General features: G+C 39.2%; 7 protein-coding genes and 2 long non-coding RNA genes across 10 annotated transcripts; 5 read left to right on the top strand and 4 right to left on the bottom strand.

Moving 5' to 3' along the window:
• Positions 1-8,675: 8,675 nt before the first annotated feature.
• LOC122017021 (endoplasmic reticulum oxidoreductin-1-like) lies at positions 8,676-14,004 on the top strand. Of its 2 annotated transcripts, none has more exons than XM_042574483.1 (10): positions 8,676-9,003; positions 9,100-9,231; positions 11,009-11,261; positions 11,341-11,451; positions 11,819-11,937; positions 12,038-12,142; positions 12,757-12,959; positions 13,037-13,160; positions 13,457-13,626; positions 13,717-14,004. In XM_042574483.1, exons 1-9 carry the CDS (start codon positions 8,848-8,850, stop codon positions 13,604-13,606), a joined length of 1,353 nt encoding a protein of 450 aa, XP_042430417.1. In that variant the 5' UTR covers positions 8,676-8,847; the 3' UTR covers positions 13,607-13,626; positions 13,717-14,004. The 2 variants fall into 2 exon arrangements, with proteins under 2 accessions (XP_042430417.1, XP_042430416.1); XM_042574482.1 differs by having other exon boundaries at positions 8,677-9,003; positions 13,711-14,004.
• Positions 14,005-16,362: 2,358 nt separating this feature from the next.
• LOC122017298 (GRF-interacting factor 1-like) lies at positions 16,363-19,682 on the top strand. The gene is made up of 4 exons (XM_042574864.1): positions 16,363-16,672; positions 18,295-18,371; positions 18,836-18,917; positions 19,000-19,682. The coding sequence occupies exons 1-4, from the start codon at positions 16,589-16,591 to the stop codon at positions 19,384-19,386; spliced, it is 630 nt and encodes a 209-aa protein (XP_042430798.1). The 5' UTR covers positions 16,363-16,588; the 3' UTR covers positions 19,387-19,682.
• A 1,865-nt stretch (positions 19,683-21,547) lies between these two features.
• Positions 21,548-25,880, bottom strand: LOC122016086 (rRNA-processing protein efg1-like). Its single transcript, XM_042573272.1, has 8 exons — positions 25,516-25,880; positions 25,011-25,140; positions 24,791-24,918; positions 24,407-24,545; positions 24,124-24,235; positions 22,732-22,795; positions 22,404-22,637; positions 21,548-21,776 (listed from the first exon to the last, which is right to left on the bottom strand). The coding sequence occupies exons 1-8, from the start codon at positions 25,666-25,668 to the stop codon at positions 21,768-21,770; spliced, it is 969 nt and encodes a 322-aa protein (XP_042429206.1). The 5' UTR covers positions 25,669-25,880; the 3' UTR covers positions 21,548-21,767.
• A 42,796-nt stretch (positions 25,881-68,676) lies between these two features.
• LOC122015954 (CDK5RAP3-like protein) lies at positions 68,677-73,126 on the top strand. The gene is made up of 11 exons (XM_042573064.1): positions 68,677-68,909; positions 68,999-69,065; positions 69,227-69,361; positions 70,137-70,231; positions 70,307-70,401; positions 70,484-70,619; positions 70,771-70,920; positions 71,007-71,579; positions 72,116-72,324; positions 72,419-72,551; positions 72,797-73,126. Exons 2-11 carry the CDS (start codon positions 69,005-69,007, stop codon positions 72,926-72,928), a joined length of 1,719 nt encoding a protein of 572 aa, XP_042428998.1. The 5' UTR covers positions 68,677-68,909; positions 68,999-69,004; the 3' UTR covers positions 72,929-73,126.
• Positions 73,127-75,101: 1,975 nt separating this feature from the next.
• On the top strand, positions 75,102-83,162 carry LOC122015789 (tryptophan synthase alpha chain-like). The gene is made up of 9 exons (XM_042572821.1): positions 75,102-75,438; positions 76,216-76,362; positions 76,438-76,503; positions 81,178-81,286; positions 81,503-81,579; positions 82,071-82,148; positions 82,417-82,494; positions 82,608-82,667; positions 82,752-83,162. Exons 1-9 carry the CDS (start codon positions 75,241-75,243, stop codon positions 82,884-82,886), a joined length of 948 nt encoding a protein of 315 aa, XP_042428755.1. The 5' UTR covers positions 75,102-75,240; the 3' UTR covers positions 82,887-83,162.
• A 660-nt stretch (positions 83,163-83,822) lies between these two features.
• On the bottom strand, positions 83,823-85,369 carry LOC122016865. The gene is made up of 2 exons (XM_042574296.1): positions 84,714-85,369; positions 83,823-84,625 (listed from the first exon to the last, which is right to left on the bottom strand). Exons 1-2 carry the CDS (start codon positions 85,074-85,076, stop codon positions 83,990-83,992), a joined length of 999 nt encoding a protein of 332 aa, XP_042430230.1. The 5' UTR covers positions 85,077-85,369; the 3' UTR covers positions 83,823-83,989.
• An 810-nt stretch (positions 85,370-86,179) lies between these two features.
• Positions 86,180-90,190, bottom strand: LOC122015495. Its single transcript, XR_006120912.1, has 3 exons — positions 86,745-90,190; positions 86,574-86,673; positions 86,180-86,454 (listed from the first exon to the last, which is right to left on the bottom strand). It is a non-coding gene; the product is annotated as an uncharacterized LOC122015495 (long non-coding RNA).
• A 1,830-nt stretch (positions 90,191-92,020) lies between these two features.
• On the bottom strand, positions 92,021-93,206 carry LOC122015496. The gene is made up of 2 exons (XR_006120913.1): positions 93,087-93,206; positions 92,021-92,987 (listed from the first exon to the last, which is right to left on the bottom strand). It is a non-coding gene; the product is annotated as an uncharacterized LOC122015496 (long non-coding RNA).
• A 16,064-nt stretch (positions 93,207-109,270) lies between these two features.
• On the top strand, positions 109,271-112,510 carry LOC122016368 (perakine reductase-like). Its single transcript, XM_042573639.1, has 7 exons — positions 109,271-109,407; positions 109,515-109,682; positions 109,770-109,973; positions 110,437-110,609; positions 111,064-111,160; positions 111,741-111,894; positions 112,152-112,510. Exons 1-7 carry the CDS (start codon positions 109,357-109,359, stop codon positions 112,331-112,333), a joined length of 1,029 nt encoding a protein of 342 aa, XP_042429573.1. The 5' UTR covers positions 109,271-109,356; the 3' UTR covers positions 112,334-112,510.
• Positions 112,511-144,179: the final 31,669 nt, after the last annotated feature.

Here is a 144,179-nt window from a genome sequence, read left to right as displayed (position 1 = left end):
TTTTTTAAAAAAATTATTTTAAAAACACTTTAAAAATTGTTTTAAAAATTCTTTAATAATTATTTTTAAAATGCTTTAAAAATTATTTTAAAAATTCTTTTAAAAAAATTATTTTAAAAATTCTTTAAAAATTATTTTAAAAATTTCTTTAAAAAATATTTTAAAAAATATTTTAAAAATCCTTTTAAATATTATTTTAAAAATGCTTTTTAAAAATATTTTAAAAATTATTTTAAAAATCCTTTTAAAAATTATTGTGAAAATCCTTTTTTAAAACTATTTTAAAAGTTATTTCAAATTCATTTAAAAAATTCCTTTAAATCTTATTTTAAAAAATTTTAAAAACTTTTAAAAATCATTTAAAAAAATTATTTTAAACTTTTAAAAATCATTTTAAAAATTCTGTTGACTTTTAAAACTTATTAAAATTTTTTTTTTCTAAAATTATTTTAGAAATTATGTTAAAAACCTTTTAAAAAGTGATTTAAAAAATTCTTTAAAAATATTTTAAAAATCTTATAAAAATACATCTTAAAAATATTTTTAAAAGCTTTTAAAAATTCTTTAATAACTATTTAAAAATTCTTTCAAAAATTATTAAAATAAAATTCTTTTAAAAATCATTTTAAAAACTTTTAATAATTATTTAAAAATTCTTTTTAAATTATTTAAAAATTAATACATTTAAGTTAATTAAAACTTTAAAGCATAAATTATAACTTAAAGTTAAAACTTCAAACTTTAACTGTAGTTAATTGTACTTTAAATTAGTTATGACCTTATATTTAAAAAAGAATAAACTAATTAAACCTTAATTTAACTCAATCAATCTTAATTTTGACGTTAGTAAAAATAAACGTAACTTAGGTAATCCTAATTAAACGTAACTTAACTTACTTAATCAAAACTTAAAGATTATGTAAATGAAAAACAAAAGATAAATTATAACTATTATCCATTGATATTAAGACAATTAATACGAAATTTAATCAAATAAGTTAAGTAAAATAAAAGTTAATCAATAAACTATTGATAATGATTAACTATTATTAAGTTTGTATTACTTATTACTTCTTATTAAGAATAATTGATTATTTATTAATTTCAATAATCTTATTCTTATAAAAAAAACTATACCAAGTATATAAAAATAATATACTCGATAAACATAAGTGTTACTAACACTAATCCACCAAAATACTTATGTACAAAAATATATTGAGGCTGTAAAATTTAATATAATCAAACCTTGGTATTAAATTAATAGGGAGATATTAAATTAAGAGGAGTAACAAATTCAGGGGAGGTTCAATTTTTTCATTTTATCAAATTTCTATCCTACCTCAATTTTTTTTTAAAAAATTATACATTAAAAATCTCACTTTAAATACTTTTCTGTGAATATTTTTAAAAATTTTATTTTAAATGTTAGGTTTAGGGGGAGGATTAAATCAACCTACTTAGCACCAAAATTATTTTCTCCACTTTAAAAATAATATTTTTTCTAAAAATTTTTTAATCAGTTTTGAGATTGAATTTCATAAACTAAGGTTTTGAAAATTGACGCTTTTACAAACTTAGTGTTGAAAAATCTTAATCAGTTTTGAAAAGAAGATTTTTCAAACTTAATCTATTTTTTTATTTAAAAAAAACTAACTTTTACAAAACTAAGGGTTTAAATTGGATTTTATAAACTAAGATTTTGAAAATTGAAAACTCAGTTTTAATTATTTTGAAAAGTTTTTTTTAAACTTAATTAAGAAAAGCTAAATTAATGTATGTTGTTAAACTTCCCCAAGTTACCTTGACATCATTTCTTATAACTTTTACTCTGCTTAAATTCTGTATTGCTCAACTTATGTCCTTATTTAATGAATGCCAAAGGGGGAGGGATAGGTGGTTAAGTAAGAGAAATAAAATGTCAAATTTAAAAAATTAACTTAAACCTTAAAAATCATGCTTGGTTTTTGCATATCTTTTCACTAACTTAACCAGGTTGTCATTCCATCAAAAAGGGGGAGATTGTTGGTGCGGTTAGCACTAACGGTCTAACTCAGGTTTTGATGAATGACAAATTGGGTTAAGTTAGGTTTGTCGTTATCTAACACTCTGACCTAGTGTGCATGCGAAGTCCAAACAGGTCGACAGACTGATCGGATGTCTGGCACGAAGTCCAAGCGGGTCGACGGGCTGACCGGATGCTTGACATGAAGTCCAAATGGGTCGACGGGCTGACCGGACATTTGGCACGAAGTCCAAGCGGGTTGACGGGCTGACCGGACGCTTGACACGAAGTCCAGCTAGGTCGACGGGCTGGCCGAATAGCTGGCGAGAAGTCCAGACGGGTCGAAGGGCTGACCGGACGTCTGGTAGGTGAGTAAAAGTAAGTCACTCGAAGGGAGTGACTGTGAGGATGCGTCCCGGGAAGGGAACATTAGGCGTCGATCCTGCTTAGATCCATTTCGGATATCTAAGTCGAGATCGTGACTAGATTCCGGTCTCGAAAAGACAGAATCTAAGTCATACTCTTGATATTGAATTTATAAACTGTGCTAACACTTTGTTTTGCAGGATTCATATTATATATTTGCCTCGGACTAACCTTGTCTTGCAGGAGAAGGAATTTCTGGAGAAAGGAGGTTCGGGCGCCCGGAAGGGATCCGGGGCACCCCGAGCCTCATATAAAAGAAGGGTCAGGGGTGGAGCTTCAACAACAATGAAAAACTCTCAGACTGCTCTACTGTGCTCCTGTGACACCGCGAGGCTACTCCGACAAAGCGCTGTCTTCATTCTAATTCTTTTAATCTTGTCGGTATTTTATTTCTGTCAATTCTTGTACTTAATTCTTTTGTAATCATCATTCGAATTGATAGTGATTGTCCAATGAAAGTACTCAACGAGTACGGGCCTTGGAGTAGGAGTCGACACAGGCTCCGAACCAAGTAAAATTGGTTCTGTGTTAGCATTGTTTCACTTTTCTTCTGCGCTTACTTTGATCGAAATCTTTTATAACCGATATTCACCCCCCCTCTATCGAACGATCACGATCCAACAATGACTGGTCGCTAAACGACAACATGAGCTATGGGAGGAGATCAAGAAGCTGGAATATGATCCTGATCATGGAGTCGGTAGGCTTATTGGTCGGCTTGACTGGTTGTTATGGAATCTCGAGCAAGAAGGGTATCCAGTCTAGGAAACAAAAAGAAGATGGTCTCTGGTTTATTCATTATCGGAACATCTAAGGCAGATAGCATTCTAACTTTGGGATGATTCTGATGGGCACATCTCATACTCAAAGATATGTAGACAGTTACTTCATTTGGAATGGGGTCCTGATGAATCTGAGGAGGATCTAGAAATAGATTCTGAAGATTTAGAGGAGGATCCAAATCCCGCAAAATCTGAAGATGATCCATAAATGAACCTCGAAGAATTTGAAGAGGATTCAGAAATGGATCTTGAAGATTTTGAGGAGGGTCCAGAGATGGATCTAGAGGAGGATCTAGAGATGGATCCCGAAAAATCAGAGGAGGACCCTCAAGAGTGTGTAGAAGATCCAGAAATAGATCTGATGGATACATCTGAGGCTGAACCACCCATCATAGAATCCGGGATAAACGGGATACAATTACCCACTGCTTTAGCATTTATCCTAGTGGGAGTAGTGCTAGCTTATCTATGTTACTAGTGTTATGTTACTATTATTATGTACGAACAGTGTTAGCTCATCTAGTTTTTAAGTCATGTAATAATTTTTGTCGTTATGTATAAACAGAATTATATAATGAAAAGTTTTGTTATATGTTAACAAACTTGGAAATGATTAGTTCATTTCATGACATGATTAGTTCATGTGAATATGTTTCGTTCATATATCCATATGATTAGTTCATATGCAAAATGATTAGTTCATTTTAATAATGATTCGTTCATTAGATGGGATGTGTGTAATATGATTGATCAATGTTGATTAGATTAGAACATATAAATGATGAGTGGAAACAATGTTATTACTTGATTTTATAAACTAACTCTAATTTACACCGAGTCAATAAATAATTGCACATATATGAATTACACTGAAATAATAAATAATTTGTTTATTTATGTAGATCATAACAACTAAAAACATCATAATTGAACTCAATAAGGGTGAGAAATTATATGGGGATAACTACAAAATCTGACACCTCAAGATACAATACGTTCTTGAGGAATAAGTAGTTCTAGAGGCTGTAAATCAATTCATGGAGGAACCAGTTGATGGTTCTACTGCACAGCACAGACGTGATCTTGATGCCTATAAGGCATTGAAAAGGAAGGACTCCATTACTAAGGGTATATTGATTAGTTCAATGGTGGATGACCTGGTATTTGAGTATGAACCATTACCATCGGCTCATGCTGTCTGGGTAGCCCTTAGAGAGAAGTATAGTGGAGTCAGTCTGAGTAAACTCCGTCAGCTAACTATCAAGTTTGATAGCTGTAAAAAGCGCTCGAATGTTATCATAGCCCAACATCTCATGGAGATAGGTAACATGATTCGAGAGCTTAAGACTGCTGGTTATGTGTTGACCGATGAACAATAGGTTCAGGCAGTTATCCGTTCCCTTCCTGATTCTTGGGAAACGATGAAACATAATCTGACCCACAGTGAGAGTATCAAGACTTTCACCGATGTCTCACGCCATGTTGAACTTGAGGCGGAGAGGATTGAATCCGTAAGGATTTCTGGTCAAGCTTTTGTAGCTGAAGGTTCTGGTCCAAGAATAAGAAAAGATAGTTTAAGAAAGGAAAGGGAAAAGGAAAGGAGGCTAATGTTGTTGCTGCGAAAAACCAAATCAAGAAGAAAGGAAAGAAATATGGACAAAAACCTAGGAGCAAGTTGACTTGCTTCAACTGTGGCAAGAAGGGTCATTTTGCTCAGGAGTGTGCTGAGCCTAAAAAGGTAGATCCATTTTTGTCTTCTTTCCACGAGCAATATGTTGCAAGTATAGTGTTGTTAGCTGATTCATATACTTTGTGGATTGTAGATTCAGGAGCAACGAACCACATAGCTTGTGATCGAGCTACATATGTGGAGTACCGTCGGGTACCAACTGGCAACAAATGGATATATGTAGGAAACAATGCAAGAATTGAAGTCAAAGGAATTAGCCCTTGCAAGCTCAACCTACGTGGTGGAGGTACCTTGTTTCTACATGATGTCTTGTACGCTCCTGAGATTCGACGGAATCTGGTTTCCGTCATTTGTCTTCTTGATTTAGGTTATAATGTAAATTTTTATAGCCATTATGTGGAACTTCAAATTAACTCCGTGTTAATTGGATATGGTTATGTAATAAATGATTTTATGGTTCTTGATGTAGAACCAAATAATAATGATGGTTGTTTTTCAAACATTGCTCTTACTAGTAATGCTGATGTTAATGATGAAATTTGGCATGCTAGATTGAGACATATAGGACAAGAACAAATGAATAGATTAGCTAAGGAGGGCCTTTTATACACTCATACTGAGATTAACTTGTTTATATGTGAGCATTGTCTTGCTGGAAAGACGAGTAGGAAACCATTTGGTAAGGCTATTAGGGCTGAATCACTATTACAATTAATTCATTGGGATATTTGTAGTCCAATGAATATAAAGGCTAGAAATGAGAGTTCTTATTTCATTACATTTATTGATGACTTCACACGTTTTGGTCATGTGTATTTGATTTCTCACAAATCTGAATCATTAGATTGCTTTATTCGTTACCTGAACGAAGTTGAGAATCAATTGGAATGTAAGGTTAAAACCTTACACACTGACCGTGGAGGTGAATATTTGTCTGATCAGTTCAAGACAATGTATAATGAGAAAGGGATTATTAGACAGCTAACTATCCCTAGAACTCCACAGCAAAATGAGATTGCTGAAAGAAGAAATAAGACTCTTCTTGAAATGGTTAGGTCTATGATGACGCAGGTTAATTTACCAATCTCCTATTGGGGAGATGCATTATTAGTTGCGAGCTATATACTTAACAAAGTGCCTTCAAAGTCAGTTCCATCTACCCCACACGAACGTTGGACAGGCAGAAAGTCGGATTTAAGTAATCTGAGACCTTGGGGGTCAGCTGCTTACGTTCATGATAAGACTCACGAATATGAAAAATTAGGACCCAGAGGTAAGAAGTGTATCTTTATAAGGTACTCTGAGACTTCTAAGGGTTATGTTTTTATTGGTGAGCGACAAGATGGAACCATCTCTGAAATAGAGTTAAGAGTTGCTACTTTTCTTGAAACTCAGTTCCCAACACGAGATGAAGTTGATAAGACAATTCCTCTATATGAGATAGAGGAGGAGGATAATGTTCCTTTATCAACAAATCTGGAGATGCCTGAAACTAGTCAACCGAGTGGGAGTAATTTGCCACTGAATGAGTCAGTTTCTCAACAGTCTAACCTTCGAAGAAGTAGTCGTCAGATTATTTCTAGGAGAAGGTTTGATATTGAGAATGAGATATTGATGGTTCTCCTAGTTGATGATGATGAACCTCGAATAATTGAGGAAGCTTTGAGAAGCTCAGTTAGAAAAGAATAGAAAATTGTAATGGATGAAGAAATGGAGTCAATGAGAAAGAATCAAGTTTGGTATTTAGTCGATCTTCCTCCAGGCCGAAGGGCTATTGGGAATAAGTGGATTCTCAAAGTAAAGAGGAAAGCAGATGGATCGATTAATCGATACAAAGCTCGATTAGTTGCAAAAGGATATACCCAAATGGAGGGTATTAACTTTGAAGAGACATTCTCCCCAGTTGTGAAATTTGTGTCAATACGTGTCATCCTAGCTATAGTAGCACAATATGACATGGAATTACATCAGATGGATGTAAAAATGACTTTCCTTATTGGTAATCTTGACGAAGAAATCTATATGATATAACCAGAAGGTTATGCTGCTGAAGGCCCAGAGAAAAGAGTATGTAGACTTTGGAAGTCTATATATGGGTTAAAGCAAGCGTCAAGACAATGGAACATAAGATTTAATGAAGTAATATTATCTTATGATTTCGAAATGGTCAATGAGGATCATTGTGATTACCTAAGAAAGGAAAAAGGAAAGTTTGTCATTTTATTATTTTATGTTGATGATATGCTAATAGCTAGAAGTGACATAAAGTGTGTGATAGAAGTCAAAAGTTGGCTTTCATCACAATTTGACATAATAGATATGGGAGAAGCAGAGTACATCTTAGGAGTGAAGATCGTTAGAGATTGATCAAAGAGGTTTTTGTGTTTGTCTCAAGAAGCTTATATCACTGAGATGCTGCAACACTTCAATATGTCAGATTGCAACGTTGAACAGACGCCTATAGAAAAAGGTACTATTTTGAGCAAAAGTATGTATCCCAAGACTTCTGAGAAAATAGTCAAAATAAAGAAGAAACCATATGCTAGTGTCATTGGTAGTTTGATGTACACTATGTTGTGTACTCGTCCTGATATAAGCTATGTTGTTGGCTTAGTGAGTCATTTTCAGTCAAATCTAGGATCGAGACACTGGAAAGCGGTGAAGAGGATATTCAGATATATCAAAGGAACAACGGATTATTGCCTCTGCTTCCAAGGATCAGAAATGAGCCTATATTGTCAAACTCAACAATCAATCAAATAAATTTAACATTAAAATTTTTTAAATAATCAAACAAACTTGACCTAAAAATTTGATAATATCCAAATGAACCAAATTTAACAAATTTAAACCAAACTCTAGCTCCAAAAAAAAAAAAAAAAAAAAAAAAAAAAAAAATCTAAACTTGAACAACTACTTAAATGACTTCTTTCATTTTATACTTGACTTAATTTAATTTGGTCACATCATCAAATAAACTTAAATACATAAAATTTGACCCAGCTTATCTAAATTAAGATCCTAGGTGTTTGTTCCTATGTAATAGATATCGAAAATGCAATTGAATTAGTGATATGAATCCATTTAAAATCACTAAAGGGCTCACCTTTTGCTAAAACAACTATTAACACGATATATCATTCTAACTTTTTTTTTCCTTAAAAATACCTCTCTTTATCAATCTAATTAATACTATTAAAGTAATTTTGATTACAAAATATTTTAATATTTGTAAAAACTATTTCAATGTTGGTTAAAATTACTTCAACTCTAATAAAAAATGCTTCAGTGTCAATCAAGATTGTTCTAATATTGGCTAATAATGCTCTTTATATTTAGTCAAATTATATTAACATTTGAATATTTTTGACTAATTTCAACCAAATTTGGAGTAATTGCCTATTTGCTTTTATCTATTTTCCAATTTCCAAAAATATATCTTTATACAAAATTTATATACCTAAAAGTTCAAAAGTGTAATTTTGTTTGTATTAGCAACACAAAGAGATCGTGACGTCAGCGACCACCCCAGCTATCCACGAAGCCGCCTTTGCCCCTCTCTCTGATCCAGGTCAATGATATCTGGCGTGTCAGTCTTCCATTGGCCGCACACGTTGTCAAAAACCTAGTCTCTTACAACCCTGAATTTCCCAAATTCCTACCTCGATTCACGTGGATAATTATTATTTGTTGTCAGTTTAGATATCAAACGGCCCCAAGTTAGAGACCACCTGCAGATCGGGTAAGACTCAAGCCGAACTCTAAAACGTCCTCAATAGTCACCACCGTTTATTTCAACGCTCCGTCAACCCGTCTTTCTTCCTCCTCCCCCGTCAAATTTCTAAACCCTCCCTTCGATTTCGCGCCGGATCGTTAGGGTTTCCCACTCTGCCCCTGAATCTCCACCGACTCCGGACTCAGATTTCTACTTCTGGCGGTAGGTCATGAAGGGGGCCGAGGTCGGCAGACGGAGAGGCTGGCGCTGGAGCTGCTGGGCCGTGGGGGCGCTGATCGCCGTCCTCCTCGCCTCCGCCGCGACTTCCAGGAACTCCGTCAAGATCCCTCTTTTCGGGATTACCAACCAGATCTGTCGGTGCGCGGTGAGCTTCTCTCGATCTTGATGCTAATTTTGATTGCGAAATAATGCAAACTCGTCGTTTGATGTTTTTGCGGGTGACAAATTTGAACCCTCTCAGGAGTCTAGGAAGTACACCGGCGTCGTGGAGGATTGTTGTTGCGACTATGAAACTGTGGATGGTCTCAATAAGGAAGTCTTGCATCCGATCCTACAAGATCTTGTCACCACGCCGTTCTTTCGGTATTTTAAGGTAATCGATTGAGACTTTTGATTCTGTTATTTCTTATGCTAGTCTCTGATGTTCTCTGTGATTTTTGTTGTTTTCCTTCGCTCTGTGTTAGCAACTTAGGGGTGCTTGTTTAACGCTGCTTGAATGCGGATGCAAGGGAAACCTACTTTTTTTTTTGTTTCTATGGTCATCATTATACATACGGATTATGTTACCTTGGTGTGTAAAGGTTAGCTTGATTTGTTAAGGTTTATTTTGAGGAAAGTTTGTTAAGGACTGAGAAAAAACTATGTGGGATTTTTGAAATGGATGAAAGAGGCAATTTTGTTTTCAGCTCAGTATAGAGGAAATTGTCTTGTGCAATAGTCTCTATCCTTAATGTTCAGGATTACTGCATACTGCTATATGATCAAGGTTAGTAGAAGTTGGAAAAAGGGAACAAGTCAGACAGAAGGGTTTCTCTCTCATTTTTTCTCCACTACCTCATTTCTTCCCTTGGCACACGTCTTGTAATCTGTTGCTGAGTTCATGCATTGTAGTTCTTTCTGACTTTATTGGTAGACTCAGATTTTATTGTCCATGAGTAAGAGAGTAAACTAATGAACTGAACTGAATAATTTGGTAAGAATCCGACCACAACAATTATTACAAAATTGAGATTCTCAAACATTACTCTGCAATCTCTTTGGCGAAGATTAGGTCCATGATTTACCTTCTTTTTTTTTTCTTCTAAAACCTGTTATTTATCCATAGATAAGGCACATCCTTCTTAGATAATATTTGTCAAGAGGCATTGGCATATATTAAATCAACAATTCCTCCATACTTAGTTTTTCTCTAATTGAGCTCTTATGTAACCTAGTGACTTATGTAAGTCTATTTTCCTTTCTTGGTCATGTACCCATGTACTCATATCATTTGAGAGGGAGAGATGTCATGTGTAGGACAATTTTTCCCATGTAATTTTTGTACTTTTAATCATCTTGTCTCAGTTGATCATCTGATTTGATATTTAAGGATTATTTTATAGAATTATTGAAATATTATACTTTTGGGAAAAATATATCAACAACGGGTTAACATAATCTTTAATTCCATGATTATCATAATATTGCTACACCTGTATTTTGATTCCTTGTCTGGCACACACCTTTTTTTGTCATAGAAGTCTGCATTTTTTGGTTACTATGGTAGTTTCAGTTTGCTTAGGATGTCTACTTGATCATTCATCTTTATCAGCTTCCATCTTATAATGTCTCTTTTCATTGGGCTATTGGAGATTCCTATTGACTTGCAAGATAGTTGCTGATGATAAATGATTATTAAAAAGGGCATCCCGGTACACGAAGCTCCCGCTATGCGGGGTCCTGGGAAGGATCCATTGTACGCAGTCTTACCCTGCTTTTTGAAAGAGGCTGTTTCCCGAATTCGAACCTATGACCTTTTGGTCACAAATCAACAACTTTACCGTTGCGCCAAGGCCCCCTGCATGATAAATGATTATTGCTGATAAAAAAAATATTTACTAGTTCATTCTAATATCTTAACAACACTAGGAAACAAACCTCCAGTCAAGTATCCCACAGTCTTGTTCCATCCACACAAAAAAAAAAAAAAAAGAGTGAATGAGAAGGTAATCAATCATGTCTATGAACCATCAGTTAATCCTTTTCTCCAAAATTTGTTTGTTTACATGAGTGAGGCATTGTGTAGGGACCCAAGTGTGCATTTCCAGGTACTTTTTCATTTATGTAATTATTTTGTTTCCTGATCTATTGTTTTCTTGTGGCATTGGAAGGTCAAGCTATGGTGTGATTGCCCATTCTGGCCTGATGATGGAATGTGCCGTCTTCGGGATTGCAGTGTCTGTGAGTGTCCAGAAAGCGAGTTTCCTGAGCCTTTCAAGAAACCTTATCATCTTTCCTCTGATGATCTAATGTGTCAGGAAGGAAAGCCACAGGCTGCTGTTGATCGTACAATTGATAATAAAATTTTCAGAGGGTGGATTGAAGTTGACAATCCATGGACCAATGATGATGAAACTGATAATGGTAGTCAATAATGTTATTTTACTTAACATGGCTGATGTATCCTTTCTCATCTTTGTTTATGTATGATTCTCTTGTGCAGCTGAGATGACTTATGTGAACCTTCAACTAAATCCTGAGCGCTACACTGGCTATACTGGTCCTTCAGCTAGGAGGATATGGGAAGCAGTTTATTCAGAAAATTGCCCAAAATGTTAGTTCAGTGATTTTTTTTTGGGTCTCATTACTGAAGATTCATTTAGTTGCATTTTAGTAATTGCTGATATTTGTTGCTTTTGTACCTCTCCTATGATATTCATGTTGATTTTGACTCTTTCTACCAACCTAACTCATTTTGCATATTATTTTAAAGCAGTTTCATTTGCAGCAGCATTCTCTGCTGAAACTTTTTCATGGCCACCTTACTGAGTTTCTAAGTTAATGCAGTTATAGTCATGCTATATCAGTGTATGATTTTGCAGTAGTCACATATGAGCATACAAGGCTAACTAGGTTACTAGGGCGACTAGAATAGGTGAGTCACCATACCATGTTCTTATGTTCATTTGCTTGTATTCCAGATTCTTCAGAAGAATTTTGCCAGGAGAAAAGAGTCTTGTACAAACTGATATCAGGATTGCATTCCTCCATCTCGGTTCACATAGCTTTTGATTTTCTTCTTGATGAAGCTAATAACTTGGTTATTCCTCCATCTCAGTTCACATGGCTGTTTATTTTACTTTATTAACAACTTCTTGATAGTTTTGCTGACATTTTTGTTCTTTTCTCCATAATTGTAGTGGGGTGTAAATCTTGAACTGCTGTATGATCGGGTATTGAGTCATCCAGAGCGCGTTAAAAACTTGTACTTCGTGTTTCTTTTTGTTCTCCGGGCAGTGACAAAGGTATTTTTTTTCTTATTGTCGCATTTGTCTCCCGCTTCACAGTAGAGACATGGTGTTAGCAGTTGAGATGTTTTTTTTTTTTTTTAAAGTTTCTCACTGGAAGTAGGATGCAGATTTTGGCCACGAATACTAAAGGAAAGACACAACAACATGACCTTACCTCTATCAGAGGTTTTACAACACTAGTTGCCTTTATTAATTCTATCTGATCATAACAACATTGGAAGCATCTTGTGCATGCTATGTTTAGAGAGATTTTGATCATGATACATGCAATTTTACAAGACTATCAAGGGAATCCATTAGTTATTTTTGAAGGAGAAAAAAGAAAAATACGTCATTGTTCTCTGAGATTATATTCTTAGTCTTCTCTGTTTTTGAACAAAATGGTTCTCCTCATACAAAATATTTAAAAAAAGAAGAAGAAATCCTCTCTGTATGCCACTGTGATTATGAAACCAACCCATGCTTTCTCATACACTACTAAAATGCATATTTGGCATCAATTCATTCATTATCCATTAAATGCTCAATCAGCTTTGAGCCTTAGACATCTTTTCTTCCTGCGCATTTCTACTCATCTATCAATCTGACAGCATAATTCATATGTTCAGGCCACAGATTTCTTGGAACAGGCTGAATATAACACAGGAAACCTGGAAGAAGACCTTAAAACACAATCGCTGGTGAGGCAACTTCTGTACAATCACAAATTACAAGCTGCTTGCCCAATACCATTTGATGAGGCCAAACTTTGGCAAGGTGAAAGTGGTCCTGAACTAAAACAACAAATCCAGGCACAGTTTAGAAATATCAGGTTATACGATACTTGATCTCATATTATTATGAGTAGATGAGACAATCGACCTTACTGGATTCATTTTCTTCATGAAGTGCATTAATGGATTGTGTTGGATGTGAGAAATGCCGCCTATGGGGAAAGCTTCAGGTTCTTGGTCTGGCTACAGCTTTGAAAATTCTATTCTCAGTTGATAACCAAAACCTCATCAATCAACAGGTATGTCCTTTCACAGCATAGGCTCACATAGAGAATAAGATCTGACAAATAATTAAGTTCTATAGATCTCCCTCACTACCTAGTTCATATAATCATATCTTTATTAGCGTGAATATTGTGCAAGTCAATCTTGTAATTTGTAATCGTCTTCATTCTCCACATATAAGTCAGACTAGCAGAATCACATTTCAATATTTCATTCTGTTAACATTCCCCCCACCCTTTTGGATTTGAAATGTATTTTATTAGCTTGATGCATAAGCCACATCAATGATAGCTCTTTGTTGGTTGTCCAGTTGCAGCTTCAACGAAATGAAGTTATTGCTCTGATGAACCTCCTCAACAGGCTCTCAGAATCCATTAAATTTGTCAAAGAGAAGGGGCCCAATGCCGAGAAAATCATGGAGAAAAGGACACATTCAACTACCACCAAAAGCAGTCTCTAAACCACCAAACTAGCACTTAAGTAAGATTTCTGCTCCCTACTTCAAGAACTCACAATGTCTCGATCGTATTTGTCTTCAACTTTCACAATGCTCATTTACTGCAGTTACAGGTATATCAAATCCGATCATGTTATTCTGGTAGTGATTTTTTGAGCACGCTATCAAAGGAGTTAGAACTAGTCCCAGAGATGACAAAGACGTGAGCACTAGCATTCATCTATTACTCTGTTGATTACATATTTTTCCATGCTTTTGCTGAAACTGAACTGATTACTAGCAAAGATCACACCATTTTTTTATGAAGAACATGTACTGTATCATTTAGATACAAAGTATGAGCATACATATACAACTTACATACTCAGTTATTCCAGTGAGAGACTCAAATCATGCACATAGTAACACACAAGCTTAACTTTAGGCCCCTCTTTTGAAAAATTCCCAATCTTGGTTTGTTTGGATTCATTGTACTAGAATACCCTAGGGAAAACAAGCCATTCCTCTTGTTCAACTGCTGGAAACTGAACTTTTTCTTTGCTTGAAGTTCTGATACCGGAGGAGAGGAGAGTAGAGGAGAGGAGAGGAGAGAGCATTAAATGGTGGATCTTGTCGTTGTTTCCCCTCTTTCCTGTTGAGAAAGAACAAGAGAGAGAGGAAAAGAAAGGATGGGGCAGGGAAAGGACTTAAAGGGGTGTTGTGTGATTGGTATAAAGATAGAGAGATGCCATTTCCATCCCATCACAGAACATCTGGCCACATAAACAACTACCCCCACTACCGACTGCTTCTTGCCTACTGGCTGGCAAATGCACAGTTAGGGGAACTGACAGCATCTCTTTTTACCTTCAACTTTTACTTTCACCCATCTGTTTCTTTGATTGGTGTGAGGTTGGCATGCAATGCGAATGCCAAACCCACTAAGAAAGGATGCATGCTTCCATCTCTCTTATATTATATTTCTTACTCCCTAAGGTTTATTTTGGTTTATTAGAATAAGTTTATCTTTTAATCATTTATCTGTGTGCGCGCGCGCCAGAGAGTGAAAAATATCATGTGATTATTGATTCTTATATATATATATATATATCAAAAGTTCATTTTAGATTCCATAATTTTATGGGTAAATAGTATTTTAATGAAGTATTTAAACTTTAGGGTATAAGTGCTAGTAAAAGAATTCATTTTAGCCTCCATAATTTCTCTCTCCTTTTACATAATTATTGGGCAATAATAAAAGAGATGTTCTCGCTACAATTGTTTTTTTATTAGAATCATAGGATGTCCGTTTTGAATTTTTTTTATCAAACGAGTGTGCCACCCCCCTTCCCAACCTCTTTTAAAATTACATAGTTGCCCTTAAGTGAATGGTTGATTGACATAGATTGATTTCGATTTTTTGATAAGTCGGTTTCAAATTTAAACCTTGAATCATTCTAGTAAAGTTGACTTGTTCAACAATACTCATACTGTAATAGTTATAGTTTGATAGTTGTTATAATATATTTTCAATTTGTTAAAAATATTCATATTATAATAATTATAATTTTATTATTATTACAATGAGAATTTAATCTTTTCATTTAATAATTAAGTTATAGCATATATGAAACTATAATTATTATAATTCATATTTATGTTCAATAATATTCATGTTGTAATAGTTACATATTATAGTTGCTATAATATCATAATTTCTATAATATTCATGTTATAAGCTATAAAATTATAACTGTTATAATTACAATAACAACTACTAAATTATAATTGCTACCCTATTTTAATGTCGAACAATATAATTGGGAACAATTTTATCATTTTATGAGAGACTATTAGGATGTAACACTCTTTTGATAATCAAATAAATCAGGGATGCTCGTGTAAAAAAAATTATTTTTATCCAATATTATCTTTAATTTCTTTATATTTTGATAAAGTATTATATTTTAAAATTATTTAAAAATATATATAATAATCTAAATCATGAGCCTTGGACAAAGTCAAACATCCTCCCAAGATCCGCTGCTCATTTTCTTTTATTGGTACAAACAATAAACTTATTCACTTATATATGATTTTTTTTTTCACAAGTACGATTTCAAACAATTGAAAACGACATATATATAATAATTTTCCAATCTCATTCTTTGAAAAAACTCCCTAATTCTTTAAAGTATTGGTCTATGAATAATTGATCATGTGCTTCGTCTCGTTGTTACCAATTTAATGTATAAAATATTGTTTAATAAGGTACTTAAGCCCTGGACATTTAAGGTTTGAAAAGACCGACAAACTACTTAAGAATACTGACGGTTTATGCTTCTCCATTTATCCGGAAAGGTATGCAAAATTTTCGGTTGGATTGATTATTTTGTTCTAAAAGTTGAATACTTTATTATAAAAATAAATAAATAAACACCTCTTAAAATTAAATATGATTAAAATATCAACTTTTTATAAACCCCTTTTTATTATTTTTTAAGAAATACTTTAAACTGCGAGGGGTTAAATGCAAACAGAAGTAATTCCGGACAGCAAACACAATTTTCTAAATTTGAAAGCGTCTCTTCTGAACACGTGCCTGGCGCGTGATTACAAGGCATCTGTTTCCCCTCACCTCCGGTCCTGGTCTTTCACACCTCCGCGATCCACGTGTTGCGGTGCTGGGCCCTCTCTCGGCTCGACTCGATCCGACCCTTCGTTCGTCGGAGGAGGTACGCAGCAGCTAGTGAGCACTGTCGGTGACGGGATCTCGTGACAGCAACTACACAGCGAGGAGAGAGGAAGAAAGGTCCAAGCAAAACCCAGTGCCCAAGAAGAGCAGCGTCCTTGTCTCCTCCTCCTTCTCTATATATATATACGCGGCCGGAGCGAGGAGGAGGGGAGGACGCCCTTGCTCTGCCTTCTTCTCTGGTGGCGTGGAGCAGTGGAGGCTGGTTTTGGCTTTTGTCGTCATTGGCTGTCGATCGAGCTAGCGAGCGAGAGATGCAGCAGCACCTGATGCAGATGCAGCCGATGATGGCAGCCTATGCGTCCCCTAATCAAGTCACCACCGATATCATCCAACAGGTACGGCTCTTCTCATCCCCCCCTTTCTCCTCTCGCTCGTTGCTGTCGTGCGCAGAATCGTAGGCCGCGTTCTCATTGCCTCGTCTGTTTTTGTTGTTGCGGCGAACCCCCGATCTTGTTCTCGTTGTCCTTAATGGCGATTGCGAGCTTCTTGCTTCGTGTTATCTGGCGCTTCTGTTTCTAGGGCTTGGATGGATGTTAGTTCCGTCTTGCACCGTGATCCTACAAAAACCGTGTTTTTTTGGCGCTGTAATGCTTCGACGATTAGAACGACATTGGCTCTTCTTCCTTGCTTCGATCGGGATCGTGTTTCCATCCTCGTCAATGTCTTAGGCGAGCTTTCTTCTCATCCATCTTGTCAAACAAAAAAAATCTTGTTTTTTAGGGCTAATATGAAGATGGATGTTAGTCCCGTCAATTTGGTGCTTCGATGCTTGAACAATAGAATGGTATTTGACTCTTTGCTGCTCTATATCGGAATGTGTTCTTCGGCATCATTTTATATCTCGATAGAGAACATGAGGCTTTTGACGACGTTGTGCAAAATGCGTGTTGATTCCTGTTCTTGCTTCGTGATCCTTTTGAACTTCGGTTCTATTGTCTTCTTCCTTCCATTCTTAAAGGAATGGCGTTCTTTATCTCGACAGAAAAAAAAAATCTAGGTTCTATTAAAATAAGAGTTTTTGATCGCATTCTTGGTGTTTTGAGCAATCTTTAGTCTTCAAGTTAGATCTTTTGTTCCCAAATAGATCGATTAGTGTTAAGACATTCCCTTTCAGAGAAATCTTTAGAATCTCAAGGCTTGCTTTGTGTTTGTTCAGTGGCAAATGGAGTTCTTTCTTTGTTGCTTTTACTGCTGTTTTTCGTACATGTTGTTGATCCGATACTCTAATTCATGAATGTTGGTGGTTGCGGTTCATCGCAATAAACATTCATATATTTCTTAGTTTTTTTTTTTATCTTCGATTGCGATAAGTATTTTTAGGGTACATAATCCTTGTCATTTGGGAATGATAATAGATGCAGTATATCATTTTATCTCCTTTTCTTATGGTATCATAATTTTGTTGATAAGGTCAAGCAAAGATTGAGTAGCATACATGAAAGTTTTGTTACTTAATGAATCATTTGACCTACTGATATACCATAATTCACATAATACACCTTTTGTTTATGGCTAAATGTATTGAAAGTTGAACTCATTTTTCGGTCCTTCATTACAAGGAAATAGGTAGCCTAAGCACAACTTATGCACACTCAAAATCCTACCTCTAGAATATCTGTTATTATTGGGATTCGATTCAAACTCTGATCTGATCCTCTTAGTTGTTTTACCATTGCATTACACACGTGGGAGCTTGGTTCTTCTTCATTAGTAACATAATGTAGTAGATACAAATTACCTAATATATTTGTTCATAATCTAGTAACACACAACAGTTTACATATTTGGTTGGGTAGTTTCCTCAATGCACTCTGAAGAATTTTTAATTGCTTTAGGTTCATAAATGCATTTATTTCAATTACCTTTTATCCATTTAGTTGATTCATCAAACTAAACCACTGTTTTTTGTTTTGTTTTATTTCCTAAAAAGCTTTGCTAATTGCCTATTTTACTGCAGTACTTGGATGAGAATAAGCAGTTGATTCTAGCTATTCTGGACAACCAAAATGCTGGGAAAGCTGATGAATGTGCCGAGTAAGTCTTAAATATGTTGTAGATACAATCATAATTCAAAGGTTCTATGAAGAACTACTGTGTTCATACCTTGCATTTTGATCGTTTTCTATTCATGATGAGTTGGTTTCATTTGAAATTCCATGAATGCATGAATTTATGGCTCATTGGGTCTTCAATGGTTGAACACTTGAATCACAACCACCATCTTAATCATTCTGATCAAAACATGAGAAAACTATGAAAGCTAATAATATATAAATGTGAAGTTTCTTGTTTTGGTCTGCCTTGCAAACAAGAATCTTGATCTCCCCTTAGTATTTCTTATTAATATCTTTTTCTTATTTGCCTTAAACTTAACCAAAGGTCAGCATTTTCCCTTACGGTTTTTAGATGCAGTAGAAAGTTGTTAGGGTTTAGGGATGCTATTCCTTTTAGCCGGACCCGAATCTTTTGTGGATTTATGTTACTCATTCTACTTGCAGGAACCAAGCTAAGCTTCAAAGGAATTTGATGTACCTTGCAGCGATTGCAGATAATCAGCAACAAGCACCGACAATTGCTCAGGTATGTATCACTATCAGTACTTTGTTCCTGGATTTGCTATTGATGAGTATGCTGGATTTAACTTTGGATCGCTTCTTGGCAGTTCCCGCCCAATCCTGCCATGCAATCAGGTCCTCGCTACTTGCAGCACCCACAGGCTCAGCCGATGACTCCTCAGTCGCTCATGGCTGCTCGATCGTCCATGCTATACGCTCAGTCACCGATCTCTGCCCTGCAGCAGCAGCAAGCAGCAGTGCATAGCCAGCTCGGCAGCAGCGGGGGATTCAACATGCTTCACGGAGAGGCTAGCATCGGAGGGAACACGCTTGCTGGCGGAGTGTTTTCTGATTTCGGCCGCAGTAGTTCAATGAAGCAAGATCCCGGCAGCACCTTGTCCAACGAAGGCCGCGGAAGCAACAACTCCGGCAGACAAAATGGAGACGGCACAAAGACGGTCTACATGAAGGGAGCTGAAGAGGAAGGGAACTAGGGAGTATGGTGATGTGGACTCCTATAAAATGCGTCACTCGATCTGTTTTGGGTTCTTGTCGTGTCGGTGATGGCATTGACATATGATGTTCGATGAGGTGCATGCTCATCAGGGTTTTCAGTTCCATTAGAGTAGATATGTATGATTAGTGTGGTGAAGAACCTAATGTTATGCTTTAAAGACCTGCCCATGTAGCACCTTGTGGCTTCCGCAAGCCGATTCTTCCCACTTCACTGAGCTGATGTTCGGAGCTTGAATCATAGTGTTTCATTGATCCCCGTGTGGATTGACAGGTATTTACATGGTATTTGATATAATAGATTTTGAGATTAATTTTTATCGGATATGAAAATACCTCGTTAGGTATCTGACTTTTCTCAAACAGAGGCCGCAATGCTAAGTTAAATGTCTCATGAATTTTTCTTAGAAGAACAGTTAAAATGATGTCTTCACCTTTAGATGCAATAAATTATCTTTAGTTTGGCTTATGAAGCTAAGCCTAATGTCGTCAAGCCCAGTCGATGTCACCACCTTCATTGCGTCAATTAGCTTCCCCATTGCTGATTTGAGTGCAAAACACTGGCTTGTGAGTAACACCTTCAGATAGGGCTAAACGAACTATGAATCAAATGGAATTAACCTATCGAAATCGCAAGTTTGAATAAGTTAATTTGAAAATTAATTTTTTATAAAAATAATATCCATTAATTCATTTTGATTTAGAGTTTAAGATATCAATTTAAACAATTAAATCGAACTGAAGGTCATTGATGATCCGAACGGTAACGATCGGCCTATTTCTAATGTCGATGGACTCGACAATCTATCAATTTTAATTAATCAATTTTTTTTATCAATTCTTGTTTGATTTTCATAAAAAAAATGAGTAAAAATCTAAAGAATATTTTTTTTGTTATTGAATCGTCTATCCTATTTTAATTTTTTATCGAAAATCCGATATGAGATTTTCAACTATCAACAAGTCTTTTTAAATCCTCCCAAGAAACTAATTTGATTTTTGCTAACTCTTTTAAATGAAAATTATAACTTTGTTAAAAAAAACTCTTTCCAATTCTCCCAACAAAGCTAATTTGATTTTTGCTAAATCTTTTAAATGAAAATTATAACTTTGTTAAAAAAACCTCTTTCCATTTATTCATATGCTCTCACAATTTTAAAACTGTTACCACACGATGTTGATTCAAAATTTAAACAGGATTTTAAACGAGAAATATGTGTCAGTATACCTAATGATATTTATATCATTTTATAAAGGGTAGAATATCTACTGATTTTTTTTTTTGATAAAAAATTATAAATAAAGCGCATAATTCGGAAAAAAAGAGAGGTCTTATAACTTTTGCCCAAAAAATTTGACGCGTTTGTTTAATTAAAAAATAATAATTAATTTGCACAATTTCAATTTTTTCAGTTCGATTATCAACAAATTAGCTCTTGCTTGATTATTAACAAATTAGCTCTTGCTTGATCTAAGTCGGAATGCAAGTTGGTGGATTGCTCAGCCCACGAATTTGGCTTGAATCCACAGTATCCCACAATTGCTGATACAAAGAGAAGAATTAGGGTTTAGGGTGAAGAAGAGTAGTCAACCAATAAATATGGTTCCATGGTTCAATACTCTAATTTATCAATTAATAGCATTGAGTCAAATTTGAAGATGTTCAAATTTATTTATTTATTTTAATAGGCTTGTTTAACAAATTCATCCAACTTAAACTTCTACTGAGTAGGCTAGTACCATAATAATCCTTGTAATTTAATTTAATTCATTAATCTAATAAATAAAATCTATAGTAATTTTCAATTTTAATATATTACAGCTAGCTAAAACCTTTTAAACTTTTAAGATATCAAGAATAATAAATTAAAAAAAAAACTAAAGAATAAAATTATAATAAAAACATTTTTTTTTCTTAAAAAAGGTTAACACCTCTGGGAGGTAAAATGAATATTTTCCCAAGAAAAATAAAATTGGAATTTGATCCTCACATCATGACCAAATCAACTCTTTGCAGAGATCTTAGCCATCAGAATTCAACATGTCGACGACAATTTAGATCAAAGACGATGGTGAAAAAAATTTGTCATGCGGTAAGATAGTCGATCATATCAGTAACTAAGAACTCGAAGAATCAGCAGAGACAGGAACAGGCCCTTATGGAATCGTTTGGAACAGCGACAATGCAGGGAATGCGAACTATAATACATTGTGAAATAGTTAACCAGGTGACTTAAGAGAGATTGTTTTTACCCGAGTTGGATAGTATTCACTGTGGTGCAGACGGATCGAATAAGTTCCAGTATCAGTGGTTATACACCGCATGCATCAGCTTCCTTATTCTTCTTCAATGCCAAATGCATCATAATACCTGAAAAGAGGAGAAGACGAAATGGCGTCCCAATTTAGTCCTACAAAGAAAGTATTACAAGTCCGAATGAACGAGCTAATATTGAATTAGTGAGTGTGCTGGATAAGGCGAGTTCTCTCATATATTGAGTTCTTGAAGAGGTAGCGGACCGTATCACACTATCATATTCATTCAAACATTTGAAACAGTAAAAATTTTAGAACACAGTTTGCATTAAAAATGATTTTATACTAAAGCAACAAATCAATCTGCAGAGGCACTTTCTATTATTGCATTAATGGTCATCATAAAAGCTATTGCTCTCACAGAGATAGAGTTTGCTGGCTATCAAGAGCTACAATGCAAGTGGAGTTAATACAAGTTACATATGAACAGGCTGTCGAAAAGCAAGAGTCAGATTCGGTGACCTTAGTGAGATTCTATCCAAATGGCCCTTGGAACCAAGGATGCAAAGAGAAATAACTGTCGAATGCATCTAAAGAAAAGCATTTCAGGAAACAAACTCTCATTGGATCCTAAAGGATGGCTCTGTAGTTTCATTTATGCACGATGGACAACATTGTTTTCCATAGTGAAACCCTATTTAATGAATGCACAGTTAAAGATCGAGTGAGAAATAATTCAAACCAGCTTTTTCTTCTTCAGCCTCCTTTTCCGGCATGGTTTGCGGGCATCAGAGCCAGAACTCACGTTGCTGTTCTGAGATCTCACTCCATTTACAAATCTTGAACTATTGGAGGAAGGGCCACTCCTAGTAGTTGATGTGTTACTAGATGTAGACATCACATTTTCAACAGGCTGGTTTCTGCTTGATGGCATTGAACGAGGTGGTGGCATTAGAGCTCGAGCAGATATTAGCCTCTGTAAGGACATGTTAGGCAATGCATGTCAAATCTGAACTATGTGAAGAGAAAAAGATGAGAAGCTGATTGTTGCAGATCCAAAGGGAACTAACCTGATTCCTTTCATCGCTGGACATGCCGGATGTTGCTTTCCCAGAAGTACTTGAAGCTGGTTCTCTGCAAATAAAACAGCAAACTCTCCTGGTCCATATCAATAAGATCTATGAAATAAAGAAAAATATTCAGAGAAAATTAAGGTGCTTCATGGATTTATTATTCATGAGGGTCTAGATGTAAATGATGACTTAACTTTTCATTTTATAATACTCAAGACATTAGGTAGATCACGGACTCAGTGTTTTAACCATTATCAAAAGTATTAAATGAATGGTTGACACGTTGAATTTGATTATTGGTAACGGATTAACAAGAATTAAACAACAGGATCATCTAGGTTAAAGATGCATTGACAGCTGCACTTGTGAATCTTCACTTGGCAGATCCACCAAAGCTCAGGGAAATTTCCAAGGTAGCTCAAGCTGCAAAACTATCCACCTACACATTTTTTTATCGACATGCAACAGCACGACGACAATCATACTGAGTGATATAAACCCAAGTGGCGCCAAGGGATGTGGCCAAATGAAAGGTAGCCAGCTAATGTCATTCGTGTTTGAACTATTGGCAGATCCAAATCCGAAGGTGAACTCCATTTATATGTTGTTAGATAGAAACATTTGTTGCTTCTAGGCATAAACATGTGGCTTCTAGATACATGCTTCCATAAAGCCAGTTTGAAATTTTTTTCCAAGGGGAATTAGAAAGTCAACACCAAATATGAATTTGTTCAGAAGATCCAGAGTTAGGTTGGTGTGGAGGGAAAAAAATGTCCAGCACCATCCTCAATGATTTCCAGCAATACAAAAGCATAACTTGAAGACTAGAAAAATCCAAAATGGGCAAGCAAATCCACTATCATATATGTTTTGGCCTATAGTTTAAATACCGCAATTCAATTCGTAACTGACCATAACAACTACAAATCATTAGTTCTACCCAGTCGGCATACATACACCTTTTATCATCCCTTACAATTTTACCTGAATGTTCATTTGTTTCTTTCCATGCAGCAAACTCTAAGGCCTTGAGTACAATATCATACTTAAAGCAACAAAAATTGATACATACAAAAATATCTTAAGGGTAGTAGAGGACTGCAGGTTAACTGGGTGATTATAAGTAAACAATAAAAAAACCAAGAAGATATTGAAGTAATATCCAATGACATCCTCAGAACCAACATTGAGTTAAAAAAGAGATAATATAACAAAAGGGTTGGCAAGATGAAATATAATCTCTTAAGGAACCTTTTGCAATGGTTTAAACTTTAACCAGTATGTTTCCTCTAAAAAAAACATATGTGACAATCTTTCAACAAAGACAACCTTACAAAATTCATTAAAATTTTCATCTTAGAAAACTCAATCGATGAAAAAATAGCATACCTAGTACTTCTATCTGTCCATTCATCGTCTGCCTCTGCCTCATCACTTGAACTTCCACTCAAGAAGAAGTCATCCTCACTGACATCTAAAGCATCATCATCACTTGCTGTTTCTGCTAAGTCAGTATGACCATATTGAAATTTATGTATAACAAAGGCCAAATACCAAGTGATTGATGCATAACAATATTTGTTAATATACCAAAGTACTTGGTGTCACACATAATGCTAAAATCAAGTGTAACGAATTGAAACAGTTAATAAACTAATAAGAATATCATAACCTTCTAAATCCTTTCCATTTGCAGCAGCAGTTATAAGATAAGCTTTAACCTGTTGATGTAATTTGTTTCTCTTATCGACAATTGCTGGATTATCACCACCAACAAACAGTGACACATATTTTTCAGTCTTGGGGAAGAACTGTATCATCAAAGGGAATAAATCAGGTGTCACTTTGAATTATCTTCAGTGTTTAGCAACAACTAGACAAACAATAAGAGCATCATTCAGCACAGATTAAACGGCAAGTTAATAACTAGAGAAATGCTATTCCTAATAAATTTCTAAAATTTTAAAATCTTTCAATGCACCAGCTACCTAGCAAACACAAACAAGATTAAGGCCATTCCCATAGTACGACTGATGAAGAGAAAAATTGAACTCACACGGATATAATTTAGATCCTCCTTTAGCTTTGAAAGCTGATAGAAAATACTTTCATCTGAGACATGATCTAATGATGTGCGTTGTTGTTTCTCAAGCCTCCTTATCATCCTTTCAACCTTTCGCCTCTCTAATCACAAACCACAGCAAGATGAACAGAAAAAGATAAGCAAAAGCACAATCCTACAAATTACAATAGTTTTCATTTCGAAACATATATACCCAAGAATTTTATCTTTTTGTCCCTCAGACGTAACTTATGTTCCAATTCCAAGAGTGTCTGCAGCTCCTGTTGCTGTTTGAGTTCTTCAAGCTTCTTTTCCTGAGCCTTCCTGACTTCATCAGGTAAGTCCTAGATACGTCCACTGTATTAAAAGACTCACCAAGCAAACAGAGTTTCTTTTTATAGATAAAAAGGAATATATTACACAAAGGAAAGCAACTAGACACCGTGGCTTTATTGAACAGTTAAATTTACAACTACAAAATTTTCACCCAACAACCAAAAAAATCACAAAAGATGTTTATAGAAAAAAAAAATAAAGTTAAGTGTTAATCAAAACCCATAGCAAATAATGTACTCAACAGCAAACAGCATTAATGATTAATATCATAACTGAAATTTTTTTCAATCAGAGCTTCAGCAGTTTGTTCCATTAACGCAACTGCAGGATTATACATCTGTAATACTACCGTTTTAGCTAAATGGAAGTTGAGGCCTGAGTACCTTACGAAGAAAGCGCTCGACGGAACGGATCTGACTCTTGAGGGAGACGCGTTTCAATTTGTTGCGCCTCTTATCCAGCCCCACCCCCTTGGAGCGCCGGCCAAGGGGTCGCCGCTCCTCGATCCGACGCCTGGCGTAGCCGCCATGAGCCATTCCCGATGATTTACAACCCTCCGGAGCTAGATCGGCATCGCCGGGGACCACGGATCAAGGAAGACGGTGGAATTGGCGTAGAATTCGTTATTGGAAGCAGGAATTGCTCCTCTTCGGTTCCTAGGGTTCCTCTCGTCGAACGTGGGAGAGGGAATAGAGAGAGGAGACCTCCTTCGTTACACGTCGTGTCAAGGACAGTTGGCTTGACGCTCTTGTAGTCTTCAAACGATGAATAAATAGGCCGAAAAAGCCCAATAACTCCAAAAGACAAGGTCCAATTAAATATGCTCCATGCTAGTCACGTGACTAAATGAACCGGAAAAAGAGGCGATTTGAACCGGTCTGAGCCCAACTTGCAAACGTTTTCATTTTGATGCATTCGGTGGTGGGAGGTTATCTATTTATCTTCGTAACTTAGTTATCTATTCAAGTTATTAATAAAATTCCTGTTTAATTTAGGTAATCATGTCCGACATATCAACAAAAAAGATATACAATCTAAAATAAAAATATCTCAAAAAATTAAAATTTTTCTTGATTCTGGAGTTAACAAAATTTTTTTATCCAAATTACACTCGAATAAAAGAAAAATGGGATAAAAAATATAAAGAAAAAATAAATAAAAAAAAAACTTTAAAAAAAAATAAATTGTAAATAACTATTAAAAAATTAAAAAAATAGAAAAATATAAAAAAATTAAAAATAGTAAAAAAAATGAGAAAACATTAAAAAATAGAAAAATAGAAAACACCGTAAAAAATAAAAAAATTAAGAGAACGTAAAAATAATAATAATAAACGTAAAAAAAATAAAAATATATATATATATATATATAAATAGAAAAAAAAACATAAAAATATAAAAAACCGTAAAAAATAAAAAAAACTTTAAAAAATAAAAATAAAAATAAAAAATGAAAAGAAATAAAAAAATAACATAAAAATTAAAAAAATTAGGTTATTCATTTAAATCTTCCAACAAACTAGGGATGTAAACGAACTGAACCGAGCCGAACAATATTAGGCACGAGCTCGGTTCGTTTAAGTTATATTCGGGCTCGAGCTCGGCTCGAGCTCGAATCGAGCTTTTATCACAAGGCTCGAGCTCGGCTCGTTTTAGAATTATCAAGCTCGCGAACAGTTCGAGTTCGGCTCGTTATTAGCTCGATTATCAAAGTTAACGAGCTTAACTCGTTAAGCGAGCTCGGACTCGTTTTCGAACTCGTTTAGAACTCGTTTTAAACCTCGTTTTTTGCTCATTTTAAAGCTCGTTTTAGAGCTCGTTTTTTAGCTCATTTTAGAGCTCGTTTTTTGGCTCGTTTTAAGGTTCATTTTTTTGGCTCGCGAGCCTATAAACGAACATGTTCGTGAGCTCACGAGCCGAATATCCTTAAGCTTGAACTCGGCTCGATAAAACTGTCGAGCTCGAAATCGAGCTCGAGCTCGGTTCGATAAGATAAACGAACGAACTCGAATGAGCTTTTTACCGAATCGAGCTCCGAATAGCTCGCGAACCGTTTGGTTCATTTGCATCCCTACAACAAACTAGTTTTTATTGCATTACCTATGTTGAACCAAACAACATTTAGTTATGTTTTATTCCCTATAACCTTGATTATGTGATTACTTAGTAATCACATAACCAAGATTATATATGATAATTTGAACTAAACACACTTTCACTATTTTTAAATTATAATTCACCCTTAGGTTCTTCAAATGACAAAGCTAAAAGGTTTTATTTTGAGAAAAAATAAAAGAGCGCCCAACATAAGAGAAAGATCATATTAACTTAGAAAAAAGAATAAATGAATGTCCTTCTTGAAAATACCTCTAGATTCAAAAATAATAATAATAATAATAATATTATTATTATTATTATAAAAGTTGCCGAATAATTTATACAAATTATATAAATTATTGGCTAACTTCTATAGTGTATAGAAAATAGTAGATAGTTGTTATATGTTATATGCTAGTTTCTACGTGTGCTTGATCATGATTAGATTATGTTTATTTAAAATATAATAAGTGTCATGAAATCTACACATTGTAGAAGTTATATATTAGTTTCTATATAGTCAATCATGATCAAATAATATTAATATGAAATGCAGTGATTGTCATGGAGTTTTCATTATTTATTTTGCTCATTGAAAAATTATTTTAATTAGATTATCACTAAGAGAAACAAAATCAAAATATATAAAGTTATTGTGGTAAAAGTTAGCACCTAATTTCTACCATTATAAAAATTAGTTACTGTTGATGCAGTTGGTATCAATGATCAAATCTGAATTTTAATAAATGACAAGTGGATTAAAGTTAGATGTGTTTATGATCTAACCTTGTTATAGAGTGTGCACGATTAACTAACTTGACGAGTCAAGAGGACCTGACACCAGGCAGGAAGTCCTGATGTGAGATTCTAGTAGGAGGTTGGGATGTTCGATTCCCAACGGAAGGAAGTTTGAGTGTGTGATTCCAGCAGGAGATCGAGATGTTCGATTCCCGATTGACAAAATCTAGATGTCTGATTCCGGTAGGAAGATCTGGTGGGTTAGATTGAATGTCTAGAAAATAACTTAACACTTGGTAAGTGGAGGTAAGTTACTGGAAGAGAGTGATTCAGTGAGGACGTGTTCTGGTTGTGGGACAGTAGGCGTCGGTCCAATTTAGGTCTATTCAAAAATATAAATTGAGATCCTGACTAGATCCTGGTCTAGAGGACAGGGTCTAAGTCATAAATTAATCATATTATTATTGTGCTAACCTTATTTTATAAGTTAAACATTTTTGTGTTGGACTAACATTTGTTGCAAGGTGAAGGGAGCACAAAAGATCTTGGGTGAACAGTATCCGAGGCGTCTTTCAGGCAACGGAAGGCTCCTTGAGAATTGTTCATGGAAGGCGTCTTCAAGTGCTTGGAAGGCGCCTTCTATCGAATAAGGTAGAGACGTCTGTTGGGGTTGCAAGGTTGCAAACATAGTCCCATATTGAAAACACATGGAAAAGATCATGGGTTTATAAGAGAAAGATATCTTCATTGGCATAAGGCCTTTTGGGTAGAGCCCAAGAGCAAAACCATGAGGGCTTAGGCCCAAAGTGGATAATATCATGCTATTGTGGAGATATCTAAATTCTTTTCGATCCAACAATTGGTATCAGAGCCCGGATTGCCAGAAGGTTTAACCGCCGACTGTGCACAAGAGCTATGGTCTGATTGAACTATGTGAGTACAATATTGACCTCGAACAAAGAAAGTGGGGGCTCCTATGTTCGGATCAAGAGGACCAGACACCAGGCAGGATAAGGAGCTGCATTTTAAGGGATTGAACTTGGCATTGAAGGCGTCGTCAATGCTATGGAAGACACCTTTTATCCCTTATATAAAAGAGACATTCAACCAAGGCTTCTAAATCATCTCTTCTACAAACTTCTACACGTCCGCTTGATGTTTCAACTACTCTGGTTTCTTGCTATTGCTATGATACGATGTTGCTGCTCCTGACTACTGCTGAGGAACCAACCAACACTGAGCGTGATCCGATTATCAACAAGTGTTGTGTAACGAAGTTCTTTTTATGTACATAATTATTGCTTACAAGAAAAGTGTAGCGTATTACACTGTTCCTATTATTCTTTTTATATTCTATCCCCTCTTCTGTAGCTCCAGAAGAGGTTATTAGTGGATTATCCATCGATAGGTCAACGGGACATGAGTCTTGGAGTAGGAGTCGTCGAAAACTTTGAATCAAGTAAACTGAATCTGTGTCTTTTACTTGCTTTTGTTTTTGTGTTTTTTCCGCTGATACTTATCTTTTAAAATAAAAAAATATATTTTTAAAACCACATGATTCACCCTCCCCCCTCTCGCGTGCGTCTCAACCCAACAAGTGGCATCAAAGCGAGGTTTTGCTCTGAATTGTTGCAACCACCAATCAAGCCGAGGGAACTGTTTTATTTCTTTTCGGATTTCTATTTTTCGTATCTTATTTGAATTGGTAAAATTTACCTCTTCAGATAATTATTTCTCATTCGATTTTAACTCGAAGTTGGTGCAACACCACTAGAGTATTCGATATTTCTTTTTATCTCAAATTTTACTAATCTAAGACCTAGTCTTGAGATAGTTCTTCTCTTCTGTTTCTTTTGCAAGACAATTCAGATGACCCAACTCAAAGGATATAGCACCACTCGTCCTCCTCTCTTCAACGGAAATTGTTTTCCATATTGGAAGAAGAAAATGGAGGTCTACTTGAAGATGAACATCGAGCAATGGTTTACCATCCGACGAGGGTACCGGGTGCCTGTAGATGAAGTAACATAAGTATCCCTCGATCCAAAAATATGGAATCCAAAAGATAAGAAAAAAATCCATATCGACTCAAAGACATTGAACATGATCCAATACGAACTCACGAAAGAAGAACTCAACCGAGTCGACCCGCATGAGAATGCAAAGGGGCTATGGGACAAGCTCATTGAATTACATAAAGGAACCAACGATGCCAAGGTAACTAAATGATACCTGCTTCTAAATTCCTTATTTAATATTAAAATACAGGACGGAGAAACTGCAAGCTAACTATATGCGAAGATCAAGGATATCCTCACTGACCTGCACATGATCGAGCATCGACTCGAGAACCATCACGTTATTAGGTATGCTCTGAATTCGTTTCCTCGAACCTCACTATGGGCATTGATCGTAGATGCTTATAAGGTTTTGAGGAACCTTTTAAAGTTGAAATTAGATGAGTTATTTTGTGAATTGAAACTGCATAAATAAACTAACGCCATAAAGGTCCAGAAAGGAATCGTTTTTCTTGTAGATACTCCAAAATGAGCTAAACCCGAGGTGGAAACTGAGTCCGACTCAGAATCATATGAAGAAGAACAGCTAGTTAACATGATAAGGAAGATGTTCACTAGACGCAAGAGAAACTTCTTCAAACATGACATGAAGAAGATGTCCAAGTCCACATCCAACAACTCAAAGGTGAACATTACGTGCTACGACTATAACAATAAAGGACACTTCAAACATAAATGCCCTAATGAAGATAAGACGAGGAAAACAAAGTAAAAGAGGGCATTCAAGGTGACTTAGGATGAGTCTTCCTCGGATGGATCAGAAGTAGACGAACCAAAGCAAACAAGTTACCTCGTGCTAATGGCAACAGGAGGCGAATTTGATCAAGAAGATGAGTTTGAATACAAGTTGAGCATGTTAGCACCGATTTGTAGCTAGAGGGGGGATGATAGCTCGTCGTGTTTCGTTGGCTTGCTTCAGTGTTGTTGATGTACAACGGATAGAACTCGAAGCAATACTTACAATGCTAACACAAGGATTTACTTGGTATTCACCTCAAGAAGAGATGACTAATCTAAGGATCCACACACGACACACTCTCCACTAAGAAAAACACTCCTTCTCGGTAACTACCAGAGGTTGAGAAATCTCGTACAATACTCACACAACAAGATACAACACATGTAAGAAGAAAAATACAAGAATACAAATAAAAACCTTCTTCTTGTTTGTTGTTTGTTGATGCCTCTTGAACCTTAGAAGTGCACTTGCACTTGTCTCAAAGAGCTTCCAAGAACTAGCGATGGGTGTCAAGGAAGAATGTCTGTGAATCAGGAGAAGAGATTCAAAGATGAAGGCTCGTCACAGTTTTATACCTTGCGCTTCTAGGGCTCCCAATCGATTGGGCTTACTCCCAATCGATTGCCATGTCATATCAGCACAATCTCAGCCGTCCAAAACCTGCATCCTGTGCAACGGTCATATCCCAATCGATCGGTTGATCGATTGGAGAGGCTTGAATCCATCGACTGATTGATTCAAAGTGTCTTTATACTCATGCTGGAAAAGGCCTGAATCGATTGACCAATCAATTCAGTCTTCCTCGCGCCTTCGAGAGAATCCAGCCCCAATCGATCGGTTGATCGATTGGGCAGCTCTCTGTGCTCGCGACAATTGCTCCCAATCGATCGGTCGATCGATTGGGCCACTTCTTGTCGCAACACTCTCCCAATCGATCGGTTGATCGATTGGGCTTAGGTCAATCGTTCAGCTGATGGATTTCCCCAACCTTGACTTGCCTAAACTCAAGTTCAAAGTTCCCAAACCCAATATCCTATCAACCGTGACCTATTGAAACTACTCGTGTCTAGCATCCGATCAACCTTGATCTGTTGGGACTTTTTCACTAAGTGTCCAGTCAATCCTTTGACCCACTTGGACTTTTCTCCTCGTGCCAAGTGTCCAGTCAACCTTGACCCACTTGGACTTACCATCTCGTGCCGAGTGTCCAGGCCTCCATGACCCACTTGGACTTCCACCAGATGTCCGGTCACCCTTGACCCTTCTGGATTTTCTCGTGCCAAGCATCCGGTCAATCCTTTGACCTACTTGGGCTTCCCAACACCAGGTGTCTGGTCAACCTTGACCCACCTAGATCTCCACATGCCTAGCTTCACTCACTAGGTCTTTCCATCTGCCTAGCTTCACTTACTAGGACTTTTCATCTGTCTGGTTTCACTCACCAGGACTTTTCATCTGTTTGGCTTCACTCACCAGGACTTTTCATCTATCTGGCTTCACTCACCAGGACTTTCACCTAGCTTCACTCACCAGAATTTCCAACTGTCTGACTTCACTCACCAGGATTTCCCTTTGCTTAACCTCCAGTTAGGACTTTCTCAGTTAAATATCCGGTCAATTCTTTGACCTACTTGACTTTTCTTCACATCAGATTGGTCAAACCTTGACCAGAGGGGAATTGCTCCAACAATCTCCCCAATCGGACGATTGCTCCTATAATCTCCATATATTGTCAAACATCAAGACTCAAGCTTGAATCAAATCAAGATTAGGCAACCTGGTCAACCTTGACCCAGGGATATTACACCAACAATCTCCCCCTTTTTGATGTTTAGCAAGACCTTTAAGTTAGGTTAATCTCATAGCCTCAACTTTTTTTTCATGCCAATGCATGAATGAGGATTTTCTTCATTCTCTCTCTTTCCTAGAGAGCATTCTCCCCCAAACTTTCCTAGAGGGACAATGAAGGCCTAACTTAAACCTTACATTCTCCCCTTATTGGCACACATCAGAAACTCTCCCCCTGAAGAGTTATCCTAATGTTGTTCACAATCTCACTCGTTGTTCACAATACCACAATGAAGGTCTTATACTTTTCATTGTCTTCAATGCTTACCCTTGAGCATTAACCAACTTCACACTTATAATGAAGGTTTCATACCCTTCATTATTTTCAATGCTCATCCTTGAGCATACTCCTTTACTATAATGAAGATATCCAATCTTCCAATGTTCCCCAATAATCGACCTTGAGCATGTTTCCAAAAGAAGGATTTACCACTTTCAATGGTTTTGAAAAAATATTTCCATGTTTTTAAATAGTAGCTCCTCCTAAAAACATGCTTCAAACTTCTGTCATTGCACCAATAATAACTTGGAATCCCTAAATCTTTAGGAAGCCCAAAATTAGAAGTTTTGAGATTCAAAAATCTAATATTGAAACTAAACTTCAACATAAACTTCAACTTAGTCTTTCTTAACCAATCCATCTTTGTTTTCATTATGAAAACTCCCCCTAAATGTATACAAATGTGTTTCAAGAGGTTAGGAATGATTACCTAGACTAAAAATGATTTAAAGTGTCGAAATCAGACATTTGCAGTCGAAAACAATCTTCTCAATCGATTGAAGTTGGGACTCAATCGATTGAAACCATTCAATCGATCCATTGATCGATTCCGCGAGTTTCCGTTCATGGAAAAAATGCTTGAATCGATCGACTGATCGATCCAACATAGTTGAATCGATCGACTAATCGATTTCGCGATGCTCTATTCGCGAGAAAGTCCCTTCTCAATCGATCGCCTGATCAATTGAGATACTCCAATCGATCAGGTGATCGATTGGAGTTCTAATTTCCTGAAAGTGAATTTCAGCGAAATTCATAAATACTCCAAAAATTCTATAAAATTCTAAAAACTATGAAAACTCTTGTAGACATTATTTAGGGTATATACTATCAAGGAAAACTCCGCCCATGATGACCGGTCATGGTCGGTCCCAAGCCCGGATAAAGGAGGAGGGTTGCGTTTAGGTTGCCAGCCAGCGTCAAACTTGTTGGTGCAACCTTAGGTCAAGGTTGACCTGGTTGACCCGACTCGAGGTGACTTGACTCGAGTTGTATTTTGATGTTTGACTTGGGAAGATTGTCGGTACAACCTTAGGTCAAGGTTGACCTAGTTGAGTTGCATGTTGATGTTTGACGAGAAGAGAAGTTCTATTCTTGATATGGGACAAGAATAGATGTTTGGGAGATTATTGGTGCAACCGTAGGTCAAGGTTGACCTGGTTGACCTGATTCGGGAAAGAGTCCAAGTATGGAGACTTGGCAACGGAAAAGTCCAAGTGTGGAGACTTGGCACTGGAAAAGTCCAAGCAGGGAGCTTGGCACGCAAAAAGTCCAAGTATGGAGACTTGGCACGGGAAAAGTCCAAGTATGGAGACTTGGCACGGAGAAGTCCAAGCAGGGAGCTTGGCACGAGGGAAAGTCCTAACTGGGATGTTAGGCAGCTGGAAAGTCCTGGTGAGTGAAGCCAGGCAGTGGGAAAGTCCTAACTGGGATGTTAGGCAGTTGGAAAGTCCTGGTGAGTGAAGCCAGGCAGTGGGAAAGGCCTAACTGGGAGGTTATGCGTTGAAAGTCCCGTGAGTGAAGCTGGGATGGGAAAATCCTAACTGGATGTTAGGCAGGTGAAAGTCCCGTGAGTGAAGCCTGGGAAAGTCCTAACTGGATGTTAGGCGTGGAAAGTCCTGAGTGAAGCCAGGCAATGGGAAAGTCCTAACTGCGATGTTAGGCAGTTGGAAAGTCCGAGAGTTGACTGGGAAAGTCCTAACGGGATGTTAGGCGGTTGGAAAGTCTGGTGAGTGAAGCGAGAGGAGAAAGTCCTAAGCGGGATGTTAGGCGGTGTGGAAATCCTGGTGAGGCAGTTGGAAAGTCCCGTGAGTGAAGCCGCAAGGAAAAATCCAGATAGATCAAGGATGATCGGACATCCGGTGTTGAGGAAAGTCCAAGTAGGTCAAAGGGATTGACCGGACACTTGGCGAGATTCTAGCAGTCAAGGGAATGACCAAATGCTAGGGATGAAGTACCAACAGGTCAAGGTTGACCGGATATTGGTTTGGAAGGTTTGGGACTTAGTTTGGGCAAAAAGCTCGATCGGTCTGCATCGATCCAGGATACGTTAGGTATCCGATCGGCCCGTGACCGATCGATAACAAATGTAATGGGCTTACCGACGGTGGGGACCGATCAAGATGAGCCCGATCGGTCCCGGACCGATCAGACGCTGGATCGGTCCGGGACCGATCCAGGGAAGATCTGATCCGATCATCACAGGGCCTGATCGGTCCCCGCGATCGATCAGGCAAGCCCCAGACCGATCGGGCTGTCCAGGTTCTAGCCGTTGCGTAGCAACGACTAGTTTCTGCTGTGTCTTCTTCGCAGGTATAAAGGGGTCGAGGGCTGCTGCTGCGATGAAGACTTCTTCTTCCTTCTTTCTTCTCTTCTGCTGAAGATTTGTGGGCTGCGATAAGAGCTCTGTTGAGTTCCTCCCGAAAGCTTCGCGTGAGCTTCCCCGACTGGAACAGCTGCTGCTGTTAGGGTTTTTGAAGCTGCTGCTTCATCCGGACTCCAGTCGACGAGAAAGCAAGATTGGTAGAGTGCTTGTGTATTCTTATTGTATTTCTTGCTTATTCTTTGTACTTGTACTCCTGTTTGCTGTTGCAAACAAGTGTGGCGAGGTTTCTCCACCCAGAAGGAGTTTTTATTAGCCGATTTTCCGGGGACTCATCCACCGACGGATTGATTGGGTTCGTCCACCTTACGGACACGCCGAGGAGTAGGAGCATCATCTCCGAACCTCGTACATCGCTGTGTTAAGGTTTGATATTCTTCCTTTCGTTTCTAGTTTATTTTTCCGCTGCGCTAACGAATTGTAGGAAGAAACGAGTGATTTGGGGCGGCTATTCACACCCCCCCCTCTCTAGCCGAGTACGAACGATCCTAACAAGTGGTATCAGAGCGAGGCCGCTCTTCGACGGATCAACACCCAGGGGAGCACGGGCTAGAGATGGATCTCTATGGAGAAGATGTCACGATTCAACCCTTCTACGAGTCTCACGACAACTTCACATATTGGAAGGTAAGGATGATGTATTTTCTTAGAACTAATATGTTACATTGGTTTTGTGTACAAGAAGGGTTTTCCCCTCCGATGGATGAGGAAGGAAAACCTATCAAGAAGAAGGAGTGGACGAAAGAGCAAATCCGACAATCCGAAATCAATGATGAGGTAACAAAAATTATTGAATTTGCTTTGCCTAATAATGTTTTGTGCAAGATAGATAGGTACAACAACGCCAAGGAATTGTGGAACAATTTGGCAAAATTCCATGAAAAGGAGCCTAGTGAGCCAAGTAGCTCACATCATGGAGGAAGCGAATTGGAAGTTGAGGGCTACTCAACATCCAAGGAAGAAGAGGAGGAGAGCTCTTGTTCAAGATCGGAGCAAGAAGAGGCATCTACCTCCGGAAGGGATGAAGAAGAAAGCTCATCTACATCCACAACCCTAGGTAACTCAAACACTGTGATTTCAAGCAAATTACACATAATGTGCTTTGAGTGTAGGGAATTTGGGCACTACAAGAGTAAGTGTCCAAAGAGGGTTAGGAAGACTCCACCGGCGCCAAAGGTCAAGAAAGCCGGAGTCCCGATACGCAAAGGCAAAGAGCACGTGGTGTGCTTTCAATGCAAGCGAAGGGGACATTATCGGAGTCAATGTCCGAGGGGGAGGCAATCTCACAAGGACAAGAGACCGAGCACTTTGATAGGGGGAGCTAAGGCAAACCCTAAGGTAACATTTAAGGCACATTCTTGCAATAATAATAAGACTCATGCTAGTAGTTTTATTGCAATTGTCAAGAATGATAAGCATGATAATCTTAGGAATCAATATATGTGCTTAGGTGCCAAACATGTGAGCCTAGATAAGGATAACACTAAGAAAGCCAACCCTAGAATTAACTCATCTAAGGCTAAGGAAAACCTAGGTAGGAATCCCAAATCAACTAGACACATGCCTAGGAATGCCTCAAAGAACAATGACAAATCAAAACTTGAGGTATTAGAAAAGGAAAATCAAGTCTTGAGGTCAAGACTTGACTCCTTAGAAAAGGCTCTTAAGGATTTGACTCTAGAGTCTAGGGGTCAAAAACCAATGTCCAAGGACAAGAAAGGTTTGGGTCACAAACCTAAGTCCCAAGTGGTCAAGCCCACTTATCATAGTGTTCCATTCGATTATGGAACAAAACCTAGGGCTAGGAAGACCACCACCAAGGTCACAAGGGGAGTCACCCCTAGAGTTGATCTTGATGAGTCCCAAATGACCAAGGCTTTAAAGCCTAGGAGGGTCATTAGGAGGGTTGCTAGGGAAGTTATCCCTAGTGAATATTTAGTGAACCCAATGAGCTCAAATAGGTATTGGGTTCCTAGGAGCATCTTCTCTATCCCATAGATGGGTTAGAGAGTGTCAACTCCAATTAGAAGGGTAGTTAACCCAACTTTGAGGAAATTGACACTCAAGGAGCATTTTCAAGGTTTTGATAACCTTTGAAAATGAAAAAGAATTATTATTTACTCCTTGAAGAGTAAATTGTGCCATATTTGAAAAATATCGATTTTAATCTTATTTGGCACAATTTAAGAAAACCTAGAGAAATACCATAATTGGGATTTTGGTTTTCTCTTAGGGATATATGGACAATCTAGGGTTAGATTTTAAGTTAGCTAAGACTAAGGATACTTAGATAGGGAATTTAGATATTTTATTTGTGCTAACTTGCCATGATTGGTTGCCATATGTCATGCCATGACATCATATTTATTTTATTATCATTTGAAATGTCATGATAATGCTTAGGCTAGTTTATATGTCATGCTTTATTTAAGTTTTCAAACTTTATGCCATGACATCATGACATTGGCACATGTTTTTACTTATGATATCATTATATGTCATGTCATCATCTCTTGCATTATAATCAATGAAATTGATTTGAGGACAAACATATAATTTGATATTGAGATCAAATTGGTGTTTAGAAAATGCATGAGAACTTAGCCTAAGTTGACCTTAACCCATATCTCACATCGAATTGACTTGAATGTGGTTTGATACACCTTAGATGTGTGTGAGATATTAGGATCATGAGTTAGGATCAAGGTGCATTGTCCTTGTACCTAGATGACCCTAATTCAAGAAATTAAGGATCATAGGGAAAGCTTGTGTACAAGTCATGTACATCTAGCCCTAAGATTATGGTCCTAAATTTAAAAGGTTTAAAATCATTTTGAAATTGATTTGGAAAACCTTGATGAAGCCATCTTAGTGATTGCATTCATCATTGAACATTGTGATACAAAGTTAGAGTTAAACTTGAACTATTTCAAAGTTTTCGAACTTTGTATCAAGATTTGAAAATGGAAGTTATTTTCAAAGAAAACTATTTTTCCTTGATAGTGTATGATATGAGGAATGTATCCTCAAAATTTTACAATTTTTGAAATTTTCTGTGATTTTCTAGAGGTTTCTGAATTTCGGGAGAAGAAATCAGAAATCTGATATCAGACTTGTGGACCGATCAGGAGGTTGCCTGATCGGTCCAGGGGATGCTGGATCGGTCATTGTGACCGATCCAGGGAATCCCTGATCGGTCTAGTGACCGATCAGGGCGTGCCAAATGCTGATTTCAGTCTGTTGTCTGAAAGTTCAGATTTCTAAAGGTTTGGAACTCACAAAGACATTGTTGGTGCAATGGTCAAGGGGGAGTTGACCTTTAGGGGGAGTTTTACCTAATTGTCAAGGGGGAGTTGACTTTTAGGGGGAGTTTTTACTCCTTAAGACTTTTGAGGATTAGTGATAAGGGACTATCACTAAGTTGATTGTTGAGTTTAGTGTCAAGGGGGAGATTAAGAGTTTCAATGAAAGGTATGAGACTTTTATTAGGAAGAAACTCTTGACCTTGATATCCTCCTTTTTCTTTTTGATGTGTGTCAAAAAGGGGAGAGTGTTCATTGGAGAATTATTGGAGAACCCAAGTTAGGTTATCGGGTTAACCTAAGCTAGGGGAAGAATGTCAAGGAATGTTCGAGGAAGAACATTGGAATTCTTTTTGATGTGTGTCAAAAAGGGGGAGAATTATTGGAGAACCCAAGTTAGGTTATCGGGTTAACCTAAGGGGAGAATGTCCAGAGAATGTTCAAGGAAAGAACATTGGACATTGGAAGATGGTTGGAAAACCTAAGTTAGGTTATCAGGTTAACCTAACTTGATTATGGGTTTTGTCAAACATCAAAAAGGGGGAGATTGTTGGTACAACCTTAGGTCAAGATTGACCTGGTTGACCCGACTCGAGGTGACTTGACTCGAGTTGTATTTTGATGTTTGACTTGGGAAGATTGTCGGTACAACCTTAGGTCAAGGTTGACCTAGTTGAGTTGCATGTTGATGTTTGACGAGAAGAGAAGTTCTATTCTTGATATGGGACAAGAATAGATGTTTGGGAGATTATTGGTGCAACCGTAGGTCAAGGTTGACCTGGTTGACCTGATTCGGGAAAGAGTCCAAGTATGGAGACTTGGCAACGGAAAAGTCCAAGTGTGGAGACTTGGCACTGGAAAAGTCCAAGCAGGGAGCTTGGCACGCGAAAAGTGCAAGTATGGAGACTTGGCACGGGAAAAGTCCAAGTATGGAGACTTGGCACGGAGAAGTCCAAGCAGGGAGCTTGGCACGAGGGAAATTCCTAACTGGGATGTTAGGCAGCTGGAAAGTCCTGGTGAGTGAAGCCAGTCAGTGGGAAAGTCCTAACTAGGATGTTAGGCAGTGTGGAAAGTCCTGGTGAATGAAGCCAGGCAATGGGAAAATCCTAACGGGGATGTTAGGCAGTTGGAAAGTCCTGGTGAGTGAAGCCAGGCAGTGGGAAAGTCCTAACTGGGATGTTAGGCAGTTGGAAAGTCCTGGTGAGTGAAGCTAGGCAGTGAGAAAGTCCTAACTGGGATGTTAGGCAGTGTGGAAATCCTGGTGAGTGAAGCCAGGTGGAAAGTCCTGGTGAGTGAAGCCGGGCAAGGGAAAATCCAGATAGATCAAGGATGATCGGACATCTGGTGTTGAGGAAAGTCCAAGTAGGTCAAAGGGATTGATCGGACACTTGGCGAGGAATTCTAGCAGGTCAAGGGAATGACCAAATGCTAGGGATGAAGTACCAATAGGTCAAGGTTGACCGGATATTGGTTTGGAAGGTTTGAGACTTGGTTTGGGCAAAATTGCTCGGATCGGTCCGCATCGATTCAGTGATATGTTTAGGTATCCGATCGGTCCGTGACCGATCGATAACAAATGTAAGGTCAGGCTTACCGATCGGTGTGGGGACCGATCAGATGGAGCTGATCGGTCCCACGGACCGATCAGGGACGCTGGGATCGGTCCGGATCAGATTCCACACAGAGAGTTGGGCAACTCTCTGTGAAGCCTTCGATCGGTCCGGGACCGATCAGGAGGCCTGATCGGTCCCCGCGACCGATCAGCACAGGCCGATCAGTCCGTAGCCTGATCGGTCCAGGTTCTAGCCATTGCGTAGCAACGGCTAGTTTCTCGCTGTCTTCTTCGCAGTATAAAGGGGTCGAGGGCTCTGCGATGAAGACTTCTTCTTCCTTCTTTCTTCTCTTCTGCTGAAGATTTGTGGGCTGCGATAAGAGCTCTGTTGAGTTCCTCCCGAAAGCTTCGTGAGCTTCCTCGATCGCCGTTAGGGTTTTAAGTCGCTTCATCCGGACTCAATGACGAGAAAGCAAGATTGGTAGAGTGCTTGTGTATTCTTATTGTATTTCTTGCTTATTCTTTGTACTTGTACTCCTGTTTGCTGTTGCAAACAAGTGTGGCGAGGTTTATCCACCCAGAAGGAGTTTTTATTAGCCGATTTTCCGGGGACTCATCCACCGACGGATTGATTGGGTTCGTCCACCTTACGGACACGCCGAGGAGTAGGAGCATCATCTCCGAACCTCGTACATCGCTGTGTTAAGGTTTGATATTCTTCCTTTCGTTTCTAGTTTATTTTTCCGCTGCGCTAACGAATTGTAGGAAGAAACGAGTGATTTGGGGCGGCTATTCACACCCCCCTCTCTAGCCGAGTACGAACGATCCTAACAAAACTATGGCAAATATTTCATGAATGAATCCATTAAACTATTGTGCTAATGCTAGGTTGTTCCCCGGAAGGAACGCGTTGCAGGGTCCGACTGTAACGTCTCGGCAAGGACCGCTACATCTCCAGAACTCGGGTGTAGTGATAAATATGCAAGAGTTCGCGTTACAGGGTCCGACTGTAACGTCTCAGCAAGGACCGCTACATCTCCATGAGAACTTGGGTGTAGTGTTAAATAGGCAAGAGTTCTCACACCATAGGTTAGATAAGAACAAATATGATAGGAAAACTAATAATCTAAGATTTGGAACATGGAACATAGGAACTCTCACTGGTAAATCAATGGAGGTAGTAGATATGATGATTAGGAGAAAAATTAATATTTTATGTGTACAAGAAACAAAATGGACAGGTGAGAAGGCAAAGATGATAGAGAACTCGGGTTTTAAGTTATGGTACACTGGAAAGAGTAAAGCAAGAAATGGAGTGGGTATTATTGTAGATAGTTTGTTAAAGGATGAAGTTGTAGGAGTAGTTAGAAAAGGGGATAGAATTATAACCCTTAAGATAATAGTGGCGAAAGAAACTATGAACATAATTAGCGTATATGCACCACAAGTAGGATTAGATGAAGCTACCAAATTAAGGTTTTGGGAGGACTTAGATGAAATATTACAAAATATTCCACCAAATGAAAGGATTTTAATAGGAGGTGATCTAAATGGGCATGTCGGAGTGAAAAATGAGGAATATGAGAGAGTACATGGGAGTTATGGGTTTGGAACGAGGAATGAGGAAGGGAAAACTATATTAGATTTTGCGATAGCATATGACCTTATATTAGCTAATACGTTTTTTAAGAAAAGAGAAGAACACTTAGTCACATTCAAAAGTGAGAATAATAAATCGCAAATTGACTTTCTTATGGTTAGGAAGAAGGATAGAAAGATTTGTAAAGATTGCAAAGTCATCCCTAGAGCTTAACTACCCAACATAGGGTAGTAATGTTGGATATACGCCTCAAACATAATATCAATAGAAAACAAATATATACAATTCCTAGAATTAAGTGGTGGAAGTTAAAGGATGGGAAGCAACATATATTTAAAGAGAAGGTAGAAGTACAAGCATTAGGTGAAATATACGATGACTCTAATACAACATGAGATAAGATGGTATCAAAGTTGAAAATAGTAGCTAAGAGTGTCCTCGGTGAGTCAAAGGGGCATGCACCGCTAAGTAAAGAATCTTGGTGGTGGAATGAGAAAATACAAGAGAAAGTGAAGGAAAAACGAATAGCTTATAAGGAATTATATATTTGTAAGAACGAAGAAAATTTAAAAAAATATACAATAGCCAAGAAAGAAGCTAAGAAAGTAGTGAGTGAAGCAAAAAATGAAACTTTTGAACGGTTATATCAAAAATTGGATACAAAAGAAGGAAAAAAAGACATCTATAGAATAACTAAAGTGAGAGAAAGAAAAATAAGAGATCTTAGCCAAATAAAATGTATTAAAGATGAATGTAATAGGGTATTAGTAAGCGATGGAGAAATAAAAGAGCGGTGGAAGAGGTATTTTCATCAACTTTTTAATGAAGGTTTAGGAGACCAACTTAACTTAGGTAATTTAATTAGGTCAAATGAGCATCGAAATTTTAATTTTTATCGTAGAATTCAAACTTCAGAAGTAAAACAAGCTTTAAATGGGATGCACAATGGAAAAGCCGTTGGACCAGATGATATTCCGATAGAGGTATGGAAGTGCTTAGGGAAACAAGGTATTGAATGGCTTACAAAATTATTTAACATGATATTAAAAATGAAAAAAATGCCTGATCAATGGAGGATAAGTACTCTAGTTCCCTTATATAAGAATAAGGGAGACGTACAAAATTGTGCAAACTATAGGGGTATTAAACTAATGAGTCATACTATGAAACTTTGGGAAAAAGTAATAGAAAAAAGATTAAGGAAGGAGACCATAGTGACAGAAAATCAATTTGGGTTCATGCCTGGAAGATCGACAATAGAAGCTATACATCTTCTTAGACAATTAATTGAAAAATATCGGGAGCAAAAACAAGATCTACACATGGTATTCATTGACTTAGAAAAGGTATATGATAGAGTCCCAAGAGAAATTATATGGAGAATTTTAGAAAAGAGAGGTGTTAGCGTAACATATATTGAGCTAATTAAGGATATGTATGAGAATGTAACGACCAGAGTAAAGACTTCAGGCGGAGTAACTGAAGCATTTCCAATAAAGATAGGGTTACATCAAGGATCAGCTCTAAGTCCCTATCTTTTTACATTAATTATGGACGAACTTACTGCACACATTCAAGACACAGTACCGTGGTGCATGTTATTTGCAGATGATATTATTTTGATAGATGAGACACGTGAAGGAGTAAATGCTAAGCTAGAATCTTGGAGGGAAACACTAGAAGGGAAAGGTTTTAAGCTTAGTAGATTAAAGACGGAATATATGGAATTTAAGTTTAGCAATATTAGAAGTAATGAAACAATTGTTAAGATAGGAGAGGACGAGTTGCCTGGAACCGAGAGATTTAAATATTTAGGATCATTTTTACAAAATGATGGAGGGATTGAGAGAGATGTCTTACATAGAATACAAGCAGGATGGGTGAAATGGAGGGGAGCGTCGAGTGTTTTATGTGACCGTAAAGTACCTCTTAAACTTAAAGGTAAGTTCTATAAAACTGCAGTTAGACCTGCTATGTTATATAGAGTTGAATGTTGGGCTATGACTCGAGCACATGAGCAGAAGATGAGAGTTGCAGAGATGAGGATGTTAAGGTGGATGTGTGTACATACGAGGATGGACAAAATAAGAAATGAGAGCATTAGAGAGAAAGTAGGAGTTGCATCTATTGAGGAAAAACTCAGAGATACACGTTTAAGATGGTACGGACATGTACATAGACGACCAATAAATGCTCCAGTTAGGCGATGTGAAACTATGATAAACATGCATATAAAACGAGGAAGAGGAAGACCAAAAAAGACTTGGTTAGCAACAATAAAACAAGATAAAATTTATTTAAATATAGATGATGATATAATAGGAGATAGAGCTCAATGGCGTAAAAGGATTCATACAGCCGACCCCACCTAGTGGGAAAAGGCTTGGTTGTTGTATACTATCAAGGAAAAATAGTTTTTTAAGAAAATACTTCCTATTTTCAAAGATTGACATAAACTTAAAAACTTACAAAAGCTTCAATATTTTTCTTCTAGTTTCTGTCTAACTTTTCAATGATAATTACTATCAAAAGATAGCCTTCACCAAGGATTTCCAAAGTATATTTAAAATATTTTTCAAAACCAATTTCCAACCATGTTCTTTGGGCTCAATGCACATGGCTTGTATATTAGCTTTCTCAATGATTGGAATACACATAACTATGTGTTTTGATGAAGTCAAAACTCAATTAGATGTACTAAATTAACATCTTGAGTCTTGTTTATCATCCTAGCATTTCACTTGTATCTAATGTGTACTAAAACACATACAAGTCACCTTATAGTCTTTGTGAGATGTAGATTTTGGTTTTACCCTAAACTAGGGATCGTGCATATCTATCTAAACATTTTAGGAATTATGAACATCCACCTAGGATGTCACTTGTTAGTAAATGTCATTATCCTTAATTACATGGAAACTAAAATGATGCATGATGACTTATGACATGCATAAAAAAGAAATGATTTTCAAAAGAAAATATACTAATGCTACTTGATGTATGTATGACATGACATGTTATTTTTGTTTATTTTTCATAATAACCATGAATGCAACATATGATGTCATGGCATATGATGGGCAAACAAAGTATGACAATCAACATAAATAAAATATACCTAGATAATCTATCTAAGTATCCTTAATTCCTTAGCTAAATTAAAATCTCATCCTAGATTGCCCATATTTTCTTAAGAAAATGTCAAACCCCAACTTCACATTTCTTTTACCTTTCTCTATTTGTGTCAATTTAAATTATGTATCATTTCTTAAAGTTTGGCACATTTTACTCTTCCAAAGAGTAATCACTTAAATTAAGACTTAAATTTATCCTTAACTTCCTAAGAAAATATCAAAATCCCAACTTGACATTTCTTATGTTTTTCTCAAGTGTGTCAATTTAAATTAAGTTCAATTATTCAAATTTTGCCACATTTTACTCTTCCAAAGAGTAAATAATAATCCATTTCATTTTCAAAGATTAACAATAACATTGAAAATACTCTCCAAGTGTCAATTTTATCAAGGTTGGGTTAATCACCCTTCCCATTTAGAGTTGACACTCTCTAAACCCATTTAGGGTGTAGAGAATATGCTCCTCGGAACCCAAAATCTATTGGTGCGCTCCTTGGATGCTCTAGTTACTCACTAGGGATAACTTCCCTAGATACATTCCTAATGACCTTTCTAGGCTTCATAGAAGCCTTGGTCACTTTCTCTACATCAACTCTAGGGATAACTTCCCTTGTGACCTTCTTGGTGACTTTCTTTGACTTCTTAGAAGTCTTAGTCATATTGGTCTTGGCAAAAATACTTCTAGGGATAACTTTTCTTGTATCTTTAACTTGAACCCTAGGCTTAGGGTTGGTTCCATAATTATATGGAACCCTATGATAAGATACTACTGTAGAACCGTTGCGGCCGGCTAGGAGGGGGTTGTTGGATAGCCCGTAAAATAAAAACAAACAACCCTTCCTCGAACTTTTTAAACTAACACTTGCATAAGAATATAAAAGAAATAAAACATAAAGGAAGAGGCACGAGTGTTTACTTGGTTACAACCGATGTGGTTGTTAATCCAAGGAAGTTGAAGCACTAAAAAACTCCTTCAGGCGGAGAAGCCTCTTATAGCATTTAGGCACAGAAAATAGAAGCTCAACTACAACTAGAAGCGCACAAGCGTTGGAATTAAAAGTTCTGAGTTCGTTAAAAAGCTTCTGGACCAAGGCTATATTTATAGCCTTGGTCGGGGCGCCCCGAAGGCATAAACTTTATTCCCCAATGATCAGATAGAGTCAAATCTCGATCCTGGTCAAAAGTCAGGTCCGGGCATCCGGAAGCATTCCGAGCGCCCCGGACTGCTCCGGGCGCCCGGAAAGGTTCCGAGAGCCCCGAAGCAAAAAGTCAACAGTAGTTGACTTTTTATTCGGGACCTCTTCTCTAGTTCAATCCCGCCTCGGTTCGGGTCTTCTACTTCGGATCCGCTCGCTTGGGTGATCTCTGCCATCCGGAATAGGGCTCACCTGAACCCAACTTCCGGTCTTCTCGAGCAGCCTTCCGCTCTGGCTTCTCGTCCCTCGGAATCGCCGCGTGTTTCCTTCTCGTCCACCAGCGTACTCATCCGCAGTCTTCATCCCTCGGTCGCATCCCGTGCCGACCTTCTCGCTAGCTGCGTTTCTTGCTCCCCGAGCAATCTTCCGCTCCTGCTTTCGTCCCTCGGAACCACCGCACGCTTCCTTCTCGTCCACCGGGGTACTCTTCCACAGCACCTCGTTTCTCGGACGCACCGCATGCCGTCCTTCTCGCTAGCTGCGTCTTCCGCTCGAGTACCTGTGCTCCTAAGCTCCTGCATACTTAGACACAAGGTTAAAACAACACAGGACCTAACTTAACTTGTTGATCACACTAAAACAACCTTGGGGTTCCAAAAATCTTTCCCTTTTTGATGTGATCAACCCAAGTTAAGCTAGGGTAAAAAATAGACATGAAAATGAAATAATTTATATTGCAATAACATGCAACATGATTAAATTTCAAAAACTTCTAATTTTCAATTTCTACCTCTCCCTAGACTTATACTTTTTCTTCTCCCCCTTTGATCACATAAAAAATTTGGATTGCAAGAAAAATCTAAGGGTTGATACTTAGAAAAATTATAAAAATCTATTTCAATGATTTTTTGGAAAATATTTTCAAGTTAAGGAGAAATTTCTAACTCAAAAATAACTTTTGAAAAATTTCTAAGTTTTCGCCATCAAGAAAAAATCTTTCTAAGCCCAAAACTTTATGCAAGAAAATTTAAGACAATTGATAACAAAAAAAATTCTATGCATTTATTTATTTATTTATTCTAATGCTTTTATCAGAAGATTTTAAATTTCCATTTTAATTTATCATAATTTCTTAAATTTAAAGCAAGAAAATTCGAACATGTAAAAATTTGTACAAATTGTAACATGTCATTTTCTATTGTTTTTTGAATTCCTAATTTGCAAAAATATTTTGATAGTATAAATTCTAATTTAATAAAAATTTTCGATAATATAATTTGTAAAAATTCTTTCGGTAATGTCTTTACTTTGCAAAATTCTTTCAGAAGAATATTTTGTAATTCGCAGAAGTATTTTGTCATAAATTCTAATTTGCAAAAATCTGTCGACAAAATATTTTGTAATTCACAAGAATTTTTTGACACCAGAAATTCTGATTTGCAAAAATCTTTTGATGATTCTTTTGACAGTAGATTTCTTAATCCGAAAAACTTTTTCGACGATTCAATTTCTAATTCGTAAAAATCTTCAGGCAACTTTTCAATTGTTTTAATCAATTGTTCAGAAGGAAGAGGCCATACCTTACTTACCTCGTTGGCCGTTGGTTCTCCCCCTGTTGAATTGTTTTCTTCCGAAGATTCTCCCCCTTCATTGATGCTCAGTGAAGAAGGGTTTTTCTGTGTCCTCGAGATGTGCTTCGGCTGTTGCGCCAGTTTCTTCATTCTCGGGCTGTTCAGATGACGAATCGGTGTTGGATTCAGCCTCGACTTGTTTTTCATAGAGTTTCAAGAACTTTTCAAAAAGTTCTTTTGCGCTTTTGTATTCTCCGACTCTGTCGAAATCTTCATTTGGTATTGCGCTTAGAATGTGAAACTTTGCCCGAGCGTTTGCCATAGACTCGTCACGTTGCTTCTTGGTCCAGAGGCGTATGTCGATTTTTTCTCCGTTCGTGTTCTTCGGTGCTTCATAACCAAATTTCATTATTGAAAAAAATACCAACATCTGAGTTTAGATATACCTCCATTCTTTGCCTCCAAGAGGCAAGCTCCCCCTCGAATGCTGGTGGGTAGCTGCTAGCTTCGGCCATCGTTTTGTTGCTTCAGACAGCGGTTAGTTCTTCTGAGGCGTACTCGGCTCTGATACCACTTGTAGGACCATTGCGGCCAGCTAGGAGGGGGTTGTTGGATAGCCCTGTAAAATAAAAACAAACAACTCTTCCTCGAACTCTTTAAGCTAACACTTGCATAAGAATATAAAAGAAATAAAACATAAAGGAAGAGACACGAGTGTTTACTTGGTTACAACCGATGTGGTTGTTGATCCAAGAAAGTTGAAGCACTACAAAACTCCTTCAGGCGGAGAAGCCTCTTACAGCGTTTAGGCACAGAAAATAGAAGCTCAACTATAACTAATGTTAGGATATATACTAAAAGCCTAGCTTTTGGTATAAACATTTATCTAGAAATAAGAATCACATTAGTCAAATGTCTACATTTATGATAAATGTAGTTGTTCAATTAATTTATATTGTAGATAACATGGTGTGTGGTGTCACACACAGAAGATCATGTTATCAGTACCTTATAAATTATAAACAGTAGCTCACGACCAAGATGGAAAGGAACAAACCATTAGAAGGTCGTAGTGTAATTAGGTATTAGTTTATTTTAACTATATAATTACACTAGTACACTTAGAGTGTATTGAGTAGGACCATTAGAGGTCGTTTCTTTTATACTGACTTTATAAAGGAACAAATACCTAAGTTATTATGGAAGTGTGTGCTCTTAATCCTAATATAATAACAAGCACATATATTTGATATTTATTTCTTTAATTTATCAATGGGTGAGATTTAGTTCGATAAATCAATAAGCCTGATAAGTTGAGAAATGATATCACTTATAGTGTGTGTTGTTGATTATAGAAGGAAACTGTGTCCTAGTAATCTAGGTTGAGAATGTTCCCAAGAGGAGCTCATAAGGATTGTCATGTTAAACCCTGCAGGTGGACTTAGTCCGACATGACGATAAGGTTGAGTGGTACTACTCTTGGACTAAGATATTAATTAAATGAGTTGTCAGTAACTCACTTAATTAGTGAACATTCGACATCTTAAACACAAGGAGACTAACACACTCATAATAAGAAGGAGCCCAAAATGTAATTTGGGATTGGTGCGGTAGTTCAATAATAGTTCTTTAGTGGAATGAATTATTATTGATGAAATTAAGTTGTGTGTTCGGGGCGAACACGAGAAGCTTAATTTCATCGGGAGACCAAAATCAATTCCTCCTCTCGGTCCCTATCGTAGCCTCTTGTATATAGAGATTTATACCCACCACATACCCACCTTCTTACCCATCCAATGGGGCTGGCCAAGCTAGCTTGGAACCCAAGCTAGGCCCGGCCAAGACCAAGTGGATGAGCCAAGTTGGTGGCCGGCCAAAGCTTGGGTCCCAAGCTTAGGTGGCCGACCACTAGAATATTAAAAAGGATTTTTATTAAAATTATTTCTTATGTGGATATCATGGTTTTAAAAGAGAGTTTAAAAAATAAAAAATTTCCTTTTATAGCTTTCTACAAAAGATTAAGAGAAGAGATTAATCTCTTTCCTTATTTGTAGATTAAAAGGATGGTTTTAATTTTTGGTAAAAACTTTTCTTATTTGTAAATCATCTACATGTTTAAAAGAGAGTTTAAAATTTGAAATCTTTCCTTATTTGTTGATTAATAGGTGGATTTTAAATTTTAAGAAAACTTTCCTTTTTAACCATGTTCTTGTTTTAAAAGAGAGTTTAAAAATTAAATATTCTCTTTTATAAGTTTCTATAAGAGATTAAGAAAAGATTTGATATCTTTCCTTATTTGTAGATTAAAAGAGATTTTAATTTTTAGAGATAACTTTCTTTTTATCCACATGTTTAAAAGAAAGATTTTAATTTATTAAATTTTCTTTTTATAAACCAATCATGAAGGGATAAAAATTATTGGAGCAATGTTTATAAATTTTCGGAAACAAATTAGGAAGTTTTAATTCTTGTTTAATTAAAACTCTCCTTGATTTGGGGAAATAAGTGGTCGGCCATGTTATAATGAAAAGAAAAATGAGTTTTAATTAAATAAATTTTTTCCTTTTCATGGCAAAAGAATTAAGGAAGTTTTTTATTTAAATTTCCTTATTTGCCAAGACCAAGGATTATAAAAGAGAGGGTAGAGGAGGCTTCATGGTGAACGACTCTATTCTATTTTCTCCCTCTTTTCTTCCTTGGTGTGGCCGGCCCTTCTCCTTTTCTCTCTTCCTCTTGTGTGGCCGAAATCCTTTATCTCTTGGAGCTTGGAGGAGGTGACCGGATCTAGCTTGAGGAAGAAGGAGAGGAAGCTTGCATCCCTTGGAGCTTGGTTGGTGAAAAAAGTTCTTCATCCTTTAGAAGATATGCTTGGCCGAAACTTGAAGGAAGGAAGAAGAAGGTGCCTTGGTGGTTCTCGTCTCGGAAGATCGTTGCCCACACAACGTCCGGGATTAGAAGAGGAATACGGTAGAAGATCAAGAGGTCATTATCTACTAAGTAAGGTATAACTAATATAGTTTTCCGCATCATGTTAGTTTTATCTCCATGTAAAAATACCAAATACAAGAGGCATGTGATTCTAGTATTTCGAATTAGTTTTCGATGTTGTGTTCTTTTATTTTTCTTTTCCTTGTGATTTGATTGTTCCTTTTGATTGACCTAAAGTTATTTAAGGAAATTAAATATTAGCTTTCTTTAAAAGGCTTTGTCTAGGCGGTGGTGGTTGTTCCCATATCCAAGAAGGTCATGTGTCTCGCCATACAGTCCTGGAAGCCAATTTTGGAAATTAATATTTAATGGAATTAATAACCTAGGTGATTTGGATCGAACGTGTTAAGTTCCGCAGGAGATCCAAGTCTAAACCTAAAAGAACAAATAAATTAAACTTAGGATCAAACATGTTAAGTTCCGCAGGCGATCCGAGTTTAATTTAAAAGAACACATGGTAGCTAGGAAAAGGTTCAGACCTTTGTACAAAATTTTTATACAGTGAAACCATTAGGTTTTCCGAGTAGCAACCATCAACTAGAAGCGCACAAGCGTTGGAATTAAAAGTTCTGAGTTCGTTAAAAAACTTTTGGACCAAAGCTATATTTATAGCCTTGGCCGGGGCGCCCTGGGGGGATAAACTTTATCCCCCAATGATCAGATCGAGTTAAATCTCGATCTTGGTCAAAAGTCAGGTTCGGGCGCCCGGAAGCATTCCGGCCGCCCCGGACTGCTCCGGGCACCCGGAAAGGTTCCGGGCGCCCCGGAGCAAAAAGTCAACAGTAGTTGACTTTTTGTCCGGGACCTCTTCTCTGGTTCAGTCTCGCCTCGGTCCGGATCTTCTGCTCTGGATCCGTTCGCTTGGATGATCTCTGCCATCCGGAATAGGGCTCACCCGAACCCAACTTCCGGTCTTCTCGAGCAGCCTTTCGCTCCGGCTTCTCGTCCCTCGGAATCACCGCGTGTTTCCTTCTCGTCCACCAGCGTACTCATCCGCAGTTTTCGTCCCTCGGTCGCATCCCGTGCCGACTTTCTCGCTAGCTGCGTCTCTTGCTCCCCGAGCAAACTTACGCTTCGGCTTTCGTCCCTCGGAACCACCACACGCTTCCTTCTTGTCCACCGAGGTACTTTTCCACAGCACCTCATCCCTTAGACGCACCGCGTGCCGTCCTTCTCGCTAGCTGCGTCTTCCGTTCGAGTACCTGTGCTCCTGCACACTTAGACACAAGGTTAAAAGAATATAGGACCTAACTTAACTTGTTGATCACACCAAAACAACCTTAGGGTTCTAACAACTACATTTTTCTTGGTTTTAAGTTTGTATCCCAAATCTCTATGACCATTGGATGACCATTGTTGTCCTAAATCTAGATTATGATTCTTGGACCCTTGTATTTCATTTTTGATTTTTCTAAGGGTCCTCTCCAATTTATCAAGTCTTGACCTCAAGACTTGATTTTCTTTCCATAACTTCTCAACCTTAGATTTTTCACTAAAGCCTTGATTTTTCTTTTTCTTAGGCATATATTTAAACCCCTTAGAATTATTGCCTAATGTGTTAACTACCTTTTCTAACCTTAGGTTGAGTAGTTTTAGCATGATAAGATACATAATTTTCCTTAATTCTGTCATGCTTCCTATTTTCATGATAAATAACATTAAAATGATATAAACTATTTCTAGCATGCTTTTTATCATTACTCAAAGGGATAGACTCAATAAATGATATCTTGGGTTTGCTCTTGTGAGCTCTTCCTTGATTTAAGCTTCCTACTTTTACTTTGGCCGATTTCTTCTCCTTTGGACATTGACTCTGGTAATGTCCTCTTTGATTGCACAAGAAACACACAATATGTTCATTACTCTTCTTTGTCACGGGATCGGTCTCCTTGGGCTTCTCCTTTCCCTTGGGTGCAACTTGGCCCTTCTTCTTGATCAATTTAGGACATTTACTCTTGTAGTTCCCTTTTTCCCTACACTCAAAACATATAATGTGACTTTTATTATTTAAAATTGAAATAGTTATACCTTCTTGCCTTGTAGGGGTGGCACATGATCCTTCATTTGATTTTTTTTTATTTGTGGAGGTGGCACCATCTTCTTCTTCTTCACTTGATCCGGAGGTAGAAGCCTCTTCTTGCTCCAGAGTCAATAACCTACACTCCCCCTCAATCCTAGAGGTGGAGGCTTCATCATCATCATCCTTATATACATGAAACAAGGAGTATACTCCCTCCTTGCCTTTTTCTTTACACTTTATAGAGGATGAAACTTCTTGTTCTTCTTCTTCCGATGTTGAGCATCTCTCAACCTTGAAGTCCTCTTCCTATTGGTCTTAATCCAATGAGTTACCCTCTTTAGATTCCTCTTGATTTGGTACAGTGGAGGAAACCTCATGATTCTTCGTCAATTTGCTCCAAAGCTCCTTGACATCCTCGTATTCTCCAATTTGAGTCAAAATATTATTTGGCAATAAATTAACCAATAGCTTGATTATCTTGTCATTTGCCTCACTCCTTTGAATTTACTCTTGACTCCATTTGTTCTTCTTGAGGAGCTTGCCCTTTGAATTTGTTGGAGCTTCAAAACCTTCCATTAGAGCAAACCATTGCTCTATCTCCATCATGAAGAAGTTTTCGATTCTTAATTTCCAAGAATCGAAGCTCATTGATATGAATGGTGGAGGCACCCTTGTGTTGAATCCAAGTCCATCTGAGAATTTCATCTTGAAGTTGAGCCTTTGACGAAGTCTTTGAATTGTGAACTTGCTTCAACTTCTTCTCCCTCTAGCTTGTTGTCCTTTTCGGCGATGAATCTGGTGAAGAGTGACATCGCTTTGATATAACTTATTAGCATCAATTTGTAGCTGGTGGGGGGGGGGGGGTGAATAGCTCATCGCGCTTCGTTGGCTTGCTTCAGTGTTGTTAATGTGCGGCGGATAGAAATCGAAGCAATACTTACAATGCTAACACGATGATTTACCTGGTATCCACCTCAAGAAGAGGTGACTAATCCAAGGATCCACACACGACACACTCTCTACTAAAAAAAGCACTCCTTCTCGGTAACTACCGGAGGTGGAGAAACCTTGTACAACACTCACACAACAAGATATAACACACGCAAGAAGAAAAATACAAATAAAAACTTTCTTATTGCTCACTTGTTGCTTGTTGATACATCTTGAACCTTGGAAGTGCACCTGCACTTGTCTCCAAGAGCTTCCAAGAATTGGTTATGAGTGTTGAGGAAGAACGTCTGTGAATCAGGAGAAGAGATGTGAAAATGAAGGCTCGCCGCAGCTTTATACCTTCCGCTTCTAGGGCTTCCAATCGATTGGGCTCACTCCCAATCGATTGCCACATCAGATCAGTGCGATCCCAGCCATCCAAAACCTGCATCCTGCACAACAGTCATATCCCAATCGATTGACTGATCGATTGGGGAGGGTTGAATCCATCGGCTGATCCATTAGGGAGGGGTTGAATCAATCGGCTGATCGATTCAGAGCGTCTTTGTGCTCACGCTAGAAAAGGCTTTAATTGATTAACCAATTGATTCAGACTTCCTCGCGTCTTCACGAGAATCCAGGCCCAATCGATCGGCTGATCGATTAGCGTTGCCCAATCAATCGGCTGATCGATTGACTTTGTCCAATCAATCGACTGATCGATTGGGCAGCTCTTTATGCTCACGACAATTGCTCCCAATTGATCGACCGATCGATTGGGTCGCTTCTTGTCGCAGCACTCTCCTGATCGATTGGGCTTAGGTCAATCGATCAGCTGATCGATTGCCCCAATCTTAACTTGTCGAAACTCAAGTCTAAGGTTCCCAAACCCAACATCCAGTCAATCATGACCTGTTGGAACTACTCGTGCCTAGCATCCGATCAACTTTGATTTGCTGGGACTTTTTCACCAAGTGGTTGGTCAATCCTTTGACTCAGTTAGACTTTTCTTCTCGTGCCAAGTGTCTAGTCAACCTTGACCCACTTGGACTTACCATCTTATGCTGAGTGTTCGGTCCTCCATGATCCACTTGGACTTCGACCAGATGTTCGATCACCCTTGACCCATCTGGATTTTCTTGTGCCAAGTATTCGGTCAATCTTTTAATCTACGTGGGCTTCCCAACACCAGGTGTCCGGTCAACCTTGACCCACCTGGATCTCCACGTGCCTGGCTTCACTCACCAAGACTTTTCATCTGCCTGACTTCACTCAATAGGACTTTCCATCTGTCTGACTTCACTCACTAGGACTTTCTGTTGGGGCAATTTCCCTAGGTCAAGTTTGACCAGTTTGACTAAGCTTGAGTTGAGTCAAGCTTGAGTCAGGATTTGAGTTTTGATGTTTAACAATATATGGAGATTGCTAGGGCAATCGTCCATTTGACAATATATGGAGATTGCTAGGACAATCGTCCATTTGACAATATATGGAGATTGCTGGAGCAATAGTCCGATTGTGGAGATGGTCAAGGGATTGACCAGCTTGATGAGAAGACAAGTCAAGTGGGTCAGTGTTGACTGGAGACTTGACCGGGTAAGTCCTAATTGGAGTTTAGGCATCTGGGAAACTCCTAACTGGAGGTTAGGCAAGAGAGAAGTCAAGTAGGTCAAGGTTGACAGAAGACTTGACTAGGAAAGTCTTAATTGGAGATTAGGCAAAGGTAAGTCCAACATGAAGGTTGGCAAGAGTGAAAATCCAAGTAGGTCATTGTTGACCAGACTTGGTGGTGAAAGTCCTGATAAGTGAGATCAGGCAATTGGAAAGTCCTAGTATAGCTAGGCAACGGGAAAGTCCTGGTGAGGAGCCAGGCAACTGGAAAGTCCAAGTCTGATCTTGACAAAAGGAAAGTACTGGTGAGAAGCCAGACAATTGGAAAGTCCAAGTGTGATCTTGGCAAAGGGAAAGTCCTGGTGAGGAGCCAGACAATTGGAAAGTCCAAGTGTGATCTAGGTAAAGGGAAAGTCCTGGTGAGGAGCCAGACAATTGGAAAGTCCAAGTGTGATCTTGACAAAGCAAGTCCTAGGGTGATTTGACTAGGAGAACCCAACAAATAGGATGAGACCGATGGAAGCTCCAAAAGACAAGGCGTGAAGGATGGGGAGATATCTGAGGGACGCAAGGCTGATGGAGGAGGCTAGAAGGCTAGTTCGAGGTTGGTCGGGAGTGGCCAAATACTAGGCATGGAGACCCAACAAGTCATGGTTGACCGGGAGTTGGGTTTGGAAGTTTGGACTTGAGTTTGAGTCAAGTCCAGGCTGGTCAATCGATTGGGCGATCGATTGAACTAGGGACCAATCGATGAGTGGATCGATTGGAGTGTGCTGCGAAGGAAGGAATGACTCAATCGATTGGTCAATCGATTGGGGCCATATTTCGTGAGCACAGAGCCCTTCCCAATCGATCGGGTGATCGATTGGGAGCTGCCAATCGATCGGTCGATCGATTGGGCAGGGGTGTTCTCGCGCGATCGCGAGAAGCACAAAATGCTTCTGAATCGATCCATCGATCGATCCAGATGTTCCCAATCGATCAGTCGATCGATTGGGATTCGACTATTGCGCAGGATGCAGGTGATGGACGGCTAGGATTGTGCGGATGTGACGTGACAATCGATTGGGGTTGATCTCAATCGATTGGGAGCATTGTATATAGCCTGGGCGGAGCGTTTTTTTCGCAAGATCTTTGCAATCTTTTGCGCAGCTCTTCAACGATTTTCACCAGCGATCTTCTCCGAGATTCTTGCCAGTTCTTGAGGGTTCTTGGAGTGCATCTCCAAGATTCAAGAGGCAACTACAACAAGCAACAAGTAAGCAAGAAGAAGTGTATATTTCATTTGTATTCGTGTATTTTCTTCTTGTGCGAGTGTTGTAGTGTTGTGTGGGTTTGTACGAGGCTTCTCCGCCTCCGGCTGCGACCGAGAAGGAGTGTTTCATAGTGGAGGAGTGAGTCGGTGTGTGGATCCTTGGATTAGTCACATCATCTTAAGGTGGATACCAAGTAAACTCTAGGTATTAGCATTGTGTGTGTTTGTTTTTATTTTCCGCTGCATATCAAGACGAAGCAAGCACAAGTGCGCGACGAAACGCTATTCACCCCCCTCTAGCGGGCACAACGGTCCTAACAATTGATATCAGAGCGAGATTGCTCTTCTATGGACTAACCGCCAAGAGAGCAAGAAGCTAGAGGAAGAAGAAGATGAACTTGGGAGGTCCACTTGGATGGGACATCCGGATTCTTCCGCCATACGACAAGGAATACTTCGCCTTTTGGAGGAATCGGCTGGAGACATGGTTTTAAATGGAACGGAACCAATAGGTTGTCTTGAGTGACCCATTTGAAGCTCCTACGGACAAGAAGGGTAAACGCCTCCGACCTCGGCATTGGACCGCAGAGCAACGAGAGCAATTGGAGGCGGACAAGGAGGTAACGAGAATTTTGCATAATTTACTACCTTCTAATATTTTGTTACGTGTAGGTGAAACCACAAATGCAAGTGATCTTTGGAAAAAGATCATTGTTTATCATGAAGATCCTACACAAGTCCAAGGAGTGGAAGAGCCCAAGGAGAAGGGCTCATTGATCCAAGAAGAGAAGGACCAATCTGATGTTGACACGAGGTCAACATCCAAAGAGGAGGAGGAAGAAAAGATGCAATCCGATGTTGACGAGAGGTCAACATTCGAGGAGAAGAGGGAAGAGGAGGAGAAGGGAGAAGATAAGAGATCTTCTACATCTTCAAGAGAGAAAAAGGTGGAAGCATCCACATCCTCAAGGGTTGAAGAGGTGGAAGCATCCGCATCCTCAAAAGGAGAAGAAGAAGATGATGCAACCTCCACAATTCGAGCTACATCATTTTAGTTAAAGGAGGAAGCACAAATCAAGGGGGAGCTTCTAAAGTAAACCCAAGGTAACCTTTAATAGTGCAATTCCTTTTAGTCATGATAAAATGCATGTTAGAAATAACACTCATCATTTTAATGTAAATTATCATGAAAATAGGAAGCATGATAGTGTTAAGGGAAAATATATTCCTCCTCATGCTAGAACTACCACACCTAAGGTTAGGAAGGTAGACAATATTTCAGGCAATAACTCTAAGGATTACAGATATATGCCTAAATATATAAATGCTCATAGGAGTCAAGAAAAATCCAACTCTATGGATTTAATGACAGAGAATCAAGTCTTGAGATTAAGACTTGATAACTTAGAAAAACCCTAGTAAAAATGGAAAATATGCTTAAGGGTCAAAATGAGCTCAACCTAGGAAAGTCAAGACAAGAGCCATCCAATGACTATAGAGGTTTGGGATACAAACCTAAAGCCAAGAAGGATGTGACTTCCTTTCATAGAGTTCCATATAGCTATGGGACCAACCATAGGTTTAGAGGTCAAGTCAAAGATACTAGGGAAGGAATCTCTAAAGGTTCTTTTGGCAAGACCAATGTGACCAAGACTTCTAAGAAGTCTAACAAAGTCACAAAGAAGGTTACAAGGGAGGTCATCCCTAAAGTTGATCTAGTAAAGGTGACTAAGGCTCCAAAAATGCCTAATAAAGTCACAAAGAAGATTACAAGGGAAGTAATCCATAGAGTTGACTTAGTAGAAGTGACCAAGGCTTCTAAGAAGCCTAGAAAGATCCTTAGGAAGGTATCTAGGGAAGTCATCCCTAGTGAGTACCTAGAGCATCCAAGGAGCACGAATAGGTTTTGAGTTCCTATGAGCATATTCTCTATACCCTATATGGGTTTAGAAAGTGTTAACTCCATTTGAGAAGGTAGTTAACCTAACCTTGGGAAAGTTGACACTTGAGAGCATTTTCAAGGTTATTGTTAACCTTTGAAAATGAAAAAGGATTATAGGATTACTCTTTGAAAGAGTGATATATGTGCCAAAATTTGAAGAGTTGAACTCAATCTAAATTGGCATACTTAAGAAAAGTATAAGAAAAATTGAGTTAGAATTTTGATACTTTATTAAGGAATTAAGAGAAAACTCATGCTTTAATCAAATATGATTAAGCCTTGAAGGGCAAAAAGGTGCCAAGTGTGAGGATTTGAAATTAGGTTAAATTGGCACACTTGAGAAGCAAAAGTAATGCCAAATTTGGAATTCGGCATTTTCTTATGGAATTAAGGGAAATGTAAACCTTAATCCAAATGGTCATTATTGGAAAGAGTAACATGTGCCAAATCTTAAGAAATTATGGTTGAATTAAATTGGCACAATTGGGAAAACATAAGAAATACCAAATTAAGGTTTTGGCATTTTCTTAAAAGGTTAAAGGCGAATCTAAGCCTTAATTTGATTTCATTTACTCTTTGAAAAAGTAAAATTGCCAAGTCTTGAGGAATTGAACTAAAATTTAATTTGGCACAAATGCAAAAAGAAATACCAAGTTGAAAATTTGGTATTCTATTGAGGGGTTAAGGGAAAATTTAAACCTTAATCAAATTAATTACTCTTTGGAAGAGTAAGTTGTGCCAAACCTTGAGGAATCACATCAAAGGTAAGTTGGCACACTTAGAGAAAGGATAAGAAATGTCTAGTTAAGATATTAGTATGTTCTTAAGGGATTAAGAGCAAAATCAAGTCTCAATCTAAATGTTTGATCCTTAAAGAGAGAAATATGTGCCAAATAAATATTTGAGGACTGAATTCTTAATTTCAATTGGCGCAAATAGAAAAGGGGTAAAAGAAATGCCAAGTTGAGTTTTGCCATTCCTTCAAGAGATGAGGAATCTAGGCTTAATTTTAAGGTCTTAGCTAAGGTTTAAGGATACTTAGATAGATTATCTAGGTATATTTTATTTATGCTAAAATGTCATGATTACTTGTCTATTATATGTCATGACATCATATGTTGCATTCATTTTTATTATGAAAAACACAAAAATACCATGTCATGCCATACATACATCATGTAGCTATAGCATGCTTTTCTTTTGGAAAATGCTTATTTTGATGTATGTCATTAATCATCATGCATTATATTAATTTCCTTATAATTAAGGATAAAAGACATTTATTAAGAATGGTAAATATCCCAACAAGTGAGATTATACCAAATGACATCCTAGGTGGATGATCATAAGTTTCTTAATGCCTAGATAGATATGCATGATCCCTTAGTTTAGGGTAAAACTAAATATACATCTCACAAAGAACCATAAGGTGACTTGTGTATGTTTTAGCACACATTAGATACAAGTGAGATGTTAGGATGGTAAACAAAACTCAAGATGTTGATTTAGTGCATCTTGTTGAGTTTTAGGTTCATCAAAGCACATAGTCATGTGACTTCCAATCATTGGGAAAACTAATGTACAAATCATGTGCATTGAGCCCAAATAACATAGTTGGATATTGGTTTTGCAATTCATTTTAAAATATTTTTTGAAAATTTTGGTGAAAACTATCTTTTGATAGTAATCATCATTGAATAATTAGGCACAAACTTGGAAGAAAATACTAAAAGTTTTTACATGTTCTTAAGTTTGTATCCATCTTTGAAAATAAGAAGTATTTTCATAGAAAATTATTTTTCCTTAATAAAGTATATCCTAAATAATGTCTACATGAATTTTCATGATTTTTATAATTTTGTAGAATTTTTGGGGAGTTTCTGAATTTTGCTGAAACTGAATTTCAGGAAATCAGAAACCCAATCGATCAACCGATCGATTGGGATGAGTTCGATCGATCAGCTGATCGATTGGGAAGCCATTTCCCACGAACAGAAGGGTATTGAATCAATCAGTCGATCGATTGACCCAAGCTGGATCAATCAGTGAATCGATTTAGAGGGTATTTCTGCAAGTAGTAGCTTGCGGAATCGATCAATGGATCGATTGAAGTGATTTCAATCGATTGAGTCCCAACTTCAATCGATTGGGAAGTCTGATTTTGGCCTGAAAAGCCTGATTTCAGCACTTCAAGTCACTTCGAGTCCCAATAACCATTCCAAACCCCTTGGAATACATTTGTAGATATTTAGGGGGAGTTTTCATGATGAAAACAAGTATGAATTGGTTAAAAGAAACCAAAGTGAAGTTTAGGATAAGGTTTAGTTTCAATTCTGAATTTTGGAATCTTAAAACTTCAAGTTTTGATTTTCAAGGGTCATTAACCATTTCTAACCCTTTAGCATACACTTGTATCCATTTAGGAGTATCCATTTAGGAGGAGTTTTCATATTGAAAGCAAGTATAGATTGGTTAAGGTAGACTTAGGTGAAGTTTAGGTTGAGGTTTAGCTTCTTTATTGAATTTTGAACCTCAAAACTTTGAGTTTTGGTTTTCCTAATTATTTAGGAACCCCAAGTCATTGTTGGTGCAATGATAAAAATTTAACCATGTTTTTAGGGAGAGTTACTCTTTGAAAACATAAAAATCTTTCAAAGACCTTGGAAGGTGGGTTAAACCTTCGTGATGAATTAATACTCAGGTCGAGTATTGGGGAGCAATGGAAGATTGGTTATCTTCATTGTTAGGATGATAAATGCTCTCGGATGAGCATTGTGGAGTAGATTACTGTTCAAGGGGGAGCATTGGGTTAATGAAGGGGATCAGACCTTCATAGGTAAAGTGAAACATGCTCTTGGATGAGCATTGAGAAGAAGATTACTGCTCAAGGGGGAGCATTGAATGCAATGAATGGGAGTTTCATTGGGAAGTTGATGCATGCTCTAGGATGAACATTGTGAAGTGAAGTAGAGCTCAAGGGAGAGCTTTGGCGGCCATGCAGACTATGAGATCTTCATTGTGGGGTTATTAACGATATATAAGGTTGTAAACAACGAAGAGTTAACTCTTATGGAGAAGAGTTTGTTTTCTGATTTGAAGTGTGACAAAGGGGGAGAATGGAAGGTTAAGTTAGGTCTTCATCCCAAGTAGAGGGAGTTTACCTTCTAGGGAAGGGAGAGAATGAAGGAAACCTTCATTCATGATTTGTCATGAAAGGATTAAGGCTATGATATTTAGCCTTGGTATAGAGAAGAGATTAAGGCTATGAGATTTAACCTTGGTATAAAGAAGAGATTAAGACTATGAGATTTAGCCTAACTTAGAGGAATTGTCAAACATCAAAAAGGGGGAGATTGTTGGGGCAATTTTCCTAGGTCAAGTTTGACCAGTTTGACTAAGCTTGAGTTGAGTCAAGCTTGAGTCCGGATTTGAGTTTTGATATTTAACAATATATGGAGATTGCTAGGACAATCATCCATTTGACAATATATGGAGATTGCTAGGACAATCATCCACTTGACAATATATGGAGATTGCTGGAGCAATTGTCCGATTGTGGAGATGGTCAAGGGATTGACCATGTTGATGAGAAGACAAGTCAAATGGGTCAGTGTTGACCAGAGACTTGACCGGGTAAGTCCTAACTGGAGTTTAGGCATCTGGGAAAGTTCTAACTGGAGGTTAGGCAAGAGAGAAGTCAAGTAGGTCAAGGTTGATAGAAGACTTGACTGGGAAAGTCTTAATTAGAGATTAGGCAAAGGTAAGTCCAACAGGAAGGTTGGTAAGAGTGAAAATCCAAGTAGGTCAGTGTTGACCAGACTTGGTGGTGAAAGTCCTGATAAGTGAGATAAGGCAATTGGAAAGTCCTAGTATAGCTAGGCAACGGGAAAGTCCTAGTGAGGAGCCAGGCAACTGGAAAGTCCAAGTGTGATCTTGGCAAAAGGAAAGTCCTAGTGAGAAGTCAGGCAATTGGAAAGTCCAAGTGTGATCTTGGCAAAGGGAAAGTCCTGGTGAGGAGCCAGGCAATTGGAAAGTTCAAGTGTGATCTTGGCAAAGCAAGTCCTAGGGTGATTTGACTAGGAGAACCCGACAAATAGGATGAGGCCGATGGAAGCTCCAAAAGACAAGGCGTGAAGGATGGGGAGATATCCGAGGGACGCAAGGATGATGGAGGAGGCTAGAAGACTAGTTCGAGGTTGGTTGTGAGTGGCCAAATACTAGGCATGGAGACCCAACAGGTCACGGTTGACCGGGAGTTGGGTTTGGAAGTTTGGACTTGAGTTTGAGTCAAGTCCAGGCTGGTCAATCGATCGGGCGATCAATTGAACCAGGGACCAATAGATCAGTGGATCGATTCGAGTGTGCTGCGAAGGAAGGAATGACCCAATCGATTGGTCGATCGATTGAGACCATATTTCGTGAGCACAGAGCCCTTCCCAATCGATCGGGCAATCGATTGGGCAGGGGTGTTCTCACGCGATCGGGAGAAGCACAGAATGCTTCTGGATCGATCCACCGATCGATCCAGATGTTCCCAATCGATCAGTCAATCAATTGGGATTCGGCCGTTGCGCAGGATGAAGGTGATAGACGGGTAGGATTGTGCGGATGTGACGTGGCAATCGATTGGAGTTGATCTCAATCGATTAGGAGCACTATATATAGCCTGGGCGGAGCGTTTTCTTCGCCAGATCTTTGCGATCTTTTGTGCAGCTCTTCAGCGATTTTCACCAACGATCTTCTCCGGGATTCTTGCCAATTCTTAAGGGTTCTTGGAGTGCATCTCCAAGATTCAAGAGGCAACCACAACAAGCAACAAGTAAGCAAGAAGAAGTGTATATTTCATTTATATTCGTGTATTTTCTTCTTGTGTGAGTGTTGTAGTGTTGTTTGGGTTTGTACGAGGCTTCTCCGCCTTCGGCTGTGACCGAGAAGAAGTGTTTCATAGTGGAGGAGTGAGTCGGTGTATGGATCCTTGGATTAGTCACCTCATCTTGAGGTGGATACCAAGTAAACCCTAGGTGTTAGCATTGTGTGTGTTTGTTTTTATTTTCCGCTACATATCAAGACGAAGCAAGCACAAGTGCGCGATGAAATGCTATTCACCCCCCCTCTAGCGGGCACAACGGTCCTAACACTTTCCATTTGCCTAGCTTCACTCACCAAGACTTTCACCTAGCTTCACTTACCAGGATTTCCAACTGTCTGGCTTCACTCACCAGGACTTCACCTTACCTAACCTCTAGTTAGGATTTTCCTAGTTAAGTATCCGGTTAACCCTTTGACCTATTTGATTCTTCTTCACATCAGACTGGTAAAACCTTGACCAGAGAGGAATTGCTTCAACAATCTCCCCAATCGGATGATTGCTCCTGCAATCTCCATATATTGTCAAGCATCGAAATCCAAAAATCAAGACTCAAGCTTGAGTCAACTCAAGCTCAATCAACCTGGTCAACCTTGACCCAGAGATATTACAACAATAGAGCAATGGATCAGCATCCGATTCAGACGCACCAACTAGGGTAAAATTTAATTGTACTGCAAAAATTTTCAAAATAATTTCCTACTTAAATAAGAAATTTTCAAAAACTGAGGAATACGTTAAACTCCTCCTTGAGGAAAATAACATCCTTAAGGAACAATTGAGCTTAAGCTCCTTAACTGACCAAGTTCAAGACCGAAATTTAACTCAAGCTGCAAATCTTGAGAAAGAAAATTCTGTCTTAAAAAGTCAAGTTAAAGAATTAAAAGAACAGTTGGAAAAGTTTATCTCAGGATTCAAGTATCTAAACATGATACTTGAATCTCAAAGAGCTGTATACAATATATCCGGACTTGGATACAAGTCTAACTCTACTTTTAAATTATTTCAACTCTTAACTCAAAATAAAAAACTAACTAAAGCTTGAGTTTCGAAAGCTGGTCTAACCAAGCAAATATAATTCAATTAATACTATGTACCTAAAAATAAAATACACTACCTTAGACTTTCTAAGTTAAATCCAAATAACTTAGCCTTAATCTCAAAAATCAAACCTTCTAAGATAAATTGAAACCCAAAAAATAAAATAAAATTAAAAATTAAACTAAAATAAAGTAAATACAAAATTAATCTTAACTGAAACTATAATCAATTTTATTATAACTATAAAGCAAATCAACACAAACTTAAAACTTAAAACTCAAAGTTCAACAATTTAGGGGGAGACTTCAAATTAGTTTATACCTCCAAAATAATAATTTACCCAGCTGGATAATTAGGACTAATTTAAATGGGGGCAAAAGTTTAACTTAACTAACAGTACTGGAGAAGTTTGGATGATAGTAGGTTAGGGAAGCTCTGTCTATATATATCTAGGAAGATATGACTTTGACCTGGTGCATTTGACTTAGTGGAACTATCGGAAGTTACCTCTTACTATTCCTAATTGGTTAGACAAAAATTTTGTACTAAGTTCAGTAGGCAAGAGGACTATTTGAAAATTTTCAAAAGCGTGGTTACTCTAATGATGTTCAGGTGATTTACCATAACTTAGACGTTTATCCAAAGAATGTCTGCTTATTGAACCCAAAGTTCAACTTATATCTAAAATAAGTTAAACTAAATCATGAAATTCAAACTTAAATCATCTCACAAAATTATATGATTCCCTGATTAAAAATATAGATCGGGTGAGATGAATAAGAATAAAATTAAAATTAACTTAACTTAATATTAATTTAAAACTTAAAATTAAAATTAACTTAAAATTAAAACATAACTTGAAAATTAAATTAAAATTATAAATAACTTTAAAATTATAATTATAATTAAAAATTTAACTTAACTTAAAATTAACTTAAAACTTAAATTTTAAAATTAACTTAAACTTAAAATTAACTTTAAACTTAACTTAAATTAAAATTAGAATCAACTTTAAAATTAACTTAAAAATAAAAATAAAAATCTAACTTAAAAATAACTTAAAAATTAAAATAAAAATTTAACTTAAAATTAACTTAAAAATTAAAATTAAAATGAAATTAAACATTTTTAAACTTAACTTAAAATTAAAACTTAAAATCAAACATTTAAACTTTTAAAAAAGTGCCTAATTAGCCCCAACCTCCATCTGTCGATGGTGATAGACTTAAAAAAAATGTGTACCAGTACACTTATACATTATATATTTGCTTGACTTGATTTATGTATTTAATTACTTTTTGACCACTTGATTTGGATAATCTAGAAAATTTCTTTTAAAAAAGAGTAGGATATGTTTTTCATTAAAAGATTTTCAAATGGTTTGTAAATTTTAGGAAAAATCATTACTTGTATTTTATAAAAATTCTCACTTCCTTAGTATTTCAAAATCTATTTGGGCCCTAGTCTAGATCACACCCATAGAAAAAATGATTCTATAAATCTAGATAATGAGCATCTTACAAACACACTAAGTTTACCTTAATTGTGTATTAACAAACTTATAATGGGGTGAGATGCATAAGTCTTTTGTCTAGACTTCAGATGCTTATATGAGTACATCAACACATGTCCTGGCAATAAATACAATAGTACATTAATCAAGTTGAGTAGTCCATTTTAGCAAATTTATAACTGGACATTCTTAATTAACTTGACTAACCAAGTGAATATTACTATCTTCTGATAATTAGTTAGTAACTAACGGTTAGATATTTAATAACAAATTTTAGATGGATATTATTTTTTAAATAATATCAGGTTCGAGGGAGGATATTTGAAAACTACTTTCAAAAAGAATTTTATTTTTACAAAGTGTTAGTTTAACAATTGTTTTGCAAATGGTTCAAAAACTACTTCTGAAATATGTCAAACCTATTTTACTTTTTGAAATATATTTTTCAAAGTACTTCCACAACTTCCTTTCAAAACTTGCTTTGAAAAAAAACTTTTATCCTTTTTTCATTATCTATTATGAAAAAAATGCAAGTGATTTTGAAAATTGTATTAAAAAACTACTGAAATATATTTTTAAAGATGTTTTCCAAAACTCTTTGGATAATTTTTGAAAAGTTTTATAAAATTCTTACAAAGACTATCTTTTCATTATGAAAAATAACTTTTTAAATTATGTTTGAAAACTATTTTAAAAATGTTTTCAAAATTATTTTTCTTGGACAAATTCTTTGAAAATACTTTCAAAAATATTTTGGAAAGAAAATTTGTAAAAACTTTCAAAAATAGTCTTGAACAATTGAAACTCTAAAAATTACTTTACATAATTTTTTTTAAACACAAGTGTTTTTAAAATCTATTTTGAAAAATAATTCGTATGATTCTGACAAAATTTATTTTTACAAATGATTTATTTTGTAAAATCAATTTTTAAAATATTGAAAGCCTTCTGAAAAGTCTGAAAATTTATGTCAAAATATTTTGAAAGAGTTTTATTAACTCTTCCCCAAATTGCAATTTTTTTGACTTTAAAAAATTTATTACTTACTATGCTTACTTGTGAGTTTACACTTTTGACACATTTGTCTGCGTATTTTTTTTATAAATACCAAAAGGGGGGGGGGGGGGGGGAAGGTTTAAGTAAGAAAATCAACGATAATCTGAAAATCTGAAAAACTTAACCCTAAAATGATAAAGAGAATAAAATTTATCTATTTTATTTTTTCTCTTAAAGTCATTTTTTTTTATGTTTGCATATTCTTTCTAACTTTAACATAGGTTGTCATTGCATCAAAAAGGAGAAGATTATTGGTGTAGTTGATACCAATGATCAAACCTGAGTTTTGATGAATGACAAGTGAATTAAAGTTAAATGTGCTTGTAATCTAACTTTGTTACAGAGTGTGCAAAGTTGACTAACTTGACGAGTCAAGAGGACCTAACACTAGGCAAGAAGTCCAGATCTAGAATTCTAGTAGGAGGTCAGGATGTTCGATTATCGATGGGAGGAAGTTCGGATGTATGATTCCGTCAGGAGATCGGGATGTTTGATTTTCGGTTGGCGAAGTCCAGATGTGCGATTCTGGTAGAAAGACCTGATGGGTCATATTGGATGTCAAGAAGGTAACTTGACATTTAGTAAGTTGAGGTAAGTTACTAGAGGAGAGTGACTCAGTGAGAACACGTCCTGGTTGTGAGGACAATAGGCGTCAACTTAATTTAGGTTCATTTTGGGAACCTAAATTGAGACTCTGACTAGATCCTGATTTAGAAGACAGGATCTAAGTCATAAATTAATCTTATTATTGTTGTGCTAACCTTGTTTTACAGGTTAAATATTTTTATGTTGAACTAACACTTTTTTTAGGGCAAAGGGAGTACAAAAGGTCTCGGGTGAATAGTATTCAAAGTGCCTTCTAGACATGTTCATGGAAGGCACCTTTGAGTGCTTGAAAGGCACCTTCGGTTAGATAAGGTAGAGATGTTGTTGATGATAAGGAGCTGCTTTTTAAGGAATTGAACTTGGCATTGAAGGCGCCTTCAATGTTATGCAAGACGCCTTCCATCCCTTATAAAAGAGGCATTAGACCCAGGCTTAGCTTCTAAATCATCTCTTCCACAAACTTCTAGTGCCCGTTTGACGTTCCGACTGCTTCGGCTTCCTGCTACTACTCTATTACAATGCTGCTGTGTCTGACTACTGCTGAGGAGCCGACCAACACCGAGCCTGATCCGATTATCCACAAGTGTTGGGTAACGAAGTTCTCTTTGTGTACATAATTATTACTTAAAAGGAAAGTATAGCGTGTTACACTGTTTCTATTATTATTTGTGTACTCGATCCTCTTTTCTGGCGGTTTTGAAATACGTTATTAATGAATTATCTGTCGTGAGACCTGGGTCTTGGAGTAGGAGTCGTCGAAAATTTCGAACTAAGTAAAATCGAACATGTACCTTTTAATTGCTTTTATTTTTTTAATATTTTTTATATTATATACTTATCTTTTAAAATAAAAAATAATTTTTAAAATTACATATTTACCTTTCTTTTCATGTGCATCTTGGTCTAATAGTTACTAGCTTCTATATGATCAATTATATCGTATAAGAATATTTTAAATAATTCAATTAAATAATATACTCATTTGATTTTAATTGAAAATGAGACGCCATCGGAAGATTTTATAAATGATGGACGTTCTTTCAGTTTTTGCCCTTTCTGTTCTTCTCATAATAAAAAAATAATAACTATCATATTAGAATGTGTGTTCCAGATTTTTTGAACAATCCAACTCAATTTGAGAAAGTAATAAAAAATGTAGATGGTAAATGCAATTTGGTTAAACTGTTGATGTCAAAAGAAAACGTTTCGAAGTTCTGGGACAAAATTGTAATTTTGTCTATATTGGCACCACGTCACGAATTGGGATACGTTCCGCAGCCATCTTTCTCCCCTCCCGATCGGAGATCGCCGCCAGTGGACGCCGGATCTTGCTCTTCTTCCTTGTGCTCTCCTTCCAAGACTAGCAGCAGCCTGGTACTGGTCTCCTTATGCAGAAGCATTGCGGCTGGTCGATCTCAGCCAAATCCGTTGGTCAGCTTCCTGTACTCGCGATCTCGGCAGAATCCGAACGAAGATTTGAATAATTTTCTTGTAAGCCGTATTTTTTGTTTTAAAAGGAAGTGAATTCGATTGATAATAGTATAAGATTGAAACTTTTGAGTATTTGGGCTCCGCTTCAGCAAAAGATGCAGGACGGTGCTGATATCCACAATCTTCCCATCGACATCGCTTGCGCTCGTCTTGGAGGTCTCCTTCTGTCTATTTCTCTCGTGTTTGCTGCTCTTTTTTCTTATTTCTTTTTGCCTTCGATTTCCATGTTGTGGTCTCTCTTTCAGCAATCGCTCCATGTTCCCCTTTGTTTTCCTTGTATTTTTAATTTTTTAAAGTATGAAATTCTGTTGATTTAGAATGGTTGGTGGACCGGAAGAGGATCCCTCAAGATTGGAGGAAGCGGCTGAGTTCGATCAAGTCTCGTATTTCGTCAGCGCTTTCATCACTGCCTAGGGATTTGGATCCCTTCTTCCAAACCCTAGACCTTGAAGGTAACTCTCCTTGCTTGATATCCTTGTTTCCTTTCCTCAAGCATTCGACATCAACATCAGATTGTTTGATCCTGAAATTGTGCCTACAGAGGGATTGTTACCAAAAGTTAATTCTTTGAACTTAGGAGTGTTCATCAAATAGCATCATATTGTTAGGGAAGAAGGTGCTTTTGTTGCTTGTCGATTTACCTATAACTGCGTTGTGATTGAAACATACGGACTACAAAATAAGTTCCTTAGTGGTTATTCCCCTAAAACTATCCATGCTGACAATATAATGCATTTTCAAACTAATTTGGAAGCTTTGTGTTGTTCATATTGCTTCCTTTCAGCCTGAAAATAGTAATTTCAAATGTGTTGGTTAAAAATGAATATTTGGAAGATGTTCGCTATGGGTGTGTTCCTTGGAGCTCAAGGTTGGAAGGTTCCATCACTCTTCATCAAAACTGTAAAATAATTACTAAATTAGTAAATTGTCAAGGATAGTTATCTAGAAAGGTATATAAGCTCCTGATTTATTTCCTTATGCCTACTTACTGTTTCTATTTGTATAACCCTAATTCCCAGTGGGTAACATAAGATGAATGGTTATAGATTTGGATTGAGGGGGACAAAAAGGTAGAATGCTTGTATATTAAACTGTTTTTCAAATAGGTGCACACACACCGAAGCTCAGCAGTATTGGGGTGTTTTCTAAGTGATACTTGAACTATGATGAGAAAGTATATTCAATTTTCGTTATCCTTTCTAATGAGCTGTGTAAATTTATTTTCAGGATTAGGGTATCTAGAAGTAAAGCAAGTATATAAGATTCTTCTAAATTGTACCTCAGAAAATCGTAATATTTTTGGAAGACTGTCAGGTTCTGCTGTAAGTTTTATGGACAAATCTTTGTTTCAACAATGCATTTTTATTAAGATTAGAGCATAATCCAGCACCCTGCAGGGAGAATGGGAGTCAATTGTGCGCTCTTTTGAGAAGGACCATATTTTTCTAGGCGAGGCTGCTCAAATTATGGTTCAGAATGTTAACTATGAAATGTATGCTGCATTTTGGATATGAACTCTGTGTAAATTATTTGGCATACTTTTTTCACTAATTTTGGTTGAATTCTGGTTGAAGTCCATATCTGAAAAGACAAATGCAAAAAGTTCAACAACAATTAGTCGAACTAGATCGCAAGGAATCTGATATTAAGAGAAATGCTTCTCTATCTGCTGCTAAATATTCTGAAGCTTGTCAAGAGCTTGGGTTACAGGTCATATTTCATAACTTAAAGATAAATGTGCAGTTATTTTTGTCTGCTTTATCTCGGTCTTTGATCTTTTTATGGTTTGTTGATCCTACAAATGAGGTTTTTGTCACTGATTTTCCCATTTAAAAATTCAAACTTTTTCTCATCTCCACAGGGGGAGAATGTAAGGTTGGAACTTCTAGAGGCTACCAAGATTCTTCCTTCTATCTTCAGTGAAATTTTGCAAGTTCTTAACAACGATTCCATTTTGAAGGCTATGAATTATTATCAAGATTTTGTTAGAGATGTTCATACAGAGAAAGAGGTCTGCAACTAAAAATTAACTCTTCATACTGCTGCAATTAAATAAGATTGCTTGGTGTCTTCATGCCATCTTTTCTCGTGTTGCAGAAAATTCCTGGTGATGTGCTTCAAAATCTTAGACACCTTCATGAAAATCCACCATCTGCTCATGTGTTGATGTCTGCTGAGGTCAAAAATTCTCTTAGTGGTATGTCACAGGCAGATGTAGGCCATTTCCAAACTGGAGAACCAATGGATGCTGATCTTTCCATGGGTGGTATTGACTGGAATATTTCAGTAGATGATGCCCAAATTGACTGGGATATTGGGACCGTTGAGCAGGTTGAAGAATCAGATAATGGCTTTGGCTCTTACGAACTAGTTGATTATAGTGCCGACTATCAAGAATCTGAAAATGGTAAACCTGTGCTAGTTGATGAGGCATCATTAAAAACAGCAGAGAAGGCTGCTGTCCCTGTTGATTCAGGGTCAGGAATATGCTCGGATGCAGGTCTTAAAAAATCACAATTTGCTACACTCGAAGATTCTGTCGTACCAGATGCAGGAGTAGAATCCCAACAAATTGCAGTAGAGAAATCACAACCTAGTGAATTAGATGAAGAGAGAAGTCCATTCTTGGAGACAGAATATAGGAATAAGATACTTGATGATCTATTTGAGGTATTCTGCCTTATTTATTACAACTCATGTTTCTTATCTATGTTATTTGGTGATTGCATTTTGTGTGTTTCTACTTCCAATTTCCATTTTCTCCCCCTATTTATATTGAAAATATTCTCAATTTTTTTAGTGTTAGGGCATTGATCTGGTTGATCTGTTTTCGAAGATTATTGTGATCCTAACATATTGTGAACACTTTAGCAAGCTTGAAGTTTGGCCTATATTTAGTTTCTCTGTCGATGAGAACTACTTAACTGCCATATTCTTTCTCACAAAACTATTTTCAAATGGTCAGAATTTTATATAACATAACAAACTGATGCAGTTAATAACTGAGCAATTTATTACAATTCAAGTTTGTATAGCTAGACATGGGGATACATAACAAATTCCAGCTGGTTCTTCAATCACCAGTAGTTAAATATCAGTTCCTTCGAATAATATGTTACTTTGGAGATGATTTCATGTTGGTATATTGATTATTGATGTTTCTTTGCACTTAAACACTATGTAATTGGGTTCAATAATTTTACCAGGTGAAATCTTTTCTAAATCAGCGATTGGTAGAGATGACAAGTGAAGAAAGTTCTTCCTTACAGCAACATGTTCAGGCTGTAGCTCCCCCTGTTTTGCAACAATACTCACTTGATGCAATACAACTGATGATATCACAGATATCGTTGTCCATCTCAATGCTTACAGGCCGCAAAATGCGTGACTTGATTATGACACTCAATTCCAAAAGGCGAGCATTTATTAGCTTGCCTTAAGTTCTTCGACTAGTAGTTTGTGTACTTTCCATTGCTGGTTAGATTGATTTTTCTGCTACAATGATATAGGTTTCTAGACAAACTGGTGCTTACATTGGAGGAGAAGAAACAACAAGAAGTTAAGCTGCGAGAAAGTTTGAATGATTTATCAATAAGACGCGTAGAGTTACAGAACACATTGTCTTCATCCTGGCCTAAACTTGTGAGTGCTATTCCTGTTTTGACAAAATTGAAAATTTTACTCCGCAATTGGCTAACTTTTTCATTTAGAATTTGATAAATTATATTTTATCTTCCATATTACACTCTGAGGTTTCTTACTTTTTTTTTATTTAGCCCCCAAAGCTTGTTAAATTACATTTTACATACCATTTTTATCTCCTGGTCTTAACACAAACAAAATTATTTCTTTCTTTTCTTTTAATTCAAGAACTTGGCCCTTTTCAGGAAGCAGCCATCACGAAAACAAGGGAACTAAAACAGCTTTGTGAGTCGACATTGTCGGCGATGTTCGATGGAAGACCAGTCAACATAATTGGAGAGATCAACACACTCATAGCTGCCGGTGCTAGCTCATGACGACATATTCGCTGCTCACCACCATGTCTCCTCCAAGAACCCTAACTGAGGTCTTATTTTCGCAAAGATATGATAAACCCAACGGATGAACATTCAAAAAGGACAGAAAAATAATGAGGTGAGATGGCAAAAAAACTTAGACTTTGAGTTGTATGGGATGAGTTATGAAGTAAGAAATAGATCATCATCTTTTGACTATCTTTTCTTCCAATCTATCCTTTAATTTATCCCTTCAAAGATATTGGTTAAGATCAAATGTTTACATGAATTGTTTGCTAGGCAATCTAATCAGATCACTCAATCAAATGGAACAAGTAAGATGAATCAATTTTATTGCTATGCTACACAAATGGCACAATAGAAGAACATGCCATAACATGATTCAGTTAACAATCTATATTATTTTGTGTGATGGGGAGAGAAGAGAAGTGTGAATTTGAACTCTTTCAACCTATTGCATTTTTATAATTTAGAACTTCTATAGAAATGAACTTTAATGCCATGTTTATGCTTAGGAGACGAGATAAAGTGTTTTGTGAATTGGGAAAAGATATAAGAAAGGAATGAAAAACAATGAACTTTCATTTTTAGTTTGATTCAAGTGGGAATATAACGGTAAAAAAAATTAGTTCAAACTTTGGTCTTCATTTCCCTCTTTTTCTTTATTCTTTCTTTGAGTAAATAAGAATTTGCTATTTATCATTATATAAATAAGATATTTTTTAATTATTCATATCGTTTAAAAATCATTAAAATAATATAATTTGATATTTGAAATATTCTTCTTTGTTCTATCTTGGAGCAGATTTGAAACTTACTCTAAGATGGTGTAGTTTTGATCAAAATTATTTCACTTTTGAGATATATTATTTTAAAGTGTGTGAGCTTTAATTAAAGTTATACCATATTAGAGTAGCTTTCATTAAAAGTATGTAATTTTGAAGTTTTAACATAATGAAAGTTGTTGTAAGATGGAATGGGATATTTTGAGAATTAAATTACGGTGAAATGCTATTTTTATAAATTTTAAAAGAGATGTATTTTTTTAGTTGACACCGATGAATCAATTGTGGTAAAAGGTGAATATGTTCGTCCCTAACGTCCCTGTCAATCCGTTTCAAGGTCAACACGGAAGAGATAAATCACGGACGGTAATTAGTCTTTGGAATAGTGACTAACACATAAGGAAGATATTCACCTCAACTTTACCGAGATTCGAACCCCAGACCTTATTGTGGCAACACCTCATGCGCTAGCCACTAGACCCATCTGAGGGGACAACATCGATGTTCATCCGAGGGGACTAATCCAATGAATCAAGATTAATCGGGGAGATGTTCGCGATGGTTTATTTACATGACAGATAATTTAATTTATGTAGATTAATTGTAAGAATGATCGATCCGATTCTATATAAATTGTTCATCGGCTATGAACGATAAATTAGAAATCATTCATAACGGGCCTAATATTTTTAGGTGAAAAGATGTGACAAATCATAATTCCAAATAACATAGATAGGTCACTTTTAATAACATAGATAAAAGGGTACCTTTTTATTTTTTATTTTTTTCTCTTCCTTCCAAAAATGTTTTTTCTAAAAAACAAACTAATAAAAAACAAACCTTAATTTGTTAAATTATCAAAATCTAAGTCTCTTTTATCTTAATATATTCTATTATTGTTATTTAACATCATTTTAATATATTATTTTGATAACTTTCCAACAATGTTATTTTACGTTAGTACCTTCATTCACGTAATTTTGGAAGACTGTCAGAGGTGTAGGTAAACGTAATTATCGTTCCCTATAATAATCGTCTTCGAATCCTGACCGTTGATCTCGTCATCAGACACGAAAATTAAAGCATCGACCAAACATTAAAATCATACGTGTGGGCCCCGACTGTCGAAACCTGCACCCTGTCTATGTTCGAACAACTGGTGTCGCCTCCTTAGACCACTCCTCGATTCCTGGCCGTCCATTCCATCCTTCCCGAAATCTAAAGCATCGCGCCGCCGAAAGATCCGCATTTCTCAAAACTGAAGAAACTTAGATGTCATATCAGAAGCAGGATTCACCGTTTCAGCTCGCTAACAACCGAACACGACGACACGTTCACCGTCGGACGCGTTGCATAAATATGTTTCCTGTCAGGATCAGAACAACTTCGGTTGAGCTTCACCTTCCTAAACCTCTCCCGGATTCCTTTCATGGACGAGATCCTCCGTCGCTTTCGTTCGTTGTTGATAAATAGCAGCCATTTGCTCAACTCTCTCTCTTGCAGATCGGAGCAAGGAAGCGAGGCGTGATGGCAGGTGTAGTCCCGAAGATCTCCTTCCCTTCCTCTCCTGCTAGGATCTCTGGGTTCGCCTCGCCTCGACGGCCGACCTGCAAGTTCACATCTCTGTCTAGATCCACGTTGTCGAGGGCTTCCCTCAGCGTCCGGAGGGCCTCCTCGGCTTCCACGATCTCGGATACCTTCTCTCGTCTGAAGGAACAAGGGAAGGTAAGTACGAGATAATCTACGCTTCTTTTACTGTTTTGTTTTGGTTCTGGTTCCGGAATCGATGGCAGTTCTTATTGATGGAATTTAAGTGTTTTGGTCTCGTTTTTTTGGTGGTTCTTCATTTGGGGAACAAAGGATGAGCAAAGTTTTCTGTTTTGCTGCCTTTGTATTAGTGTGGTAGTCATAATGTGTCACGCAATTTCTTACTTTTTTTTATTGATGGAAGCTTTTAATATGTTCTGAAAATTTGGTTTTTGGTAAAAGAGATCAAAGTTTGGAGAAAATTAAAATTTGCTTGTATTTGTTTTATCACTCTGATATCTTGTGAGATTTTTTTTGTTTTTTGTTTTTGTATCCTATAAGCATGATATCGAAGAGAAACCATTGAACAATTTAGAATGTAAAATAGTAATAGCCATTTTTCTACTTAGTCACTGAGGAACTTTCCGTCTTTTGTTCTAATGTCATATAAAATGTCTTAATCAAGTCCATTTCATCTAATAAGATGACAAAAGATAAATTACGCTAGAAAACACCATGAACCGGTCTCTTATTTGATCAAACAGAACTTTCTCAATCACTTAATATGTGCAGATATAAGATTCAAGTATTTTGTTTGTAAATAGTTGGCTGGTACTACAACTAAATACATCAAGCTTTGTCCACTAAAATGTTGCAGCTTTTCTTACTAATTATTTGTGTTTTGTTAGACATCATCATTGATATTGTTTTTACATTTTTGAAGGTATTTTAACTGATTTTTACCATGATCTATAGGTTGCATTGATACCTTTTATCACTGCTGGAGATCCTGATCTATCCACAACATCAGAAGCATTGAAAATTCTAGATTCTTCAGGTTCGGACTTGATCGAATTAGGCGTTCCCTACTCTGATCCTTTGGCAGATGGACCTGTAATTCAGGTGCTATATATGGTCACTTCTTTTTTCTTTGCTGGCTGAATATTTTGTTGGACACTTACATATCATTTATGCTAGGCTGCTGCTACACGTGCATTAGAGAATGGAACGAACTTTGATGGTGTTATATCAATGCTAAGGGAGGTATGAGTAATCTAGTCATATTTTTTTTTAAAGCTTCATGAATAAAATACTCCGCCCATGATGAACTAGTTATGGCCGGTTTCAAGCCCGGATAAAGGAGGGTTGCGTTAGGTTGTCAGCCAGTATTAAACTATAATAAATGTTCAATGAATGGATCCATTAAACTATTGTACTAATGATAGGTTGTTCCCCCAAAAGAGCACATAGAGTCCGACTATAACGTCTTAGCAAGCACCGCTACATCTCTAGAATTGGGGCGTAGTGCTAAATATGCAAGAGTTCGCGTTGCAGGTTTGACTGTAACGTATCAACAAGAACCGCTACATCTCCATGAGAACTTGGGTGTAGTATTAAATATGCAAGAGTTCTCACACCATATGTTAGATAAGAACAAATATTACAGAAAAATTAAGTCTAAGATTTGGAACATGTTATATAGAAACCCTCACTGGTAAATCAATAGAGGTAGTAGATACGATGATTAAGAGAAAAATTAGTATTTTACGTGTACAAAAGACAAAATAGGTAAGCGAGAAGGCAAATATGATAGAAAACCCGGGTTTTAAGTTATGACACATAGAAAAGAGTAAAACAAGAAATGAAGTTGGAATTGTTGTAGATAGTTTGTTAAAGGATGAAATTGCAGGTGTAGTTAAAAAAGGGGATAAATTATAGCCCTTAAGTTAATAGTGACGAAAGAAACTATGAACGTAGTTATCATATATGCACCACAAGCAGGATTAGATGAAACTACCAAATCAAAGTTTTGGGACGACCTAGATAAAAAATTACAAAACATTCGGTCAGATAAAATGATTTTAATAGGAGATGATCTAAATGAGCATGTCGAAGTGAAAAATGAGGAATATGAGAAGGTGCATGGGGTTATGAGTTTGGAACTAGAAATGAAGAAAGGAAAATTATATTGGATTTTGCGATAGCATATGACCTTATATAGCTAATATGTTTTTTAAGAAAAGAGCAGAACACACGTTCAAAAGTGGGAATAATAAATCACAAATTAACTTTCTTATGGTTAGGAAGGGGAATAGAAATATTTGTAAAGATTGCAAGGACATCTATGGAGAAAACTTAACTAATCAACATAAGTTAGTAGTGCTGGATATACGCCTCAAGTATAATATCAATAGAAAAAAAATACATATGATTCATAAATTAAGTGGTGGAAATTAAAGGATGGGACGCAAAATATAGTTAAGGAGAACGTAAGAGTACAAACATTAGGTGAAATATACGGTGACTCTAATACAACATGAGATAAGATGGTATCAAAGTTGAAAATAGTAGCTAAAAGTATACTCGGTGAGTCAAAGGGACATGCGCCACTAAGTAAAGAATATTGGTGGTAGAATGAGAAAGTACAAGAGAAAGTGAAAGAAAAACGAAAAGCTTATAAGAAATTATATATTTGTAAAAACGAGGAAAACTTAAGAAAATATACAATAACCAAGAAAGAGACTAAGAAAGTTGCGAATGAAGTAAAGAATGAAACTTTTGAATGAGTATATCAAAAATTGAATACAAAAGAAAGGGAAAGAGACATTTATAGAATAACTAAAGTGAGAAAAAAGAAGACAAGAGATCTTATCCAAATAAAATGTATTAAAGATAAATGCAATAGAGTACTAGTAAATGATGGAAAAATAAAAGAACGGTGGAAGAGGTATTTTATCAACTTTTTAATGAAGGTTGAGGTGACCAACTTAACTTAAGTAATTTAAGTATGTATGAGTATAAAAATTTAAATTTTTATTGTATAATTCAAACTTCAAAAGTAGAACAAGCTTTAAATAGATGAATAATCGAAAAGTATTTAGACCAGATGATATTCCGATAAAGGTATGAAAGTGACTAGGGAAACAAAGTATTGAATGACTTACAAAATTATTTAACATGATATTGAAAACGAAAAAAATATCTGATTAATGCAGGGTAAGTACTCTAGTTCCCTTGTATAAGAACAAGGAAGACATATAAAATTGTGCAAACTATAGGGGTTTTAAAATAATTAGTCATACTATGAAACTTTGGGAAAGAGTAATAAAAAAAGTTTAAGGAAGAAGATCACAGTGACCAAAAATTAATTTGGGTTCATGCATGGTAGGTCGATTAAAGAAGTTATACATCTTAGACAACTAATTCAAAAATATCGATAATAAAGACAAGATATACACATGATATTTATTGACTTAGAAAAAGTTTATGATAGAGTCTTAAGAGAAATTATATGAAGAATTTTAGAAAAGAGAGGTGTTAGCGTAACATATATTGAATTAATTAAGGATATATATGAGGATGTAACGATCAGAGTAAAAACTTCAGACAAAATAATGAAGTATTTCCAATAAAGATAGGATTACATCAAGGATCAACTCTAAGTCCCTATCTTTTTACGCTAATTATGGACGAACTCACTGCATACATTTAAGGCAGTACCGTGGTCCATATTGTTTGCAGATAATATTATTTTAGTAGATGAAATACGTGAAGGAGTAAATGTCAATCTAGAATCTTGGCGGGAAACACTAGAAGAGAAAGATTTTAAGCTTAGTAGAATAAAGATAGAATATATGGAATTGAAGTTTAATAATATTAGACGTAATGAGAGAATTGTTAAGATAGGAGATGACGAGTTGCCTGGATTTAAGAGCTTTAAATATTTAGGATCATTTTTGTAAAACGATGGAAGGATTGAGAGAGATGTCTTATATAGAATACAAGCAGGATGGTTGAAATGGAGGAGAGCGTCGGGTGCTTTATGTGATTGTAAAGTACTTTTAAAACTTAAAGAAAAGTTCTATAAAATCGCAGTTAAACTTTCTATATTATATGGAGCTAAATGTTGGGCTATGACTTGAGCACATAAGTAGAAGATGAGAGTTACAAAGATGAGGATGTTAAGGTGGATGTGTGAACATACGAGGATGGGCAAAATAAGAAATGAGAGTATTAGAGAGAAAGTCGGAGTTGTATCTATTGAGGGAAAACTTCGAGAGACATTTAAAATGGTATGGGCATGTATTTAGACGATCAATAAATGCTCCAGTTAAGCGATGTGAAACTCACACACATCAAACAAGGAAGAGGAAAATTTAATCAGCAATAATAAAATAAGATAAAATTTATTTAAGTATAGATGATGATATAGTAGGGGATAAAGTCTAATGGCGTAAAAGGATCCATATAGCCGACCTCACCTAGTGGGATAAGGTTTGATTGTTGTTGTTGTTATTGTTGTAAATATTCATGAATAAAGATAAAAGTATGGTTTTGTGGTTTATTCTTACACTCTAAAATCATTTGTTACATCTCATGTTCTATCCCAAAATGATCTTTAAGCTGAGTGACAATTATTCTGATCACAAGCTAAGGGATGCCTTCTTGTTTTACAATTCTCCAGTTTAAGAAAGATCTTTAACCATGATTTATTCCGTGTTTACTTTATGAAATATCTTAAGTTGGCTTGTGAGTCTGAGTTTGTTTTTCATAAAACTGCTGGTCTGATCCTTATTTCTTGTCATTGTTATGCTTTATCTCTTTGTAAGAATTGTAGGATCACTCTGTTTTATCTGAAAACACTGGTAGATTTGGCAGCAGGAATTATTTTTTCCACGATACTGGGAAGAACAATAACCAATCTTATTTGAAGAAACAAAAATATCGTGCTTATGTGGAGAAATATAGAATTACTGATAGATCTTGAGAGAGTGGTATTCCATCCTGTTGCAATCCAATATGCAACAACAACAACCAAGCCTTTTCCCACTAGGTGGGGTCGGCTGTATGAATCCTTTTACGCCATTGAACCCTATCTCCTATTATATCATCATCTATATTTAAATAAATTTTTTCTTGTTTTATTATTGCTAACCAAGTCTTTTTTGGTCGTCCTCTTCCTCATTTGATATGCATGTTTATCATAGTTTTACATCGCCTAACTGATGCATTTATTGGTCGTCTAAGTACATGTCCGTACCATCTTAAACGTGTCTCTCGGAGTTTGTCCTCAATAGATGCAACTCCGACTTTCTCTCTAATGCTCTCATTCCTTATTTTGTCCATCTTCGTATGTCCACACATCCACCTTAACATCCTCATCTTTGCAACTCTCATCTTATGCTCATGTGCTCGAGTCATAGCCCAACATTCAGCTCCATATAACATAGCAAGTCTAACTGCGGTTTTATAGAACTTACCTTTAAGTTTAAGAGGTACTTTATGGTCACATAAAACACCCGACGCTCTCCTCCATTTCACCCATCCTGCTTGTATTCTATGTAAGACATCTCTCTCAATATGCATGCCAAAATATTGACAAGACATTGGCTGCATACTGAGCTAGTATGTTTCTTTCTGTATGAATCAGCAGACATCAAATTCTCTGAAGTGGCAAAATTTTAAGTCTCATACTCTCATTTGTGAATAAACTGTTTGGATAATTTTTCTCTTCTCCATGTCCTATCAGCTGACATTTGCATACAAAAATAATGATGTGCTATTCTATTTTCTAAAATTTTTGCATGTGACGTTTTCTCATTTTTTGCCCAACTTCACCAGTAATTTAATTGCTATAAATATCTTTGCAACAATTTTGTTTTCTTTTTTTGAGATGGTTTATCATGTTCTTCTGCTATAAATAACTTGTCCAAGCAGGTAATACCTCAATTATCATGCCCAATTTCTCTCTTCACATATTACAATCCAATCCTAAAGCGTGGAGTTGAGAAGTTCATGTCTACTATAGAAGAAGTTGGTGTACGTGGTAACTACTCTATTCTCTTAATCATGCACTAAGTCCCGTCTTCTCCTAATATTCAGTATGGTTTCCTTGCAATTTCTGTTTTTCTCCTAGAAGTTTATCTTTTCTTCACTAGGTAAATCCCTCACCTGTGATTTCAATGTATTGTCGAATGAGTCGGTTGTTGCTTTGTGACTCATTCTTTTGGCATATAACTAACTAATGGCTGTTACTTTGCAGGGCTTGTTGTGCCCGATGTTCCTTTAGAGGAGAATGAAAGTTTAAGAAAAGAGGCCATTAAGCATAACATTGAGTTGGTATGCCCCTTAATTTGACATCTGCTTATGAATCTTAAATCTTAATGCACATACACATTCTGACTGATAAAAGTGACGCATTGTGTCCATGAGAGACTTGTATTTCTTAACTAAAAAGAAAGTGGTGAGGGTCGTTGTTATTTTTCTTTGGAAAAATGGAAATGCTCACACGATTTTTAACACTTTTTTCACTTCAAAATTGTTTACTTAACTTGAAGAATCTATTTCACTTGGTATCTTACTTTCTGAGAACTTAATAATAGAGTCCAAACAATTACATATCTCAGTTGATGTTGAAATGCTCGTAAAGCCACATTTGCTATGGATGGTTTATCATTTTTGTTTTCAAATTGCCGTATTAACTGGCGTTTGTTAACCTTCTACAAGCATTTTGCATTCATTTCAATGCAAAATTGTCTAGGATACATTTGCCTTATCTGATTTTTACAGTCTTCCACACTTCAGTATTCTTTTTCCTCTTGACATTGTAGGTTCTGCTTTCAACACCGACCACTCCGCCTGAACGAATGAAAGAAATTGCACGAGCTTCAGAAGGATTCATATACTTGGTGATTTGTTTGACTTTGCTCATGCTCTTAATATCATTAAACATGTCTTGTATCAGATTATTGCTCAACAAAGCCAACTCTGTTATCTGCCTACCACCACAAAGTTAAAGTACAAATTTGTCACAATGCACACATACATACCAACTGAAAGATTTTGTTTCCAAAAGCTGTATTTTGTGTTTAAACTGCTAAAACTTTTATGCTATGTCAAATAGTTGTTTTGCTTATTCATGAGCCGATTACTCATATTTCTGAATCTTTCATGCAGGTGGCCACTGTTGGTGTTACGGGTGCTCGTGCATCTGTTAACTTGGAAGTACAATCTCTCCTGCAAGAGATTAAAGAGGTTTTCAATCTCATTTCTTTCTGCCATTTTGTATGCAATCTGTTTCCAACATATCAAAGAAACTAATACTTAGGAATTCATTCAAACTGTGGCTAATGCTTAACAATTCGCAGGCAACCCCTAAACCAGTTGCAGTTGGGTTCGGAATATCGAAGCCTGAGCATGTCAAGCAGGTCTGTGCGCACAATCTGCCACCATTAATTTTTAAACATTTTGGAGCCGAATGCTCTTGATTTACCAGTTCAGTAATCTTATAGGTAGCCGGATGGGGAGCAGATGGTGTGATTGTCGGCAGTGCATTCGTTAAGCTTCTAGGCGAGGTGAAATCCTCCGATGAAGGGTTAAAGCAACTCGAAACCTTCACTCGCTCCTTGAAAGCTGCGCTTCCCTGAGATGGAACCAGACCGATAAATAAGGAAGACGATCATAATCCTTCCTTTTGCCCTCCCCTTCTTACTTAACTTTCTCAATTTGAATAAGCATGCCTTGTGCCATCTATTGTATTATGGTTCCTGTTCCTAGACATTGATTCATTCAGAAAATAATAAAATGATGGCCAATGCATCATTCAAGGTCCTTGTAGAATAACATTCAAGTACCCTGTCCTCACGGGTGTGCATAAGTTGAGCTCCGAATTTACTCAATAATACTTTAAATCTTTGTCACAATTTCTACATGGAAAGAGCAGTGCAGTCATTTTCAGGAGGTATGGAATTCCATGAAAAGCCATTCTTGCTCCTTCAATTGTCATCACTTAGGAAACAGATAGAAAAAAGGATTCAGATTTCTTTTTCTTTTCTTTTTTTTTCCTTTTGCTCTGTTTACTTTACGTGAATCTTCTTTTCTTTTCCACCATTATTTGTCTTTGCAGTCCTCTGCTGTTGATGATACCTCAATAAAGTGGTCCCTCTCTTAGGTTCATAATTAGCAGAACTGTTGGGAGGCAGCAATGGCAATGGAGCTGGTAGGGAAGTGGCTTTCAGAGTGTGAAACTCCTCCTAGTAAGGTTTGTTTTATGTCTCTCTCCTATTCTATTTCTTGATGAAGGGTAAAATTATTATCATCTAATTTGGAGGTCATGGATCCTTCTTTGTGATCCTGGTAGAAATTTCATGGTCTTTTTTATTTTATTTTATTTAGATTATTTTACACAATTTGATGTAAAATTTGATATTAATATAATATTCTTAAAGAGTTATTAGCTAAAGTAAAATGTATCATTTAAAATAAATAGAAGTTGAAAATATTCTAAAAAAACGAAGAGCTTTTTTTGTATCAATTGCCTATGAAATTATTTTGAAAAGTTTTGTTTTGCCATCTTTATATGCATTTATTTTCAATGTTATACATTTAGATTGATTAGATTTTGTTCAAAATCTTTTATTTTCTTAATATTAAGCATTTATATAAAATCTAAGATAATAAGGAAAAATAGTAACTCTCACTATGATATTATATCACTCAAAATAAAATCCGAAAATCTAAAAAAAAAAAATTAAGTATTTATTTTTTGCAAGGCCAAAGCAAGTCCGGTGAGAAATTTATCCCCCGGCTTTGGCCTCGCTGGCACCGTCGTCCACGGTGAGCCCACCACCTCTATTGCCGCCGTCGTCGCTTCCTCGGAGGAGATGTCCTTGGCTTCAGCTTCTTCCACGGCGGCTGCGCGATGGTAAGCGGAGAACCACTTGGTCCTCATGTACTCGTGCCGCCTCCACGGCGGCACGTGGAGGCCGTTCTTCTTCAGGCTCTGCCGGGCTGCCTCCGAGGCGACGGCCACGATCTGCTGGAGTCGGTGGGGCTGGCCGACGAACACCTGCGGCAGCAGCTGGATGATGGCACGGTACGTCTTGCTGGGCCGCGCCACCTCGAACTCCGACCGGAAGCCCGCGTCCACCAGGAGGCGGTCGCCGCCGACCACCGCGTCGACGTACTCGTGCTCCCCCGCCGGAAAAGAAGGATTTTTATCCCATCGGGATTTGCAAATGGCCGCATCGTAGCCGAGCGATCGAAGTCCGGCGGCCAACACCGCTGTGCAATTTCCCTTGGTCTTTGAGTTCCTCGCTTTGTCGAGGATTCTCGATGCATCCGCCAAGAGATTTCTCTCCGCCATGCTCGCGCAGAACACCAAACCCTACTCGAATCATCAAACGACTCTCGAAGCTCGAAACTCGAAACTGGGGAGCCAAATGAAAAAAGGGCAAAGGCGAAATGGAACTCACCTTAATCGCCTCGATCGCGTCGCTGGGAATGGCAGTTCCTGGAGCGTTCTTGCGTTCGCCGTCGTCGTCATCGTCATCGTCGGCGTCGTCGTCGTCGCTGCCTTCGGAGTTGGAGTGGAAGCAATTGCAGCGGCCTCGCGGCGGCTTCTCGTGGTTCCCCTCCTCGAAGAAACCGAAAACCATGGCGTCCAAGCTCACCGCGTCGTCGGAGTGGTCCTTCCCGTCACCAGACCCCACAGCTTTCTCCACCAACGCGCTCCTCAAGAACTGCCGCTCGAAGAGCCGCTTCAGGCGGGACTTCGCGATAGGCTTCGCCGGCGCGAAGGCCACCTCTCCCATACAATCGATCGGTTGGACCTTCATCGGGAACGGCTTTGGCAGCGCGATTCCGATCAAAAAAAAGAACACGAAATCTCAACGAGAAACGCAAAATCGAGACCAAAATCTCGGATTCGAGATCGATACGGCTCCCAAAACACGAAACCCTAAATGTCGAACATGGAAAAAAAAAATATCCTCAAACACGGCGATGAAGATTCAACAAAACACGAGGTTCGATCTTGAGCTCAGATGAACTAATCCAACGGAAATACAGAGGATATTCCGGCGACATTCGCCGTTGAACTGGCGATTTCTTCCATTGATCCTGGCGGAGGAGCAGGACTGGAGAGTGGCGAGAAAGGAGACTCATCGAGGGTTTTTAAAGGAGCCGAGCGAGCTTGTTGTTCGGATCCTCTACGTTGCATGCTACAGGGATCCCTTTGCATCTCGTTCATGATGATGCCACGTTATTATATACAAGGTAAAAAAAAAAACAAATAACCTTTATTTTTATTATCATCAATATGCCCCACCCATTTTATTTTATTTTATTCATTATAACTTAAAAATAATTTTAGTTTAACTAATTTTAATCTAATTGATTAATTTTAACTATGTTGAAAAAAATATTATAATATAATCATCATTTACATGTAACAACAATTTTGCTCTACTTTCAATTTTAGAAAATATTGTAAAGATATAAAATAAAATATCCTTTTAATATTTTTTGAATATGGAGCATTTCGTTTTCATTTTTTTTTATATATTATTCGAATCAATTAAGCTTATGACAAAAATATATATTATTTTTCTAAAATTTTAAATATATTATTTTCAGATCATATTATATATAATATCATTATATCATGCTAATTCATCACAAAACAAACCACAACAGTGAATATGTAATTCACTCTTTAAATGCTTGAAATAAGATATTTTAGTTAGGAATAAATTTCAAAAATCTTTAATAATTGGAATATATATTATAAATATATATATTGTTTTTATATTAATAAAAAATTCTGAGATTTTTTGTTTCTGAAAGGAGACTTTAAATCATCATCTGAAGGACGACTGAGACATGAGTGCCTGCCCCGCCCCCCACATGAAATTATTATGATCATGATTCATGAAGTGGAAAGAGAGAAAATGAGATGTTTACTTGGATGAATGAGGCAAAGTAAACAGATTAAAGAGGGATCTCTCATTTTTTTTTTACCAAAAATCGATCGACCAAATTAAACATGGATGAATGCTTTACATCATATACGATAACTAGTTATCGGTGTCAAGAACATTGCAAAACCATGTCCAACCTTTGGACCAGCTACGAGTCGTCAAACACCAACTCTGATTGTCATCCATCGTTCACCAAACAAGTCGAACTAAACATAGCCCGGCATTCTACCATTTGCTGGCATCAAGCTTTCTCATGTCAAGCAATGAAATATGAAACACTCAAAGAAGTAATAAGAGGACCAATGTTTGAATTTTAAATAGGACGAACGTACATAAGTTATGCTCTAGATTTACCTGGTAAATGCTTCAAGATTAGTCAGGACGCCTAAATTATCAAAAATATATATATATATAATGATCAAAATACTTCTTGACTCTCATGATCACCTGAACCCTGCAAAGGTTGCATAACATCAAGGTGTCAGTAGGTGATAAGACAGAGGACAAGTTAGGTAAAGAAGTGACCTAATCAGAGGAGCTTTGCCCAAAAGCATGACAAGTTTACCACAACAATCAATTGCACATCTGGTCACTTTTGTCAAAAGGGTTAACTGTGTCGAGTCCTCTGGGTTTAGATTTTAGGGCAGAGCACAATATGCATACTGGAGATGGGAGACAAAGATTTAATTTGGACAGGAAAATAATGGCATCTGAGTGAAATTTGTACCATGTTGATCCACCAAAACCCTGCTTTTGGACAAGAGCTGACCTAGAAATAAGATGCAACCAAAGAATACACTGCATGAAAAGGAAGAGAGATGAGAATTTGCAAGTATGATGTGTGGTAACTGAAGAAGAAGATTTGGATGCAAGTTGTTCGATATTACAGTGTAATGTGTGCGTTAACAGATCAAGTAGGATACACTTAACATGAAAACAAGTGCATAAATAATCAAGAAAAAGAAATGTACCTGATATCGGTCGATGAATGGAGGCATTTGAAAATGTATACCTTGGTAGCGTGCGATGGATACTTCTAATATCAAAGGATAAGTGTGCTTCAAGCAGAAATCCATAAAGAAGGTTTGTACTCGAGGATCTATTTGTTTTACATAAAATGTTTTATTTCTAAAAAATATTTTTAGAATACTTTTTAAAATGAAAGAGTTACCACCAATTAAAGGATGCTATGAGCCTATGATAGGCAAACGTCATAGTTCTATCGTTCTAATTTTTATAACTAGATACAAATTGTCTCAGTTATATTTTAACAGAAGTCATAGTTCAATTTTAGCAAATGTTATGATTCTATGTTAGTGGTTGTCACAATTCTATTGTTTTATATTTTTTTATCATAAATAGCAAGTGTTGCAGTTCTATTTTAGCAACCTAGCATTAACACAATAACTTGATGGATCATAGTACGATCTTGTTTTACTTGGCGAGAGAGTTGGATAAATAGAAAGAGATCCCTCGAATACAATTGGGTAAACATAAGAGGTCTAGGTTAATGGTCATTTGCAAAGATTTCTTTTTTTCCATATAGGATAAACTAGAATCTGAAAGATTCAGGGCAAACAACTTGAAATCAAAGAGTATATTTCACAAATCAGAGCTACTCTAATGAAAATTTAGTGCAAATACTGTGATTAATCTAAAAGAAATAAAGAAAGATGAAGTACATAATAAAAAACACAAAATATAACAAAACCTACTTTAGTTAGCAGAAGTTTAATCTAAGTATGACATAATTCTGTAAGAGCACACATTTAGGTTGCTGGACAAGTAAGGTCATCTAGGGTTCATTTACTTGGACAGAACGTCAAGAGGGAGAAGAGAAGCGATTGCAGAGTTACATATAAAGCTCCATTATTTATGTCTATCTTTTGTGTATATCTTCCATCCAAAGTAAACAAATCCTTAGGTTCAAAAATTCTAACCAAGCTACAGTACGTGAAAGTACAAAACAGAAGCATTCTACCTAAGGCCCTTAGTATCGGAAAATGCCTAGGTTGGGCCTTTCTATTTGAGACTACCTAAATCAGGTCCCTCAGCCGGTCCTTGTTATTTAAAGGCCGTGGGCGAAACTATTACTTATACCCCAATTTTATTCTTCCATCAACCTAAGTAATAATTATTTGAATTTATAAAATTTTATTTCTAAAATGGGATAAGGAAACAAGATTTTTTATCTTAGGACAGTTGTTCCTTTTTTATTTATGCATAAATTTCTACAATTCTAATATAGAAATAAGAATGAAACATCAATTTCAAAACTATGGATATAAATTTCATACTAGGATTAGAACTTACTAGAACCCTACAAACTTTATCAAATATCCCTTTGAAGAATATGATAAAATATTCTCTGAGAACCTACACGATGATATAATAAAGTAATTATTGCTACAAACCATTAATGAAGAAGGTCAAAAAAAATTCTATGAGGTAAACAAGACAAATATATTCATAATTAATAATCTTTGCAATAGTAAACAGTGTTTCAGCATCCACGCCAGCTTCCTTAGCCAAAATGTATAATTTAGGATAAAAAGTTACTTTATTAAATTTGGATATCCACTTTTCATTACACCATATATCAGCTTCCCTATTTTTTCTCTCTCATCTAGAATGTTTAGGGAATGAAAGTCATTTCCTAAATTTAGAAATGTACTATTCATAAATGCAAAAATTTGGGAATAGATAGGGTGGCTGATGCAAAGGTTTTTTAGCTACCCTATCCAAAGTTTAAGATAAAACTTTTAGATGTGGATGCTCTAATATTGAACTCTGCTATCTTGGTCAGTAGAACATTTAAGTACTGGTAGTACAATTTGCTTTGATATTAAAAAAAAATATATGTTAGCAACAAATTTGTGTAAAATATACCAGTTAAGAAACTTTAACTTTGAAAATATAACATGCAAGTCTTACTCTCATATGCCGAGCACCATTTGTTCCCAGACCGAAAGTAACTTCTGCAAGCCCTATTAACCTACCTTACAAGTAAGAAATTAGAATGTGTGTTCACGCAACATCAACTAGTAAACTTTTCAAGTCCGAAGGAATGCATTTCTGATTTCATAGAAATAGAATGTCATGATTGCCTAAATAATAGTGAACTGACCTTCCTAAGGTTCGCTTGCGGTGAGCAAGCAAATTCCAAGGTTAGCAGGTTGATCACAGTCGAAATCTTATAATGCTCGCTAGAAAGTGCGAGCTGTTTGATGATACCTTCGATTTGTGGGATGATACCTTCGATATGCAGTCTCGAATCATTTCGATATAACCAAATCCATTCATTATTCACAAACAATCAAGAATCCTCTTTCCGAATAAGTGGGGAAATGGATCTGGATAGGCTTATCTCACGAGCATCATTCTTTTGCTTCTCGTAGATCTTGTCTTCAAGGTCGAGGAGGACGCCGACGAGGATCAACGACGAGTCATCCATATTTTTTATATATATTAACTTATTAAAAATGGGCCCCTGGGTATTTATTAATAAGTTAATATATATAAAAAATATGGTTGACTCATCATCGTTGATCCCCACTAGCATCCTCCTCGACCTTGGAGACAAGATCTACGAGAAGCAAAAGAACGATGCTCGTGAGGGTAAGCTTATCCCGATCCATTTCCCAACTTAGCCGGGAAGAGGATTCTTGATTGTTCGTGAATAATGAATGGATTTGGTTATATTGAAATGATTCAAGACCGTAGATCAAAGGTATCATCTTGCAAATTGAAGGTATCATCAAACAACTCGCACTTTCTAGGGAGCATGATAAGATTTCGGTTGTAATCAACTTGCTGACCTTGGAATTTAGCGCTCAGCGAGCCTTAGGAAGGTCAGTTCACTATTATTTAGGCAATCATGGCATTCTATTTCTATGGAATCAGAAATGCATTCCTTCAGACTTGAAAAGTTTACTAGTTGATGTTGCGTGAACACACATTCTAGTTTCTTAACTGGTGTATTTTACACAAATTTGTTGCTAGCATATATTTTTTTTTAATATCAAAGCAAATTGTACTACTAGTACTTAAATGTTCTAATGACCAAGATAGCAAAGTTCAATATTAGAGTATCAACACCCAAAAATTGTTTCCTAAATTTTGGATAGGGTAGCTAAAAATCTTTTGCATCAGCTACTCTATCTATTCTGCAAGCCCTATCCTTTGCATCAGCTACCCTAGTTAAATAAGTTAAGGATCAATGACGAGGAGGACCCAGGGGCCCATTTTTAATAAGTTAATATATATAAAAAATATGGCTGACTCCTCGTCGTTGATCCTCGTCGACGTCCTCCTCGACCTTGGAGACATGATCTACGAGAAGAAAAAGAATGATGCTCGTGAGGTAAGCCTACCCCGATCCATTTCCCCACTTATCCGAGAAGAGGATTCTTGATTGTTCGTGAATAATGAATGGATTTGGTTATATTGAAATGATTCGAGACCACAAATCGAAGGTATCATCCCACAAATCGAAGGTATCATCAAACAGCTCGCACTTTCTAGCGAGCATGATAAGATTTCGGCTGTGATCAACCTACTAACCTTGGAATTTGCTTGCTCACCGCAAGCGAACCTTAGGAAGGTCAGTTCATTATTATTTAGGCAATCATGACATTCTATTTCTATGGAATCATAAATGTATTCCTTCGGATTTGAAAAGTTACTAGTTGATGCTGCATGAACACACATTCTAGTTTTTACTTGCAGGGCAGGTTAATAGGACTTGCAGTAGCTACTGTTGGTTTGGGAATAGATGGCGCTCGGCATCTAAGAGTAAGACTTGCATGTTATAATTTCAAAGTTAAAGTTTCTTAACTGGTGTATTTTACACAAATTTATTGCTAACATATATTTTTTTTTAATATCAAAGCAAATTGTACTACCAGTACTTAAATGTTCTACTGACCAAGATAGCAGAGTTCAATATTAGAGCATCCACATCTAAAAATTTTATCTTAAACTTTGGATAGGATAGCTAAAAAACCTTTGCATCAGCCACCCTATCTATTCCCTAAATTTTGCATTTATGAATAGTACATTTCTAAATTTAGGAAATGACTTTCATTCCCTAAACATTCTAGATGAGAGAGAAAAAAATAGGGAAGCTGATATATGGTGTAATGAAAAGTGGATATCCAAATTTAATAAAGTAACTTTTTATCCTAAATTATACATTTTGGCTAAGGAAGCTGGTGTGGATGCTGAAACACTGTTTACTATTGCAAAGATTATTAATTATGAATATATTTGTCTTGTTTACCTCATAGAATTTTTTTTGATCTTCTTCATTAATGGTTTGTAGCAATAATTACTTTATTATATCATCGTGTAGGTTCTCAGAGAAGATTTTATCATATTCTTCAAAGGGATATTTGATAAAGTTTGTAGGGTTCCAGTAAGTTCTAATCCTAGTGTGAAATTTATATCCATAGTTTTGAAATTGATGTTTCATTCTTATTTCTATATTAGAATTGTAGAAATTTATGCATAAATAAAAAAGGAGCAACTGTCCTAAGATAAAAAATCTTATTTCCTTATCCCATTTCTAGAAATAAAATTCTATAGATTAAAATAATTATTACTTAGGTTGATGGAAGAATAAAATTGGGGTATAAATAATAGTTTCGTCCACGGCCTTTAAATAACAAGGACCGGCTCTGCCTCCCAAAGTTACAAGTAACCATAGCATTACATTCTCAACTATGTAGATGCACTGTATACTGTTTGAGAGTCAAATGCACAATACTCTCCAACCTGAACTAAGTAAATTCACCAAAGAAAAACCATGTACAATCTGCCTTTTTTCCATTAGAGATCTATTGTTTTACATCAAAAAAAAGAACCCCAGTACATGTGGTATTTATATGTCAAGACCCACAGCTAAAGATTGGTCTCATCCTATTGTCATTTTCTACTTGCCACCATTTAACTGTGAATCCAAATCAATATATGCGTCCTTTCTATGGACCCTTCATCTTTCACCTTTGTGTAGTCTACAAAAGAATCAGGACCAAGTTTCCTTGTTTTTGGTACATGCTAAACAAAAAGAAACATCCTTAAAGTTCCAACTGGATGTATAGAAACAAAATGGCATGTTACGGCATTAGCAAGAACTAGTAGTAAAAAGGACTCCTGCGCCATGACAACCTTGTGACATGTTAACTTGTAATTAGAACAACAGACAATTTTAGAACTATGATATATGTCACCAGTTACTGCAAAGCAGACCAGCATTAAAACACCATTTTGTTTTTGATAAACTTGTGGAATGTCAGATTATGATCAGAACAACAAACAAAATCAGAAATGTGATATTTGTTATCAGTGACTGCATTGCAGGTACCAAAAAGGATGTTCATAATCTTCGATCTCATTCAAACAGACCAAATTCGTTCGTGTCAGCAGAAAAAATCACTTTTGTTTTTCTGCGTCAATGCGCATGAACTTTAGCGGATAAACGAAAGAATTAGCATCCCTAAGTTCCTAATCAATTTTGAAAATGTACATCATCGATCGATAGCGAGTTAAGATCCAAATGAGAATTTAAATAAGAAAACGGAAGTAAAAAACGCGAGATCTATCAAAATCATTTCAAAATGAAAGAGAGGGGCTAAAGGAGTTTTATTTCAAAAAACCGATCTTCTTGCCCCAGGCGCTTGAGCTCCGCCGAGATCCGAAGCCTTCCTCAGGTGTCCAACTCGAAGGGACCTTGTGATCCGTCCTGGTCGGCGCGATCGCCCCATCAGCCTGCATTCCGAACCTCAAGTAGGAAACCTTCCTCTCCTCGCATCGCACTTCTCTGATTCGAAGATCAGGAACAGAATTGAAAGCCGATGAACGACCCACCTTGATCTCATCGCCAGTCTCGAGATTCCATTTCCTTCATCGCCGGCGATCGATGCGCCGGTCTGCGGGGTCGTCGGAAGACGATGGGAATCTAAAAATATTTTTTTTAGAGTCCCTTATGTTTCTAAAATCATCAAAATTATATAAAATAATAAATTTATTAATATTTTAAATTATTAAAAATAGGGAAATTATGCAAGTACTCTTATTTTTTTAAAAAAAATCAAAAGGTGTCTCAGAAATTTTATTTCCAAAATACCTCATATTCAACGGTTACTACTGATAACTATTATAATCATTATAAAAAATACCTAACAGTTGCTATCACTAATTTCAAGTAATTTTACAATTTATGGTTTATGATTTAATTATAATTATTTTAAAATCATTTTTGATAAAATTTAAATAATTTTCATCAAGTTAAATTAGTAAAGTTCGTAAAAAATATTTTAATATAAAAGTAATTTGTGAATATCATTTTGATTAAAATTGAATAATTAATTTTTTATATTATAGTAGTTACTGAATAACTTTTATTAAGGATGATAATATCTTCCCAATTTGATAAAAAATTTAATATTCGACTTAAATAAAGGAAATAGAAGGACTACTAATATTTGATATCCGACTCGAATACTAATTAAAATATATATATATATATATATATATAATCCACTAACTATTTATATTCTATTGATATTAGGAATAGATTATATAGATATTTAATATATTTCTTCAATTATATATATTGATCCGGCGGTAAGATTGGGGGATCCACTTCCTAAAGGGTGTCAGCTTGAAGACAGATGAAGGGCTGACTAAGCGGTTAATGACCGCGCCGAGTGGTTGAGTAGGTCCGAGCGGAACCAAAGATAACCGAGCCATGGGCTTGAGTTTAGGCCTTGGAGGCCCAGATAGGCGGGCGTCTGCCCATTTGGGACCGAAGGCGGCGGGTGGTCCGTTCGGCCGGGATAAGGCGAGTGCGAGGTTAGCCGAGTGACCTATTCGTTCGGCTCGGGATATGGGATGTCGGCAAAGGCATGTCGGATTACACGAAAGTGTGCGATGGAGGATCTCGCCGTCACATCATGGAGAGGTTGATCAGAGTGGCGGTATGGCCTTATGGGCGTCTTTCGACATACCCATACGCATGGTCGAAGCAGGTGATTGCTTTGATTAGCGCGACCGGGCTCCTGCGAGAGGTCTATATAAGGTCTCCATTTCTTCACCGGAGGCAAGTCTTAATCCCGAGGCCACCTTTTGTTATTCCTCGCTTAACAGGCGTGGAGGGCGTCGCGGGGCACCCTCAGCTCGGTTTCTGCGAGTTCGCGGAGCATTCGAGGATCGGCGAGGGCGCCACGTGCCCGGTGTCGTTGACTCCTAGTTCGGACGGGATCAAATTGGCGCCGTCTGTGGGATCACCCGATCGGAAACAATGGATGAGGTGGGCGACAACACACGGTGGCGCTTTCGACGGAAGAACTCGAAGCTACGGTCGAGATAAGGAGCAAAAACAGAAAGCAGCGGCCGACGGCCGAGCAACAAGCAACATCTGCGTCGGGTGGCCGGCGGAAGCACCTCAAGCCACCGTTACATTCCATCGGGCCTTATTTCGCACCCCGAAGTACCAATCAAGAGAGAGGATCTTCTTCAGACGAAATGTCAAGGCGAGATGACAGAAAAGGGAAAGCTCCCCGGGCGGACTCATCTCCCGAGAGGATCAATCGCCAATTTTCGGAGGCTATTCTACGAGACCCTCTGCCCAAGCACTACGTGCCTCCGATGATCGGCGAGTACAATGGAACAACAGACCCAGATGATCATCTGGGTAAGTTCGATAACACAGCTACGCTCCATCAATATACAGATGGAGTAAAGTGCCGAGTCTTTCTTACCACTCTCTCGGGATCGGCTCAACGATGGTTTCGGAGGCTGCCGGATGGATCCATCACTAGCTTCAAGGACTTCCGAACGGCCTTCCTCCACCACTTCGCCAGCAGTCGGCGTTATCAGAAGACAAGCATCAGCTTGTTCGACATCAAGCAAGAGCCGAGAGAATCGCTTCGAGCTTACATCCAGCGATTCAACCAAGTGGCGATGGATATTCCAACGGCCACATCAGAGACGATGATGAATGCCTTCACGCAAGGCCTTGTGGATGGGGACTTCTTCCGGTCGCTCATCCGAAAGTCGCCTCGAGATTATGATCACATGCTACATCGGGCTAACGAATACATAAACGTGGAAGAAGCGCAAGCCGTCCGGAAAAAGGAAACTCCAACCGAGCGGGCACCTATGCATGCCGAACGGAAACAGCACGCCGCTCAGCAGCCGCCTAGAGGACCAAAGGCCGAAGCAGTCCGCTCCCCTCGTGGGAGGTCCCAAGTTCAAGAAGTAGCTGCCGCTCGGCCCAAGCCAAAGAAGAGATGGACCCCTATGTTCTGCTCCTTCCACCGGACGGATACGCACAACACGAAGGATTGTCGAAGTCTTCCCTTCGTGGCTAATCCCGTTCCTAGGAATGCCGAACGACGGTCTCCTCCCAGCGACAGGAGACAAAGGACCCATGAAGCCGACCGGACCCGCACCGAGAGGCGACATCAACAGATGCCTGATCGGCACCGATCTCCAAGGCAGGAGAATCACCGAGCGTCCAGAGAACGATCCCGACCGTCCGCTCGGGAAGAGGAAAACAGAGGCAATACTTCCCGAGGCGAGATCAATGTTATTGCTGGTGGGCCAACCGGAGGAGACTCCAACCGAGCCAGAAAGGCGGGCGTCCGGCAACTCCAAATCCACGCAGTCGGTTGCAGCCAAGAGCGAGCATGTGGACCGGAGATCACTTTCGGGCCCGGGGACTTAGAAGGAGTTGAAGTGCCCCACGACGACGCTCTGCTCATTAAAGCGGTAATAGCAAATTACACTATTCATCGCATATTCGTTGACACAGGGAGCTCGGTCAACATCATGTTCAAGAAGACGTTCGATCAGCTACAAATTGATCGAGCCGAGTTGCTGCCCATGACGACCCCGCTCTACGGGTTTACGGGCAACGAAGTTCAGCCGGTCGGACAGATCCGGTTGGCTACCTCGCTGGGAGAGGAGACGCTCAGGAGGACAAGGACAACAAACTTCGTGGTGGTCGACTCTCCCTCGTCCTATAACGTCATTTTGGGACGACCGGCGCTCAGCGAATTCCGAGCGGTCGTCTCAACCTTTCATCAGAAGATCAAGTTCCCCGTGGAGGACAAAGTGGGAGAAGTAAGAGGAGACCAGCTAGCAGCTCGGCGATGTTACATCGAAATGGTCAGAGCAGAAGCTAATTCCACTCGGAAGGCGCCCCGAATCGAGGTACACGCCATAACTGAGAAACCTCCTGCTTTAATTTATGAGGAAAAGGAGGAGGTTCAGATCCATCCGACCCGATCGGAGGCCACGACTTTTATCGCCTCTGATCTGGAGGAGAAGCAAAAGGAGGAACTGATCCAATGCCTCCAACGAAATCATGATGTCTTCGTCTGGTCGACACATGAGTTGCCTGAAATTTCGCCGAACCTAGCGCAGCATGAGTTGCATGTCCGACCGGATGCTCGGCCAGTGAAGCAGAGAAAAAGGGATTTCAGTGCCGAGCAGAATGCCATCATCCGGGCGGAAGTGGAGAAACTTCTGGAGGCCGGCCACATACGCGAGGTGCAGCTGGGTGGCAAGTGGAGAGTCTGCATCGACTTTCGGGACTTAAACAAAGCATGCCCCAAAGATTTTTATCCCCTGCCCCGGATAGATCAGCTGGTGGACTCTACGGGCGACTGCGAATTAATTTGCATGCTTGACGCCTACCAAGGATATCATCAAGTGCCGCTCGCCCGGGAAGATCAAGAAAAAGTAAGCTTCGTAACGGCCGACGACACATATTGCTATAATGTGATGCCGTTCGGATTGAAGAATGCCGGGGCCACCTATCAACGCTTGATGAACAAAGTGTTCAGGGAGCAGATCGGGCGTAATCTGGAAGTCTATGTGGACGACATTCTTATCAAATCCGTCCGAGCGGCCGATCTCTTCAAGGACATGGAAGAAACCTTCCGAATGCTTCGCAAATATGAAGTCAAGCTAAATCCCCAGAAGTGTCTGTTCGGAGCAAAAGGAGGGCGTTTCTTGGGGTACATAGTGACCGAGCTGGGAATCGAAGCAAATCCCAGCAAGGTGAAAGCTCTACAAGACATGCCGCCTCCAAGAAATACAAGGGAAGTACAACGACTGACCGGTCGGATAACTGCATTGTCCAGATTCATCTCCAAAACTGCCGACCAGAGCCTCCCTTTCTTCAAATTTTTGCGCAAAGCCACTAAATTTCACTGGGACGAGGAATGCGACCGAGCATTCGAAGAATTGAAGACATATCTTAATTCCCTGCCTGCACTAGCCAAGCTGATCGGGGGTGAGTCACTTTATGTTTATCTGTCTTCAACCAAGCATGCTGTAGGCTCGGCACTTATAAGGTCCAGCGGCGAGGAACAGCCGGTGTATTTTCTGAGCCACATTTTAAAAGATGCTGAATCTCGTTACACCGGGCTCGAGAAGTTGGCCTTTGCTTTGGTTCTAGCCGCTCGGCGCCTTCGACCATATTTCTTGGCTCACACCATCATTGTCCGGACGAACAGTCCACTAGGAAGAGTACTGTTGAATCCAGAAGCGTCCGGACGGCTCATTAAGTGGACAACAGAACTAAGTGAATTCGACATCCAATACCAGCCCCGCTCGGCGATCAAAGCGCAATCCTTGGCTGATTTTGTGACCGAAGTGCAAAGGCCAGAGCCGGAAGTTATGTGGAGAATATATGTGGATGGGTCCTCCACTCGGCTCGGAAGTGGGATTGGAATATTGCTGCTCTCACCTCAAGAAGAAAAGATGCACCTATCCGTCCGGCTGGATTATAAACCTACCAACAATGAAGCAGAGTATGAGGCCCTTATAGCCGGATTGCAGGCAGCCCGGCATGAGGGTGCCGGTCGGGTGACTCTTTATTCGGATTCACAGTTAGCCGCTCAACAACTTTCTAGCACCTTTGAAATCAACAGTGTTCGGCTTAAACTCTACGTTGAGGCCTTTGAAAAACTCAAAACTACTTTCCGAGAGGTTCTTATTCAGAAGATCCCCCGAACGGAGAACCAGGCAGCAGACGAGTTAGCCAAACTCGCGAGTTCAATAACGCCAGTTGTCATTGCAACAATTGAAAAATCTGCTGGTGGCGACTAACGTCGGCACAGCAATCGCGTTTCAAGCGACTGGAGGACACCTATTATAGAATTTCTCCGTTCGGGTACCACACCTCCGATGAAAATGCCGGCTCCTCGGAAGAAGAGGGTGGTTTACACTCATCGGAGATCAGCTTCAAGAAAGCTTTCTCGCGCCGTTCTTTGAAATGTGTAGCTCGGGAGGACTCGACACATCCTCCGGAAGTACATCAAGGATCATGCGGGGTCATCCGGGCGGGCGCTCGTTGGCTAAGAAGATCCTCTTGGCGGATACTTTTGGCCAACTTTACAAGCAGATGCTGCTGGACAGTATCTACCTTCCTTTCATGCGAAGTATCACAACTTCTCCCACCGACCGGCGAAGAAATGAAGGCCAGCGTTTCATGCCCGTTCGACCAATGGGGAATGGATATTGTCGGTCCATTTCCGATGGCGGTCAGAGGAAATTCTTACTAGTGGCGGTAGACTATTTCTCCAAGTGGGTGGAGGCAGAGCCGCTAAGATCATGAACAAATGGTTAAAAATTCATCGGCAACACATCATTTGTCGGTTCGGCATCCTCGCCGACTAGTGTCCGAAAACGGGCGGCAGTTCACGGGGAAGATGTTAGAGGATTGGTGCAAAAGCTACGGCCGAGCAACATTTCACGTCCGTGGCCTATCCTCGAGCAACGGGAAGTGCCAATGGGAAATTCTTCGCTCGGCTCGACCATTTGGGAGGAAGTTGGCGGATGAAGTCGGGCGTCTTGTGGGTCATCCGAACGGCGCCAAAGGATGGAGAGTCACACCGTTCCATTTGGTATATGGCGGCGGGGTCATTCCGGTTGAAGTCGGCGTTGAGTCCGCCGGATTCAGACGATGATAACGCCGAACGGAGAAACATGGAGCTGGATTTGGTAGAAGAGGAGAGGCAAAGGCGTCCGTTCGGTGATGGCATACCGTCGTGGATGAAGCAAAACTACAACCGTCGCGTCATTCCAGGTCATTCAGGTTGGTGATCTTGTCCGGAAGAAAGTCAAGCCGGTCGTGACGTCGGCAAGCTTGAGCTCAGTGGGCGGTCCTTCAAAATCATCGAGAAGCTCGCTCGGTGCGTATTATTTGGAAGATGAGGAAGGTCGGCAGCTAGATAGGCCGTGGGGAACCACCTCCAACCTTACCAGGCGGGGTGAAAGGTGTGCCTATGTAAATCATCCTGTGTACTTTTTTCGAATACATGCGAAATGAAAATCAAGAAAACAAATATAAGGCATCGTCAACGAGGATCGAAGGCCCGCGCTCGGTCGGAGGTATATTATCTGAGCCATGCTCGAGGACGAAGGCCCCATTGCTCGGAGGTATATTATGCGAGCCAAAAGCTCAATTCAAGACCTTGTCTTGGGTCGGCGGTAGCGTTGTCCAAATTAGGCTTAAAGCGCGTCTAGCCAGACGTTAAGCGGGAGGCCGACCGGCTATAAATATCCGCGCGTCGAGCTCCGGCGTTAAAGATCGAGACCGAGCCGGCGTCTATAAGCCGAGCGGAAGGTTGATGAGCACCGTCGTTAAAGATCGAGAGCCGCGGCCGGCTATAAATATCCGCCGTCGAGCTCCGGCGTTAAAGATCGAGAGATGGGCGTCTATAAGCGTCCGAGCGGAAGGTCGACGAGCCCGTCGTTAAAGATCGAGGCCGTGGCTATAAATATCCGCCGTCGAGCTCAGGCGTTAAAGATCGAGGCAAGGCGTCTATAAACGTCCGGCGGAAGGTCGGCGAGACCCGTCGTTAAAGATCGAGAGCCGCGCGGCCGGCTATAAATATCCGCGCCGTCGAGCTCCGGCGTTAAAGATTGAGAGGCAGGCGGCGTCTATAAGCGTCCGGCGGAAGGTCGACGAGCCCGTCGTTAAAGATCGAGCGCCCGACCGGGCTATAAATATCCGCGCGTCGAGCTCCGGCGTTAAAGATCGAGGCGAGCCGGCGTCTATAAGCGTCCGGGCGGAAGTCGACGAGCCCGTCGTTAAAGATCGAGAGCTCGGGCCGGCTATAAATATCCGCCGTCGAGCTCGGCGTTAAAGATCGAGGCGGCGGCGTCTATAAGCGTCCGGCGGAAGGTCGACGAGCACCGTCGTTAAAGATCGAGAGCGGGCCGGCTATAAATATCCGCCGTCGAGCTCAGGCGTTAAAGATCGAGGCAGGCGGCGTCTATAAGCGTCCGGTGGAAGGTCGGAGCCCGTCGTTAAGATCGAGAGGCGCCGGCTATAAATATCCGCACCGTCGAGCTCGGCGTTAAAGATCGAGGCAGAGCGGCGTCTATAAGCGTCCGGCGGAAGGTCGACAAGCCCGTCGTTAAGGATCGAGGCCGCGCGACCGGCTATAAATATCCGCGCCGTCGAGCTCGGCGTTAAAGATCGAGGCGAGCGGCGTCTATAAGCGTCCGGCGGAAGGTCGTGAACCCGTCATTAAAGATCGAGTCGGTCCGGCGACTATATATCCCCGCCGAGAGCTCCGACGTTAAAGATCGAGAGACGAGCCGGCGTCTATAAACGTCCGAGCGGAAGGTCGACGAGCACCGTCGTTAAAGATCGAGAGCTGCGCCGACCTAAATATCCGCGCCGTCGAGCTCCGACGTTAAAGATCGAGAGACGAGCCGGCGTCTATAAACGTCCGAGCGGAAAGTCGACGAGCCCCGTCGTTAAAGATCGAGAGCCGCGCCGACCGGCTATAAATATCCGCGCCGTCGAGCTCCGACGTTAAAGATCGAGAGACGAGCCGGCGTCTATAAACGTCCGAGCGGAAGGCCGACGAGCTCCGTCAAAGATCGAGGGCTGAACCCGCGACTGTGAACTTCTTGGACGGAACTAAGGACGCCAAATAACGAGCGTTCGCAAGTACTAAATTGATTAAGGCCGATCGGCCGTCAGTTTGTCAATACTTCGTATTCGCTGAACGCAAGCAGTATAGTCAAGCGCTAAACGATTTTGAGGAAAACGAGCGAATCGATTAACCGGACCGGTCGCCTAGTGAGAAACACGTGGAGCCTAATTGATTCTACGAATGAGCATCAAACAGAATAAAGAGGGGCAATGAAGGGCAAACAAAAATACAAGTAAAAGAACACAATTATGCCGAACGGCACGTACAAAAGTTTTACATTCGCAAAGCGGATGAAATACAGAAAGTACTTAGAAGAGCTCGCCTCACTCTGGGTCCTCAAAATTAAAAAAGGCGTCCGGGATATCATCTATCATGGCCGCCAGGTCGGAGGCGGGAATATGCATTCCCGTAGGAAGGTGGCCACCCTTCTTCAAGTACGCCATGGTGACCTTGACCGCCTCGGCGAAGGTTGAGGAGACGTTGCCGCCGAATTTTGCGCCGAACCGTTCCGAGCGGAGGTATTCTTGGCGCGCTGCTGCTAAGCGACTCGGCTCTCCCTCCTTATATTTTTTGAGCACCGCCCGGGAGGCGGTTAAGGAATCTTGGACTGCCTTCAAGTCCATCTCAGCCTTTGTGCGTTCAGCCGAACGGACCTCCCGCTCGGCGTTCAGCTGGGCCTCCAGATCCTGGGATCGCTGATCTAGCGCGCGGACATCTACTTTCATCTTGTCCAGATCAGCTATCGCTCGCTTCTTCCGGGCAGTAGCGCGTTTGGCATCCGCCTCGCGCTTCTTGACTTGGCCCTCTAGCCGAGCCACTTCTGTAGACAGGTCGGCGGACTTCTTCTGTTCGGCCTCGAGGGCTTGTTTCTCCCGCTCGGCCGTTGGACCTCCCGACACTTGGAGTTTTTCCAGGAGATCCTCCAACTCGGCTAGCCGATGGCTAGTGGCGATTTGCTCAGCCCAACGCTATAAGGGAAATAATAAAATCAGGAGCCAAACGGTAGCATGGCACGGGAAGAAAAATGAACGTACCTGAGTGGCCTGCTGCATGTTGTTATCGCCCAGCTGCTTGGGCGTCATGAGGGCCACCTGAATCTGGGCGTCCTCGAAGAGCTTGGCAAGCGGACCCGTCAGGGTTATTTCGTGAACGGGGCTCGATGGCCGATCGACAGACAATAGATATTCCTCCGATGGGAATCGGAGGGTGGTCTTGATGGTCGGGTGGCCGGGTGGCCGGCCGGCGCTTCTTCAGCCGCGGTCGCCTGACACGGAGACTCCCCTATGGTGGAAGTTTCGCCCAACCGTCGTAAGCGGCGACGAGTCCATGGAGGAGAGCCAGAGGGCTGTGCGGTGGGTGAGGTCACTGGGGTCCCGGTCCGCGACGGCGTGTGATCTGGCGAAGCGACCCCGATCGGCGCCTGTGGCTCGTCCTCCTGGGTCGGCGGAAGGCTGGAGTCTCTTCGACGTTTTCGCCGAACTTCCAGTGGTGGATCCCGACTGAGGACTCCCGGCTCGGCGGGGCGAGAAGCAGGATCGCCTCAACCTCCGTTAGAAGCGGATGGGGCGACATTTCGGTGATGCGCCCCCTCTCCTGCATCTGGGCGGTGGGGATGAGACCCGCTCGTGAGCTCTTTTTAGTAGCCGCCTCAATTTCCCGACCTTGATTTCGGATGAGCGGTAGCCTTGGGCGCCACATGACTTGTGCGGTGGAAGAAATTAAAATCGATTAGACAAAAAGGCTAAGGGGTAAAGAGTCCTTACCCGTGCGGTAGGGGAGATTGGCCGAGCAGGAGATAACCCAAAATATACAACACCTTGAGAAGCAACTGGTCGATCTTGTCTGCGTGACGGACAACGATTAACCGCATGAAGGTAGGCGGATTGTACGAAACTCATTTGAGTCGGCCGCAATGATGCCATTTGGTTCGGAAGGCTGGCCGCTCGGGAAGTCGGATATAGAAGAAAAACTCCTTCCAGTGCTTGTTGGAGGTCGGCATATTATCAAAAAATTTAAAGCCTATTCTACTTTGGAAAATAAAAGTGCCCAACTCAGATTGTTTGGGGTAGAAGAAGAAGTGGAATATTTTGGGGTCAAGAGGGATACTGTGCAGCTTAAAGAGGATGACCACCCCACTCAGCAGCCTAAAGGAATTCGGCACAAGCTGGCCGAGCGGGATGCGGAAATAATTACAAACCTCCAAAATAAATGGATGGGTAGGAAATCTAAGGCCGCCCTGGAATTGGTCTAAAAAGAAACAAACGGTGCCGATCGGCGGGTCATGGGGTCGGTCGGTCGGGTCGGCTATAATTATTTCATGGTCATCAGGGATCCCATACGTCCGAACAAGACGCCGAGCCCCCTCTTCATCAAATCGACTCTCCATGGTCTGATACCAAGGGCCATGAACGTCAACAGCGGGTTCGGAGGAGCTTGCCATCTCGGAGAAGCAAAAAGATAGCAAGAAACCGAAGGGGAACGAAAGAGGCAAAACGAGTTGGGAAGACCTTGTAAGCGAAGGAAGACTCCGAGAAGGAAGCAGGCGGAAAAGATCACGGTGGGATGGTAGCCGCAAGAGCAGGCTGGATCGTCGGAGGTGTGGCGAGAAGGCGAGGAGGACAGCAGCAATGCAGCGAAGGAAGGAGACGAAGGCTTTATCTGGTGAGGCGGTCGGCCTCCGCCGTCGGATCAGATCACGAAGGCGAGGTCATCATCTAACCGTCCATTTCAAAGTAATCGGCGTCCCATCGTCGGATCATCACCGCCACGCAAGGAGAGCCACGTGGCGCTCTGTCACCGATCGCAATTAAGGCCGCGCATGCTTCGGCTTAATGAAGAGGATTTGCGTGATTTTCGAGAAGATTTAGACAAGCAAACGTCCCGTTGAGCGACAAGACAACCAAAGCGAAGAGCCGAGCGGAAGCGATGAGGCGAGCGGCTCAAGGGATATTATAAGCGGCAGTGGCGGCGGCAGCTCGGGACATAGTCCAGTCGATCGGACTCACGCCTCCTTCGACTAGACTTGAAGGAAGGCAAGTGATCCGTAAGATTGGGGATCCACTTCCTAAAGGGTCTCGACTGAAGGCGGATGAAGGGGCGACTAAGCGGTTAATGGCGAGTGGTTGAGTAGGTCCAGCGGAACGAAGATAACCCGACCATGAGCTTGGGTTTCCGGCCATGGCGGGAGGCCTGAATGGCGGCGGGCGTCTGCATTGGGACCCAAGGGCGGCGGGTGGTCCGTTCGGCGGGATAAGGCGAGTCGAGGTTAGCCGAGTGGCCTATCGTTCGGCTCGGGATATGGGATGTCGGCAAAGGCATGTCGGATGAGTACACAAAAGTGCACGATGGAGGATCTCGCCATCACATCATGGAGAGGTTGATACAGTAGCGGTATGGCCTTATGGACGTCTTTCTGACAGACCCATACCTGGGCATGGTCGAAAGCAGGTGATTGCTTTGATTAGCGCGCCCAGGCTCCTGCGAGAGGTTTATATAAGGTCTCCATTTCTTCACCAGAGGTACGCAAGTCTTAATCCTGATGCCACCTTTTTGTTATTCCTCGCCTAACTTGAGCGTCGGAGGGCCGTCGCCGGGGCACCCCTCCCCGCTCGGTTTTGCTGCAGGTTCGCCGGAGCACTCGAGGATCCAGCAGGGAGCGCCACGTGCCCAGTGTCCGTTGACTCCTGGTTCAGACAGGATCATATATATTTTTAATACTATCTTAATTCTAATATGCTTTAGTTGAATGATGATAATTTAATGGAAAGAAAAATAATTATTAATATAGAAGATATCTAAACTTTTAATGAGTATGAGTATGAGATCAGATATCTGATAATCGATGGGTATGAGAATGAAAGATATAGAATTCGACCCACCAACCTGACCATTATTATCCTTATTTTCTACTCATTATAGCAGCTAATGGTAGCTACTATATAACATTATTATATGCCCCTCGGGGCGGTGCGATGGTTAAGGCATGGGGTGTTGCCACATGAGGTCTTGGGGTCGAAACTCGGCGTGACCGAGTATAACCTCGTCCATGTCTTGGCCATTTGCACTAATGGCTAGTAGTCACCTGTGATTTACCTCCTCCGTGTTGACCTAGGGACGGGTTGGCGGAGGCGCTGAGGGGCGATGTGATTTCCCCTTGTGGGGCCCACCATTTTGGTGGGCTGTCACTATTTATAATTTTTTTATTTTTTTAAATAAATACGGTGGGTCCCACCCAAAAAAGTGGGTGACTTTTTTAATAAAAATCAGAACATTAAAAAATTTAGAGAAATAAACGTTCGAAATCAGAACATTAAAAGTGGGTGCCACTATTTACAATTCATATATTTTTTTAATTAAAGTAAAATAAGAACTTTAAAAACTTAAAAATAAAATAAAAGGTAACGTTCGAAAACACAACGTTCAGAAAAATAAACGTTCGAAAATTTAAACGTTGCCACGTTGGGTAACGTTCAATTTCTCTCTATATATACATCATTTCTTTTATCTATTTTCATCATTTCCAAACTCATTGTCTACAAAAAATTTAGAGAGAAATGGATTTGTTCAACTCTCCAAGTAACGATGAAAATTCTAGTAAAGAAGGTTCTCAAGTTCGTCATAATATTCCCGAAGACACAATGAGGCATACAATATCAGATCCCGGTGAGGCGTTATTTATGATGGTAGTACGCAATCAATTTAGAGTAGCTGAATTCGTGCAAGATTATCATGGGAGTACACAAAGAAGAAGAACAATTAACAGAGATCGTGTAGCTGGACACACTCGACTTGTCAATGATTATTTATGTGTTGAGCCGATGTATACTGATGATATGTTCCGAAGACGATTCCGAATGATAAAAGAGTTATTTTTGTGCATAGTCACTGATTTGGAAAATCATCCTAGTGGATTTTTTAAATGGAGGAAAGATGCAGCAAGGAGAAAAGGTCTGTCGCCACTTCAAAAATGCACGGCGGCTATCCGTCAACTGGCATATGGAGGTTCTGTCGACCAATTTGACGAGTACTTGCGAATGGGTGAAACAACTGCCCTCGAATGCTTGTCGAACTTTTGCCAATGCGTGATAAAAATATACGGAGGTGAGTACTTAAGAAAACCCAATGCAACTGACATCACTCGTTTGCTTAATGCATGAACAAAAGCATGGTTTCCCTGGGATGTTAGGAAGTCTTGACTGCATGCATTGGGCCTGGAAAAATTATCCGGTTGCGTGGAGGGCACAGTACACGCGAAGCAATCATGGCTATCCAACAATTGTGCTTGAGGCAGTCGCATCTGGCGATTTGTGGATATGACATGCATTTTTTGGAGTTGCTGGATCTCGCAATGACATCAATGTGCTTAATGAGTCACCTATTTTTAATGATGTCTTGAAAGGAAATGCACCGGAAGTTAATTTTATTGTGAACCATACACAATATACAAAAGGGTACTACCTAATAGATGGTATATATTCGGAATGAGCCACTTTCGTCAAGAGTTTTTCCTGCCTTCGGGATCCGAAAAGAATTAAATTTAAGGAAAGACAAGAGGCTGCAAGAAAAGATGTCGAGCGGGCATTTGGGGTACTCCAAGCTCGTTGGGCAATTATAAGAGGTCCAGGGCGACATTGGTTTATGGACAAATGCAAAAAAATCATGTATACATGCATTATTTTACATAACATGATTGTGGAGGTTGAAGGCTATGCAATATCGATTTGGGATCGCAAAGAACAAGATTCAATCACAGCGAATCATGGCTCAACCAGTGAATTTGCTGAATACATTCGAAGAAATTTCGAGTTACGTGATACTCAGGTGCATCATCAACTTCGTCATGATTTGGTTGAACACATCTGGGAAACATGCCATCGTGATGAGTAAATAACTAATTTATTATATATGAAATATTTAGTTATTCAATTCTGATTTTGTGAAATATTTAAACTACGTTGTAGTTTTTTTTTAAAAAATGTGTACGCTCGATGTTGTATTGTTGATGTTGTATTATTTTCATTTAAATAAAATATTAATATTAAAAAACTTATATTGAATAATTGTCAAAAATATATTTATGAATAAATAGACGAAATATATTAAAAATATATAATAATTTTATTTAAATATAAAAATATATGTAAGTTAATAAAATGGTTATGGGACCCATAAATATTTGATTAGTGGGAGGTTTGATTGTGAAGTTGAGGATATTTGAGAGTGAGATATTTGATTGGTAGAACCCATAAATATTTGGATGATGAAACATTTCATTATAAAAGTTGAGATATTTGAATAATGAGATATTTAAAAATTGATGTGAAAATAGGGTCCACAAATACAAATACTTGGAGAAATATCTCAAGCTATTGGATGCTCTAAGTTTTACACGTTGTAATAATTAACAACTACAGATAGATAGTGGTTACAACGCCATTAGAAAAGCAGTTACAACGCCGTTAGAAAGGGATATTTGATTATAAAATTTTCAATGGAGCATTTTTTATTTTTTTTAAATGAGCGCATTTACATAATTTGGGCATCCTTTTGTTTTTACCCATAAAAATATTACACGAGGATAATGTTCGCGACTAACATCATAAAATAAAAATTTTAATAGAGCAATTTATTAAAATAAATAAAATTTTCTTTTAAATATCTTCTTCTTCTTTTCGGTTGTTTATTTGTTCTTGGAGAACGGTTCCATTCCATTATTTCATAGACAATGACAAGAGCATTCAACTTCCAAATTGGATCTTAAAGATATCTAATTTTATAATTTTTTTATCAATTATTAAGGTCAGTAATATATGATACATCAATTCAGTATTTTTTTTTTATTCCAAAGGTTAGTAGTCGTCCGTGATTTACCTCTTTCGTGTTGGCCCTGAGACGGATTAACGGGGGCACTGGGAACAAGCGTATTCATCTTTTGTCACTATCAATTCAGTATTTTTAATTTAATCATCTATAAAAATTTATTAATTAATTTATAAAAATTAAAATTTAATTCTTAGATGTATACAAAATTGAGAAGGTATTCTATGACTGTACCTCTGGTTGCAAATATTCCTTTTCTATGGTCTATCTCTATGAGGCAAAGACAAGCATTAAATTACAATTGAGTTGATTGAATAAGGGATTAGCCTCGATTTCGCTATCACTAGTTGTGACTTCACAGATGGCTCTATGGCCAGCTCGTCTGCAATTTTGTGGCCGTCTCGATCACGTAAAATCTATACATTTTTTTGATAGTTTTTAAAAATCTATAATTTATTTGGATTTTTGATAATTCAGTATCCAGATCAAGATTCAAACCGTCGATAATTGATTAGCTACTAAAGTTGCACGGGCTTTTTTTTTTTAAAAAAAAAAATTCTATACAAGTCTGTTTTTATAATCCAACTTTTTAAATTGACTATTTGTTCATATGTCAGAATATTTGACCGTTGCACCATTTTTATTATCTAGATAATTTCGAAACAATTAATTTATAAAAATAAATTAAGAAAAACTTATAAAGACTTATCTAAATAGACACGGTTAGATTTATCATCCCACTAACAGAAAATCCTTATAATATAGTATTTCTGGAATTCAAATTTTAAACGTCGGATAGTAGGCTCGGGTAAAAAAATCATTAAAAAAAAATACAAAAACACAAAACAGAGAAGAACTCTTTGCTTTTAAAGAGTTAAAAAGGCATCACATTGTAATTTCGTATAGAAAATAATTTTATTCAAGCATTTTTTTTTAGCAAATCGTGTTTCTTTTTAATTCAACTTATTATATAAGAATATGTTTTATATTAAAAATTATTTATCAATTTATTTAATTTTATTTAAATTTGATAAATATCATTTTAAAATTATTATAATAATTATACTAGTGTATGTTTAAGTGATTTTAATAAATATAAATAATTTTAATTAAATTAATAAAAAATATTTTTATATATAATTAAATTAAAACGATTTATTTTAACAACGTTAGGTGCTGTTTTGACATTTAAGGCCCTTTAATAGGTCAAGAAATATTTTTCTTTTTAAATAAATATTTTCCTTTTTTATTTTAATACAGTTAGGTGTTGTTTTGACTTATAAAAGCCGTGGGTTTCGGCAGCTTGCTTCACTGAAGGAGGCAGCTCTGGCGACTCGCGTCGATCGGAAGCCATGGAGGCCCCGAGCATGCCCAGAGTGAGGTTGGGATCCCAAGGACTAGAGGTATCGCTTTCATGCACTTCTCTTCTACCTTTGTTCTCAATCCGTGAGCCAAAAGAAAGAAAAGGCCGCCTTACTCGATATCCCCGCCGCTTTCCCTTCTCTTTTAGGTTTCGAGACTGGGTTTCGGGTGCTACGGCATTGCAGGGATCTTCAGCGCGCCTTACAGTGAGGAAGAAACCAACGGCATCATCAAACAGGTGTTCGATCGGGGCATCACTTTCTTCGACACCGCCGACGCCTACGGACCGCACACAAACGAGATATTGATCGGAAAGGTTCGATCTTTCTCTCTCTCCCTCGTGTAGAAATTGGCTGCTTAAGGATTTGAGATTGGAGGATGAAAAGGTGGGGGGTTTTCGCAGGCGCTGAAGCATTTGCCGAGAGAAAAGGTCCAACTTGCCACTAAATTTGGCATCTCGAAGTACAAAGGAAACGACCTCGAGATCAACGGGAAGCCGGAGTACGTGCGGGCGTGCTGCGAGGCAAGCCTCGATCGCCTGGGTGTGGACTACATCGATCTTTACTACCAGCACCGGGTGGATTTGACTGTTCCTATTGAGGACACCGTGAGCAATCAAACACACTTTTTTAAGCTTATTGTTGAAAATTCACCAGAATCTTTTTGAAATCCGGATTCACAAATGCCCAAGGAGAGTATTGTAATAAAAGAAAATGAAACTTCTCTTGCAAGAGAGGAAGATTACACCTCTTGTTTGAGAATAAGAAAAGTAGAGAAAAGGGCTTTGCAAGCTTTCTACAAGACGAGGAGAAGAGGATTTCTTGATTATCTCAAAGAGAGATAAGACCCCCATTTTATAAGAGGTGGGATGGTTAATTAGCCATTGCAAACCAGTCAAATAATAATTGTATTACAGCCAAATAATGACAGGTAAATCAACCAAATAATGACAGATTTTTAGCCAGATAATGGCTGGTTTCCAGTTGGAATATCTTTCTTATTTTCAACACTTATGAGCTAGGCCTGTTTAGCATTGATTAACTAGTTATATTCTTTCTTTGGCATCCAAGATGGGAGAGCTCAAGAAGCTAGTGGAGGAGGGGAAGGTGAAATACATTGGGCTGTCAGAGGCCAGCCCTGATACAATCAGGAGAGCGCATTCTGTGCACCCCATCACTGCTGTGCAGATGGAGTGGTCACTCTGGACTCGTGACCTTGAGAGTGAGGTCGTTCCTCTTTGCAGGTGTTTTCTCTTGCTATATTAAAAATCATCATTTGCTACTTTGCATGATGGTAGCAAACACTTTGTCAAAATTGTCTTTTTGAGTTCATATGGGTTCTATTTTGCTCGAAATATATGCATGTGTGCACTTTGCTATCGACTTGTTGAGTCTTTGTTGATAGGGAGAAAATGATAATCAAAGCCCCATTTGGATGATTCTCCCCTTTGGTGCATGTTTACACTTGTTATGTTCTTAAAAGATTAATTCTTCCATAGTAATATTAGTTTACACTTTACACTTGTTTAATTTGGCTTGCTAAAAGTTGATTGGCACTATGATTCACAGGCTATTGCCTTTGTAAACATCAGTTATCGATTCTTTTCATAGAAGCATTTGTAATTCTTCTTTTGTGACAAAATTGGGAATTAAACCAATCTCGAGAGTTTCTAACTAAAGTAAATTGTTGAGAAACAGGAATCTTGGCATTGGAATAGTCGCGTATAGCCCTCTTGGCTCTGGGTTTTTTGCTGGAAAGGCCAGTGTAAGAAGCTTGACTCCTGGCAGTGTTCTGGTATGATCTCACTGTTGATTTTCTTTCTTCGCCATCCCTTTTCTTGGTACATACGGAATTGCAAGTGTATTAGGATTTTTGTTTCTTTTTCAGTAGCAGTGACTTTTTCTTTATTGCTTGAGTTATGATCCTTCGATTGTAAAGATGATTGTTTTTTTCTCTACATATAAAATTGCAAGTGTATGAAGATTGTTTTTTCTTTTCGTGTCAGAGTGACTTATTTTTATTGCTTAATACTTGATCCTCCGATTGCAGAAATTATTTTAAATCACAAGTGTATGAGAATTTTGTTTCTTTTCAAACCTTTTCTTTATTGCTTTAAGACACGATCCTTCAATCACAGAGATTATTTCTTTTTCCTCGGTACATAAAACATACAAATGCACATGGATTTTGTTTAATATCGCAATGACAATATTCTTACTGCATAAGAAATGATCAAAAGTGTGATGATTTTGTTTCTTCTTATATCGTGGTGACTTTACTTGTATGCTCAAGGCATGATCCTTCAGTATAGAGATGATTTAATCCTTCGATATTGAGATGCTTCCTTGGTTGGCTCACTAGTTGTTTTCCTCAGTCTCATTTCCCTAAGTTCTCTGGAGACAATTTGGATAGGAACAAGATCCTATATTTTCGGTTAACAGACTTGGCTGCAAAACATGGTTGTACCCCTGCTCAATTGGCCCTTGCCTGGCTTCTCCACCAAGGGAATGATGTAGTGCCCATTCCAGGTAAAACTTTCTTATTCGATAAGTTACTGATGATTCTATTACTTGTACATCGATGCAATTTGTACTATCCCTCGTAAATAATGACTCATAGTTAGATTTCTTGCATTTTTCACAATTTGGTCAAGTGAAATAGTTTGATCTCTTAGTCTCTTAGATAAAGTGTTGATTTACATGCTTAAGTCAAAAAGTGATAAAATGAATACCCCAAACTCTAAACCCTAAACTGGCCTTTTCACTATTACTTTAATGATGGTCAGGGACGACGAAGATCAAGAACTTGGAGGAGAACATTGGCTCCCTGAAGGTGAAGCTTACAGAAGATGACCTGAATGAGATTTCTGAGGCATTGCCTGTGGATGAATTTGCCGGGGGTAGAGCCATGGGACCTTTTGCATCATATGTGTGGCAGCTTGCAAATACACCCCCCAAAATCGTGTAATCAACTTTTCATCCCCTCTACCAATAGGTCTCAAGTTTCTGTTGTTTACTCTGGCGTTTATAATTACCAGCTTTGTAATAAACTTGGAAATGGATTTTGCAAGTTTTTGTTTTGCTTTTGCATAAAACATTTATGAGAAAAATATATTTTAGATTTTTCAGTTTTTGTCATAGAAAATTAACAGAAAATCAAAAGTACATTTTTTTTTATCGATCTCATCAAATGCACGCCCCTCTTTTAGAAATTATCAAAACCGTGATGTTTTACCGGTACTTTTCTGTCCAAAAATACACGTCACTCCCGGGGTCTAGTTTTCGATATCCGTATAAATAATAAAAACTTTAAGAACTATCTAAACAAAATAGTCAGAAAATATGTCATATACTTCATAGACTACAAAATAATACATACCAACATATGAAACTAAAATGATACATACCAACATATGAAACTAAACGTAAATACAATGAGACGAAAGTACAACAAACGAAAAATCTGTTAGTCGAAATTTCTGAGCTATCCTATGTAAGGTTGAATCCAATTATAATATCTAAAGGATCCCGTACCTATAAAACTAGAAATCACAGTAAACTAAATGACTAAGTAGCAAAAGAATGGGTATGAAATCAATCTTATTTAATCTTATTTATGAGGTCAAGTTGAGTAAATCACAATAGCTTATTATAATTTTAAATTCTTCTTTACGTTGTCCAATAATATACATAATTGTATTTTATTTGTTGGAATTAGAATTAACTTCATATGGTATAATCAATTAACTTTTTAATCAACAGGTATATAGTTCATCCATGCTATAATATCAACATGAGTAAATATCATAAATCATATATGCAACCGACTTAGTTTGTAATCAAAAGATTACTAATTCAAGATGTTGAAAGGTCACTAAAGTCTCCTTCAGGTGGAGAAGCCTCTTACAGAAGTTAAAGCACTAAATTATAAAGCTAAACTGAAAATAGATCGTTTACAAATATTCTATATAGCTATTTGGATTAGGGTTGTATTTATAGCTCTGATCGGGAGGTGCTTAGAAGGGTTCCAAGCGCCTGGACGTGGATAGAACTTTATCCACATCGTACCGGATTGCAACAGGTGGCGTCTCGATAAATTTTCTGGTCCGGGCGCTTGGACTCGCTCCCGGAGCCCGAACCACAGTTAATGACAAGTTGACTTTTTGTCTGACTTCCGCTCCGATTCCGCTCGCTTGGATGATTTCGGCCATCCGGAATAGGACTCACTCGAACTCATTTTTTTGTCCTTCTTGAGTAATCTTCCGCTCCGGCTTCTCGTCTCTCAGAACTGCCACGCGCTTCCTTCTCGTTGGATAGCGTACTCTTCTGTAGCGCCTAATCCCTCGGATGCACCGAGCCCATCAACTCTCTCCTGTATTGTTCTTCTCGCTAGCTGCGTCTTTTGCTCGACTTCCTATACTCCTAAGTTCGTACACACTCAGACACACGACATCAAATCACAATAGGACCTAACTTGACTTGGTTGATCATATCAAAATTACTACGGGATACTTACAATCTCTCCCTTTTTGATGTGAGTAATCCAAGTTAAGTTAGAGTAAACTAAAAAATAAATAAGAGTAAACATGATAAGTACATATTTTACATTTAAGAAAAAATGTGCAAAAATCAAAAAATTTATCCTCCCCCTAGACTTAACCACTAATTCCCCCCTTTGATCACATTAAAAATAGGAGTTGATCCGGCGGTAAGAGCAGGGGACCCCCTTTCCGGGGAGTCAACGCCACGTGGAAGTCAGAGGGCCAGGTGGTCGATCGGATAATGATGGACCGACCTGACGACCGAGAAAAGGTGGGATCGATCGGCCGACCGGAGAAGGCTGGCCGACCGGCTGGCCGACCGCCCGGCTGGCCGACCGCCCGGCTGGCCGACCGCCCGGCTGGCCGACCGGTGTCTAACTGATGGCAAAAGGCGCCCCGGCGGGAGTCGGGGTTCCGGCGCTCGTTGAACAGGATCGAAGGGCCGGGCAGATGGCACGCTTGACCGAAGACATAAGGTAGCATACTGCGAACAGTCTCCATAGAGCACATTACCGAGAATCTCCCAAGTAGACCACTATGTATGACCGGCCGGACGTGAGGTGAGTGCTGGCCGGCCGGACGCCCGGCATGGAGTAAGGAGAAAAGGACAAGGAGCATCTTCTGACAGCGGTCATGCTCTATGACCAAGCCATACTCCAAATCTTACGACAAGGGATTCCGCTGTCCCATCGAAGACGTGCGGGGACTGTAGCAGTATGGTGTCAGGCAAGCTTTCTGACAAGCCCTTACTGAGGTATGGGCTGGGGACACGTATTCGCCTCGGTATGTGTGCATGAGCTCCTTCCCAGCTTTATATAAGGAGCCTCGCACTTCACCGGAGGTACGCCTTCTTGCATATTCGGAGCTATTTCTTTGCTGTCCACTTGCCTGACTTGAGCGTCGGAGGGTCGTCGCCGGGAACCACTTCCCGGCCCGACTTCCTTGCAGGTTCGCCGGAGGTTCATACGACCGATCGGAGATCTACGTCAGCAGTTTGGAGAGCGCCACGTGCCCAGCGTCCGTTGATTCAGCGTTCGGACAGGATCAATTTGGCGCCGTCTATGGGAACGCTCCTGAATCCGATCGGAAGCAATGGACGAGGCTGGACGACCGTACTCGGTGATAATCTCCACAGAGGAGCTCGACGCTTTGATCGAAACAAGAGCCGCTAAGCTTGTGGAACAAAGACAAAAGTCGCAAGCCGAGCGGATTGAGCAGCAAGCAACATCGGCATCAGGTGGCCGAGCGGAAGCACCGCCGACCACAGTTCCATTCCATCGGGCTCTATTCCGCACTCCTGAAGCCGCAGCAGTTAATCGTGACCGAGGATCTTCTTCCGATGAAGTACCAAGACGAGACAGTAGAAAAGGCAAAGCCCCCCGAGCGGACGCCTCGCCCGAACGGATCAACCGTCAATTCTCAGAGGCTATTCTACAAGACCCTCTGCTAAAGCACTATGTGCCCTCGGCGATCGGTGAATACAATGGAACTACTGATCCGGATGATCATTTGGGTAAGTTCGACAACACGGCCACCCTTCATCAATACACAGATGGGGTGAAGTGTCGAGTTTTTCTAACCACCCTCTCGGGATCGGCTCAACGGTGATTTCGGAGATTGCCAGACGGATCTATATCAAGTTTCAAGGACTTCCACACGGCCTTCCTTCACCACTTTGCAAGCAGTAGGCGTTATTAGAAGACTAGTGTGAGTCTGTTTGCCATCAAACAAGAAGCCCGCGAATCGCTCCGAGCCTATATTCAGCGGTTCAACAGGGTGACCATGGATATTCCAACGGCCACCTCGGAGACTATGATGAATGCCTTCACACAAGGCCTCGTGGACGGGGATTTCTTCCGATCGCTCATTCGGAAGCCGCCCCGAGACTACGACCATATGCTACACCGGGCCAACGAATACATCAACGTGGAGGAAGCCCAAGCAGCCCGAAGAAAGGAAACTCCCATCGAGTGGGCTCCCCCTGCCGAGCGGAAGACGCATACTGCTCATCAGCCGCATAGAGGACCGAGGGCCGAAGCAATCCGCTTCCCCCATGCTAGGTCCCATGTACAAGAAGTGGCTGCAGAGCGGCCCAGACCGAAGAAAAAGGTATGGACCCTTATGTTTTGCTCATTCCACCGGACGGACACACACAACACAAGAGATTGTCGGAGTCTTCCCTTGATCGCTCATCCCGTTCTCCGGAGTGGCGGTCGTCGATCGCCATCATCCGACAGGCAACAAAGAACTCATGAAGCCGATCGTACAACATCTGAACGTCGACAAAGACAGACTCCCGAGCAGCATCATACTCCTAGGCGTGAGAATCTCCGGATGTCTAGGGAGCGGCCTAAGCCGTCCGCTCGGGAAGAAGAAAATCGAAGCAACACTTCCCGAGGCGAAATCAATATTAAAGCTGGCGGGCCGACCGGAGGAGACTCTAACCGAGCGAGAAAGGCAAGCGTCAGGCAGCTCCAGATCCATGCGGTCGGCTGCAGCTCCAGATCCATGCGTCAGAAGTCAATTCCGCTCGGAAGACGCCACGGATCGAGGTGAACGCTATAACTGAAAACCCCCCTCTTTGGTTTATGAAGAAAAAGAGGAAGTGCAGATTCACCCGAACCGATCGGAGGCCACCACATTCATTGCGGCCAATCTGGAGGCAAGCCAGAAAGAGGAAGTGGTCAAATGTCTCCAGAGAAACTGTGATGTCTTCGTCTGGTCTACGCATGAGCTGCCCAGAATTTCACCAAGTATAGCGCAGCATGAGCTCCACGTCCGACCGGACGCTCGACCGGTGAAGAAGAGAAAGAGGGACTTCAGCGCCGAACAAAATGCAATCATCCGAGTGGAGGTCGAGAAACTCCTGGAGACAGGCCACATACGCGAGGTCCAGTTTCCGAGCTGGTTGGCGAATGTGGTACTAGTCTCCAAGACGGGCAACAAGTGGAGAGTGTGCATCGATTTCCGGGACCTTAACAAGGCGTGCCCAAAGGATTTTTATCCCCTGCCACGGATCGATCAACTGGTGGACTCCACAGCCGGCTGCGAGTTGATATGCATGCTCGACGCTTATCAAGGCTATCAACAAGTGTCGCTCTCTCGAGAAGATCAAGAAAAAGTCAGTTTCGTTACAACCGACAGCACCTATTGTTATAATGTGATGCCGTTCGGATTGAAGAACGCGAGAGCCACTTATCAGCACTTGATGAACAAAGTGTTCAAAGAGCAGATCGGGCGAAATCTGGAAGTATACGTGGACGACATTCTCATCAAGTCCGTCCGAGCGGCCGACCTCCTTAAAGACATGGAGGAGACTTTCCGAACGCTACGGAAATATGGAGTTAAGCTAAACCCTCAGAAGTGCCTGTTCGGAGCAAAAGGCGGGCGTTTCTTAGGATACATAGTGACCGAGCGAGGCATCGAGGCAAATCCCAGCAAAGTGAAAGTGTTACAAGATATGCCGCCCCTAAGAAACCTGAGGGAAGTGCAGCGCTTGACCGGTCGGATAACTTCTTTGTCCAGATTCATCTCCAAGACTGCCGACCGGAGCTTACCTTTTTTCAAAATCTTGCGCAAAGTCACTAAGTTTCACTGGGACGAAGAATGCGATCGGGCGTTCGAAGATCTGAAGACATACTTGAACTCTCTGCCGGTGCTAGCCAAGCCTGCTGTGGGTGAGCCACTTTTATCTATTTATCTTCAACTGAACAAGCAGTCGGCTCGGCACTAGTAAGGGCGAGCGGAGAAGAACCTGTATATTTTCTAAGCCATATTTTAAAAGATGCCGAAGCTCGCTACACTGGGCTCGAGAAGCTGGCTTTCGCTTTGGTCCTCGCCGCTCGGCGCCTCCGTCCCTACTTCTTGGCTTATACTATCATCGTCCGGACGAATAGCCCATTGGGAAGAGTACTGTTGAATCCAGAAGCGTTCGGGAGGCTTATCAAATGGACAACGGAGTTGAGCAAATTCGACATTCAGTATCAACTCCGCTCGGCGATAAAGGCTCAGTCCTTGGCAGATTTTATCACCGAAGTGCAAAGGCCAGAACCCGAAGCCATGTGGAAAATATTCGTGGACGGATCGTCCACTCGGCTCAGAAGCGGGATTGACGTACTATTACTCTCTCTTCAAGAAGAAAAGATGCACTTATCCGTCCGGCTGGATTACAGAGCTACAAACAATGAAGCGGAGTATGAAGCCCTCATAGCCGGCTTGTAGGCAGCCCGGCATGTTGGGGCCGGTCGGGTGATGCTTCATTCGGATTCACAGCTGGCCGCTCAGCAGTTCTCTGGCACCTTTGAAATTAACAACGCTCGGCTCAAACTCTATGCGGAAGCCTTCGAAAAGCTTAGAACCAACTTTAGAGAGGTTATTATCCAAAAAATACCTCGAGCGAAGAATCATGCAGCAGATGAGTTAGCCAAACTCGCAAGTTCAATATCCCCAGTCGTCATCCAGCAGCCAATTGAACAAGTATCTTTGGTGGCGCACGTCGACCGGATGGAGGGCCTCTCGTTTCCGAGCGATTGGCGGACATCCATCATAGAATTTCTCTGCTCAAGTGCTACACCGTCCGATCGGGATGAACACCAGCTTCTGAGGAGGAGGGCCGGCCGGTTCACGCTCATTGGAGATCAACTCTACAAAAAAGCTTTCTCCCGCCCGCTTTTGAAATGCGTGAGCTCGGAAGACGCAGCGTACATCCTCCAAGAAGTACATCAAGGATCGTGCGGAGGGCATCCGGGCGGGCGGTCGCTGGCTAAGAAGATCCTGTTGGCCGGATACTTTTGGCCAACCCTGCAAGCAGACGTCGCTCGGACCGTCGCGACATGTCTTTCTTGCCAGAAGTACCACAACTTCTCCCACCGACCGGCGGAGGAAATGAAAGCAGCTACCGTGTCCTGTCCGTTCGATCAATGGGGAATGGATATCGTGGGTCCGTTTCCTATGACGACCGGGTAGCGGAAATTTCTATTAGTGGTAGTTGATTATTTTTCCAAGTGGGTGGAGGCCGAGCCGCTAGCCAAAATCACCGAGCAGATGGTCAAGAAGTTTATCTGGCAACATATCATCTGCCGGTTCGGCATCCCCCGTCGACTTGTTTCCGATAACGGGCGGCAGTTCGCGGGAAAGTTGCTCAAAGATTGGTGCAAAAGCTATGGCATCGAGCAACACTTCACATCCGTGGCGTACCCCCAAAGCAATGGTCAAGCCGAAGTAGCCAATCGAGAAATTCTTCGCATTCTGCGCGCTTGGCTCGACCATTTGGGAGGAAGCTGGGTGGATGAAGTGCCGGGCGTCCTATGGGCCATCCGAACGACCCCGAAGGAGGGAACGGGCGTCACTCCATTCCACTTGGTGTATGGCGGCGAAGCAGTAATCCCGGTTGAAGTTGGGATCGAGTCCGTCCGAGTCCAGAATTATGATGATGATAACGTCGAGCGGAGGAACCTGGAGCTTGATTTGGTCGACGACGAGCGAGCCAAGGTGTCCGTCCGGCTTATGGCGTACCGGCAAAGAATGAAGCAGAATTACAACCGGCGCGTAATCCCTAGAGCATTCCAAGTTGGCGATCTTATCTGGAAGAAAGTAAAGCCGGTCGGCGACGTTGGCAAGCTGGAAGCTCCTTGGGCGGGCCCCTTCAAAATCATCGAAAAGCTCCGCTCGGGTGCTTATTATTTGGAGGATGAAGACGGGCGGCAGCTGGATCGACCATGGAGTGCGAATCATCTCCAGCCGTACCGAGCTGGGAAAGAGGTGCGCTGATGTAATTTTATATATGTTTTGGTCGCCTATATCCTTGTAATGCAGGAAGCAGAAATGATAAAAGGATGGAAAATAGCTTCGTCGAACGGCTGTGTTAAAATTAGCCCTAAAGGCCGTCGAGCTCCGACGTTAAAAATCGAGAGACGAGCCGACGTCTATAAACCCTCCGAGTGGAAGACCGTCGAGCTCCGACGTTAAAAATCGAGAGACGAGCCGACGTCTATAAACCCTCCGATCGGAAGATCGTTAAGCTCCGACGTTAAAAATCGAGAGACGAGCCGGCGTCTATAAACCCTCCGAGCGGAATAAGGCGATCAAGAGGACTTGTACTCGCTGTCAATATCGATTGACCACCTATGCGTTCGCTCGGCCCAGTACCCAAAGGTACTTCATCAATATCCAGTGAATAACCTCTTTTGTCTAAGCAGGATATATTCGTCCGAGCGGAAATGTTGCGCAAAATACTTCGTAAAAATACCGTTCGATCACGAGAGGTGTGATAAGAGGCGAGCGGACAACACACATATTAATTAGCAAAAGGACAAAATAAGCGAAAGGATTGCATATTAAAAACGACTGGCCGAGTGGCCCAATTACAAAAGAGGAGCGTCTTTTGCCGAGCGGCCAGATTACATGTACAACTTCTACTCTAGGTAATCATAGATGTCCTTCGGGATGTTGTCGAGGAGCGCCACCTGATCTGCGGCGGGGATGACGGTGGACTCGGGAAGTTGCCCCTTGGACTTCAAGTATGTGGTGGTGGCGGCCATGGCAAGGTCGAAAGCAGTATACATCCGCTCGCAAACTTTCTCAGAAAATTCGGGCGAGCGGATGTAATTCTGTCTCAGGGCGGTGACCCGGCTTGGCTCGGCCTCTTGGTATTCTTTGAAGGCCAATTGGGACGCGGCAAGAGACTCTTGCAGAGTTTTCAGCTCGTCTATATGTTTGAGTGCGTCAGCCGAGCGGCCCGCTTTCTCGCCATCGAGCTGCTCCATCAGCTCCTTTACTTTCTGCTCTAGGCCCCGAGCCTCCACATTCTTTTTCTCCAGGTCGGAGATGGCCGTGTTCTTCCGCTCGCTCGCCAAGTTTATCTTGTGATCTAGAGATTTTCTCACTCGCTCGAGCTCGGCCAAATGGTGAGCCTGGTCGGCTGTCTTCTTCTGCTCGGCCGCTAGTAAATCCTGAGCCTTTTTAAGCTCTTTCTTCAGCTCGGCATATGAAGGGCCATGAGAGTCGGACAGACCGCTCGCGGCCTTCAGTTGTCTCAATTCTGCGTCCATCATCGCTAGACGATTGCAAACGGCGATTTCCTCCACCCATCTTTGTCATGAGCAAGGTGTTAGAAGCCGATCGGAAATAATGCGTAACAGACTAAATGAAATAAACTTACCCCCGTGGCCTGTTGCATATGGTTGTTGGCCAGATTACTGAGGGGGATCAGGGCGACGCGCGCCCGAGCGTCGACCCACATTTCGGCCAAGGGCCCTTTCATGGTAATCAGGTGCTCGGGCGTTGTTGCCCGATCGGTTTCAGGCATTAATTCCTCAGTCGGGAGATGTAGGGAGACCCGGATGGTTCGGCGTCGACCGGGGGTTGACTGAGCAGATGTCGGAGAAGGATCAAAGGCCGGTGCTGAGAATTGGGATAAGATGGTTGAACGCTGGACTCGTTGGGGAGCGGGCGGAAGGATGCTGATGGGAACGACCTCAATGGGGTCCGCCGGTGCGTCCAATTGAGAGGGGGTACGGTCGGACGAAATAGCTTCGGCCTCTGGAGCCTTGCCGCGAGCACTTGCAGTGGCCCGGGCGGACGGTTGAACCGCAGACGTGGCTGATCGGAGGGGAGTCTCTACTCGGCGTCTTTTTTGGCGAGGCCGCTCTCCTTCCAGAGCGGAGCCTTCATCCCGAGTGGAAGGCTCTTGGCTAATAGTTGCTCCGGCCGCTGGCGCTGGGAGAGAAGCCTGAGCGGCCGACTCCCCAGCATGTGTCTCGCTCTCTTCTTCGTTTGAGCCGACCGGCTGGATACCGAGCGTCTCCATTTCTTTGGCTGCCGCGGCTTCGAGCGCCGCCTTCTTCTTCTTGAGAATGCCAGCCATCACCGACTCCATGATAATATTCGCTGCAAAGGGAAAAAGGACAAAATCAATTAGCAAGCAAGGCAAATGTACAAAGTGAAAATCTTACTGAAGCCGCTCGGGAGAGGTGTTCTGATCGGACTCAGCCCGAATATGTACATAACAACTTTTAGGAGAAATTTGTTGATATCAAAACGCAGCCCGGCGAGCATGTTGGCGGCGTGGAGATAATCCGGCCGGGTCTTGAACCTTTTGAGCTCTGGGGAGAGAGGAAGGCCAACCTGCCACTGGGTTCGGAAGGTAGGCCGTTCGGGAAAGCGAATGTAGAAGTAGAATTCCTTCCAATGCTTATTTGAGGAAGGCAATTTATTGAAGAAGACCAAGCCGGGCCGAGCTTGGAACATATAGGTGCTCGGCTCGGATTGCTTGGGGTAATAGAAGTAATAGAAGACCTCCGGCCGGAGGGGAATGTTATGGATTTTGAAGAGGATGACTACACCGCATAAAAGGCGGAAAGTATTGGGGACTAGGCTTCCGAGCGGAATGCCGAAAAAGTTGCAAACTTCTACAAAGAAGGGATGAATGGGAAGTCGCAAACCGGCCGTGAACTGGTCGCGGAAAACACAAAACGCTCCACGCGGCGATTTGTGTGGCTAAGCGGAGTCTGTGGGTATGATGATTTCAAGGTTGGAGGGGATCTCAAAAGTATTAATCAAAAGGTCGGCGTCGCGCCGATTGAAGCGCGACTCCATGGTAGTGTACCATGGGCCGAGGGTTTGGTCTTGGGATTGAGAAGATTGGGCCATTGTCCGAGCGGACGAAAACAAAAAAGATGATAAAAGAGGACGGCAACGCAACAGTACCCCGAGGACGAAAACTTGGGAAAGAAATGCAAAGAAAACACCGGAAACAAGGAAGGAAAGAAACAGAACCTTACAACAAAGAGGAAGATCGAAAAAGGAACACCGGGGATCGCCGAAACCAGAGGAGCGAGATCGTCGGAAAGCTGGAACGCGAGAAGCTGGAAGGCACGCAGGAGTAAGGGTGCGGCGAAGGAAGAAAACTGAGCTTTTATAAGGGGGAGCCCGAGCGGCCTCCACCGTCAGATCCAGGTCGCGAGAATCGAAGCGCGCATCGCACCGTTCATTTCGAACCGCCTCGATCCCATCAGAGCACTACGCCGCCGCCGTATGATGATGGCAGCATCGCCACGTGGCAGCCAGCCACTGGAACTCATTTAATGGGCGCGTGCTCGACCTTAATGATAGAGATTGGCGAAAACTTCGAAGGGATGCTGAGGAATGTGGCTGTTGACTGGCGTTTTGGCTACCCCCTTTGATTCCGAGCGGATGTTATCTGAAGGATGCCGTTCGGCTAAACAATCGTCCAGTCAGTCGGGCTACGCGTCTCCTTCGACTAGACTTGAAGGGGAGGCAAGTGATCCGACGGTAAGAGCAGGGGACCTCCTTTCCGGGGAGTCAACGCCACGTGGAAGTCAGAGGGCCAGGTGGTCGATCGGATAAGGATGGACCGACCTGACGACCGAGAAAAGGTGGGATCGATCGACCGACTGGAGAAGGGGGGTTGACCGCCCGGCTGGCCGACCGGTGTCTAGCTAACTGATGGCAAAAGGCGCCCCGGCGGGAGTCGGGGTTCCGGCGCTCGTTGAACAGGATCGAAGGGCCGGGCGGATGGCACGCTCGGCCGAAGACATAAGGTAGCATACTGCGAACAGTCTCCATAGAGCACATTACCGAGAATCTCCCAAGTAGACCACTATGTATGACCGGCCGGACGTGAGGTGAGTGCTGGCCGGCCGGACGCCCGACATGGAGTAAGGAGAAAAGGACAAGGAACATCTTCTGACAGCGGTCATGCTCTATGACCAAGCCATACTCCAAATCTTACGACAAGGGGTTCCGCTGTCCCATCGAAGACGTGCGGGGACTGTAGCAGTATGGTGTCAGGCAAGCTTTCTGACAAGCCCTTACTGAGGTATGGGCTGGGGACACGTATTCGCCTCGGTATATGTGCATGAGCTCCTTCCCAGCTCTATATAAGGAGCCTCGCACTTCACCGGAGGTACGCCTTCTTGCATATTCGGAGCTATTTCTTTGCTGTCCACTTGCCTTACTTGAGCGTCGGAGGGTCGTCGCCGGGAACCACTTCCCAGCCCGACTTCCTTGCAGGTTCGCCGGAGGTTCATACGACCGATCGGAGATCTACGTCAGCAGTTTGGAGAGCGCCACGTGCCCAGCGTCCGTTGATTCAGCGTTCGGACAGGATCAGGAGTATTCTTAAAATAATTTGAAATAAGTTTAAAACAGTCTAAGGGATAAAAATATATTGACAATTGTCCAGAATCATCATCAATTTTAAATTTCAAAAATTTAGATTTTTACCATTTAAAAAAAACTAATTTTAAAATTATTATTACTGGTTCAAAAATTCTGAGAATTTTTACAATAGTTAAGCAGAAATATCCAAAGCTAGAAAATATTTCCACATATAAGGTGAAATTTGTATTTGAATAAATAATTTATAAAAAAATTCATCAACTATCATAAAATTTTAGAAAAATTTTCTTAGATAGAGAAAATGATAATGTTTCATAGAAAAGATGAAGTTCACAAAGATAACCCTATGAAATATTTTTAAATTAAAAAAATATGATTTTCAATAGAAAATTTATAAAAATAATATAATGAATAGAAAATTCTAAAAAGTTGTCTATAGATAAGAGATGACATTATCATTCTTAGAAAATTAATATCTACTAAATTTTGAACAAAATTTATACGAAAATGTCAGGCAATTTTAAGATTTTAAGCATGAAAAAAATCAAATTAAAAATAGAGTATGCATAATGATTTTTAATTTAAATATAATTTTAGAATTCAATTACGTTCCTTCCAACTAGATTAATCAAAAAAATTTTCGGAATAGATTATCTTTTTACTTTTGTAATATGACCCTTATGATATCTAAAATACCAGTTAAGCCTATAATGATATTTGAAATCTCTTTTTAGAGCATGTGAAAGATTTGAGCATGAATTATCTTTTTCTTGTATTTCAATTTTGTATTTTCATCTATTAATTTCTCAATTTCTTCTTTTAGGCATGTATATTTTTTCTTTGATTTTACATACTTAGATATGGTTTTACACAAAGATCTACTTATCATTTTAGTGCACTCAGATAGTTGATTTGGAGAAAGTTTACATACCTAACTTACCATATCATTTTCGTCGATAGATACTCCCCCTTCATCGCTACTTTCTTCCGAAGACTCTCCCCTTTCATCAATACTCATCTCAGATGAGCTTTCTTTGTCTTCAGGTAGGTATTTGGCTATAAGAGTTGTTTCGGTAATTTCCTCGGACTCGTATTATTTTAACGACGACTCAGTGTCCATTGAGGAGTTGGATTCAACTTATTTTGGTTTTTCATAGAGTTTCAAGAACTTTTTCCAAAGTTCTTTTATACTCTTGTAGTTACCAATTCTGTTGAGATCCTGAGTAGGCAGAACACTCAGAAGGTGGAACTCAGACTTACCGTTTGCTATAAAATCGTTGCGTTGCTTCATAGTCCATAGATGCTCCTCAAGTTCTTTTCCTTCTTCACTTTTGGACATATCAAAATTGTGCTTAATCATTAGTAAAATATTGAAATCATTTTTAAAATATACCTCCATTCGACGTCTCCAAAACGTGAACTCCCCCTCGAACACTAGTGGGTAGATGCTAGTTGCGGTCATTTCTTGTGTTTCAGTTGGCGGTTAGCCCTTCTGAAGCGGTTGGAATCTGATACCACTTGTTGGTCCCTTACATGCGACAAGAGAAGGGTGAATTATTTGGAAATAAAAACGCAAACCTTTCTCGACTTTTCAAGCTAATTTAATAAACATTTAAATTAACAGAATTATGAAGCTAATTAAAAAGGAAGAGGTAAATATTTACTTGGTTTGCAATTAGGAGATTACTAATCCAAGATGTTGAAAACTTACTAAAGTCTCCTTCGGACAAAGAAGTCTTTTACAGAAGTTAAAATACTAAATTACAAAGCTAAACTGAAAGTAGATTGTTTATAAGTATTCTATATAACTACTGAGATCAGGGATGTATTTATACCCCTGATCGAGACGCCTGGAAGGGTCCAGGTGGCTGGACGTGGATATAACTTTATCTACGTCATACTGGATCACAACAGGTGACGTCTCAATAAACTTTCTGGGCTGGGCATCTGAACTCACTTTGGGGATCCGGACCTTGTTAAATCTAATCCGCAGTGGAGGGCGCTCTCGGGGGTGCCCTCGGCACTTGAAGTGGTCTGGGCGCCTAGAATTGCTCCAGGCACTAGGACCACAGTCAACAACAAGTTGACTTTTCGTTGGACTTCCGCTCCGTCTCTGCTCGCTTGGGTGATTTTGATCATCCGGAATAAGACTCATCCGAACTCGATCATTTTCCGGCCTTCTTGAGCAATCTTCCGCTTCGGCTTCTTGTTTCTCGGAATCGCCGCCGCTTCCTTCTCATTCGCCAACATACTCTTCCGCAGCACCTCGTCCCTCAGACACATCGAACCTGTCGACTCTCTTCCGTGTCGTCGTTCTTACTAGCTACGTCTTTTGCTTGACTTCCTGTACTCCTAAGTTTCTGCATATTTAGACACAGGGTATTAAACCATAATAAAATCTAACTTAACTTGATTGATAATATCAAAACTACTATAAAATACTTACAATATGAGATCCCAACCCAATTTATTAAAGTGTAACAGACTTACTATAAAAACTGAGACAAATTCATTCAAGGGTTATACTAAGCTATAGCGCAGTCCTACTAATCAAAAAAAAAAAAAAAAAAAAAAAAAAAAAAAAAGGAATATCTGATTCTCTCTATTATAGCTTAGTCCTACTAATCTATCTATTTTGCGTATCCGCTCGACTCGCTCCAATCTACAACACGTGCGCCGTCCGACGACACTGCGAAGGCGCACTGCCCAGCATCCAATCGTGGAGTGACTCCACTGCATCGTCACTAACGCACCGTCACCGTTGCATCGGCCCTCGTGCCATATGTGTATCTGATATCTCTCTGAGGATAAGTAGACTGGTAACCCTAAATTCCTAATATTTTCTTCTTATCATTTCTATTGTAACATGTTCGCAATCGCCTCCCGACGCCCGTTATCGTGGCCACCGTCGAGTAGCCAAAGCATGCCGTGACTTCGCTGCAAAAGCATCGCGTGTTGGCGTTGCCGTGTTGGATTTGGCGTTTTGCCAAAGCGTCGGCTTCACAAATCACAATGACTTATAATTTTTTTTATGGGTTGTCATTATTTTACATCACTTATAAAATAAGATTACAATAACATTACGTGACTGTATTTGATTTTATCAATATTTTTCAATTTGGTTGACTTTAGCTTTAATATTTTATTTTTTTAATAAGATTATAATTTACATTTTATCTCAAGTTTTCCCTTACATAATTCATTGCACTTTGAGTCATTAGTGAAGTACTATTTGTTTATTTATTTAAAGATTTAATTTAAACTATTTCAAGATGGAACATTAATCTATGGTAAAAAAAAAGAAAAGATATTAATATCATCTTTCTTTACAAAAAGATATTATGAAACTAGTTAAAGCACTTCAATTCCTACTACAATGAAAAATTAATCTAGTGAAAGTCTTTTCAATCCTAGAGTTCGAATTCCTTCAATTTCTTCTCTTAGTGAAGACCATCGATCATCCTCTGTTTGTATTGAACAAGATATAGGAAAAAGAAAATAAATATGTGAATATCATATTAATATATGAGATAATATAAAACATTCATATATAAGGATAGAGCCTTATCAATCAAACATGTTAGAGAATTTGCTATAAATTTTGAAAGTCAAAATCGTCAATTTTAGAAAAAATAGTTATAAAAATTTTATTGGTTGGAGTATTCGCCTTCAACAAATAAGGCATATATTATTTTTATTGTTTTCTTTTTCTAAAGGATAATAATTTATCTAATATCTCCACAAAAACCAAGGAAAAACATGTGCATTTCTTGTCCATTTTGATTTTGCAACTTCTTCACCTCATACTTTGTGTGAGAGAATGATTGAAAATTTGATGAGACCCTCTCAACATATTGATAATGTGTTACATGTTCAAGCTAAAGAGGAAAAGGAGAAAAATCATCTGCGTTTGAGGACCTTAATTGTCACTATTCATTGGCTAGCACTTCACGGTTGTGCCTTTAGAGGTAACGATGAATCTTTATCTTTATCTAATCATAGGAATTGCATTGAATTGATGAAGGCTTTTGTAAAAATGAATACAAAAATTGATAAAGTTGTACTTGAGAATGCTATAAAAAATACCCAATAAATCGCTTTAGAAATTTAGAAAGAGATTTTACATATTATCGCTAATAGAGTACAACAAATAGTTCGTGAAAAAGTTGAAGATAAATTCTTCTATATTCTTATTGATGAACAACGGGATATATCTAAACGAAAGCAAATAACCATTATCTTGAGGTTTGTGAACAATTATGGGATTTTGACAGAATGATTTTTTGTCATAAAAAATGTTGGTGACACTCTTATTGAATCTGAAAAAGAAATATCAAATGTTCTTGTTCATCATGACCTACAAAAAAATTAGAGGCCAAGGATATGATGGTGCTAGCAATATGCGTAGCGTGTGGAATGAACTTTAGGCATTATTTCTCAGAGATTATTCTCATGCATACTATGTCTATTGTTTTGCCCATCGACTATAACTAACATTGGTTTCTGCAGCCAAGGATGTCAGTGCTATTTGAGAATTCTTTTCTGATTTGGACAACATTATCAATATTATCACTTCTTCTACTCAGTGCATTATTGAGTTACATACTGCACAAAGAAATGAAATCAAACATATGTTGGCAGTTGGAGAACGTATTTCTAGAAGTTGGGCCAATCAGATAAGTAATTTGTAATAGACAAGAGCTACTCATTAGAGTTCTCACTATGACTCAGTAAAAATCTTGATAGGTATGTACGCTACAACTTGCAAAGTTTTTGAAGTTCTTAGTGTCTATTCCCCAAATGGAAGAACTATGGCTAAAGTTCAAGGAATTTACAAAATCATGGCAAGCTTTGAATTTGTGTTCATTTTACACTTAATGCATAAAATTATGAGAACAACATATACTTTTTGTCAAATTCTTCAAAGAAAATCTTAAGACATTTTAGCTGCTATTACATTTGTCTCTACTACCAAAACCATCATTCAAGAACTTAGAGAATAGGGGTGGGAAGAATTTCTTCATGAAGAGAGTTTTTTATTCGAGAAATGAAATTGATATTCATTACCTTGATTAGCTATATAAGATCAGTCATTCTCGTCAACAAACTACAGTTGAGAATCATTACCACTTTGATGTTTTTAATATAGCAATATATTTCATCTTGATGAAGTTAAATACTCAGTTCAATGAGTCATCAGTGAAACTTCTTTCTTTTAGTACAGCTTTAGATCCTAAAAATTTAGTTGATGATATTTGCAAACTTACAAAGAAATTTTATCCTTAACATTTCACCAATCAAGACATCGTTGCTTTGGAATATGAATTGGTATATTATAAACTTGATGTGATGTTGTGATACAAAATTTGAAGCTTTCTACACTTGTTGAATTATATCAGCAATTGAATGAGAGTGGGTGGTCAAAGGTTTACATTATGTTGATTACATTGATTCATCTTGTTTTGACGTTACCTATTTCTATCGTCGTTGTTGAGCGAGTCTTTTCAGCAATGAACATGCAAAGATGACACTTTATAATAAATTGGAGGATGATTTTCTTGAAAATTGTTTGACACTCTATATTGAACAAGATTTAGCTAAAGATATAAATGTAGATTCTATTATAGATGAATTTTATGTTTCAAAATCTCGTAGGACACTACTTTGTTGAGTAGTATAATGTAATAACTTTTTTTGTTTGTCATATATCTATATAATTTAACATATTTTTTCTATAATAATATATAATTTATTACATTAAGTTCAAGCCCCCCCCCCCCCCCAACTCTAATTCCTAGATCCGTCCTTATACAATGGGGCAAGGGATTAACTCCCGAATGCGTATGCCCTCAGGAAAAAAAATCCCTCCCATGCCCTAGCTAATTTGGCGGTCGGGTATAAGCTGATCTCGTGATTTATCTACCTTCACATAACTTAGAAATGAGCTGTGAGAGATGCCTAGGGTGAGTGTAATCACCTTTTGCTATAATAAATCATGTGAGTATCAACATGTATATCAATGGTCTAAAGCTAATAAATCAACTAGAAATGAATAATTGAAGCCAATATCATCAAAATATAATAATGTTATATATATAGGTTAAAAACCTCCTTAGAATATAATATTATCGCATACGTTATCTAACATATGGGCTACAAGCTCTCACCGATGGAAGACACAATAAACACTGACCGTGGGTGACCGCGCTACCACAACAACATGTAGGTGGTCAGATACTCTGGACCATGAGCAACCATGCTACCATAATAACATGTGGGCGGTCTATTACTCTTGTATAAAGCTAGACTCATAATTTTCACTTTTTAGTATTCTAAACACTGAACGTGGGTGACCGCGCTACCACAACAACATGTAGGCGGTCAGGTACTCTGGACCATGAGCAACCATGCTACCATAATAACATGTGGGTAGTCTATTACTCTTGTATAAAGCTAGACTCATAATTTTCACTTTTTAGTATTCTCTATTTCAATTTTATCTATTTATCATAATTATTCTTTTTTCATATCAAATTATCAATCAAATTGACATTTTCATTTGAAGTCTATTAATTTATTATCATAAGTTTCACAAATAAAAAGCTACAAGTATCAGCAGTATGAAAATCAAAGAGCATGGAAGCTCAAGCAACATTAAAGATACCAATAGAAGAATAAGTCGGAATGTTCATTTAATTTTTAAAGCAACTCTTCTCGTTTTAATCCCCATATAAACCCACATGTGAATAGAAAATATCATAAATTATTTTCCTTCTAATGATGTTATTATGTTAACCTATTTCACTATTTGTAATATTATTTTAATTCCCTTTTGACACTCACAGTGCGCGACTGTGCGCGTTGCGCAGGATATCAATGCTTTTTTTTTCTTTTTAATTTTGAATTTAAAAAATAATTAAAATAATTTTTAAAAATTTTATTTCTAGGGTTCATGTTTCCCAATTGGGTTATAATTTGTAAGCTATTTTTTTAAAATATTTTATCTCTAGGGTTCAGATTTCCCAATTGGGTTATAGTATTTAATAAAAAGAAAAATTAAAAATAAAATAAATTTAAGTATTTATGGAGTATTGTAATGTGTTTAGGGGATATATTCATGGATTAGGAATTTATATATGAGGAAATATTGATTTTTTAAAATTCAAAATCGAAATAATAGATATCGTATGTTATTATTTATTATTATTATTATTTTTTTAAATTTTGAATTAAAAAAATTAATTAAAATATTTTTTAAGATTTTATTTTAGGGTTCATGCTTCCCAATTGGGTTATAATTTTCAAACTTTTTTTTAAAGATTTTACCTCTAGGGTTCTGACATCCCAATTGTGTTATAGTGTTTAGTAAAAAGAAAAGTTAAAAATGAAATAAATATAAATATTTATGGAGTATTATAATATGTTTAGGAGATATATTTATATATTATGAATTTATATATAGAAATTTTGATTTTTTAAATTCAAATAAAAAAAATAATTAGAAAAGTGATATGTTGCGTGCGCGCACAGTCGCGTACTGTGCGGCGCGCATCATATATCACAACTCTCTCTCTCTCTCTCTCTCTCTCTCTATATATATATATATATATATATATTAGCAGATCACCGTGCTCCACTTGAACTCTTATCTGTTAGTGCAGTCAACACTAATAATCAAACTTATATTTTGATGTATGACAAAAGGTTAAAGTTAGATTTTGTGTGATCTAATTTGTTTACCAAGTGTGTAGGCTGAAAGGCTTGACAAATCTAGATGACCAAACACTAGGTTGAAGTTTAATTAACACTAGGTTGAAGTTTAATTAGATTAGGAGGACCAGATAATTGACAGGAAGCCAAGATAAGTCAGAGATGACCTGATATATGGTAGGGAAGTCTAGTTGGGTCACCAGGATCTAATAGCTAGCTCAAGTCAAGATAGGACATCTGGCAGGAAGACTTGATGGGTCAGACGTCGAAGCAACTGGAGGAAAGAGATTCAGTGAAGACGAGTCCCAGTGGGACTATGAGCGCTAGTTTAACTTAGATTCATTTTGAAAATCTAAGTTGAGACCAAGACTAGATCCTAATTATGTTAGACATGATCTAATTCATGATTTTATTATATGCGTTAACTCTGTTTTGCAAATATTTTTTATTATTTTGAACTAATATGTTTTGTAGGAGCTTGGAGGCAAAAAATTGAACAATTTTTTAGGTGCCTCAGTTGAGTGGAGGGCACCCTAAGTGAGAGGTTAGAGGTGCCCTAAGTGAGAGGCTAGAGGTGCCCTAGATGGATGGAGGTGATCTAAAGCATATAAACTTTAAGAATGAAGTTTCAATGATTAAATGCGCCTCAAAGTTGATTGGAGGCACTTTAGAGCTGACTGGAGGCACCCCCAAGTGGTTAAAGGTGGAACTTTTCGAATCAAATAGCTTTCATTGGAGGCGCCTCAGATGAACTGAGGCCCCCTCAATACTCTTTAAAAGCAGTGTTTGGCCACAACATTAAACAACAATTCTTTATGAGCTTCCAAATTGATTATGTTGTATTCTCTCTCTACCACTGCTATGCTGCGACTCTACTATGTCCAACTATTGCACACAGAGCAACATCAACATCAAGAAATGATCTTTAACTACTATAAGTATCAATAAAATTTAAGTGTTGCTTTCTTATTTATTACTTCCATAGGAAAGTATAGGGTGTTACACTTTCCTCATTTCTGTATTTGACCTCTCTACCTGAAGGTTCTTTGGGAGAGATTTTAGTAGATTGCTCAATCAAAATAGTCTAAGGGATCGTGGACCTTGGAGTAATAGTCGTTGGTTATGAACCAAGTAAAAAAGGGAAGTGTCCATTCTCTTTTGTGCAATTCATAGTTTTTTATTTTTTTGCTAGGTATTCTATTTCCAAAAAGTTTTTAAAAAGATGAAAAGAAAAGTTTTAAACAAACGAGATTCACCCTCTCTTTCGTTCATTTTGATCCTATAGTATCTACAAATATAAAACAATAACTTAAATACACAAAATAATACTCAATAAGAATTATGACATAAAATCAAAACATTATCTACAACTCGAAGTTGATGGATAATTATTTTTTTATCTTGCTATCTCATACCACTTGACATTCCTAATGAAACCTCATTACTATCTAATTATTTACTCATTCTAACAACAAATTGATTAACATAAAGCATAAAATATACATCTATGGATTACTGTGGTTGCTAGAAAAGAGGGCAACAATTAGGGTTGTGTTCTCCTTTGTGTCGATGGCCTCGGCTAGTTCCGGCAAGCTCTGGCGATGCTACCATGAAAAGGACAGTAGCCAGGGCTACTGTTGGAGAAAATAAAAAGCAGCAAGATGTCTCTGTTGGTGGAAAAGAAGAAGAGCGAGCAGCTAGGGTTGCTGCTCTTGGCTATTGGAGGAGAAGAAAGACAACAATGTCAGTTGGAGAAGGCTGAAAACAAGAAACATGACTACTGGGATAGTGAAGAGGAAAGGAAAAACCTTTTCCTTTTCACCTGTTATCTCAGTGAGCTTTGGAGATGACCACAACTAGCTCTGGTGGATGTTGTCCTTGGCTAAAAAGAGAGCAACAACTAGGACTTTGTTTTTCCTCTCTTAGCTGGTGGTTCAACAAGTTTCAGCAAACCCCGACAAGCTCCAGCAGTGCTTTCAAGAAGTAGGGACAATAGGGAAGGACAACAAGGAGCAAGAGAGAAGGGAAAGAGTGGTGTTAGAGCCAATTGGCTTGAAAATATAGCACCCAGGGTTGCTTCCCTTGGCTGCTGTCGTGGCTTGCTAGGAGAAAAGACAACAAAGTTGCTCCTCCAGAAGAGGAGAGGGCTACAGTTTGATTGCCGTTGGAGAAGCAAGGAGAAGAATAAACGAAATGGAGAGAAGAAGGGAAAAAGAAATAAGAAAGGAGGGATGGTGGAGGCATGCCAACAACATGGTTGTGGTAGTGGAGTTGTACCTTTTTTTTTTATACTTAACATTCTCCTTCACTAAAAGAAATTTGGTCCCTAAATTTAAGTAATTGAGAAGACTCAATACCTGAGGAGAATAAGTTAGGATATTTAGTATGCATATCATCCTCACATTCCCAAGCTCACTAAACCTTTACGAGGGGGATGCATTTGTTCCACACCCGATTTCCCTTGCGATCCAGAATATGAATAGGAATTCTTTGTATGTTGTATCAGGCTGTAGTGGAACTTTAAGCTCCTCTAGGACATAGGTTGGATCTAGAATATTTTTCTATAGGATAGAAACATGGAGGACATTATGCACCCTTGCTAAAGCTGGGGATAACATAAGTCTATATACAACAACACCAATCTACTGTAGGATATGAAAAAGTCCAATAAATCTAGGAGCCAACTTGCCTTTCAACTCAAATCTCTTTACTCTTTTTATGGGTAAAACACAAAGCTATACTTGATCACCTACTATGAATTCTAACATTCTTCATCGTCGGTCTGCATAACTCTTTTGTCGACTCTGAATAGTCAGCAGTCTATCTAATTGTTCGTACTAGCTCACCATCCTGCTAAATGTTTTGCGGTCCCAATAGTTGATGTTTACCAACTCCATCCCATAAGATAAGAGATCTATATGCTATGTCATATAGTGTCTCAAACGGTGTCATCTGAATAGTAGAGTGGTAACTATTATAATAAACAAATTTTACTAAATGTAGATGATCCTTCCAACTACCCCTAAAATACAAGCATGCAAAAGATCCTCCAGAATCTGGATAGTGCGTTCTGATGGTCCATTAGTTTGAGGATCAAAAGCGGTGCTAAAGAGAAATTCAGTATCCAATGCCTTTTGAAAACTTTGCCAAAATCTCAAAGTAAAGTGTGGATCTTTATCCGAAATAATACTAAGGGGAATATCATGAAGTTTAATAATCTCTCTACAATATAACTCTGCTAGATGATCAAGAGATTCCGTCTTACAAATCGGCAAGAAATGTGTTGATTTGGTTAATTGATTAATGATTATTCAAATTGAATCATGTCTCCTTTGTGTCCTTTGTGTTGGTTGCTACTCGGAAAACCTAATGGTTCCACTGTACAAAAATTTTGTACAAAGGTCTGAACCTTTTCCTAGCTACCATGTGTTCTTTTAAATTAAACTTAGATCGCCTGCAGAACTTAACACGTTTGATCCAAAGTTTAATTTATTTATTCTTTTAAGTTTAGACTTGGATCTCCTGCGGAACTTAACACGTTCGATCCAAATCACCTAGGTTATTAATTCCATTAAATATTAATTTTCAAAATTGGCTTCCAGGACTGCATGGCGAGGCACATGACCTTCTTGGATATGGGAACAACCACCACCGCCTAGACAAAGCCTTTTAAGGAAAGCTAATATTTAATTTCCTTAAATAACTTTAGGTCAACCAAAAAGAACAATCAAATCACCAGGAAAAGAAAAATAAAAGAACACAACATCGAAAACTAATTCGAAATACTAGAATCACATGCCTCTTGTATTTGGTATTTTTACAAAGAAATAAAACTAGTATGATGTGGAAAATAAATACTAGTATACCTTTTCTTTTGCAAACAAAAACCTCTAGGTCTTCTACCGTATTCCTCTTCTAATCCCGGACGTTGTGTGGGCAACGATCTTCCGAGACGAGAACCACCAAGGCACCTTCTTCTTCCTTCCTTCAAGTTTTGGCCAAGCATATCTTCTTAAGGATGAAGAATTTTTTTCACCAACCAAGCTCCAAGGGATGCAAGCTTTCTCTCCTTCTTCCTCAAGCTAGATCCGGCCACCTCCTCAAAGCTCCAAGAGATAAAGGATTTCGGCCATACAAGAGGAAGAGAGAAAAGGAGAAGGGCCGGCCACACCAAGGAAGAAAAGAGGGAGAAAATAGAATAGAGTCGTTAGCCATGAAGTCTCCTCTACCCCCTCTTTTATAATCCTTGGTCTTGGCAAATAAGGAAAATTTAATAAAAACTTCCTTAATTCTTTTTCCATTGAAAAAGAAAATTTATTTAATTAAAAATAATTTTCTTCTCATTAATTTATAATGGCTGGCCACCACAAGCTATAAACAAGGAGAGTTTTAATTAATTAAAACTTCCTAATTTGTCTCCAGAAATTTATAAAATTTCTCCAATAATTTTAATCCCTTTAGTAAAAAGAAAATTTTATAAATTAAAATCTTTCTTTTAAACATGTGGATAAAAAGAAAGTTATCTCTAAAAATTAAAATCTCTTTTAATCTACAAAGAAGGAAAGATATCAAATCTTTTCTTAATCTCTTGTAGAAACTTATAAAAGATAATATTTAATTTTTAAACTCTCTTTTAAATCATGAACATGATTAAAAAGGAAAGTTTTCTTAAAATTTAAAATCCACCTTTTAATCAACAAATAAGGAAAGATTTCAAATTTTAAACTCTCTTTTAAACATGTAGATGATTTACAAATAAGGAAAGTTTTTACCAAAAATTAAAACCATCCTTTTAATATACAAATAAGGAAAGAGATTAATCTCTTCTCTTAATCTTTTATAGAAAGCTATAAAGAAAATTTTTAATTTTTAAACTCTCTTTTAAAACCATCCACATAAGAAATAATTTTAATAAAAATCTTTTTAAATATTCTAGTGGCCGGCCACCTAAGCTTGGGACCCAAGCTTTGGCCGGCCACCATCTTGGCTCATCCACTTGGTCTTGGCCGGCCCTAGCTTGGGTTCCAAGCTAGCTTGGCCGGCCCCATTGGATGGGTAAGAAGGTGAGTATGTGGTGGGTATAAATCTCTATATACAAGAGGCTACGATAGGGACCGAGAGGAGGAATTGATTTTGGTCTCCCGATGAAATTAAGCTTCCCGTGTTTACCCCGAACACACAACTTAATTTCATCAATAATAATTCATTCCACTAAAGAACTATTATTGAACTACCGCACCAATCCCAAATTACATTTTGGGCTCCTTCTTATTATGAGTGTGTCAGTCTCCCTGTGTTTAAGATGTCGAATGTCCACTAATTAAATGAGTTACTGACAACTCACTTAATTAATATCTTAGTCCAAGAGTAGTACCACTCAACCTCATCGTCATGTCGGACTAAGTCCACCTGCACGGTTTAACATGACAATCCTTATGAGCTCCTCTTGGGGACATTCTCAACCTAGATTACTAGGACACAGTTTCCTTCTATAATCAACAACACACACTATAAGTGATATCATTTCCCAACTTATCGGGCTTATTGATTTATCGAACTAAATCTCACCCATTGATAAATTAAAGAAATAAATATCAAATATATGTGCTTGTTATTATATTAGGATTAAGAGCACACACTTCCATAATAACTGAGGTCTTTGTTCCTTTATAAAGTCAGTATAAAAGAAACGACCTCTAATGGTCTTACTCAATACACTCTAAGTGTACTAGTGTAATTATATAGTTAAGATAAACTAATACCTAATTACACTACGACCTTCCAATAGTTTGTTCCTTTCCATCTTGGTCGTGAGCTACTGTTTATAATTTATAAGGTACTGATAACATGATCCTCTGTGTGTGACACCACACACCATGTTATCTACAATATAAATTAATTGAACAACTACATTTATCATAAATGTAGACATTTGACCAATGTGATTCTTATTTCTAGATAAATATTTATACCAAAAGCTAGGCTTTTAGTATACATCCTAACACTTTGTAACCCCGTAATAAAATCTATAGTGACATGCTCCCATTTCTACTCTAACATTACAATTTTCTGGAGTAACCCGGTTTGTCTCTAGTGTTCTGCCTTAATTTGCTGATAAACTAGACAATGAGCTACAAAATCTGCAATATCCCTTTTCATAGCTTTCCACTTGTATAATCACCTTAGATCTCAATACATTTGAGTACCATCTAGGTGGACTATAAATATGGATTGTTGTCTTCTTATAAGAGATCTTCCTTTACAGGGTGTATCTCAGGAACGCATAACCTGCCTCGGAACCGAAGAGATCCATCTACATCAGGAGCAACATCTAGCTTTGGTCCTAACACCAATTCTATAGCTCTAGTCTTAAGGTATTGACTTTCCCTGATTCGCTCAACTAATGGGGACTAAGCAATCAAGGAGACCAATATACCACATTATATCCGCCCCACTTTAGCCAAATCTAACTTTACAAATTGTCTAACTATCTCAGTAACTGCAACCCTATAACATGTCAATGCACCTCTAGACTTCCTGCTCAATTTATCTGCTACTACATTAGCTTTTACAAGGTGGTAGTTAATAGTGTTGTCGTACTCTTTCAGAAACTCCATTCACCTTCACCGTCGAATGTTTAACTCTTTCTGCATGAAAAAATATTTCAAACTTTTGTGATCAGTGAATATCTCAAACATAATACTATAGAAATAATGTTTCTAAATCATAAGATAAATATAAGTACTTGACAGTCATCGGACTGTCCGATTCTAATTTCAGATTTTTTGAAAATCCTAGGTCGAACTGACACCTACTGTTCCCTCACCGGGGAACGTGCCCTCACCTACTACTCTCATGAGAGTTTACATGCTGTCAGATCGATCCTCTAGACCGACTGGACTTTCTGCCTAGGGTTACTATCCCCTATGACCTAGGGTTACCACCTCCTAGGATTTTCCTCAGCCTAAGGTTACCATCCCTATGACCTAGGGTTACCACTGTTAGGATCTTAGATGGCTAGAGGGGGGGGGGGGGGTGAATAGCCTCTTTAAAAACTTAAACACAAATTTCTACAAAAAACTTGTTAGCACAGCGGAATTAGGAAACTAAAACAAAGAAGAAACAAGCACACTAACACACTGATTTATGAGGTTCGGGGATAATTTGCCCCTACTCCTTGGCGTGTCCGTAAGGTGGATGAGTCCTTGATCTTCGGTAGATCACACCCCGGATGACTCCGGCTAATGAAGCTCTCCTTCTCGGTGGAGTAACCTCTCCACAAAGTCTCGAGAAATATATATGTTAAAGCACAAGACTTACAGAGCTCGGTGGCACAGAAGAATGAAATAAAGCTTACAACCACGCGAGGATCAGTGGAAACAGAGAACTCACAGATCGCAGTTTTTCACCGAGAGCTCAAGAACACCACAACGATCAACAGAACTTTTATCACTTTCTTACTTTCTTGTTGTGTTGTTCTCTCCAGCATACACTGCTTCTTATGTCTCTGCTCAATCAGCCTACACCGGATCGCTGCCAACCTGCACCGAATTCCTGCTGCAAGCTACGGCGTCGCCAATCGCTTCTCTTCCTCTTCTGATTCTCTGAGCTCACACCAATAGAACCACGGTCTTCACTGGTGCCTCTGAGCTCGAACCAATCACCGCCTGATCACTGCCAGAAACACAGCCAATCGCAACCTGTAGCCGTTGCTGCTTCAAATGCATTCGACGCAGAGAAAGCAGTGGAAAGATCCTTTGTCTCATTCCATTTATGAGGCTTAATTTGAAACTAAGCACTGGTATGGTACCTGCAACCTGCATCTCCAACAGACTCACAACAGAAGGTTAAATAGAGATTGGCAAAAAGGAGTGCGAATCAGAAAATATCAGAGAAAGCGCATGCACAATGAACTTAACTGTGGATCGGTCAGCAGACCGATCACAGACCTTTGGACCGATCAGACAACAGCCTGATCGGTCTGGAAGGGGTCTGATCGGTCTGTGGACCGATCAGACTATGGGTGGATCGGTCCACAGACCGATCCCCCTCTATCGTTTTGAGTCCCAGCGATTCTGATCCCTTCATGCTGATCGGTCTGTAGACCGATCAGATATCCCACAGAATGCTTCTGTGTGGTTACTGATCGGTCCACAGACCGATCAGATAACCCACAGAAACTCTCTGTGTGGTTACTGATCGGTCCACAGACCGATCAGATAACCCACAGAAACTCTCTGTGTGGTTTCTGATCGGTCCATAGACCGATCAGAGACTTCAGTATCACTGGATCGGTCTGTCGACCGATCTAGTCACACAGGTTATCACTGGATCGGTCTGTTGACCGATCCAATCTCCCTGAGTTAGTTTTAGAGCTTTCCAGCCCTAAACCCTAACGTCTTCCTGGTCCAGAGAACGAGCTACCGAACCCTCTCTGACCTAGTCCGGAGAACGAGCTACCGAGCCCTCTCCGACTTCGTCCAGTCCAGAGAACGAGCTACCGAGCCCTCTCTGACCTAGTCCGGAGAACGAGCTACCTAGCCCTCTCCGACTTCGTCCGGTCCAGAGAACGAGCTATAGAGCCCTCTCTGACCTAGTCCGAAGAACGAGCTACCTAGCCCTCTCCGACTTCGTCCGGTCTAGAGAACGAGCTACCGAGCCCTCTCTGACCTAGTCCAGAGAACGAGCTACCTAGCCCTCTCCGACTTCGTCCGGTCCAGAGAACGAGCTACCGAGCCCTCTCTGACCTAGTCCGGAGAACGAGCTACCGAGCCCTCTCCGACTTCGTGTGCCAAGTATCCAACTTGGACTTTTCCCTTCCACATGATCAACCTCGATCAGTAATCAATTCGAGTTCAATTAACATCTGATACAAACTTAAATCAGTGTCAACATCAAAACAACAGCCAGGTCAGACTGTATCAACAATCTCCCCCTTTTTGTTGTTTGACAACACGATTTAAGTTTGGATCAGAAATGTTCTTATTTTCATAATTTTAGGGGAATCAAGATCCTCCCCCTAAGATGAATACACCACGATGTAAGGAAATAACGGGAATCAAGATCCTCCCCGTTATCTTCTCCCCTAAAATCAAACCTTCATACATCTCTAAACTTAGATATCCTCTCCCCCTTTGTCAAACACCGAAAAGGTGCGAATGGGGTGATAAGACTCAAAAGACTTCCCCTTAACTCATACTGTCTTTTTCTTAATGCACCTAGAATTCCCTCTAAGTGTATTATGAGACAGTGATAAATGAATAAGAGACATACAAGACAAGGCATATGAGTAACATATTAAAAACCAATAAGGAGCGAAACATAGAGAAAGAAAATAAATAGCATACATAGATGAAATGAACAAGCATCCAGGTCAGACATAAAATATCCAACAAGCAGCATCCAAACAACATAGACAGTCAAAATGACATCATAGAACAATGTATATCACTCAGCCTCCTCATCATGAGGAGCATCAGGATCATCAACGGGAGGAATGGATCCCTGAGGTGGCATGCCGCTGCTCGAGGATGGATAGCCCGGGAAATCCTGCGGAGGTGGGTATCTGGCCATCCAATCCATAATCACCTGATGTGTCGCCCACTGCTGACTGCATAAATCATCGTAGCGCTGGTCAATCCGGACGCGCAGCCCGTGAAGCTCAACAACCAGCAGCTCATCGTGTCGATCAAAGCGACTCTCCAGCTCGGCGATCTGCCAGCGCAGATCAGGATCGGCCTCTCCATCGTCAGAAGCAGGAGGAGAAGCAACAGGAGCAACCTGTCGTGGAGGTCCCCGTGGTAACTCACCTAGTGCTCTCCCATCCTTCCACCGGACGCCCCCATTTTGTCCTATGATCCCAGACTTGGAAAATGCCCGCTTCCCAAGCCTGCAATCCTGTCTGACCATCTTGATTATTCTACCCTTAGAGACATCAACCTGAAGGGTCTCGAGCCAATCTGTAATTATATGCCCATAAGGCATATAAACAGTGTAGCCGCTCGGCTCACTATAGGAGACGATCGAAGAGTAGATGCTAGATACGATGTCAAAGTTGAGACGCCGACGCAATCCATAAAGCATCAGGCAATGATATGGTCGGATCTCAGACAATGGTTTAGATGTGATAGGCAGAAGGCAGTTTGTGACAATTTTAAACAGAATGTAGTCTTGAGGAGATAATCTCAAGGCTGCAAAAGTTGGAAAGTCAACATCTAGCTCATCAAGGCCACCCGGTCTAGGTTGCCTGAAGAAATACTCATAGACGGAGTCAGGTGTGACATCAAAAGGTGAGGGTAGGGGGTCTGGTAGATCAGGAAATATCGAGAAGACATTACCGGAACACCTCCGACAATCGAGATACTCAAAGAAGGATAAGAAATTGAAATCAAGAGTCCGCTTAGCAACTCTTGTTTTATAACCTGCTTCATTAGGAATCTTATGAAGGTTGTTATAAAACTCGGAGACCAAGTCATAGTTGATATCCCGTTCTAAATAGACAAGTGAGTCAAGATTATAGTAGGAAATAGTTTCAGACACAGTTGGGCAAAACTCGTCCATGAATTTACGATCTACAGACCTACACGGGAGTAATTTGAAGGTTCTTAGTCTAAAGGCTTCCTCAAAATTTTGGTTCGGGAATCTGCCGGAGACAGCTGGTTGAGGACGGGAAGGAGCCTTAGACTTTGACTTAGCTGGTGACTTAGAGGTACCCTCACCCTCACCCACTGGTTTCTTCCTAAGGTGTAACAATGTGAACCAATAGGGGAAATAAGTGAGCACCGGAGCCCCCGAAACAAAAACCACAGTTATGGTGAGAAATGAAATCGAAATGCCAAGTTCTTAGAGAGGTAAGGAGTTACCTTGGTGCCATTTAGCTGTTGGCTAGAGCTTCGGCTAGGGTTCCGGCGTGCAAAGAGAAGAGAAAGGAAGAGAAGGAGTAGGGAAGAGTCGGCTAGGGTTCCGCGTGAAAGAGAAAAAGAAAGGATCGGGAAGATTTAAGGGTTACAGATGGGTGTACAGTGAAGAAATGATCGGACGGTTGTCCGATCAGGAGGTATCAGGAGCCTCCTGATCGGTCCATGGACCGATCCAGGAACATCCTGATCGGTCTGTCGACCGATCAGGGAACATCCTGATCGGTCGGTAGACCGATCAGAGAATGATCAGTGGCTGTCCTTGCATACTGGATCGATCTGATCGGTCTCCGGACCGATCAGGGACCTCCCTGATCGGTCTGTAGACCGATCAGAAAGTGATCAGTAGCGGGTTCTAGCGTGCCAGGCTGACCTGATCGGTCCGTAGACCGATCAGTGTCTGATACTTAAACCTCTCCAGTAATTTCAGTAACTGAAATTCATAGAGATAGTTCGATAATTCGTGGGAGTTTCTCTAGGAAAACTTTCAGGTTCAGAACCTAGAACCTGGAGGATCTACAAGCATAACGATTACCTAAAGATTATGGTCTGAACTTGTTTATAGCCCTAAAATTGCAGACATTTAGAAAACAAACAACTTAAGGCATGAAAGCTGAAATTTTTGACCCTTGTTATGTTCAGTTTCAAGTTTGTCAAAATATGTCAAAATTTCTTCACCAACTTGTCCTATTTTCAATCAACATCAGGAAGGTATCAATCAAGGGTATCAATCAACACATCAACAAGGTTAGATGATTCCTAGACACAAATCCAACCAAGATTCCTTGGTTGGAATATATGAGTAAGATCTAGGAGCCAAATACACATGAATTATGTAATGGCCTTCCCCATACTCAATTTATGTCTCTTCAACCTAATTATTCAAGGGGTGCATGATACATTTTGAATAATTTGGGTGATCCTAGCATCTCACCCCATATTTAGCAAACAAAAACAATTTGTTAAACCTTATAGTTTGTGTGAGATGTCCCCAAGTTGCCCAAATTAATTTCCCAATTTCTCTTGTCATTTTAATGGTCCTTATTGATCATGATGTGGTCAAAATGACTTATTGAGCCAAACACATTCCCAATTCCCTCCTTAAATGACTAAATTCATTTTCCGGAAGGGGTTTTGTGAAAATGTCGACTAAGTTTGACTTTGACTCAACATATGTGAGTGCAATGTCTCCCCTAGCTACGTGATCTCTAATGAAGTGATGACGCACTTCAATGTGTTTGGTCCTTGAATGATGGACTGGATTTTTCGTTAGGTTTATTGTGCTAATGTTGTCACACAACACTTGCACTCCCTTATACGAAAGTCCATAATCTTCTAGAGTGTGAATCATCCACAACAATTGTGATACACTCTCTCCCATGGCAATGTATTCAGCCTCGGTCGTGGAGAGAGCAACACAATGTTGCTTCCGACTTGACCAACTAACTAATGATGAACCTAAAAATTGGCACCCCCCACTGGTGCTTTTCCGATCCAATTTGCACCC

Source organism: Zingiber officinale, chromosome 8B, assembly GCF_018446385.1.
Source record: "Zingiber officinale cultivar Zhangliang chromosome 8B, Zo_v1.1, whole genome shotgun sequence".
Taxonomy (NCBI): Eukaryota; Viridiplantae; Streptophyta; class Magnoliopsida; order Zingiberales; family Zingiberaceae; genus Zingiber; species Zingiber officinale.
This window is presented reverse-complemented; position numbering and strand designations above follow the sequence as displayed.

Coding starts and splice junctions, on each gene's coding strand:
- LOC122017021 (XM_042574483.1), top strand. CDS start 8,848: ATGAAGGGGGCCGAGGTCGGCAGACGGAGAGGCTGGCGCTGGAGCTGC. Junction 9,232..11,008: donor CGTTCTTTCGGTATTTTAAG/GTAATCGATTGA, acceptor TGGCATTGGAAG/GTCAAGCTATGGTGTGATTG. Junction 11,262..11,340: donor TGATGATGAAACTGATAATG/GTAGTCAATAAT, acceptor TCTCTTGTGCAG/CTGAGATGACTTATGTGAAC.
- LOC122017298 (XM_042574864.1), top strand. CDS start 16,589: ATGCAGCAGCACCTGATGCAGATGCAGCCGATGATGGCAGCCTATGCG. Junction 18,372..18,835: donor AAAGCTGATGAATGTGCCGA/GTAAGTCTTAAA, acceptor TTCTACTTGCAG/GAACCAAGCTAAGCTTCAAA. Junction 18,918..18,999: donor AAGCACCGACAATTGCTCAG/GTATGTATCACT, acceptor GCTTCTTGGCAG/TTCCCGCCCAATCCTGCCAT.
- LOC122016086 (XM_042573272.1), bottom strand. CDS start 25,668: ATGGCTCATGGCGGCTACGCCAGGCGTCGGATCGAGGAGCGGCGACCC. Junction 25,141..25,515: donor TCGAGCGCTTTCTTCGTAAG/GTACTCAGGCCT, acceptor GGACGTATCTAG/GACTTACCTGATGAAGTCAG. Junction 24,546..24,790: donor AGGATCTAAATTATATCCGT/GTGAGTTCAATT, acceptor TTGATGATACAG/TTCTTCCCCAAGACTGAAAA.
- LOC122015954 (XM_042573064.1), top strand. CDS start 69,005: ATGCAGGACGGTGCTGATATCCACAATCTTCCCATCGACATCGCTTGC. Junction 70,402..70,483: donor CAGAATGTTAACTATGAAAT/GTATGCTGCATT, acceptor TTCTGGTTGAAG/TCCATATCTGAAAAGACAAA. Junction 72,552..72,796: donor CTTCATCCTGGCCTAAACTT/GTGAGTGCTATT, acceptor GGCCCTTTTCAG/GAAGCAGCCATCACGAAAAC.
- LOC122015789 (XM_042572821.1), top strand. CDS start 75,241: ATGGCAGGTGTAGTCCCGAAGATCTCCTTCCCTTCCTCTCCTGCTAGG. Junction 81,287..81,502: donor AGAAGAAGTTGGTGTACGTG/GTAACTACTCTA, acceptor GTTACTTTGCAG/GGCTTGTTGTGCCCGATGTT. Junction 82,495..82,607: donor TCCTGCAAGAGATTAAAGAG/GTTTTCAATCTC, acceptor AACAATTCGCAG/GCAACCCCTAAACCAGTTGC.
- LOC122016865 (XM_042574296.1), bottom strand. CDS start 85,076: ATGAAGGTCCAACCGATCGATTGTATGGGAGAGGTGGCCTTCGCGCCG. Junction 84,626..84,713: donor ACGCGATCGAGGCGATTAAG/GTGAGTTCCATT, acceptor TGATTCGAGTAG/GGTTTGGTGTTCTGCGCGAG.
- LOC122016368 (XM_042573639.1), top strand. CDS start 109,357: ATGGAGGCCCCGAGCATGCCCAGAGTGAGGTTGGGATCCCAAGGACTA. Junction 109,683..109,769: donor ACGAGATATTGATCGGAAAG/GTTCGATCTTTC, acceptor GGGTTTTCGCAG/GCGCTGAAGCATTTGCCGAG. Junction 111,895..112,151: donor TGATGTAGTGCCCATTCCAG/GTAAAACTTTCT, acceptor AATGATGGTCAG/GGACGACGAAGATCAAGAAC.